The following is a 120,327-nucleotide window of genomic DNA, read 5'->3' as shown; positions in this document are numbered from 1 at the left end:
ATGGATAACATTTACTATGGTTTATTTCACTGCGACGTTTCAACAAATATACAAATAGATAAAAAATGAGAAAGTAAATGTGAGGATAAGTTTATACGTGCAAGCAACAGTGTGACCTTCTTAATGAGATGTAGAAATAGTGACTTACTCACCTTGCATTCCATTGGATAGTTCGCACTGATGTTTGTATTTATATTCATATCTTTCTCATTTTTTATCTAATATGCTTGATAACGACTTGTGAAACCTTGTTGAAACGTCGCAGTGAAATAAACCATAGTAATTGTTATCCATAAAAGTGTGATTTTGATTTTGATGGTTTTAATTATGTCGACATATGTTTTCCATAAGTATAACACGAACTCGAATGTCAATATTCAGGAGATTCAGGAGAAATGCAGATATGTAGAAATGAAATTGGGAAATGCAATCTCTCGGACATTCCTGCATATGACACTGAATTCCATTTTTAGTGTGACATTAATATCTATATCTAGGAAGTGGCGTCACGTGACCATTTTCACCATGGCGGCAGTGTCAAGAACAAACGCCTTGGTGGAACGCGGGTATTGAATAGAAATTTTCAGGGTACCTTGGCAGTGCCGTGACAAGTTTGTAGCCGTAGTCATACAGCACCATTGGCTCCAGCGCGCGCATGTGCAAAAGTCGCCCTTACCCCCCTAACCCAAGGAAAATGACAGAAAATTTGGCTCAAGACCCCCGCAGGTGGAGGGGGGATAAGGTCGAGTAGAGTTCAGACCTGACACTTACCTACCCTAAATTTGATTTTTAAGTGACAACGTTAATCAAATCGAAACCTCCGGGCCAATCTTGCGCAGTTTTGGCGGGCACCTGCCCACGGACCCCCACCGTCCACACTCCATATTTTAGGGCCCTTATACTGATAGGGGCTGAGCCGTAGTCATACAGCACCATTGGCTCCAGCGCGCGCATGTGCAAAAGTCGCCCTTACCCCCCCCCCCCTAACCCAAGGAAAATGACAGAAAATTTGGCTCAAGACCCCCGCAGGTGGAGGGGGGATAAGGTCGAGTAGAGTTCAGACCTGACACTTACCTACCCTAAATTTGATTTTTAAGTGACAACGTTAATCAAATCGAAACCTCCGGGCCAATCTTGCCCAGTTTTGGCGGGCACCTGCCCACGGACCCCCACCGTCCACCCTCCATATTTTAGGGCCCTTATACTGATAGGGGCTGAGTTATGGGCTTTTCCTAGAAGGTAGCGATATGCCAAAATCGGCTTTTTCTCTTTTCGTCCATTTTTTAAGGGGATTATCGTTACGCTTGACCCTTTCCAGAAGGCGATTGGGTAAATTTGGAACCTCTGGACCCCCGGGTGTGGGGAGGGCGCGAGCATGGGTCCCTTTTCATCCCGAAATAGGTCCAAATTCAGCCAAAAATCAAAATACGCGTGCCCGTTTGGTCACAGCATCCGTACTTTCGTGGTTATCAGCTTGAAATTCACTGGGTACCTGTCCTACAATCAATAACACCCTCTTCCGGTTCCGACCTCTGCCAATCGAGTGGTGGCCATTTTACCGAGGTTACCGAAATGAATTTTTTTTTTCAAAAATCCTAGAATGCTACTATTTTAATTTTGAGACCAGATTCGGATGTGCCAGGGTCGAAAATGGTGGGGTAGTCGAAATTTCGAAGAGCTTACGCCGTTTTTAAAAGAATTTTTTGGGATATTCAAATGAAAACGTCGACTTCGGCCATTTTGGCCATGTGGTCATCTGTATTAAGGTCAGATCCTTTGATTTGACACGCGGCACGGGGCCGAGATGACATGTCGGAAGGTCAAGGTCGTTTTATCAGAAGGGCCCCTAGGGGACCAAAACCGAAATATTTCCGGGGCCCCTATTGGGTTTAGGTCATAACTTTTGGTGGGCGAATTTTAAAAATGAAGAACAAATGTGGGGTTGGTCTATCGGGTCACCAAACCTCGAGTCGATCGGAAGACACTTTTTGGGCAAATTTCCTTGGGCAAATTTAGCCTAGGTTTTACTGGTCAAAGGGAAGATAACTCGGTCGCGGCCTCTTAAACTAAATCGATCCAGGGGAGTCGCGTGGTGACCTTGGTGTCATTTTGACCCACTTCCGGTCGCCGGCAATTTCAAGGGCACCATGCAAGGATCGATTTGGGGGAGGGGGGTGCAGCGACGACTAGTCCCTCGGAGTATCTAAAAAAATAGAAAAAAAATGATTGAAATATTACGTTTGAGTTCACCGTAGCCCAAAAGGGCTGGGGTATTGGCTTTTAACTAAGGAACCCAGTTCGTGGGACCGTTTTAGCCCACGGCCCCGAATTGCAAGCCTAGAGGCATTTTGGTACATGTTCCCATGGGGTATGCTCCCTAAAAGTTTTTTCGGGTGGGGGCATGACCTAAGGGTCCGGAAAAAATGGTTGTTCGACATTTTTTTGAAAAATAAAATGGGCACCCCCCCCCCCCCCAATTCGGGTTAGTGACCTAACTCGGTCTACTTCTCAAGACCTTGAGGGAATCTGTAGGTGGCCTCAGTGTAGTCACTGACGAGATTGTCAATATTTAATTTGTTTGGCAGGCTTTAACTTAGTAGATCTTGGCCCAGGTAGACTAATCAAGAACTAGGAATCGACCTGAAATATTTGATTTGACTTGTGGGAGAACGCGAATAGGTATTACTTCTACTCATAACGTGTCTAAACCTAGGCCAGACCCCCCCCCCCCCACACACACACACACACACATTTGCAAATATTTATTCCAGGCCAGGAGGGCTGCTCCAGAAACCCCATTTTGGCTCGCTTAACGAGTTGTCGCTGGCTATCGTATTTCGTTCTACTGGACCCGGTATCCGTTTACTAGGTCAGACCCTATTGTACGTCAAGACACCGTGCAAAGAAATTATCAATTCATTTAATTTTAAAATCAGTATTCGCCTTCTACTCTGTGAGGCTCAAATTTCATCAACGGCAACGAATAACGCCGCCATACTAACTAGAATTTTCAAGATACTAACTTGAATTTTCAAGATACTAACTTGAAGTTACTAGTTAGGCCTACTTTTATCCGTTACATATCCGTTACATTTCTGGTAGCCTATATTTGTGTCAAGGCTGCTGTGTGGGCGTTTTATCTTTCTTGTATGGCCTTTTGCTAGCCGGAATTTTCAAGTTATTGACTTACAGGCTTTAAAATTTACAAAAGAATAAATTAATGACCCTATTACGCTTCCGTAGAATTAACAGAGGGCGAAAGAGTATTGCGTTTATACTAAGCTCTGATAAAAAAAAAACATGTCTTCTCTTCATAAACTGGCAGTATTGACCTAAATAAATGAATGAGTGAATGTTGTATATAGCACGTCGACACCGTCAATCATGTCAATCTACGTGTTATCGCCGATAATCTGCTTATGTTTTGGGAGTACCTCTAAGTGATCGGATAGGCTGCTCCCACACCTTGTCACTAAGATAGCAGAGAATGGGACTCGAACCATCGACACCATTGATGGCAGACCAAGGCGTAGCCTATCGGCCACCCTACCCTCTCCCCAAGAGTCGCCTTCTAGGACACGCTAGGAATGAGGCGATGGACACATTCTACTATCTAACTCTGTACTATTGACCTGTAAAATAATGAACTGTAAAAAATTTATATTTATTTTTTTACATTGTTTCTTGAAGTACCTCGTAACGCCCAGGGTTCTAAAGGGTGTGGGGGGATGGCAGAGATGTCCTAGGGGGCAGATGTTCCAGAGGAAAAATGTCCGGGGGTAGATGTCCCAGGGGGCAGATGTCTTGGGGGGCAAATGTCCGGTTAGTAAAAGTCCGGGGGTAGATGTCCTAGGAGGGAAGATGTCTTCAGGAGGAAATGTCCTGGGAGTAAAAGTCCTAAAAGGAGGGGGGGGGGTATCCGGCGGCAGATGTCCGGCGGGGAGATGTCCAGGTGGGGTGGGGCAGGGGTGGAATGTCGTGTATTACGTCAATACAGACTATTTTTAGAACTGGGAACTGGGACGTTTGATTCGTCATTACGCACCACATTTAATTTTTTTTTTGTACTTCAAAAAGGTTTTCTATAGGGCTCAAAACTGTTAAAATGAATGAATGAATGAATGGTGTTTTATAGCACGTCGACACCGTAATAATCTGGTCAATTTGCGCCAATCTATGTGCTATCGGAGATGATTTGCAGGGGGAAACCGGAGTACCCAGAGGAAACCTATGTGATCGAATAGGCTACTCCCGCACCTTGTCATTGAGGTCGGCGAGAACGGGATTCGTACCTCGACCCCATTGATGACAGACCGACCACCCGACCACCCTCAAAACTGTTGGACTCGTAAAATAGAATTTAAACATACATTATGCAAGAGCAAAATCGGCCTATTGTAGGTCTTTCTTTAGGCCTGAAATGTTATAAAAACTATTAATTAGACATTAATTAACTTATCCAGACCATAATCAGCTCTCGATGTCAAGGCTTGCCTGCGATATTTGTTGGATTACAGTCCGATTTGCTGCAAAAAAATTTCCTTCGTGATTAACGATTAAATGGATAATCAAGACTATTAGTTTTGTCTTATCGTCTTCAGTAATGATGATCGAGGCTAAGCGGAACTTTCATCCGCTTGGTTCTCGGTTCATAGTGGATCAATTTGACTGAAATTTTCAGCAAGTTGCCTTTACATTATGTAGTTTTTAACTATTATAGTGAGAACTGCCAACTCGTTATCTAATCTCCCATAATGTATCTTTAATGAGATGATTTAAACTAGAGGCAGAACACTAACACATTTAGAACTTAGAATAAGGCCTTTTTTGAACCAGCGAGAGTGGAATTGTCCAATTTAGTATCTTGAAAATTCAAGTTAGTATCTTGAAAATTCAAGTTAGTATCTTGAAAATTCAAGTTAGTATCTTGAAAATTCAAGTTAGTAACTTGAAAAATTGAAAATAGAATAATAAAAAAAATATGTGGCCCTATTACGCTTCCGTATTATTCATTTAGCCCTTTTGAACAGCAATAATTTAATATTGTAATCTGCCGTTAAAGAAAGGCGAATCGGGTGTAGAGATTAGTTCAAAAATGCTTAAATACCGTACGTAACTAATTTACCAAGATAGATGAATTGAAAATTTCGCAGACGATATAAACAAACCAGAACCATCATGCAATAGGTATTGGCTAAAATCTTTTGATGAGCCCATTATTAATCTCATTGCAGGTGATTATCTACCGTTGGTATTTGACGAATAGCCGCTTTTAAATAAAATACACACATTTATAGTAAAATAATTATTGTTTTCTTCTTCATCATTTATTAGTATCAATTAGCAATTAGCGCGGGGCTCATGAAAATGCGGAACCCATAGATTACGCTATCCTTATAATCTGGCATTGATTGGAAATTGGTCATTATAGCATCGAATTTGTCGATCTTCGTCGCTTTGTAATTTGACGTGATTTAACAATATAGCCGGTAAATTCCTACAGAAATGACCTCAGATGCAAGGAAATCGAGGCTTTGCTGTCAGTCACGCCGGAACAGCACCCCACCCCCACCGCCACCCCGCGCGAAGTTCCAATCAATTGAACGTAATCCAATAACACACTATTTATGGATAACAATTACTATGTTTTATTTCACTGCGACGTTTCAACAAGATTTCACAAGTCGTTATCAAGCATATAATACAAAAAATAGTGTGTTATTCGATTATGTTCCAATCCAATTACTAAATGCCATTCAAATAATAAATTGAACGTAGCTTCTCGTACCGAACCATCATCGCTTGTTCACACTTTCAAGGAGCCTGTCTCTGAAACCGAAGACAGCCCCCCGTTGTTTGAAGGTAAAAAGTATAACAGAAATTATTTAGTTGTGTAGGAGTAATCCTGGGGAGATTGCAGCCTACACAGCTTTATTGTAGGAAAAAGAAATAAAGTATTGATTTACTAAGCTGTTTATAGACATCTAAAACCACTGTGTTGTTTTTTGTTGGGTTTTTTTTTTTTGTTTTTTTTTTTAGTTTAGTTTACTATGGTTACGTCTTCATTGCGTCGGGTTTAAGTGGGACGTTCATATCTACTGAATATCTGTTTTCCCATTCTACACAATTTTACGTAGGGGGGGGGGGGGGTATAATGTATATAATGTAAACCTATCCATTTATTAGTCGCTTTTTGTAATTATTTTTTTTTAAAGAATTACCGGGTACCAATACAAAAATATTAGAAGAAAAAAAAAACAACTTTAGTCATGGCATTTTTTGCATATAGACGGTAGGCATATTCTTCATAATATGCTAGGCAGTGCCAGTACTGATAGACCTAAGATGACATTACAATAATAAGTAAAACGAAAAATATTTAAATAAATCAGAAATAGGCCTATATAACACTGAATCAGATTTATATTAAAATACCAATAATAAACCGTTTTAAGGAAAACTAGTGAAAAGTAAACAAACTTTGGATCAGGACTATCCGACAAGGGGAGCGTTCGACTTATAAAATGTAACTCTCCCTTGCTCCATTTTATATTTCATAACAAAGACATGCAGACAAATCAATATGGAAACCGGACATTAGAAACATTGCGAACTAAACTGTTATATTTATACGACTAGCTACTTTAATTTTTAACTATAATAAAACTATCAAAAGCGGCTTTTATCATTTGAAAAGTGTTTGTATGTTTATATTTGGATTATTCAATGGGGGAAAAACCCCATAATAAAATCTGTAAATCGAAAAACAAAATGCGAAGAAAAATCTGTTTTCGAGCAAAAGCAACAACGTAAATGTTACGGTTCATGGTTAGAGAGAGATATAGTGCGCATGTCGGTCACGGTTAGAATGGGGTCAGAGGACCAGCTGGTTTTAGGTATAGGCCTATTGCAATATACTGCACAGTGTGAGACGATAGGGACAATTTATAAACACTGTTAATGCTTCAAATACTTGATGTCAAGCCGAAATGGAACTGTGGAGATGTACAATATATATTTAGTATAATATACCAACCGTTTTATTACCCCAAACTTGAAGAAGAAGTAATACTAGCGATTCAATGGTGATATATCGAAATAGTAGGTCTGGGCTTAATATAGCACATAGCAGTACATATATGTCATATGTAATATAAATTGTTCTCAATTCAGTAGCTGAGCGAGTAAGTATTTTACAAATTGTAATTTTCTTTTTAGCCTTATTGCAAGACTGCACGTCAATGCACGCGCACACAACACAACATGTATGCCTTTCATTGTATCTTTTTTTGTAGCCTAGTTCAATTCATGACACATAACCTTATAAATCGTGTTTTGTCGAAAAGCGTGATTGTTACAAGGCAATGACCGATGCGATGCAGCAAGCGAGAGAAGTATTGTCTTTTGCAAGGTTTGTATTTTTGAATGAAATACACGGTAAAATAAAAATGATAAATAATCAATATAATAGCGCTTTTTTCTTCACTGTGTTTTGTTTAATAACACATGTTCATGTGTGGGGAAGCGGTGTCCAATATTTATCGGGGTGAAGGTCGTTCAAGAGATCGTTTTCTACGTGCCTCGACTCACTATATATTATATCTCATCTGTATGTAGTGATAAATAAGCTTGTCGTGTAAATGTTCTATTTATATCAAAAGATTATCTAACAGTGTTTATTTACCGAAGAAGACTTTTTGCGCGTGTTACAAGTGCGCCAGAGTATAACTTTGAATGCTAATAAATGTATTGGTAACATTCCATACTTTGCATCACGAAGATGACTTGACCGAATTTAAGTATGGACTACATCACTCATTAGTACTAGTCTGGTTACGAGCCGCTTAGTATTATATCCACTGACACAGAAATACTAGGTTATAACAACAGTGATTAATTAAAGGCACAACATCCCAGATTGTTCATTATTTTCAAAAGTGTGTACTATTTTAATGTAGAAACTGTCATAGTACAATTAAGTATATCATGCAAACACAACCTTCACGAAAAATGGACTGGCTATTAAAAAATTGCTAGCAAATTCAAATCAGTATTACTATTTTTATACACCCACACGGAAATGTGGTCGTATATTGCTATCAGATCCGCCCGTCGTCCACAATTTCTTGCGAACACTACAGACTACATTAATTTATTATCTGATCTTATTATATTTTGTTTACATGAGTGAGACAAAGAAGCCGTTTGCATTTCAACAATTTCAGTTAATTGCTTCTAGAGTCATGGTTCTTGTTTCACTTTGTAGAACCTTGTGAACGCTCTTACAACTAAAGTTATCGTCTAGAGTATCAAATTGATATGCATTATTTAGATAAGTAAAACGAAGATGCCTATTGAATTTGAGCAATTGCTGTTTATAACTTTTAGAGTTATGAACCTTGATTCACTTTGTTGAACTTTATGGACGCTCTATCGACAGAAGTTATCGTCCGATCTGCATAAGTCTTGTGTGGATTATTTGAATAAGTAATCGGGAGCAGCTTACTGAATTTCAACACTTTCCGTTGTTTCACTTTGTTGAACCTTGTGAAAGCTCTATGGACAAAAGTTATCGTCCAATCTGTATCAAATTTGTATTCATTATTTAAATAAGTAAAACAAACAAATTGAATTTCACCAATTTCCGTTTATACTTCTTGAGTCATGGCCCTTGTTTCACTTGGTTGAACCCCTTGTGAATGATATCAGCCTATCTGTATTAAATTCATATGCGTTATTCAGATTAGTAAAACAAAGAAGCCTATATAATTTCAACAATTTCCGTTTATAACTTCTAAAGTTATCCGTCTCCATTAGCCCAGTCGGAGCAGAACAGTGGGACGTTAAACCCCATTCCACTTCTAAACTTATGGCCCTCGTTCCACCCTGACAAAAGTTATAATCTGATCTGTATGAAATTAATATCAGTGTCTTGTCAGACATCCACCCACCACCTGCTTCTGACACTAAACTTGTCCAAATAAACACAGAACAGCTTAACATTTCCAAGCGGACAACTAAAAGTAACGTTCTTGTGCTTAACATTATAATATAAGTCCGTTTCCCACTGGAATATCACTGGACCGAACAGTACACATTTTGCTCGTTAGAGCCATATAGAATCATTAAATACATATAAATTGTCTTTAAATCTTTGAGATACCGTTTGATTAAGTAAGCTACGGTGGCTCGGTAAGTAACTTTCCTCGAGAACCATGGCGTGGTTGGCATGTCTTTTAAAGTGTATGCGTTTATCCAAGTATTCCACCACTATTTGGTACCAAGCTCACTGAGATTGTATTTTAAAAAATGCCAACAATATTTATCAGGTGCATGTAATGCAAAGAATCCTCGTATCCACGTAAGCGTAATGGATGTCTAGTTTTTTTTACGACTTTTGATATCCTGGTCCAGGCCATCGCTCAAGTGTCGTTCATAAACCAGGTGTAGGATGGGCGTACTCCTCTTAGAACACCCGATATCACATCTATGTTGCAAGTATTTTTGGTTTGTGATTCAAGTATAAATTAACCCTATGTATGTTTTCCATAATATGCTCCATAACATAAACGATTCCATTATCAAAATTATCTCAAGTTATCACCCTTGAGATGTTACACTTGTTTAGTGTTTAATATCTTGGAAATGCCCCCATTACCAACAAAAAATATAAAAATGTCCAGCCACCTATTTTTGAAATTAAGTCATCATACTCGCCGAGAAAATAATATAATTGGTGCGCATTTCAATGAAAGACAAGTGGAATATTGAATGGCTGTTTGTATCAGTTTACTAATTAATAATGATTTAGTTTTGTTCTTCATGGGGGGTCACGGTGGCTAAGTAGGTAAGACGCTGGCTCGCTATAACCGAGAAAGCTCATCCAGATTTTCCGACGTGTTTCCTCCTTGTCACTGATGCAGGACTAGCTGTCTAGTGGTTCGGATGGTACGAAAAACCGAGGTCCCGTGTACACATTGGTGTGCACGTAAAAGATCCCTTGACAGTTACAATTCGATATAAGAGTAGGCCGTAGTGCCGCTGTCCGGGCAAAATTTCCCTCATAGCACACTGTATGGCGTATGCCCGTCTTCCTTAGCTCAGTTCGGAGCAGAACAGTAGGACGTTAAACCCCATTTCATTTCATTTCATTTGTTCTTCATGCACCTAAAATTTGTTTTTAGATATAAGTTTTCTAGCTTTTTGTCATAGACAATAATTGTTAACTTAAACCGTCTCTTGCTTGTTTTTTAAAGGGACAATAACACTCTTGCTGGCTTGAAAGCTCCAGAAAGTAAATAATATCTCTATCTAAGTACTAGATGTTTAAGTGTCCAACCTGTTGTGTAAATTATCCATTACATCCTATTTTACTTGTGCAGAGGGTTCGAAAATATTTTTAAATCGAAGTTTCATTTGAAAAGGTTTACGTTAGACGTTTCAAACCATTATGTTGAATTTTTCAAAATTTTTAAATAAGGTGTGTTAAGATGAAATTTGTATCATCAATTAATTGAAATATTCTAAAATAGTACAATTTGTTGACCAGAAAAAAGATTGGGACATATTATTCAGTTACAACAAGAGTGGTATTGAGCCTTTAACGTATTCATTTTATTGGCCTTTATTTCTATTTATTACATTCTAGTTTATAGCCATTTCGAAGTATTTGAGTGGTCAGAACGGCTAAGCGAGAAATGAGAATTCAATCTGTTTTATGTTTTCAATAGAAGGAAGTAAGACATAAGTCATCTTCTCTGAAGAAACTGGTGGTAGGTGTACGTTTCCCAACTGTGTCATTATGGATAAATAACCCGCACAAAAAAAAAATAGTTAATAAGAGATCATGTCAGATCGCAAACATACAGGAAGCTATCGGGACTACATTTCAGTTTTTAAATACATATCTCTTTGAACATTTTCTCAATATGTATGTTTTTAAGTTGTCTACATTTCGATAATAACTTCCTGCGTTATCGAAGTTCGTTGGATGTATTTTTTTTTAGTGGAGTTATTATTTGGTAAATGGGAAGATGTACTTAGACTGCATTCCATTTCGACTACAGCTTATAACTACAGATTATACGGTCTGGTGGTTTTATTATCCCTATATTATATACCCTCTCTATAGCTAAAATAGATTATTACATGAAAACACCCCATTTCGACTACAGCTTATAACAAAAGTAATTTATATAGCTCGAAAACAAAACAAAACAATGATTAAAAGTAATTCATTTAAACAGAAGACAAAAAAAAAAAGAAAATAAAAAGTAATTTACATATAGATAGAAACACAAAAACACAGATTAAAAAGTAATTTACATAAAAATCATGTAAAAAGCAATATTTTTTTTTAGTTCCCAACTACCGAAATTGAAAATAAACACATTTTGGGGGTAATAAAATTTGTAGTCGAAATGGGGTGCAGTCGAAATCGTGGTGAACCAACCCCTAACGTCATACAAGCCGTAGGCTAGATGGTTATGGTGGCAGCTAAAAAGGACACCATAAAATGCGTAACAGTACAAACTATAAGCGGCATACATGGCACCAGCCTTATACGTCCTTCTGACATATTTTAAGTAACTATTTAGTGTATAATATCAAGATTGAAAACTGCATTAAAACAACTAGCCTACGACAGAACTATATGGAACAGGAACCGACATGACGTCATCGTCACCATCTTAGAATTGTGGCGTCATATAAAAAATCGAAGCCCGTAATCGATCAACAATTGTCTAAGTTTCGCGTCGATCGTACTTGATTTGGCGCAGCCTCGGGCCTTTATCGAAGATCGTCGCCCCCAAGAACAAGAAGAAGAGTAGCGGTATTATACGTTATGGTCATAATGGATATTTGTTCCTTGATAAACATTACCTTTAAATTGCAATAGACAAATTGGTTCACATTTTTCTTGTATATCCGAAACAATAAGATCAGCGAGCTAATAAACGTGCAAGCATTTATATGTATAATCTGCTATTGGTTACAGCAACGTAACAACAAAGACACAGGCTAAATAGAGAATCTCCTACGAGTTTTTTTTGATATTTTTTGATATCAAAAAAGATGAGTAGGAGATTTTATTTATCACCCAATCCTTTCTTACATGCACAAATAAATAAATATAATTCTTTGCTATCGATTTCACTTTTACTGAATCTGATTACATTACGGCGTAGTGATACAAAATTTATTTGACAGCAATTCCACCATTGCAAAGCCCTTTATATTGACCCAGTGTTTACATCAAGCAAGGCCTATTAAATAAAGATAGTTCATTTTTAATAAAAAAAAAAAGAAGTTACTTTTAATAAAAAAAAATGAACTGTTCTTTGAAAATAAAAAAGTAGTTCCTTTTCAACTGACCAATCAAATTCATGTAAAGCGATATCGCAGTAGATTATGAAATTTATCAAACAAGCGATATCTACTGTAGAATGTATTATTGGGTGATAATATGATTTAGTAGTGTCTAATGAAGTAAATTTACGTTTAGTCTAATAAATCAATTATTATTACATGTCGGCAAACATCTATGATTAGATGAAAAAAAAAAACCGGTGGATCACCTGTCATAATTATGCACGAGAATATTTCTTTAAATGTGTTAAATCTATGTTCTCGCCTTAATGCTAACAAAAACCTCTAAATGGTTTAGGTATTTCTCTGAACATTTATGTGATGGGACTCTCTTGTTTTATCATATCGCCTTATTGGTTTTAAACCAGTACTGGTATAGAACCAGTTGTATCGTGACCGGTTTAATTATTTGAGAGTATTTGAGACTATGATTGTATAATGGTTTATAGATCTATATCACCCATCTGTAATCTTATCAGCGGATAACACAGGTCCCAGATGAGGTAGATGACGTCAGGAATTGGTATATTGAACTTGCTCCATGTGGTGAAAATATCTAAAATATAGAATTTAAATAGGATTCTAGTATCAGGTTTCGTCATGTGTATAGTTAATTATGGGATGAGTAGGGGGGTTGGCGAAACAAGGAATCCTGGTGTTTCAGCCCCAATCACAATCTGTACGGATTGCTAACCGAGTTTGTTAAATTTATCTCCTCAGTTTAAATTGAAATCACCTTTTGAACACCTACTCTATGTATTGAAAGGATATGGGGTGTATACAGACCTGTTAAGTATATTGTCAATTCAGATGAAGATATCTCGACCTCTAATAGTTTTATGTTAGTTTATATCATTTTCTCGAGAGAAGTGTTGACATTAGAAATATATACCCGCCGTTCATATTTATATAGATATTCGACCGAGATCTGTCGTAGCCCTGTTTGAAAGTGGGATGATGAAAATATGCTATTTAGTTTTACGACGTGCAAGTCACACCATCGATCTCGTTCGGCAGGCACAATATATGACCGAGGGAGACCCCATATCACTAACCCTTGTCACTTCTTTTTACCTGAGAGTTGATTTGGCACAGGAGCGCGTTTAGCTTAGTAATTAAGTCGCTGCTGGCTTGCTAACCTGCAGACGAAACTTATGCTGTCTTTCTACAATTAACAATATTCTCAAGTAGATCGTTCTCAGTGCAGAATGGCTAACCTGACGATCCAGAGTTCCACCCTGCTGTTGACCGAAAAAAATTCTTCTCGATTTCTAGCGTGGTTTCCCTTTATCAGTGGAAATTGAGAAATTGCTCTTTATTGGGTCTATAGTAATACTAATTTTAGTATACCTTCCTGTGTACCTGCCGTGTCTTTTAATGATCTATTTGGATTAAAAACATATTAAAACTAATAAAAATTATTCTATCAAAAATATGCTTCAAATCCCTCTCAAAATTTTGTATAGCTCACGTGGTTTAAATGATCAGTCTTCAAGAATATTCAATCTAATTTTTTTTTTTTTTTTAAGTTGTCAATTAAAACCGATGGAATTTGGTTAGATTGTTGTTTCGAATGAAAATTGTAATAATACTTATACGGTATTTTGAAATAAGAAAAACATCATGGAAACATATTGTTTTGAAAGAATCTTGGTTTCCAGATATCTGAAAATGCAACAAACGGTAAAAAATTGTAGATCGTAATTCATTCGAATAATGACCACTAGACATAAAAAAATGTGCTATTTGATGTCCATATACTGACAGAGAATCTTTTTCAGACAAATTATTTGTCCCCGCGTTTGATAATCTAGCGAACATGAATATAACAAACATTAAACATAATTAGCCCAGTTTAGTGTTATTTTTGAAAGAGACGTTCCATAGTACAGGCGCCTGTATTGGTATGATACAATCGCTTCTCGGAACCCGACGGTAATTACCGGAACACGACGAAGATTGTTACAGATCTTAAAGGTTAAAGATGTTACCCGAGAGAAGAGTAGATGCTACCGACTCTTCATATTTAAGCCTGTTAGCACAATAAATTACGGATATCTTCAGGGTGTTGATTTTTGCAATATTTGTTTTATAGTGTAGCCTTATCTCGATCTTGTGTACTTTTAGTTTTAGCCGTTGACATAGATATAATATGGTATGATATTATAATTAAAGTGACACATCCTACTGCCGTAAGGGATATATGTTTCGTCGATATATAATAATTACATTATGGTATTTAGATCCTACGCAATATATATTTTATTTTCCTCAATTTTTTTTTTCTGTGATATTCACGTTGTTATTATGACCGATCTTATGTTTGCAGTCGTGGTATTTTGCTTGCGCTTCAAGACAATGTCTTTAATTTTCTTGCATTTATCATTTGATCTGTATGAAATTTATATGCATCATTTAAATTAGTGAAACGGAGAATCCTATTGAATTTCGTTAATTTCTTCTGGAGTTATGGCTCTTGTTTCACTCTGTTGCACCTTGTGAACGCTCTAACGACAAAAAGTTATGATCCGATCTGTATGAAATTTATATGCATAATTTAAATTAGCGAAACGAAGAAGCCTATTGAATTTCAACAATTTCCGTCAATTACTTCTAGAACTATGACCCTTGTTTTACTTTGTTTTTACTTTACAAAAGTTATCATCCGATCTGTAAGATTTAAGGAATTTTATTGTTCAATTGTATACGACTGTGGGGGCGCGGTGACATAGTGAGTACGGCGTTGGCTCGCTAATATAACCAGGACATCTCGGGTTCGCTCCCGGTGTTGGCCGAAAAAGTTCCTCGTCGGATAGGACTAAAAACCTAGATCCTATATACACATTGGCGGGTACGTAAAAGAACCAACGACAATTGGAATTAGATATAAGGGTAGGCCGTACCGCCGCTCTCCTGGCAAAATTTCCCCCTTAACACACTATGGATGGAATTCATTTTAATTCATAATCATTTTGTATACGATTGACGTGATAATCACGAACCTCCCCTACCATTATAATATTGGCTAATATGTTGACATGGTTATCTATGAAATCACTTCTATTTTAAAAACTGTAAATGTTTTAAAAATGGCTGATCCGTGCTGCATATAATCAAACTGACATTACTAATGATAGAGATCTTTGATAATAAAGATAAAACCATAGATCACACGGCATAACGACATTGTTTAATATCAATAGAAAACGTCGTTAGAATCACAACAGCGGATTACAAAAATCATAAAAGATTAATAACTGTTATTCGCATCTTCAGGTGTTCGCAAGAAAATGAAATATTATAGCATACTTTGTTCACGAGCTCATCACGCAAAGATTCGGTGTGTTGTTATATAGCTAATAATTCTACTAGGGTTAATCGATAATAAATTGATTAGGTCATTAACCAAGATAATAGTTAGTAGTTTCAATACAGAAGACAAGAAATAACCACGAATTACAATATTTGTTTTATTTCAGTGTATCACTAGCTTCTGGTCTCAACTTATGTTAATGCGAATGGTGATATACCTTGCTAACTACTATATGGTATCTAGAATGATCCAATGGCCCCATCTCAAATACTCCACTGGGGTCTACATGTATATTTGACAACAAAATACAATCACGTGTTTATAATGTGATATCCATCTTATATATCAATATTTATTATATCATGTATGTTACATTATAGTGAATATAATGGGGAGCACATAATCATCTAAGTAAACATCTGATTATGATTACTTAGATGATTATGTGCTCCCCATTATACAGGGTGACACAAAAAAAACGTTCATCAATAAAAATCGAATAACTTCCAAAATTTTATTTAGATTAACACAGCTACATTAGGTTAAGTCTATGTAGCAGACATCTCCAAAGTTTCAAGTCTGTACCACAAAAACTCTTTGTTTAGCTGGCGCTCAAAAAATGTGCTCTAAATGAGCTCCCCGGTGCTGCAAGCACATTTGGATCCGGCGGGCAAAGTTCTCGATGACCCTCCGTCGTTTTTATTGCCAACGAGACCTTATTTGATCATTATTCAGCTTCCGATGTAATTAAATTGGCTACTTAACAGCGTTATTATTTACAAATCAAACTTGAAGCGCTGTCACTTGCCGATATTCGTCTTCATCAGCCCGGAAATAAGTTTTGTTTGTAGCAGTCTGTATCACCCAGTCCCTTATAAACCTATCCGTTACTCGAAATTTGGTCAGTAAATGATCGAGCCTACGAAGCGAGGCTGCAGGTGCAGTCTGGATCTCCCAGTTCCTAGGAAAATTTCGAGTAACGCTGTTAAATGGCCAATTTAATTACATCGGAAGCTGAATAATGATCAAATAAGGTCTCGTTGGCAATAAAAACGACGGGTAGTGTTAGAACTAGTGAGTATTGTGAGATGTTAGCAGACGTAATGCCTTGAAGACGTGAAAACAAAGATGGCGGCTGAAATACCTTCTTATATACTATAATATATAAGCAAGCAGTAGTAAGAAGTTTTATTTTAATCCCTTTAAGTGCCTGTGCACCAATATGATATATTAAAACTGGGTTAGCATTAACATAATATATAGTGTTTGTGGTCAAGAGAGGTCTTTTTCCGCCGACTTCAGGATTCCTTAATTCACTTCGTCACTTACAGCGTGTAAAGAAAACGTAGTTTCTGGGGTGTTTATCAACTGTCACTATGCTGCTTTGGCAAAATTTACCCCATTGCACGTAAACATAAAACTAAATTACCGTATGGGTCTAATGATGTATTTGTATCATGGTTATATAAGGGGTTTTTTTCTGTGTTTTACTGGGAAACATCCAGAATGTAAAACAGTGTGTCCTAGAAAATCTGAAAGGTCACGTAATAAATATTATTTATATAGAGATAATATATTATCTAGAAGGTCACCATAGCCCATAGTCATATCTACCATACCGAAAATGTCTCCCCGCGTACAAACTAAGCAGTAAAAAATTTCATAGGCTTTCTAATCTAAAATTTCATCTTTTCAAATCGAGAACGAAGAAGTCACAAAGCAAGATTAAAATTACAAAATCTGCAGGTTTTTTTATGAATACAATATATGTGTCAAAGCCATCTGGCAATTGGGAATCACCAAATAGTAAGGGTTCTGATTTTACACTGTTATTGCTGTCAAAATTGATGACAATGCATTATTAGGTAAAAAATGTATAATCAGGGCTGATTTGTGTCAAGGATTTACAAGTGTACAATCTGCTACTAATATGCTATATCAGTTGATATATTATTTATAGCTGTATTATTAGCAATGTTCATTATATCTTATAGTTAGTATCTATGACATTTAATAATTTGTACCTTGTTTATTTGTGGAATTTTGTAAATCATAATTAATGGAAATGTTTTCTATATCCGACTTGTTAATACTCTGTGGTATGATAATAGTGGTCAAGGATATTTTTTTTCCAATCATTCATCATGTTCGTAATGCTTAATCATGTTTTCCACGACTGTCATATAATAATACAGATTGATGCGTTAAATTCATTTGTAAAATTTGACATTGTGATGACATTCGATTGTAAATTTTAGAAAATTTTTATACTACCGCGAGAAGCAAGGCATGATTTATTTTTTACAACTCATTGCCATATATATACATATTTGAAGTTAGCTGTGGATGGACAGTAGTATTGGTGTTCTTGTATTCCTTTGTATCTAAATTTACAAATATATGATGATGACTGCCGACCGAAGCGTGCTACCAATGATTTACAATTAATTTCTTTACCTATTGCGTTTTAGTCGGTAGTATTTATTCCGGTAGAAAATTAAATCACGTGCACCTTTCGTACACGTAATGTACCGTCAACGCCAGGCCTTTCGGATTCTAAAGTATGGGCACTGGCACAATTTCTATGAATTTTTCAAATGTACTTTAAATGTGAAAGAAACGTCAAGGCGTCTGATCCATACAAGCTAACTAAAAATAGGGTGTATCATTTAAAGTTGACAATATTTTATTTCCTTGTTGTGACTTGGAGCATATTATGTTAATTACATAAGAGTTGTATAGCGTGTGTATAAGATATTTAATATCCATATATATCCGTTTTGTGTAGGCCTATGTAGCGTAGCGCTCAGTGTGTGTTCTCATATTTGTAGTTAAAGTGGCATGTGTTTTCGATTTCTGTGTTTATTTCGAGTATTTCTATAACACCTGATACCACTTATCAGTTGCTTCATAAAATTTATGTGGTATTGATTGAGAAATACTCAGTTTTAGAAATGGGTGTCTCCCAGTTATCTATAGTTGCACATCCAGACATTTTAATCTTACGTTTTATCTATATTATCTTGATAATCATGTAGATCATATTCTGACATCGTTCGTGACCTTTGACTTAATGTCTAATTTGGAATACGGATTCGTGACAGGAACTTTAAGCAAGCAAACAAATGTTATGGAAAAACAAAAACGTTGAACATCAGACGCCAAAGATCAAAAAGAACATTTTTTCATCACATAAAATGTTCGTTTATTTTTTTCAATAACAAAAATTATGTTGAACTGAATTCAAACGGAACTTTCGTGCATACTAGGAAGTGAACTCCTCTCAATAGCCTCATCAAAATGATAAGTGAACCAATTTGCTAAAGCCAAAAGGTCCGCAATTGGCAATAATATCAAAAACATCGAGATTATTAGCGCCTAAGGAAAGGAAGACAAAACTAAAAGTTTCGTTTTAAGTTTCGTTTCTAATGATCGCACTCACCATCATTGTGGCTTTCTACAAGCCCGGACTAGGCCAGATTATCTGCCGGGGCCTAGATACCCTGACGGTGACGAGACCCTTAAATGGAACGAGGACGGACCGGGCACCCACGACACGAAGGTCCGGAAAAGTGGCTTATAGCTTTTAATTTTCTAATTTTTCCAAAAAAAAGTGGACGGACAGTATCCGATTCTAATTCTACCCACGCCACTAGGTACCCACGATCAAGTAGCAGTTAGAACATTACTCGGCTTGCCCCGACAAGAGGAAACCAAGTTGAAAATCCCTAGCGACTTGGTTCCCATATAATTGACATAGAAGTAGCTTAATACGTTGAAATGGTCGGCACGTGCTTTAACTCATTAAGTTGTATAATAACGAAAGTCGTTGCCCTTTGCCAAACTCAATCATGGAAACTGTCAAGTTTTGGTACAGATATAATGTAACATGATTAAAATATGTTTCATGTGTTGAAGAAGTTATAAACAGCACGGTCATTTACAATCTATCACATTAATTTATCGATTCCAAAAACATATTGTCGTCATAGATAGTGGATGTTCAATGGATAAATAGGGATTTGGCTGATACTTGTTAGTCAGGAAACCCATCGTTGAGAGTGAGTGGTCTATGTCTAACAGAATCGCTTCAAATTATTTTTGCGAGATTGAACAGATCTATTGCTCTCTTGACCATGGACTTGTAATCGACTCGTTTAGACTTTTTGAGCCATTATTTGTTTCTCAGGCTTTGTTGCGGGGTTGGGCTTTTTTTTTCTCTAGTCTTAAGATAACTGGTAAAGAGGTAACAGGTAGGCTGCCAATCATTTGCGATCTTAGCTGCGATGAACAAGTTGTGAAAGCTGTGGGAATTTTTAAAAAACGGTGTCTTCTATTAGCAAGTCAAGGTTATAAATATCACAAGTGTGTTCATTTAAAAAAATCTGAGTATTAGGTTATGAATGTTATCAACAGACAATATACCATTTCTTAGCCGGTATTTGAGCTACAGTGTGAGCGTCGTAAATACTCTGCGTATCATTCATTACAAACTGGCAGTGAGGGCTCATACCTGCGACAAAGTGTTATATTTAAATCTCCTATATAGAAGTTGGCTTATTTATATTTGCTACTTTGCATGAAATTAACCTATATTGAGGTCATGACCACTTACACTGACTGTTAATAGTATTAAATTGTATAAAACTACTAATGATATTTAATACTTCAGATTCAAATCCCATATGCGCAAGGTTAACCACCGCTGATGAATTTATCTTAAAGCGACAGTACATCTATAAAATTTCTTGTCTAGTTTTTTAAAACCTGGGAAATGAAAATGGACTGTTTTCGGATTCAGTCAATCTGAAAAGGACGGGACAAGAACGCCATGAGTTATACGTGGCGGGTGATTATATTTCTGGTATCCATGAACTCATTGTTCTGTGTCATTTCTTATTGGACATTTTCAGATATCTCGACCTCTAGTCCCAAATTGCAGAGTGAATTTATTTGGTATGGGAAACTTATAAATGAAGTTGTCTGATTCTAAAGCCGTGGATTGGAAGCACGAAGAAAGGGCAGGGTTAGACATTTCAAGTAAAACTCTTGAACTGCTTTATGAGTTTCAACTGAGCTTCCATATAGCCCGCATATGGACTGGACATTGTTAACTGTGTGGTTATTTTTAAGAATGTCAGATATCTTGATCTAATTTTCGTTTTTATTTTCAGCTTATGGTGGGAGTCTGAAGTAGAATTAAGGAGAGAAAGCAGAGACACCACATAATAGTGATCTAGATCATCCTGGACACGTCTTATTTTCTATTTATGTTCCATATAATACATGACAGTAGATGCGGAAAAAAGTACCTCCGATGCAAGATCATCCAGTTCAGACTATTACTGTCTGAAATAATTTATGTCCTGAAAAGTTAACGTCTTCCAGCCAAATGATCGACATGTCGATTCTAAATCGGGACACTCTTACGAGTTGTGTCCTCAATGGCATAATTGCCTTCGTGGGCCTTCTTGGAAACGCTCTAATGCTCAGAGCTCTAATAAAATACGACAGATTGAGGTTGGATGTGTATGTCATTTTTGGTGGCTTAGCTCTTGCGGATATGTTCCATTTATGTTTTGCTGTACCCGCCAAAATCATGGACACAGTTCACGCCGTGGAAGTGACAACAGATTCCTGGTGTAAAGTAAGTCGGTACGTATCTAATGCAACGGCATACGTAGCTGCCTATCACATTGTTGTGCTTTCAGTATTAAGAGGTATCGTGTTGACGAACAGAGGAAATGCTTCGCCCACTGCTAAACATGCGACTATCAGTAGTGGTATTTTATGGACTGTGGCTTTATTAGCATCCACTCCAGTTTTCTTTACATTTCAACAAGATGAATATACTGAATTATGTGCGGTATCACCTTCAGCGAGCATACACACAGCTATTTGGTTAGAGGGAGCTTTTGGTTTCTTTTTGCCAATGATTCTTATTCTATTTCTCTATTTTGTAACACACTACGTTGCCAAACGATATTTTTCAGACAGCTATTCATTGCATGCGAGAAAAATGTCTCGTTTAATCAACGCCATAGTCATTGCCTTTTGCATTTGTCAGTTGCCGTATCAGTTATTTTACCTATATTTATTTTATGAGGACGAAAAAGCCTCCGATGAATCCTTAACCAATCCGAATTATGACTTCACTTATGTGGATACTTTGTATACGGTTTCTGATTATCTGTACTGTCTGTTGCTAGCAGACCGGTGTATTCGGCCAGTGCTTTATTCGAAGCTTGCTTCCGATTTAGGCGATTGTTTTGATGAAGTTATAAACTGTACATATTGTAATAATATATCTCGTAACCATAAATCCCATAGACCAAAGGTTCGACACAGCAGTTCAACGTCACAGGCACCGCTTACCGGAAATAACCCGGACGAGAGTAGAGAAGAGATTTCTTTGTAGGAAAAAAAACCCAAACCTTGTATTGTTAGTCTTTTCTTACAAGATCTATTTGTGGGAGCCGCAAATGTGGCGACGAGTTATGTTTAAATGACAAATGGACATAAAGACATTGACGTATGATGCTTTGGTGATTCTCGAATTGCTGTTAAAGAATGGTGACGATCGCAGACGTTATACCTAGTGAGATGTTTTTTTAAATGTGAAATTAAGTGGGAGTGAAAAAAGTGACACTGAAAATATCGTTTGCCTGGATGTTTCAAAGACACTGGTTGTTTGCTTATATACTTTTATAGTTCAAGAAATAAACAATGTGCTAGAGACATTGATCATGTGCGCTTAAGCGAATCGATAAAACAAATACTCTTTACCGTTTGTCTTCGAATGGCCTTAAAGACGCGGCTATAAAAAATAACATTAAGTATTAACGATTACGAGTGTATTTATCAATTCAAAAAAAGAATTTTCGTAGATATGACATCGTGAGTTTATAAGTTATGATTTATATTATATTATATCGTAGTCAATCTGTTACAATTTTCATAATATGAAGAATTTGGATGTGAGGGTGGAGGCATTATCAGAAAATGGGTTGAAAATGGTAGTAAATAAGCATTCGCCCCCTCCCAAATGTTTGCTGCGTTAACGACACACTTTGTGTTAAATAATGGTAATTAACAGATTGTAAACATTTTCTATGAATATATACATTATTTAATATCATGCAGAGTAAATGTTTTAACAGCTGTCCCGTTTTTTAAATTAAGCGCCTTGTTATATATCATATTTCTCTACTGCAGTCTAATACCTCCATCAGCTTCCGGTGACGGTTATATGGGTAATAACTAGCGATATGGACAAGTGTGCTAATATATACGTGTATTAGTTCGAGGTACACAATTCTATGGATTAAAATTACTGTTTATTACTGGGCGACGTTTCTACTAAAGGATTCTCTCTCGTCTTTATCAAGTAATGACATAGAATCCGAGTCGAAACGTAGCTCAATAATTATATTCCATAAAATTGTGCACTGTGTATTTCCAGAATTACTTAATGTCATTGAAATAATTTAGTTTGACTTGCATATGCTTGTTCAGCATCCATTCATTATCCTACTTATAGACATCTACGCCATGTCATTTGTACTTTAATTTTCATTGTTTTCCTTTTTTATACGCCCACATTGAAATGTGATTGTATATTGTCGTCGCTCCTGTCCGTCCGTCCGCCCGTCAGTCCACAATTGCTTGTGAACGCTCTAGAGGCTAAAGTTAATATCCGTTTTACTTTAAATGTATACACAGTGTTTAATGTTATGAGACGAAGAAGCCTATTGATTTTCACCGATTTCAAATAGTTACTGCCAGAGTTATGGCCCGTAATCACCTTGAAAAATGTTGTGGACGCTCTAGAAGCTAAAGTTAATATCCGATTGACTTCAACCTCTATACACAATGTTTAAGGTAATCAGAGGAAGAATCCTATTGATTTTCAACGATTTCCGATATGGCCCTTGATCACTTTGAAAACCCTTGTGGACACTCTAGAGGCCATAGTTATCATCTGATTGATTTTATATTTATACACCGTGTTTATGCCTACATATAATTGTTTCGATTGACTTTAGATTGGTACACAGAGTTTAAGGTCTTGAGACGAACAAGTATATTGATTTTCAATGATTTTTGAACAGCTAAATCCATGATATTAAATGTTTTGAATACCAAATGTTAGCATGGGTCAAACAAATTCTAATGATTTTCTGATAATTACTTCATGAGTTTTTGCTTTTAATCAGATTTTAGTGTATTATAAATGTTTCATTGCCGACAAAAGTAAAAATATGCGACTACTCTTGTTGACTGCCCGTACGATTTAGCTGATGTGGCCGCATGTTTCGTTGCCTAGCAACCTATCTTTAGTAAATTGGTAATCAATGTCGCTCTTTACCACTCAGTCGATGCTGACAAATGGGCTCATTATTCTATATATCCCTTGTAATTAGACGATTGTAATCAGTGTGATTGAATGCTTCTCTCTCAAGTGCAAGAAAGTTATATCATGGTTTTAACGAGCTCAATATAATTATATATGGTGCCTTTCTGTAGACCATTTCTTTCTTAATTATCCTATTTAAAATATTTGTGCATCAAACTGGTCATTCGGTTTGGAATACATGAAAATATTGTATCCTAGTCCTTTACGATTATCTGAATGTCTTGTGGAATGACTGTGGTAATTTTTTTGCAGAAATACAGACTTTCAGTTTCCATAAATGTAGGCTGATAGCCATGTCTAAATTTAAGTTTACTAACAGGTGATTGTCATCCATACAATTTAAAAGCAAATCTAGCGATTACTTCTAAACAGCTCAATAGTTTGAGATGAAAATTTTAGACAAGCTGAAATATAACTTTAAGTGAAACATAACCTTTTAAAGTGAAACATAACCTTAAGAGAAACATAACCGCGATATCTTCCTATTTGTGTGTGTTTATACATGGGTGAATTCATTGTAAATATACTTATGTACATCATTAATTAATTCATCATTGAAAGTGCTATTATACATATTCATTATTTGTTTTTGTTAATTGTATTGTTAATTGTGCTGACACGAAATATAAGTTTATAATAATATTATATTTTAAGAAATCTATTTTAATCTATCCTGAGATGAGATAATTGTATATAGACATTATTTTTCTTTAATCGAACACATTTCATTCTTGTGAGTCCTAAGTACAAGAACAGTGGAAGTATGGGATTCCTTGCTTTTGGGACAGTAAAATACCATTCAATTTTGTTTTTTATATCTACAGGTTTCCATATAACATAGTATTTACATGTTGACAAATTTGGAATGTCTGTGAAATACCCGCAGGCTGATTAAAATCCGATATCACTTACGTTTCGTGTTAATTTTTGGACTCAATTTGTATCTGGACCAAAGGTCATATGCTGAGAACAGCTGGAATTTTAACTCACCTTATTTATAATAGATGCAACACATTTTTGGATGAGGTTAATAATCAAATACTGATACCAATTTCATTTACATGACAGCAAAAGTTCAGATCTCTTTAAATGACCAGTCAGTCAAATTATCGGTCGTGCTGGTATACGTAGTTGTGTTTTGGTGGGAAATTCTAGAAATAACACGAAGCATATACGATGTCGTTCAGATAACAATGTACTGCAAGAATCGTAATTGTAAAGGAAACGAAATCACACCCATTATACTACCACTGTTCTATTGTACTTGAATTATTTTGCTCAATATTTTGTGTGATTGTGATATTAGGCTTGTCTTGTATTTTTTTCCTGAAGTAGTTTGCTCACGCACGTAGCCATGACCGGTCTTCTTAGATCGTTCATACATTTAACTATGAATACGATTGGAGCTCACTCTTGTTTTAAAATTTATACGTAACCTAAGTCTGTTCCCCATTAATGTTCAGAAATTCTTTCAGAAATTCTGTTCAAGAATATACATATCACAGAATTAGAATATTTATACCACAATCCATCCCTGGAAATCCTGCGGCTATTTAGGTATAGATGTGCTAATTTGAGACAATCTCCAATCAAATTTACTCTTTCTAGAAAGGCAAGTTTGCTCCTGAAACTGTTATGCCTTTCCAAGTTTACACTGATTTCAAATGATTTAACAAATAAAAATCATAAATAAATCAGCAATCCTTTTCGTACAGTGAAATGAAATGGGGTTTAGTGAGGATTATTTTGCCTGGACAGAGGTGATAGGCCTACGGCCTACTTTTATTTCGAATTCCAACTGTCAAGGGCTCTTTAAACCATACGAGGTAATAATTATATTATTATTATATTACAAGAAATAACCCATAGTTGATTTGGTACGAAGGAATTCGCCTCTTTAACTATAATCAGTATATCCTAGTCGGTGATTATGTTATTCTTGATAAGAGAACATTTATTATGTAATAATATTCGACTATTGTCATCTACTTACCAAAAGGTCAAAGTTTACCACTTTATTTATCGACTGATAAGCCAAGTCAATAACACAATCACGCCGGTAACTTTATGTAAGTCATTGACCCTGTTAAGATAGTTTTCAGTCTGTAGTGAATTGTAAGGTTTAGTCGTCTGCGTGATGTTAACTGCACTTGTGATATCCGAAGAAAATTCGTTTTATCGGTAATAATTGTTTGACAATGTAAACACTTCGTAAAATATATATACCCTTTTACGAGTAGTCTTACAGTCTTAATGAATTATAGGGTTTCCTTAAAGGGTCATGGGACTATTTTCATTGATTAGCGTCTCACATAAGAGGAAACAAAGTGACGCCCCAAAGGGAAGGACCGTGAGTGGACGGCATAATGGCCGCACAACCCCCACCCCACCCTACTCCACCCTAAATACCCCAATCGTGTTAATCTGAAGTGTTTTTAAGTGCCAACGTCCAGCTTAAAATTGTTATCTTTCTCTTGTTGACCTTGTTTAAACCAAAACATACCAGTTATTCAATGGCTTTTAACATCGTGACAATGTTTAATTCTATGTGTAGTCATTAATATTATTACTATATATCGTTGTTATCAAACCACCATTATGAATCATGGTTTAATCGCTAAATATTATTTTATTGATATTTGTTGGGTGAGTGTGTAAACCTTTCTGATTATCAGGCTGTTTATACCCAACTTAATCTAGGTTATATCGTCTGGTTGAAACTGGTTACAGATTTATATAAATGTTATTCACACTAACGCCATAAATTTAAGTACGCAACCATGGTTTATAATAAAAAGCCCAGTTGATAGTAATATTTTACATTTATAGTAATATTATGTTGACGACAAGCTTGTTATCCTACACTATACTATTTCATATTGTCACGCATTTTGAACGATAGGAGTGTGAATCAATAGGCTACTATAGGTTTGTAATAGGTTTAATATGATAAACACGGACGAATGAATTAAGCTACTTTGATCCCCATTGCCATTTCAGTGTCAGTAATACAGTCTTGTTTAACGTGGAGTAAGCTTACCGGTGTATTGCGCAATTTATGGTAAAATATCATGGTTATAGGTTTTATGTGAATAATTAGTTTACGTTCGTCATTATACATGATATTATACCAAATATACAAACCTCGAGGTTAAAGTTAATATCCGATTGACTTTGAATGTATACACATTGTTAAAGTTCATGATACGAAGAAGCCTATTTATTTTTACCAATTTCTGATAACTACTGCCAGAGTTATGGCCCTTGATCACTTTGAAAAATCTTGTAGACGCTCTAGAGATTAAAGTTAACATCCGGTTGACTTTAAATTTATACACAGTGTTGAAGGTCACGAGACGAAGAAGCCTATTGATAATTACTTCCAGAGTTATGGCCCTTGATCACTTTGCGAAATACATAATGGTTTCAGTTGACTTTAGGTTGATACACAGCAGTTCGGAGCAAAACAGTAGGACGTTAAACCCCATTTCATTTTGATACACAGAGTTTAAGGTCTTGAGACGAACAAGTACATGTGTATTAATTTTCAATGATTTTGATAACTTGAACAGCTAAATTCACGATATTAAATGTTTTGTAATTTGTATACTAAACGTTAGCATGGGCTAATGATTTTCTGATAATTACTTAAGGAGTTGTTACTCTTAATCAGATTTTAGTGTATTATAAATGTTTGATTACCGACAAAAGTAAAAATATGCAACAACACTTGTTGACTGCCCAGACGACTTAGCTGCTATGGGGGTATGTTTCGTTGCCTTGCAACCTATCTTTTGTGGTTTGGAGCAAAATAGTTTTACTTATCTAGCTTATGACCATTATATGAACTCAAATGTAAAATATGATGTGAATGTTTGACCTCAACATTATAGAAGTTATCTATACGTCTGCGTGTTAAGCTAGTTTTTCAAGAATAATTACTGTCTCGTCAAATGTGATTACTTATGTTAAACCCAACCGGCTTTAGAAATGTACATTATACCAGGTGGTACAGAAAATTAGGACGTTAAATTCCGTTTCTTTTATTTAAAATCTACACCTATAATTATTTGTTTCCCAAATCAAATCATGTGTATGTATCTGTTTAATCATAATAATATGGTAAAATCTACAACCCGGAAGTGCCAGTTACACTGAGGATATAACATAGTTTAGAAGTCAAAAGTCAGTATAACGACATTGGGTCTGTCTGGTACACTGGCCGACAAAGCGTAGTCGAGAACAAACCGTTGCAGCACTGATAACCCCCTCACAGTAGCAGCAGTATTGGAATCCGACAGCTTGCGATCCTGCAGATGTACCGGTCTTGTTGAGACTTTGTCACGCGTTATCGCCCAGACTTTGACCGAGCCCTAGTGGACCATGTCTGGTGAAAATGATCAGTCAATCTCCGTAGTACGGCAGCCCTGGTACTCCTGTTATATTGAATTAACGCAATGGCGCCTTCCCTGTAATCAGGTGTTAACCTTGGCACACCGGTGTTTCCTCCACTGAACTGTAGAAGTTATAGTGACCCTAATTTTTTCAAAGTCATATTTTATTCCCCACATCATTTTTCACGCGTTATTATCATGTTCTCGTGTTGTTACATTCACAATTAATCCTTGGCAGGCAAGATCATATTGTATCTTTACATTCAAACGTAAAGATAGACACACAAGTAAACAAGGGTAATTTTAAAATGTGGAAATTTATTTTGAATGTGAACAGATTATAAATTTATAAACTGTCTACAGATTACAAATTTGTGAACTGTGAAAAGATTATAAATTTGTAAACTGTGAATAGATTATAACGTTGAACATGTCAGTATCTTTAATAGCTTTCATTTGTATGTTATTGTATTATCTATCAGTCGAGATTTACAGTTATCCATGTAGTTTGTTTTCATTGCATCTCTGTATGTAAAAATAACCTATTCCCAATCGCGACTTCATTATCTCGGTTGGTGCAGAAAAGTAGGACGTCAAACCCCATTTCATTTATATCACGCTCATTTATATCCGCTCATATACATAATTATTCTTGTACCTTTCAACATCAGAGTGCCTTTATTTCGTTCTAGAGGTTAATCTGTGTTTTTTTGTTTAATATATTTTGTGTGTTCATTTGTATATTAATACAGACCACAAATTGAAGTATCGGGTTTTTATACCTCCTCAACGTGAATGGCATTATATTCTATTAATATTAATTATGTTTATAACCAATTTGTACTGTTATATGGTGAAATACCCTGACTTGCTTTGTAAACACACTATATACGTATCTGTGCTCAGTTCAATGAAGTGTAACGTTTTGTTTTATCTGATTAAATAAATCTTTCAAATGTATGTGTGTTTAGTGTTTTGTATATTTATATTTTGATTGTTTTTGTTTGGGTAGTAAACCACCTTGTTAGAAAGTATATTACTTAGAAATTGACTGTGAAGACGATGTGCTTTATTACTTTATCTCGGATTAACCACATGGTATTTTTTTATTTCAATAATATGCTTCCGTCCGGAGGGGGGGGGGGGGTGCAAGGGAGGTGCACGGTTAAGCAGCATAAGTTAACCCCAGTTGCATAAGATATGGGGATCTACGCACTACACAGTAGATCACCACAAAATTTTCCAAGCGATTGATTATAAGAAAAAATTGTTTAAGGATTATGAAATGATATTTTAGTTTTATCGTATAAATCACTAAGAGATTCAACCCGGATTTTCTCGCTACGAATTCTGGTTTATATATTTGATTATATAATATAGTCATATTATCGTCTGGTGTCTGTTTATTATCTCAAACAGCATTTGTTTGTGTCGTTTGATTTATTATCAAATTTATGTCATGGTGACTTGACCTAAATATATATAAGCACAGATGTGAAATTTCCCCATAAAATTTATAGTTAGAAAATTAGCATAAAATACTGATATTCATAATACTAACTGAAACAAAATGAAATGAAATGGGGTTTAACGTCCTGCTGTTCTACCTCGACTGAGCCCATTAAGACGGGCATGCGCATACAGTGCACTATTTTGCCCGGACAGCGGCGTTAAGCCCTACTCTTAATTCGAATTTCAACTGTCAAGCGTTAGTTTACGTGCACGTCAATGTGTAAATGAAATGAAATGAAATGAAATGGGGTTTAACGTCCTACTGTTCTGCTCTTATACTGGGCTGGATGAGGTTAATAATCAAATACTGATACCAATTTCATTTACATGACAGCAAAAGTTCAGATCTCTTTAAATGACCAGTCAGTCAAATTATCGGTCGTGCTGGTATACGTAGTTGTGTTTTGGTGGGAAATTCTAGAAATAACACGAAGCATATACGATGTCGTTCAGATAACAATGTACTGCAAGAATCGTAATTGTAAAGGAAACGAAATCACACCCCTTATACTACCACTGTTCTATTGTACTTGAATTATTTTGCTCAATATTTTGTGTGATTGTGATATTAGGCTTGTCTTGTATTTTTTTCCTGAAGTAGTTTGCTCACGCACGTAGCCATGACCGGTCTTCTTAGATCGTTCATACATTTAACTATGAATACGATTGGAGCTCACTCTTGTTTTAAAATTTATACGTAACCTAAGTCTGTTCCCCATTAATGTTCAGAAATTCTTTCAGAAATTCTGTTCAAGAATATACATATCACAGAATTAGAATATTTATACCACAATCCATCCCTGGAAATCCTGCGGCTATTTAGGTATAGATGTGCTAATTTGAGACAATCTCCAATCAAATTTACTCTTTCTAGAAAGGCAAGTTTGCTCCTGAAACTGTTATGCCTTTCCAAGTTTACACTGATTTCAAATGATTTAACAAATAAAAATCATAAATAAATCAGCAATCCTTTTCGTACAGTGAAATGAAATGGGGTTTAGTGAGGATTATTTTGCCTGGACAGAGGTGATAGGCCTACGGCCTACTTTTATTTCGAATTCCAACTGTCAAGGGCTCTTTAAACCATACGAGGTAATAATTATATTATTATTATATTACAAGAAATAACCCATAGTTGATTTGGTACGAAGGAATTCGCCTCTTTAACTATAATCAGTATATCCTAGTCGGTGATTATGTTATTCTTGATAAGAGAACATTTATTATGTAATAATATTCGACTATTGTCATCTACTTACCAAAAGGTCAAAGTTTACCACTTTATTTATCGACTGATAAGCCAAGTCAATAACACAATCACGCCGGTAACTTTATGTAAGTCATTGACCCTGTTAAGATAGTTTTCAGTCTGTAGTGAATTGTAAGGTTTAGTCGTCTGCGTGATGTTAACTGCACTTGTGATATCCGAAGAAAATTCGTTTTATCGGTAATAATTGTTTGACAATGTAAACACTTCGTAAAATATATATACCCTTTTACGAGTAGTCTTACAGTCTTAATGAATTATAGGGTTTCCTTAAAGGGTCATGGGACTATTTTCATTGATTAGCGTCTCACATAAGAGGAAACAAAGTGACGCCCCAAAGGGAAGGACCGTGAGTGGACGGCATAATGGCCGCACAACCCCCACCCCACCCTACTCCACCCTAAATACCCCAATCGTGTTAATCTGAAGTGTTTTTAAGTGCCAACGTCCAGCTTAAAATTGTTATCTTTCTCTTGTTGACCTTGTTTAAACCAAAACATACCAGTTATTCAATGGCTTTTAACATCGTGACAATGTTTAATTCTATGTGTAGTCATTAATATTATTACTATATATCGTTGTTATCAAACCACCATTATGAATCATGGTTTAATCGCTAAATATTATTTTATTGATATTTGTTGGGTGAGTGTGTAAACCTTTCTGATTATCAAGCTGTTTATACCCAACTTAATCTAGGTTATATCGTCTGGTTGAAACTGGTTACAGATTTATATAAATGTTATTCACACTAACGCCATAAATTTGAGTACGCAACCATGGTTTATAATAAAAAGCCCTGTTGATAGTAATATTTTACATTTATAGTAATATTATGTTGACGACAAGCTTGTTATCCTATACTATACTATTTCATATTGTCACGCATTTTGAACGATAGGAGTGTGAATCAATAGGCTACTATAGGTTTGTAATAGGTTTAATATGATAAACACGGACGAATGAATTAAGCTACTTTGATCCCCATTGCCATTTCAGTGTCAGTAATACAGTCTTGTTTAACGTGGAGTAAGCTTACCGGTGTATTGCGCAATTTATGGTAAAATATCATGGTTATAGGTTTTATGTGAATAATTAGTTTACGTTCGTCATTATACATGATATTATACCAAATATACAAACCTCGAGGTTAAAGTTAATATCCGATTGACTTTGAATGTATACACATTGTTAAAGTTCATGATACGAAGAAGCCTATTTATTTTTACCAATTTCTGATAACTACTGCCAGAGTTATGGCCCTTGATCACTTTGAAAAATCTTGTAGACGCTCTAGAGATTAAAGTTAACATCCGGTTGACTTTAAATTTATACACAGTGTTGAAGGTCACGAGACGAAGAAGCCTATTGATAATTACTTCCAGAGTTATGGCCCTTGATCACTTTGCGAAATACATAATGGTTTCAGTTGACTTTAGGTTGATACACAGCAGTTCGGAGCAAAACAGTAGGACGTTAAGCCCCATTTCATTTTGATACACAGAGTTTAAGGTCTTGAGACGAACAAGTACATGTGTATTAATATTCAATGATTTTGATAACTTGAACAGCTAAATTCACGATATTAAATGTTTTGTAATTTGTATACTAAACGTTAGCATGGGCTAATGATTTTCTGATAATTACTTAAGGAGTTGTTACTCTTAATCAGATTTTAGTGTATTATAAATGTTTGATTACCGACAAAAGTAAAAATATGCAACAACACTTGTTGACTGCCCAGACGACTTAGCTGCTATGGGGGTATGTTTCGTTGCCTTGCAACCTATCTTTTGTGGTTTGGAGCAAAATAGTTTTACTTATCTAGCTTATGACCATTATATGAACTCAAATGTAAAATATGATGTGAATGTTTGACCTCAACATTATAGAAGTTATCTATACGTCTGCGTGTTAAGCTAGTTTTTCAAGAATAATTACTGTCTCGTCAAATGTGATTACTTATGTTAAACCCAACCGGCTTTAGAAATGTACATTATACCAGGTGGTACAGAAAATTAGGACGTTAAATTCCGTTTCTTTTATTTAAAATCTACACCTATAATTATTTGTTTCCCAAATCAAATCATGTGTATGTATCTGTTTAATCATAATAATATGGTAAAATCTACAACCCGGAAGTGCCAGTTACACTGAGGATATAACATAGTTTAGAAGTCAAAAGTCAGTATAACGACATTGGGTCTGTCTGGTACACTGGCCGACAAAGCGTAGTCGAGAACAAACCGTTGCAGCACTGATAACCCCCTCACAGTAGCAGCAGTATTGGAATCCGACAGCTTGCGATCCTGCAAATGTACCGGTCTTGTTGAGACTTTGTCACGCGTTATCGCCCAGACTTTGACCGAGCCCTAGTGGACCATGTCTGCTGAAAATGATCAGTCAGTCTCCGTAGTACGGCAGCCCTGGTACTCCTGTTATATTGAATTAACGCAATGGCGCCTTCCCTGTAATCAGGTGTTAACCTTGGCACACCGGTGTTTCCTCCACTGAACTGTAGAAGTTATAGTGACCCTAATTTTTTCAAAGTCATATTTTATTCCCCACATCATTTTTCACGCGTTATTATCATGTTCTCGTGTTGTTACATTCACAATTAATCCTTGGCAGGCAAGATCATATTGTATCTTTACATTCAAACGTAAAGATAGACACACAAGTAAACAAGGGTAATTTTAAAATGTGGAAATTTATTTTGAATGTGAACAGATTATAAATTTATAAACTGTCTACAGATTACAAATTTGTGAACTGTGAAAAGATTATAAATTTGTAAACTGTGAATAGATTATAACGTTGAACATGTCAGTATCTTTAATAGCTTTCATTTGTATGTTATTGTATTATCTATCAGTCGAGATTTACAGTTATCCATGTAGTTTGTTTTCATTGCATCTCTGTATGTAAAAATAACCTATTCCCAATCGCGACTTCATTATCTCGGTTGGTGCAGAAAAGTAGGACGTCAAACCCCATTTCATTTATATCACGCTCATTTATATCCGCTCATATACATAATTATTCTTGTACCTTTCAACATCAGAGTGCCTTTATTTCGTTCTAGAGGTTAATCTGTGTTTTTTTGTTTAATATTTGTGTGTTCATTTGTATATTAATACAGACCACAAATTGAAGTATCGGGTTTTTATACCTCCTCAACGTGAATGGCATTATATTCTATTAATATTAATTATGTTTATAACCAATTTGTACTGTTATATGGTGAAATACCCTGACTTGCTTTGTAAACACACTATATACGTATCTGTGCTCAGTTCAATGAAGTGTAACGTTTTGTTTTATCTGATTAAATAAATCTTTCAAATGTATGTGTGTTTAGTGTTTTGTATATTTATATTTTGATTGTTTTTGTTTGGGTAGTAAACCACTTTGTTAGAAAGTATATTACTTAGAAATTGACTGTGAAGACGATGTGCTTTATTACTTTATCTCGGATTAACCACATGGTATTTTTTTATTTCAATAATATGCTTCCGTCCGGAGGGGGGGGGGGGGTGCAAGGGAGGTGCACGGTTAAGCAGCATAAGTTAACCCCAGTTGCATAAGATATGGGGATCTACGCACTACACAGTAGATCGCCACAACATTTTCCAAGCGATTGATTATAAGAAAAAATTGTTTAAGGATTATGAAATGATATTTTAGTTTTATCGTATAAATCACTAAGAGATTCAACCCGGATTTTCTCGCTACGAATTCTGGTTTATATATTTGATTATATAATATAGTCATATTATCGTCTGGTGTCTGTTTATTATCTCAAACAGCATTTGTTTGTGTCGTTTGATTTATTATCAAATTTATGTCATGGTGACTTGACCTAAATATATATAAGCACAGATGTGAAATTTCCCCATAAAATTTATAGTTAGAAAATTAGCATGAAATACTGATATTCATAATACTAACTGAAACAAAATTAAATGAAATGGGGTTTAACGTCCTGCTGTTCTACTCCGACTGAGCTCATTAAGACGGGCATGCACATACAGTGCACTATTTTGCCCGGACAGCGGCGTTAAGCCCTACTCTTAATTCGAATTTCAACTGTCAAGCGTTAGTTTACGTGCACGTCAATGTGTACACGGGACCTAGTTTTTCGGCCCATCCGAACGACTATAAGTTGTCAATTCCCAGACCCCCCCCCCCGTCCTCAAATTAACCTAAACGGATGCCATGGTACCTCAGTGTATTTATTGACTTGATCATTGGTAATAATGTGACCACCTACCGCAACGAGAGGGGACACGCTATATGGCAGGAGTGACCAACCTTTTACATGCCGTGCGTCAATTTGTTCACATCAGGATTCAGATACGCCACACAACTCCATATGTACTTTTGTACCCCCGTCTACTTCCATGAACAGATTAGTAGCGTGAAAGAAGATAACATTTGCTTAAATTAGCTAGTCTTTAACCACATCCACAGTCCGCAACATTGAAAACACGAATTATTTGTCAATTTAAATCAACAATGATGTTGTGATCTTACCGGGAAAAGATGGGCTTCTGATATCCAATATTTAAGACAAAATAAACATGTTACCATTTGACGAATCGTGTACCATAATGCGTTTTGACAGCGACATTTGTAACAAGGGACTCGAAGAACAAGGCAAGACATATTCAACAAGTCATGTCATAGGGTGACGTCATACTCTTATTTGGAGAGCATGTGCAATAAATACTATTGGTGCCATTTGTAACAAGGGACTTAAAGAACAAGGCTAGACATATTCAACAAGTCATGTCAAACGGTGACGCCATACTCTTATTTGGAGAGTATGTGCAATAAATACTATCGGTGTGGACTGGAATAACCAGATGCTAAAGATTGCCATTTGATTGAGACTTCTGGCGTATTTCGCCGAACATAACTGATTAGAAATTACAGTAAAACCAGAAAAGATTGAATGTAAATCAGTTTATATACATTTATATTGCATTATTATATGCGTTGCGACCCATTTGCGTCAATTTCTAGGGCACATCCTAGCTCCTTTAAAAGTATGTTCAATATAAATAAGATCGCTAAAATAATGCCACACTTTTTTTATTATCCAAGGTTTATAATGTACCACTGTTAATAATCCAATGCACCACGTTTGGCGCATGCGTTAGAGGTTAACCATCCCTGCTCTATGACATTCTACAAAAGAAGACGCGTCGAGTCCACCTAATTACTACCTGCCGTTTATTACGATTGAAGAACCAGGTATCCATGGAAAGTAAAGTTATTAATTTTGATTTTCTTTGAAATACCGTGTCTCCATTTATATAGACTAATGTGTTTGACAGTATAAAACTGGAAGCTTCCCTATAATAAGTTGTGTGAATTAAAGCGGGGAACTCAATAATGTGCGAGCATGTTTGGAAATAGACGTTTTTTTATACTCCCACATTTTGGTGTTCCATCCCTTTATTGTGAACCGGAGTATCTTTTGCCTTTTGTTCTCAAACTTACAGAACTTTTCATTGGGAATAAAGAAAGAATCGTTGTGCATTGTATCCACCATGTTCAATCTAATTAAAATATAGATCTATATTTCGTTTCGTTTTTTATACTCTCGATGGCCTACACTACATGTAGATCTAACAAGTTATAGTGGGAGTTCACGTTCTATGACGTCAGGCAGCAAGTAAGCGACACTTGACCCGATTACGTCAGTCATTCGATTAACCAATTAGCGACCGCCATGTATTTTTTTATCTACTTTTGCCTTGTTTTGATTTCTATTGCCGCTAATGTCTACCCACAGTTCCGCGCAAAAAAAGGTCAAACGCTCGATTCGACAGATCATTTGATTGGTTGACCCCTCATTTCAAGCAGAACACGGGTTAAATAACAACGCTTCCAGATCCAAGTTTAGTAAAGACAAGTAAAATCGAAATTTTGAACTATTAAAAACGAAACGAAATTGGATCTGTGTTTTAATCAGATTGCCACCATGTTATTACCAGAAGGATCATGAACATACCACAAGAAATACTTCTTAATAGATATTTTCCTGAAACTAAAATTAAGTCCTTATTAAATCCAGAATTGTTCAATTGCATGTCCTGCGACACCATTTTGGCTGATAGTGCACATCCATTAAATTGGAATTCGATTAAGATTAATCAGCAATGCATGACAAATAATCCCCTACTCGCATTATGATGGTCTCAAAGTAATCGTAGTATTGTACAGACCCGATTAGTTTCAAAACGGCCGAATTCCCAAAGGCTATAATCACGTACTGGGAGTATGTAAAAGAAATAACACGGTGGAATTCACTTGTGAAATCAACAGTTTAAAGAAACCATGTGGGTGAAAGGTCTAGATTAAAAGTTATAGTTTAAACTTTTTACCATAGAGTTGCCGCAAAGAGTATTTTGAAGGGTGGCTTTCAGGTTTTCAGTTTTAGAGCTAAAACCTACGGGTTACATTACTGAGCACTGAAACGATGTAATAAATCAAGAAGTCGTAAATCAATAAGGTCGCGAGATAAATCAATGGTGGTCTGTATCCAGCTTCATTATTAAAAATCCGACTGATTCAAGGGAAACAACTGTGATAATTGCCGCACAGATTATTACAGATTTACCAATTTACGCTTGTTTCTCTCATGCTGCGTAGGATGCATGTCGTATTTACGGTTATTAAGAGTTTCCCCATTTGAAATCACGTTGTAGTGAAATGAAATGGCATATAACGTCCTGCTGTTCTGCACCGACTGGGCTAATGAAACGGGCATAAGACATACAGTATTCTATGAAGAGATTTTGTCCGAAAAGCAGGACCAGCGGTCTACTCTCACTTCGAATTCTAACTGTCAGGTGTTCTTTACGTGCACATCAATGTGTACACGGGACCTCTGGTCTTCGTCCCATCCGAACGACTATACGTTGTCCCTTGTCAGCCCATCCGTCCTGCGCCACTGACAAGGGGAACCACGCAAAAAAAAAAAATCCCGATGAACTATCTCGGTCAACACCGGGATCGGACATGGAACCTCCAGGTTAGCGAGTCAAAGTCTTACTCACTAAGCCACTAACGTTGCAAGTGAAATTATATAATTTATAATTTGGGCCTTGTAACGTGATTCGAGGGCTAATTGGAAATCGAAAACTGGTAATTACCGAACATACGATATAAATTCAAACATAACAGTAGTTGCTAAAAACCCTGTAACTAAATATTTTAATTTTCTTTTATTTAGTAAAAATGATTAATCAACCAGGAGATCGGGTATTAAACGAAATGAAATGAAATGGAGTTTAACGTCTTGCTCCGACTGGGCTAATGAAGACAGGCTTACGCCATACAGTGTGTTATGAGGGACATTTTGCCCGGACAGCGGCGCTAAGGTCTACTCTTATATCGAATTCCACTGCCAAGGATCTTTTATGTGCACTTCAATGTATACACGGGACCTCGGGTTTTCGTCCTATCCGAACGACTAGACAGCTATCCTTGTTGGGCCGTCCTTCCTGTACCCCTGACAAGGGGAAACCACGCCGGAAAATCTCGATGAACTTTCTCGACCCACTCCGGGAGCAGTGGCGGCGCCGGGGGGGGGGGGGGGGGGGGGTAAAGGGGCATTTGCCCCCCCCCCGTTAATCTGGTTTGCCCTCGGTTTGCCCCCCCAATAATTTTAGAAAATAAAAAAAAGTATTTGTGATACGTTTCGGTAATCAATACCTTCTACGGTGAATAAATCCCACATCCCCACTTAGTCATAAACTTGCATGTTGTAGAACATTTCCGACAGTCTATTTTTCAAAATTTTCTTGGCGAGGTTCCCAATGGACTCGCTACTTTTGCGCTCACAAGGGGCATTAGTTGAGGTTCGCAAGTCCGTTCGTTTGACATTTTGTTCTCTAGTAGGATAAACTAGTGATCAGGCGACGAACGGTATCTGGGCAGATCTATTTATCTCGACGATCGGTGCCTGACAGAATACTGTAAGACAGCATTCCCGGCAGTCTATTTTTCAAAATTTTCTGGGAGAGGACTCCCTACATTGACGCTCGTGAGTGGGCTTCGTCGTGATTCGCAAGTCCGTTCGTTTGACACTTAACCTCATCGATCAGTGCCTGAAATACTGCCAGGCTGCATTTTCGGCAACCTGTTTTTCAAAATTTTCTGGGGGAGGCCCCCTACCCCTAGTTGAAGCTCGTGCCTTTGCCCCCTTAACCTTAGACTTTGCCCCAGCTTTGCCCCTCCAATCACCGACGGCTGGCGCTGCCACTGTCCGGGAGCGAACCGCGACCTCCAGGCTAGCACGCCAGCGCCTTACTCACTTAGCCACTGTGGCTCCCGGAGCAAAAGAGTTGGACGTTAAACCTCATTTCATTTTATTTCACTTTTTCACTTTTCTGCACCAATCGGACTATTAGGCATATGCTATGCAAAGTGATATGACGGAAATTTTCAGAGGACCGTGGCATTTCTTCATCTTGTTCTTTTTTGTCCCATCTACAATACTAGACACTGTTCTTTACCAGCCCCTTTGTCCTGCACTACCGACACCAACATCTGAATCAGTGTACATAATCATAGTATTGAGAGGAATATGGCCGATAACCCGACACCACCACAACCTGACATCACGACACCACGACAACCAGACAACCCGACATCACGACACCACGATAATCCGACATCACGACACCACATCAACCCGACATCATGACATTTTAACCCATCACGATATGATACCAATCACTATAATAAATAACTCGTGAAAGCTTATAGAAACCCTTCATTACTGTCGATGAATATTTAATTATTATTCAAACAGTATAACTTACAAATATCATAACAAATAGTAGACAGTATGACTACAAGTTTGAAAGGCTTATCGCTCTATTCTTTGGAACCTTAAAAGAGAGTAAATTTATATAAAATGATTTATATTCAATTTAATAAAACAGTTATCGTAACTTCTAATCAATTATGTTCAATGAAATAAGTGAACAGTCATAACTGAAAGACAGTCATTTACGCCTGCTTAGTCCAAGCCACACGGTTTTTCGGGGGGTTTTTTGTTTGTTTTTTTGTTTTTTGGAGTTTTTTGGGATTTTTTTATTATTATTATTACGTTTTTAAATCGGGCATTACTAATTACTTTCTTATTGTCTTGTTTGATATGTTTTTCTTTATTTATTATAAATAATATCCGAAACCATAGAATACACGATTCGTGTACAGATTATAAAAGGTTCATTGTGTCTTAAATCCATCTATCTTCTATATACTAATATTTGTGACTGTCATTTGTCTGTCTGTCTGTTTGTCTGTCTGTTCGGGGTTGGCGGCTACACTAGGTCTGCCCCGAGTCTGAAATAGGGGTAGCTCGGACCGGGGAGTAACATAGGCCAGGTGGCGTTAGTCTACCACTTCCGGTTTCGGGGTTATGAACCCCGAGCGAAGCCGGGCATTCTGCTAGTATTACCCAGACAACACATCATATTTGGCCCAGACACGGCCCATATCTGGCAACATCTGGCAAAATGATTGGGCCGGATATGGCATTCCACAGCTGGGCCAAGTCTGGCATATCTGGACCGGACGTGGCCCAGTCAGAGCCAGATCTGGCCCACATTCGCTAATGCACATGCCCACCTTGTATGGGCCAGATCTGGCTAACAGCTGGCAAAGATATGGCCTGCCACATGTGGGTCAGAGATGGCACAACTGGCCCATACCTGGCCCAAATATGTCCCACACGTGAAAATCATGCCATGCCAGATGTGGGCCAAAGTAGGGATGGGCGATGTTTCGATATTGTAGGTATAACCGGTATGAAAATTCTAGTAACGAAAATATCGCCTTGTAAAAAAATAGCTGCATTATCGTATCGTCACTAATATCGTCTTCGAAAAATATCGCGGTATTGAAAATGAGAGTTAATTCCCTTTCTTCTTAAAATAAGTCTTGTTATTCGTAGCTACAGTCAGCTGATGCGGGGAAAATATCCGGTAAAGATTAAATTATTCTTCTCTAAAGTAAATGCAATGACTTCGTTAGAATTTGATGAGCAAATCGAAGTTCATGGAATTAGACAAGATGCCGGCGACAATTCGTCGTCAGTTTCAACTCAATCTGACGATAACCCGTTATTTAGAAGCGGACGACAACTTGTTCCAAAGAAAAATTGTACAAGCGATGTTTGGTTGTATTTCGGCTATGACGAATCTGACGAACAGCAGACAAATATTCTTTGTCGATTTTGTATGCGAACAGTCGGCGCTAAAGGAGGGAATACAACGAACCTGTATCAACACCTCAAAATTCACCACCCCACGAAATATACCGCATGTAAACAGAAACTTGAAGGTTGTTTTAATGAACAAAGTATCAAAAATAGAAAACTGTCTTCGAATTCTTGTCATACCACCACCACCACCACTCAGATGTCGCTAAAGGACTCATTTCCTTATGATAAAAAATCTAAAAAGTGGATATCCATGACAAATTCAGTTACTCACTTTTTGGCTAAAGATATGATACCCATATTTACTGTTGAGAAAAGTGGTTTCCGAAATATGATGAAAACCTTTGATCCTAGATATTGTTTACCTGGTAGAAAATTTTTTTCAGACATTGCCATCCCTGCTTTATATAACACTGTACATGATAAGGTTTTAGAGGAGATCAGACGTAGGCCTGTTTGTTATTTTGGGGCTACTACAGATATGTGGAGCAGCCGAAATATGGAGCCTTACTTGGGTTTCACTGTGCATTTTATAGGCGAGGATTGGCGACTCAAGTCCAGACATCTGGAGACTTTATATTTTCCGTCTGACCATACTGCTGAAAATTTGGCATTGGGTTTGAGGGAGATCATTACAGCATGGGACTTTCGAGAAACTGACATGGTATGCATAACAACTGATAATGGAGCCAATATCACAAAAGCAGCATCGTTAAATAATTATCTTCGTCTCCAGTGCTTTGGACACAGATTGAATTTGGCCATAAACAATGCATTAAAAGACCAACGCATCGATAAGGCTGTAGCTTCCTGTAAAAAAGTAGTATCAGCATTTTCTTATTCCTGGAAGAAAAAACGTGAACTTTTGAAAATACAACAAAAATTACATATGCCAGAACACTGTTTAATATCAAACTGCGACACGCGTTGGGGATCTCTTCAATCAATGATAGGAAGATATTTAGAACAAGAGAAAGCAATCACGCAAGTTCTCTCTTCAGACCGCAAAAGTTTGTCATTAATACCAAAATGGCAGACTGTATGTGTCATGGAGTCTGTTAACAAAGCTTTGGCGCCTTTGGCCGATTTCACCGATGCCCTAAGTGGTGAAGATTACGTATCGATTTCATCAGTAGTACCAGTATTACATTTGCTAAATAATGAAATTTTAGTCAACGAACCAGAGGATACTGAGATGACCAAAGAAATAAAATCTAAGATTTTAAAATATCTAAATGAAAAATATTCCGCTGAGTCAGACCCAGAATCAAGAATTCTTCTAGAAATAGCAACAATGCTAGACCCAAGGTATAAAGACAAATATCTCCCACCAAATACACAGCCGGAGATCAACGACATACTTATTAGATTCATCGCATCAACAAAAACAATACCACCTGCGCTGTCTATCACATCATCGCCATCTGATACAAATGAAAGTATGTCCCAAGATGATGGTAGCGTGGTGCTAAGAAAAAAAGCAAAGATGAATCTGGGAAAATTGTTTAAGAGGAGAGAGTCATCTGAAGCAGATATATCGTTATCACCGGAAGAACAGATCATGAAAGAATTAGAGCGTTACCTTTTTCTCCCATCTATTGACTTCGAGCATAATCCGTTAAGTTGGTGGAAGGACAATTGCAATATTTATCCTCACCTAGCCCTATGCGCCCGAAAATACTTATGTGCTCCTGCAACATCCTGTCCATCAGAACGTTTATTCAGTACTTCCGGAAACGTAGTTACTTGTTCGAGAACACGCCTCAAACCAGCAAAAGTCAACATGTTGGTCTTTTTAGCTAAAAATTTAGATTGAACTGAGAGCTTAATTGTTGAACTGTATTACACCTTACATTGTCGCAAACTGACCATTGATATGTTTTAATTGTCTTCCTTATTTAACTAAGGTTATGTGGTTTTTACAAGTGGATACAATTAGTTTTTTAGTGTTTACTATCTGATCATATTTTGAACACTAAGTAGTGTTGTAAATTGTTTTTGAATTTTAGACAGCTATATGGTGTTTTAAAAAGGGAGTTATATAGTGACTTAAACAAATTCCCAAAGAATGGGAAATGAAAACTAATTTCGTAATTCTGTCCCTTTTTTATCCGCATAAAGTGGGTTTGTTTTTAGTTGTGTTTTCGTTTTGTTTTTACTTTTGTTTTATTTCTTAGATTAAAATATTATGACTCGCTAATATGGGTGTTACTTGTTTCTCATATATGTGCAGGCAAAATCTGCCCCCCCCCCCCGTAACCCTGTTTACATTGATATATCGATCTGTCATCCTGAAAAATCAAAACAAAATATTAAAAAATGCGATACGCTATAATTATGGTCTATATCATGATTATTTTACAAACAAACAGCATACTGGATATCGCCACAATATATAGCGATATCACAATATGAATACTGAAATATCGCAATGTTGAAAATAGCAGATATCGCCCACCCCTAGGCCAAAGATGGCAACCTGAAAACATACGGTTAATCCCTGTCCTATCCGTTCTTAAAGTCAGAGGTTGGATAGTCTAGTGGTTTATCGCGTACGCTTGAATGCGTGATAAGGAGTAGGGTCACCTGTCCAACCTCGTCGGTTTTCTCTGGGTCCTTTCCTCCCTCTGCTAAAGAACCCTACACACAAGCAAATTATTGAAATAGGGTTGAACTATATGTTAGTCCCAAAATGACCTAGTTTGTGTCAAATGGATGTTACAACCTATTTTTCTCTTTATCGCCCCTTCTTAAAGTCTATCCAGCCAAGTCGACTTTCTTCCCAATTCCAGTTCGTTCTCCAGATAGTAGAAATTAAGGATATCTTGCATGCAGCACAAACAATATACATTTACAACAAAAGCAAAATCTTCAATTATAAAATTTATTCATCCATATAACACAACATAGTTCTATGGATAACAATCACTATATTATATTCACACGACGCTTCAACAAGAATTCACTGGTTGTTATAAGGCAAATAAATTATCCATGTCAATATCATTCTCCCCTTGTTCCTGCAGCTGTCTCCTCCTCCTCTTCCCCTTGTTTTTGTTCTTCCCCCATTCAACCAGTTTTTTTACAACATTTTTGAAATTATTTTCCATTGCATCCTTGTGGTGAAGTTTGATCACACCTGCAATAAATGCAAAAAAAAAATGTACTTAAAAAAACATGTTTTTCCTTCTTTATATCAAGCATGGCCTAGGGGTCTGTCAATACAAGTACCAAAGTATTAAGTCAAATAATTCTTATTTGCCAAGGCAAAAGAATAGTTAAATGAAGTTATTTAAATAATGGAATCACATAAATCTTATCTAATTTGATATTATTGTAGAGAAAGTAATAAAATGTACTTATCTTTTTTATCTTTTAACTAAGTTCTGTGAAAATAATGCACAGTTGTGTACCACTGCAATGTCTTCAGTTTCTTGTTAGTACTAAATTCTATTAAGTTGTTTTACACTGAATTTTACAATTTTAAATTCAGCCAATGACCAAACAGATAGTAAATGGGCTGTTAATTATGCTTTGTTGAAAGATTTACATGGTTGACCTGCTGGCTTCAACAAATTGTATAATCTGAGTACAGAATCTGCTATAGTAATTAAAATCTAACTATACTTTGTAGCATGATACCCAACACTCAGGCTGTGTTCAAATAAACTTTGTCTTTATTTCATTGACTTCTTTCAAGAATAATTTATTATTTTTGCTTTAAAGATTTACATTTACTGGCTTTTTGGGGAGGGTGGGTTGAGAGGATTCCATTCATATTATATACAGTACATTCAAAAAATATTATTTTAAGACTGTAATAAAACTAATATAGAACACAGGAAAATTCTACTGGAAACTAGATGTCATATTCTGAGCCGAAATTTATTGTGTTGATATTTTGAGGCATCCAGTTGGATGTGGGCCATCTCTGGCCCAGATATGGCAAACTTCTCGCATAATATTATTTTTTTAAAAGTTTTGAATATAAAACAAAAAATTTAAAACTTTTAAACAAACTGACAAGATATTCTTAGATACCAATTACAAAAATAAGTTTAATTCATCAGTAGTGAGCCAATAGTTGCCAAGTGTTACCCAGACTATGGCCCACATGTGGCAACATCTGGCTGGATATGGGCCACATCTAGCCAGATGCTGCCAGATGTGGGCCATAGTAGGGCCAAAGCTGACTGGCTGTCTGGGTAGATATTAGGATCCCAAATTTCCACAAGATTTGGAGTATTATTTAAAATATTGAGTTAGAGGTTTAGCTTCTTTAAAGCGTACCATTTGACCCCGCTTTCACCCGAGGAAACACTTTTTGTCTATAAGAAGGGAGGGAATGTGATTTAGCCTAGAAATTTTATGTTTATTTTTCCGTTAAACTTTGAAAGTGATAATATGATTGGAAATCAATAGAGAAATATCCAAGGGTCACCGAAACTATTATGTCTCTCCCGAGTTGTGTTAGAGATCTACATGAATTTTTAAATCATTTTGTGTTGTGGTGTATACTCTTCATTCTAGTGGGTTTAGGGAATGCGATTGGTTGATACAAATGGAACGCTTACTGGCAGAACACAGTTGTAATAGAAAGTCTTGAGATTAGAATAAACGCAACTTAACTATAGTGAAGATACCGTAGGCACCAAACGAATTCCACTGTATATTCATGTAGTCTGGAGGCCCAGTGCGGAGGGGTGTCCATCAAATGGGCACAAAACCAGACCAAACTTTTCTAGAGTAAAATTTTGCGTAGAATACGATGCCGAGTGGTAATCAGTCCGCCGTTGTGGTGTTTTCGAGATAGTTGGAGTCAAAGATCAAATGAGGTCGAAAACGCCCCAACGGCGGACTGATTACCGCTCGGCATCGTATTCTACGCCAAATTTTACTCTAGAAAAGTTGGGTCTGGTTTTGTGCCCATTTGATGGACCCCCCCCCCCCCCCGGCACTGAGCCTCCGGTCTAATGTACAGTATGGCGAAGAAGCTGTATATTCCGTTTTCCAAATGCCACTAAACCTCTCTATTAATGTAGATTAAACCTACCATCTATGATTTATGTTTCAATTTTACAATGTAGAGTTACATCATGTCATCGGGTATTGACTTACGGATGGCATTTCGGCCATTAAGAAAACCATTTTTACAGTTATTGTGCTATGTCACTTATATCGCATATTGTACCTATATCATCGTCTTTTTACATGTGGTACAATATGGATGTTTCACTCCAAATTGCAGGTCGACCACTCACATGGTGATAACATAGATCGTATATTAAAAAATAATGTCAAATCAAGGTTTGCCAGATGAGAAGTCACACCAGTTTACAAAACATCTTGGTCATGCTCTCCGTCTTGCGGGGGGTTGGGTGGCCCAATGGTTAGCGCGTGCTCGTTGTATCATAAGTGACCTCTTTGAGATAGTCTATCTGCTTGTGTTGCTTGCCACCCCATTCTACTGACACGTCATTGTCCAGATAGCATCTGTGGCAATCGGGTAATAATAATCCATTTTCAAGCAGATTCATGTAACATTTTGGATCAACCTTAATTGCCTTACTCTTAGTATCGATGAAGTGGATGTTCGTTTTGACCCTACAACTACTAAACACCATACCTACAACAAACACCATAACCTTCTTAGATTTATGGAGGTGAAAAACAGGGGACATATTGACCATTTGCTTATGTTAACTGAAGTGATTGTGATGCGACCACTTAGTCCGTTAAATTTTGATTTGAAATTATTTTTTAAAACTCGTACTGTTTTAACACTATTTGAGCGATGGACTTGCAATGTGGGGTAAAGTTGTCAAACAACATCTCAAGTGAGAAAACAAACATAGATTGTTATACAAAATATTGTTTATTTAGCAAATCTTCAGTCAATTTTCTATATCAAAGGATGATTTTCTTGCTGGTAACGATATAAATGACAATATTTGAACAATGGAATTTAAAAAAACCCACAATAAATATTCAATTCCTTCTCGAAGTCCATATTATATAATACTATAGGGGTTATTTTAGTTCTATGAAAGGTGCTCTGTTAAATATATTGAAGTGGTTAGGCCTACACAAATGGGTGACAACGAAAAATTAGCTAAGTAGGTATTTTGCAAGATTCAACTTTCTTAGACTAACTCACAGACAGTTCCTGCCATCATCGTGCACAGATAAGTCCAATTAAATTAGTCCAATTAAAACGGTGCTCATACGAAACACTTACCCAAAAAATGGTAATTGCCCCGCCCTAGGAGCTGACACATTCTATACTTTCTATATAAGAAAAAGCGAGGTTAATTAATTTCCCTTCAGACATCATTCGGAATTCCTATCTGGTATCATCAGAATGTAAGTCTGCCGGGTTTCTGGTGGTGGGTGTGGTATTCCACGCCCAAAATGCCATGCCCCCAACTAGTCTAGATTAGCTCAAAAGTGTACCACATGAAAATCGCACAGCAATGTACCGTACATCTTCAGGTATTACAAAAACACTCTGACAGACATTTCTAGTGGTGGGTTACCCCTGACAGAGCTATGTAATTGCCAGACATTTGTAGTGATGGAGTATCCCTGACAAGAGTTAACTAATTTCCACACCAAAGCTAGGCTATAATAGCTCAAATCTGTACTACCTAAAACAGCTTTGGAGTTGTTCAGTACCACCACAGGAATCATGAATGACCACTGCCAGACAGTTTGTGCGGTAGGTTGCCCCTAACAGACACGCCCAAAATAACACGACCCCCAACTAGGATAGATTAGTCAGCACTGTTCCTGTGGTCCAAAAAATTAAAAATTGTGCTAGGATGCGTAGAATACTAATACCTAGCACATATGGAAGAGGCGATAAATTGCGGTTGTAGGAACAATTTTATTTTTCAAAAACGCATTTTTAGCCCCATAAAATGTTTTTTGCCCAAAATTCAATTACTTGCAATCGCAGTTTATCGCCTCTTCCATACGTGCTTGGTATAAGTATCCTACGCATCCTGGCTAAAAATCTAATTTTTTTAGAATACGGGAACAGTGCCTGCGAAGCTAGCCTAGTTGGGGCGTGGCATTTTGGGGCGTGTCTATTAGGGGTAACCCACCACACAAACTGCCTGGCAGTGGTCATTCATGACTCCTGTGGTGGTACTGAACAATTCCAAAGCTGTTTTAGTTGGTACAGATTTCAGCTAATCTAGCCTAGCTTTGGTCTAAATATTAGATAACTCTTGTCAGGGATACTCCGCCACTACAAATGTCTGGCAATTACGTAGCTCTGTCAGGGGTACCCCACCACTAGAAATGTCTGTCAGAGTGTTTTTGTAATACCTGAAGATGTACGGTACACTGCAATAAGATTTTCGTGTGGTACACTTTTGAGCTAATCTAGCCTAGTTGGGGATCATGGCATTTAGTGCGTGGAATACCACATCCACCACCAGAAACCCGGCAGACTTACATTCTGATGATACCAGATATACATACATTGATACCATATAGGAGAAAATTGGTACACTTTTCAGCTAGGTTGACCCCCTGGGCTCCCGGTCTATCAGGAACATGACTTTTCACTAACGTGCTGACGTTTAGCCTCGTTTATCAGGGCGCCTCTTTACAAATTTGATATCAAGAGCACAAATTGTCACGGTTAGATAACAGCATCACTTTTGATTGGAACGGCCCAATAATTCATTTTGGTAATTTCGAAGATTCTGGATAATATTGAGTTAGAACTCTACGCCCTTTAACTGAACTATCAGATACTTCAGATATGACGGCTTAAACCAATAAATAAATACAGTTGTTTTCAACAGAAAGCAAAATCAATTTCCTATGGCGCATTGAAGGAAAGGCATTATAACGGTTTGGTTTTAAAAGTATCACGCTAAATAGATTATAGCCTAACTGATTGTAGCTTTCTCCTGTTTAGATATCTATTTTATGATTTATCAATAAGTAAAGGAAGTAAAGAAAATTGAAAATAACAATAATACAATAGTTATTCCTCTCCAAATAATATTTCGATCCTCTCTGCACTGTATTCCGTGGGCTTTGTGATTAAAAACATGCATGCCCCCAAGCGAGATTTTTTTTAACTAGGATAAGATCAGTTCACTCTTTTGCGTAACTGATTGAACATTCTCGTTGAATTAAGGATTTTATTTTAGGTTATTATGGGTCAATATTATAGTCATTAAATAAAGTGTTGTAAAAAAGGATATAATATTTTCAATTATTGGATGTGTCCTTTCATCTTGTCATTATATGGAATTTTATTGTATAAATCACTGTCGGTTTCATCGAGGGCTATAAAAGATACTATGAATTCTCAACTATTAGCATCGATTACCTTTTATCTTAAATGATGAATTATTTGAATTCAAGTATTCTGTATAATTTACTTGATGCTTAAAGTGACAATTTTGAAAATGACTGTCCCATTAAATGGGCTAACTAATTATTTGTGGGATGGCTGAGGTGGTGGTGGCACGACTATCTATAATTAACTCTTGTGGGTGCACGTTGTGACAATCACATAGTAGGCACCCCAGTTATAATTCGGACTTTTTGCTTACACATTTATTTGAATTAAAAGCAGGGGCGTACATAACGACTTTGTTTGGGGGGGTGTTTAGCGAAAATGCGACCGACTGATGCCCATACCCCTAGTACGATGGACGCAGTCAGGAACCGAGCACCACAGGTGCGAGTTTTGTAGGGGCCACGTGAAGTAGCGGATCTAGAAAGTGGTGGGGGGGGGGTCCAAATCTAGGGCGCCACCTCAGCCACAATCCCACCCCACAATGAATGTCAACAAAATACTGGCTATAACATTAAGCGTCCCGGTAGAACATAGATGGTATTGTATAATTATATAGTTGTTTGCCGATCGTTGTACATAGATGGTATTGTATAATTATATAGTTGTTTGCCGATCGTTGTCTCGCTGGAAAGCAGTTTTATTTAAGTTGACATAAAGTGTATGTCATATATGGTTTTGCCTATAACACTGTATAAAATTGAGCAAATATCTTGGCATTTGAGGTCATTGCTGGGAGAAATTCTTGTGGACGAGGGGGCCAAAAATGTGAGTCAATTAGACAAAATCTCGAGATCTGCCCCTGTCAATTCCGCCTGTTTTGCAAGAGTTGACAGAACTTTTGTATAGTCTGACGCCCCACGACCCACACACCAGTGCCAGTGGTACTACTAACATAACTAGGCAGTTCAGTATAACCGTGAATATGATAGTGCTGAGACAGTATAAGACAAACAGAGGAGTGGAAGAATGATGTTATAATGGAATCGAGCGCCGCAGGCGCGAAAAAATTTGAGATGTGTAACCGAGCTTTTAATTTTTGGCTATTGGGCCTGACAATTTTAGTCAATGTCATGGCAAATGGATCCAAATTGTCGTTAACGAGAGGATAAGGAATGGGACTGAATCTTGAGGCCTATCTGTCAATGTCGCCTGTTTTGTGAGAGTAGAACTAACAATTCTACAGTCTTTCGACCTACGACTCACTCACTAGTGGTACTACTAACTGGGCGATTCACTGTAACTGAATATGATAGTGATGAGATAGTAAAAGTCAGAGAAGGAGTTGAAGAATGATGGCATAATGAAATTGAGCGCCGATATGTAACTGAGCTTTTAATTTTTGAGGACTGGGCCTGAGGGCACTTTACCTCAATGGGGCGCTTACTTGGTCTCTGAAATGCCCTGGACTTTGGGGAGAGATTTTGCAGAATTCTGATGGTCAGAAAACACCCCATTAATTCATTTAGTCTGAGACCGACTGCGGTGAGCACTTTTTTTTGAGACCGACTATTTTTTTGCCATGGGGTGAAAAACATTTTTTTCAAACATGATAAGTCGACAAGGTTATTTTATACTAAAGTTTTGCGTGAGTAGAGTGTCGTGTGCAGTGAGCATTTATTTTGATACCGACTGCTCATATCTTACGACCGACTGCACTGATTTTGCGACCGACTTTGGGATCTATTCTGGCATTATTTGTTTACCTCATTTATTCATTAAGACGGCGATGCATAATTTTGAGACCGACTGCAGTGACTGCACTTATTTTGAGATCGACTATTTTTCTCCCTGGGGGAAATTTTGTTCTTAGACCTACATACTCACAACAGAATAAGAGTGAAACACATTAAGTTGACAAGGTTTTTTTATACTAAAGTTTTGCGGGAGTAGCGTGACGTGTGCAGTCAGCACTTATTTTGATACCGACTGCTCTTTTTTTGCGACCGACTGCACTGATTTTGCGACTGCTCTTATTTTGCGACCGACTGCACTGATTTTGCGACCCCCCCCCCCGACATTTACGCCCCTGATTAAAAGGTAGCGGTGTGGCTTTTATTTGCATGTGAGATCTAAACTAAATTGTTGTGCAGATACATTTTATTGACATATGGACAAGATTTAATAATTCTCACAAAATTGATACTATATGTACTAAGTGATAAAGAGGTTAAATGGGAATTCGCGCTTGGTGGGAAGCAGATGAATACCCATCTCTTCGCTACATGTAAAAATGTATCGGAGACAAAGTCACTAAATTTCAGAAAGCAGTGCGCAGTTGTTATTACAAAACACTATAAAGCATGTGCATAGGGTCCGCGGAGACCCCACGTGCATCGACAAGGGTTAAACAGTGATTTTTATACGCCTACATTTTCATGTGGAGGTATTTTGTCGTCGCCCGTGTCCGCCCTCACGTTCGTTAACATTTGTTTGTGGATACTCTACAGGTCACAATTTTTATCCGATTTTGATGAAACTTGAGTTTGAATTTACCCTGATAGTGTCATAGTATGTAATACCATGGTCGTTGACCCTCTAGAGGTCACACTTTTTATCCAATTTTGATGAAACTTAAAATACTTGTTTGTATCCCAAAGATCTCGGTTCCTTTCGATATTAGCTTATATCGGACCGTAGCCTCCTAGATTATGCTCCCTGATTGTACGAAAAGTCATTGGCCCTTTTATATAGATGTCACAGTTTTATTTGATTTTAATAAATGTTCATATATAACACCGTTACACCATAATTACAGCTGAGTTCAAATTTTGTGATAATTGAACCAAAACTTTCCGTCAAAATGACTGCTCCCCTTTACGCAAATAGTGTATATAATTCCAAGGTTTTGGACCCACACAGTTTTTATACGCCCTGAATTATGGCCCCTGATTGTACGAAAAATCGCTTTTTGTTTAGCTTGTTCTCTATCCATTTCTTGCAAAATGTGGGCGTATCCAGCCTGGCAGCCGCTGGTTATCTGATTTTGTCGAAATTTGAAATATAGGTTTATATCCCAAAGATCTCGGTTCCCGTCGATATTGGCTCATCTAGGACTGTAACATGCTGGATTATGGCCACTGGCTGTATGAAAAATCAATTTCTTTTAGCTTATTCTCTGTCCATATCTGGCAAAAAGGGCGTATCTTGCATTACAACCGCTGGTATTAAATACCTCTATATTTAATGCATACATTAATGTCGGTATTTATTTATTTACGAACGTTGCCGTCAGTTATTTCTACGGTATAATATATTGTAAGGACGTGATGTTTTTTACCATCTGGTACCAAATGCTGTTAGTATTTGTCGTATTTGAGGTAAATGAAAGGATCAATTTTAATCCCAATCACCAGGGTCCAGCGTAATATTTGTCCACTGGGTTCTTCTTACCTATTCTACGACGTTTTACAAGCCAATTTACGTCACCCAAGAATGTCATTGGCGCCTTTTGATACCATCTTTCTCTTTCAAAAAAAAAAAAATTGAACTCGACGGTGATAAAATATATTTAAGCCAATATATAAACAAAATACGCAAAAATCATGGAATTATTTTATCACGGGATGGAAACGATCTTGTTGGAAAGTACAATGATCCTAGAGAACAGGCAAGTTAAATTGTTTATGCCGAAAGTAATTGATATTGGAGAAAATTAATGATTGAGACATGGTACAAACCTTTGTTTCCTGATTGAGAAGCGGTTTCAGACGAGTTATTTGACCCTGAATTCGATTATCTCGCTTGGTGAATATGAACGTATTACCCTTTACGACTAACGGGAAGGGACGCTTTTACTTAACCGCCCAATTTCAAACTAAAGGACAGATGGTTAGACGTTACTTTCTTTGTTGGTTTCTCGGACTTTATCGACAAATTTACACATAATCTTTTAATTGATAATGAATTGATTTTATGTTAGCTTGTTGTTCCATAGTCCAAAAACAAATCCAGATCATTGGGAAAAAAAGCAGCCATCTTCACTTTGATTGATTAATAATGATTACTAAATCTCGATTTCATTTGGTTTATTGTTTCATACATTTACTGAAGAATAAATTGTATCGATCACTATCCATCCATTACTGATCAGTGAATAATCAATGGACTCTTAAATGGTATTACATGAATACACTTTAATAAACACAGAAATAAATTGAAAATTCTCAAGATCTTCGAACCCTGGACAAAACAAATCGCACTAACTCTCCCCAGACCCTCCCCTGGTATGGTGTGGATTGGCCGTCATTTAAATGTCACTTAAATCGCCGCAACACGAAACACTATTTTTTCATACAGTCACGTAGACAATTTATAAAATTGGATGGTTTTTCCTGACATTCACCTAGACAACCTATAATTTATTGTTCAGCGTTACCTAGGTAACTGTCAAAACAGCAAAGTTTATAATACTAAAGAAGAGGAAGTAATAAATCTATCTAAATATATAATGATGAACACGAAAGAAACAATGTATTTTATTGGCACCATATTTAAAGTAGCTAAAAGTCTCTAACACAATATCACCCAATGTCTTCGACATTGAAAACACGAATTATTTGTCAATTTAAATCAACAATGATGTTGTGATCTTACCGGGAAAAGGTGGGCTTCTGATATCCAATATTTAAAACAATAATATTGTTTTAAATATTGGATATCAGAAGCCACCAATGGGACTCGAAGAACGAGGCTAGAGATATTGTACAAGTCATGTCACTCGGCAAACCTCAGCAGATTCCAGTACCCTACATCTAGTCATGTCACACGGTGACCTCATATTCTTATCTGAAGAGCCTGCGCAATAAATACTATCAGTGTAGACTGGAATAACCAGACATTAAAGATTGCCATTCGATTGAGACGTCTAGCGTATTTCGCCGAACATAACTGATTAAAAATTACAGTAAACACAGAAACGATTGAATGTAAATCAGTTTATATACATTCGTATTACATTATTATATGCGTTGCGACCCATTTGTGTTAATTTCTAGGTCCAAAATTTTAGCGATTTAACTCCTTTAATGTACTTTGTCAAACAATATAAATAAATTAAATGAGGCAATTATGTTTCTAATTAGATTGCTAGTAGCCCAGTAATGAAACCTACAACAAGCTCGAGGTCTCGACTTCTGATTGGATTGCTGAACTCAGATTTCATGTGGGATATTAATTTCAAAACATGAGGCTTTTTTTTTCTTTTGGGCAGCCGCAATTATATCAAATAATCAAGCGTGTGGATTATAGAAGTTATCTCACGATAATGTACTAATTTGATCAGATTTCTCCTTTATCCGAGACTGTATTCAAGAAACAGATATCAGGTTTTCAGGAGAATGTTCCATAATGATTTTCATATGAGTTTCAAGTATTCTGTATTGTAAACAGTCTATATACAACGAGCAACCAACTTCTGCCAGTTATAAAAATTCAAGCAGGGTCATAATTTCTACTAAATTTGGACAGTTAAACCCAGAGCTGTTTAAAAGCCATACACAAAGCATGGTTACATGATAACGAAATATCCGTAACATAGGACATCAGACAATCTACGTAAGCACTTAAGACAGACCCAGGAGAGACCAATGATGACCCTCTAAAGGTCAAAGTTTTTAATTGATGGTTGAGTTAGAATTTTGTGAAAGTCGGATCGATACTGCCGGACAAAATGGTGGTTCTCGTATGCAAATAGTGTAAAACTATGTAATACCAAGGTCACAATTTCTATCTGATTTTGATGAACTGGAAATTAATGTTTATAACTCAAAGATCTTGGTTCCGTTCAATAGTTGCGTATATCGGACCGTAACTTCCTGGGTTATGACCCCTGATTGTACTAAGAATCACGTTTTTAGCTTTTGTACCCCCAGAGTTCACGATTTTTATCCGATTTTAGAAACCGGGTAGGGTGGGTAGGATTAGAAACTTGTACTTTCGTCTATGTTTCGTTAGGACTTTTTTCCGACCAATGACAGCGTGATTCGTCACTAAAATGTTGCGTATTGAAAAAAATAAACGAATAGTTTATATTCTGGCGTCTGATGGTCACGGTTTTTGTTTTTCCATCTGTTTGCTTGCTTAAAATGACATGTACATCTGATTATTATAACATCAGTAAAACTAAAATGTAGTACATGTATTTGGTATGTCGTGTTAAATCTCAATTTCTTTGTGACCTCCAGTTACCCCAGATACACGCCAAAATGAAGTTAGAGACCATGTATCTTTCAAACATTTTCGAGCCCGTGACCGAGATTTTGTAAAAACAGCAAGCACTGTTTTTTTCACCGAGAGACTCGACTGTTCCGTCTGATATGCGTTAATTCTAATCATGTTTGAACACATGGTATGGGTTCCGGTAAAATAACGAAGGATCTTCTTCTAAAGGAACTCATAACTTCAAAATAACTTGACATATAGTACCACTTATTCCCAATTTAATTTAGTGTGTTCATAGACGTACGGACTCGATGAATGTTGGAGGGTGCAGACCTGAAACGCCCAAAACAATTGCTGTTTATTACTTGCTACTTGCATAAAGAGTGAAGAAAAGTTTGGAAATTTGACGGCCGCATGCGCGTTTTCCTGCTATTCAGCCCGTGAATACAGCAACTTCAATGTGGTCCAATATAGCATAAGGTGGCTGAACAGAATTTTCCCCGAGAAAATTTTTAAACTTAAACCTCCGCAAATGCTTGTTTCTGCTATTCTAGTCCAGGAATTAAGCAACTTCAAATTAGTCCTATGGGTTTGCAACCAAAATCCCACTCTGTTGCAATGCATTCACAAAACCAGACAACATGTTTTAATTAATGATCAATTCAAGACAAAACATGGGTATTCGATTAAAAGAAAAGTTGAAATAGTGTTTTATTTTGTTTCTCACTTCACCTGTCTGGCCGAAAAGTCTGATTGCCTGAAAGTTATGTTTATGAATGTTTAATAATAGTTTATATAACATTTGAAGCCAAAATAAAGGCCTGCGATAGGCAGATTTAGCTCTTACATATTGCATCTTCGTATCAGTAATAATGTCAATTCTTTTTACTATTTCGGAAAATAGCACTTTATCGGAAAAATTCTACCGGGTAATTAATGTTCGATAAGTTGATGGCCATTGGTTGTTGACTGGAGGAGAAGTAAGGTCGACTTTGTGAAGTTGTCTCTAACTGTATGGTTTCATAATGATAACACTGACGGTTATGTATTGATTTTCATACATTTATGTTATATATATATATATTCAACGGTAGAGATGTATCATTCCATGTAGAATAGCTATTACCAAGGGAGCGTTCTGTATTAACAGACTCTACTAAAACAGCCACGGGCACATCATGTAATTAACTATACGAAGTGATTGCTGTGATTTATATTATCATCATCAGGTATGTTATTGTAAGGTATTTTACTATTGAAATACAATATTTTAAAGGAGCTAAATCTCTCTGATTTAGTTTAAAATAATGTATTGGGTTGATCTTACGTGTTATTTTAGAATAATGACGGGGACAGGCTCTTTTGGGTAATATTTTCAAAGGATAAAGAGAAAGTCGGGTTGTTTATTAATTTAGTTTGGGCTTACTGTGTCGATCAAGATTCAAAGAGTCATTTTTTTTAATAATGTACTATGCCCTTTCTTCGGCATTGTGTTTTACAATTTGTTTCATTAATTGTTCAACTATAAGGCACAATTATTTTTTTCTCAAACGAAAGCATATAAAAGAATTACCTTTATCTGGCAAAATTTTATATATATATTTTTAAAATTTTTGATGCGTTTTTGTTTTTTTAATTACAAGCACGCCTTTTAAATTTACGGCGGCTGAAACACGGTACATAAAGTCATTTTAATTTTTGAGAAAAGTTCAGTTAGATGTACTGTGTAGTTGACTTGGCGTTCGGTTGATGTAGTGTTGACTCAGTATAGAGCTAATCAACATACAAAAACTGTACATATACACACAGATCTTTAACACATTACTGTGATATTTACTTTGATTCTTTTGTAAAGAAAAAATAACACCCCAAAATCATGTTCCTTTTCACAATGGTATAAGCTATCAGCATAAGAAGGATTTTGGGGTTACCCATGTTCGTCGCACAGCTATGTTTTGGTTTTTAAATAAAAGAAGGATGCAGTTCTACAATGTTACATACAACACCGCCACGAACCCTATTTGACATCAACTCGACACCAACTTAACTGATTCCAAATTTTTAGTCTAAAATACACTATAATTAAGATGTAATTAACTCAATTTTAGATGAGGTAGTGTATTGACAAGACTAGCGTAAAACCTCTATATTACACAGCTTTAACTTAAAGTAGCCAAGTCTCTAACTCAATATCATCCAAAGTCTTTCACATTGAAAACACGAATTTCAGTCAACATTGATGTCGTCTTACCTGGAAAAGATGGACTTCTGATATCCAATATTTAAGACAAAATAAACATTTTACACGATTCGTGTACCATAATGCGTTTAAATCAGCATTGATGTCGTTTTACTTGGAAAAGATGGGCTTCTGATATCCGATATTTAAGACAAAATAAACATTTTACCATTGGTACACGAATCGTGTATCATAATGCATTTTGACAGCGCCATTTGTAACATGGGACTCGAAGAACGGGGCTAGACATATTCCACAAGTCATAAGAAACGGTGACGCGATATTCTTATCTGGAGAGCACGAGCAATAAATACTATCGGTGCAGTCTGGAATAACCAGAAGTTAGAGATTGTCATTCGTTTGAGACTTCTGGCGTATTTCGAAGAACATAACTGATTTGAAATTAGAGTAAAAACGAAAACGATTGAAAATAAATCAGTTAATATACATTCCTATTACATTATTATATGCGGTGCGACCCATTTGTGTCAATTTCTAGGTAGCAAATATTAGCGTTTTAGCTCCTTTAAAATCTCCGTCTTCATTAGCCCAGTATAGGAGCAGAGCAATAGGACGTTAAACCCCATTTCATTTCCTTTAAAATCTATACTAATATTTGTGAATGTCGTTTGTTTGTCTGTCCGTTCAGGGTTGGCGGCTACATTAGGGTGTCCCGAGGCTGAAATTTGGTGTATAGGGGTAGCTCGGACCGGTGAGTAATACAAGCCTGGTGGCGATGGACTACCATTTCCAGTTTCAGAGTTAGGCTACTTCCGGTTCATGGCTATACCCGTGCTGCGCCAGGTCAACCGCTGTTCAAAACTTAAAATGACCCATTGTACATTGTGTTTCTATAGGTGAGATATTTAACCTTATATGTATATTAAAGTGTGTCAGGGGCGACATATGTGTAGGTTTGGGAAACATTTCAAAACAAAATTCGCCCTTGTCGTTCTGACAAAAACAAAATAAAAAACCTCATGTGAAGATTCGGATATTTCGAACTACATTTGTTAAGCTTTAGTTGTCACGCTAAATTTTGTATTTTTAATTGGATGTTTAAAAAAGTAAAAACCTGAGAATGATTATTTTACATTTGTAGATAACAACCGTTTGTTAGTCATTTATTATTTACAAGTTAGGACAGGGAGCGTTTTCTTAAAAAAAAATTGGTTATATGACGTGGTTGGCTTTTTATCTTTTGACATTTTACTTTCAACTGATATTTTATTATTATATATTATTAATATTATAATATAGATTAAACTCCCAGGAGTTCATATTTCTATAACACTCTCTATTTCTCATTAATGTATACTATTGGTTTGAAATCTACCAATTCTGAATATAATGACAAATACAAGGTTGGCAGAATACCAATACTGATTGCTGTTTACAAATATTCTATTAAACTAATGGCAAATTCATTCGTAAAAAAAGGATCATTTCCCCGAGGAAGCATATGATCAGTTAGTATTAACCTAGTGTCTTTTAAGAAAATTATTGTGAAATTAATGCAATGTTTGCAGAAAATTACATGTAATTCCATGTAGCGCCTCAAACTGATAGGTAGACCTATGTAATTTGGATTAAGTAGTGTTGACGTGAAAGTAATCCAGGCAATGTACACATTTTGGCTAAGAAAAGAAAAACCTAAAGAAAAACTCAAAAATGACTATATCTACAAAGCTTGTGTTAAAAATTATCTGTCTGCGTTAAAATATTTGGCCATATCCTGTAAATATTCCCGCGTATATATTATGCAAACTAGATCATTTCGGGACAAACACATGGTTCTATTTTATTTCCATAATTCGCTTGCGCGTAGAGGTCCTTAGCAGTGGGAGGAAACCGGAGGACCCGGAGACAACCCACGAGGTTGGACAGACGATCCTACTCCTTGTCACGTACAGCCGGGGAATCGAATCCACGCCAGTTGACTCAATGACAAACCTTATGATACAGCCCCCCCCCCCCCCAACAACTGAGGTGGTATAATGTTGAAGTTATTGTGCCATAGGCCTCAGCGATATCATATCTGTTTATATTGAAAATATACGAATAATATGACGTTTGGGGCCTCTTTATTATAGTTTATAAAACCCGAATGAGTCGTTTGAACTTTCAAATAGGATTTGATCTTAAAAGTTGGTGGAATTAATTCGAATCTTTATAAATATTCACAGTGTTTACGTTTAAAAGAGCAGCACCGTTATTAATTCATTAACAATAATGCCCAATAATTTTATATGATATATGTTACGTTTTGCCCCGAACAATTTGATATAATAAAAACGGTCCAAAATTAGAGCTGCGTCCAGAAAGCACATTGCCTGTTCCTCATAATTCCGGAATAGATTCAATATCCATAGTTGGCCTATTATATCTATCGTAAACATTAGCATTATCAGGTACAATATAAAATGCCCCTGAAATAAAATCTCAAGCGTATTTTGATATACTATCGGAACTTTTATTTTCAAAGATAGCGAATCATTCGCTTGACGCGATGATTTCATTCGGACGATCCACAGAGAATATTTGCTATCGCATCATTAGTTTGAAACATTTTCGACTTAATAATGCACTTAAAATGTAATAATGAGCCATTAATTAATTCGTCTGATATATTCTTTGATACATAAATCGAGAATTGTTATTTTATCGTCCATTTTGTAACATTGATTACTTAATTATCTAGTATTAGCCTAAAATGTTGCTACAAATATACAGGCCACAAATAAATTAATTAGCAAATGAAATTGAAATGGGGTTTACCGTCCTACTTTTCTGCACTAGACGGGCTACATTGTGCAATTAGGGAAATTTTACGGCCTACTCTTATTTCGGATGGGACAAAAAACCAGAGTCCCATGTACACAAAGAACACTTGACAGCCTGAATAGCACCAACCTTATGTTAAAATGTAGGAAATGGAAGCGTTAAAATTTTGAGTTATAATTAATTCTGCTGAAACCAAGATGGATAAACTTGATCATGATCACTAAACAGGCGGAAAAGGATTATTTTCTTTTTTATTTCATTTGGTGTGTTTTCTTTTTAATTTCATTTGGTGTGTTTTCTTTTTAACTTGTGTGAAAGCATTACTAGGAAAACAATAACACTCAGATTTTTCGGTTTTTGAAAGTTGAGGAAGATCGCAATTAAACCAGAAAAGGGCTACTATTCGATTTAGGCAAAGGTAAGCAAGCGATTGCCATGCAAGATACGCCCACATTTTGCATTAGATCACCTTTACACGGTTTTCGGAAAACGGGGGGGGGGGGTATCTACGGAACGAAATGTCACGGTGCGGAAGGTCACGGGTCGCTTAATATCACATCATGAGTCATGACCCCCAATGCTACACACGAAATTTGAAATAAATCCGTTAAGGGGGGTAACTCCGGAACGTGCGGGGCAGGGTGTGTGAGAAAAGCTGAATATCGATAGGGTTCGTCCAGTCATGAACACACCTAAATTGAAAAAGATCTGTTAAGTACTCGATGGCCTCTATTACTTTCACAATGTTGGGCATGACTCTGGAACAGGAGGTTGCGAAACGCTGATTATCGAAAGGCTTCGCCCTCTTACGACCTCAATACTTCTATTTCACATTTTTCACATCCAACTTATCTAAGTAAGAACTTTTGATTCTTAACACATATGTTAAGTTTCATCTAAATCGGATAAACGTTGTGGCCTCTGATTTCCGCGCCCCCGGTATACGTATTACATGCTTTTACACTATTTGCTTCAAACATTATATTCTAATGTTCAATACACATCATACGTTACCAAAATATAATATCGCGTATATGAATCTATTAGGATGAGCTGTCCCTGGGTAGTGTCGAGTCTGCCCTTGTCGCCAAAACCTTATAAACGCTCTACAAGTCAGGTTGTTTTTTGGGGGGTGGGGGGAGGGGTAAACACTTTCTGGGAGTGTTCGGCTAACCATTCGAAGGAACCCTTCGCAGTTATTGCTGTTGTCAGTGAAAATCTTGTAAACGCTCTACGTCAGAGGTTTTGGGATTATTTTTGTAACCCGCCAGAACTATATCAAGATTCAGAGTTGCCCATTAATTTTATGAATAGTTATTGTCTCTGACACTGACATAACATGGTGAGGTAATGTTTGTAACTGGTATCATTATACAGTGTTATCACCAACATATTAATTACTGCTTCTTCTTTTTCATAATGATACAGTTATTACAATCGTTTGGAAGCTGAAAGATGGAGATGATATAATAAACGGAGTGGAATAATGTCTGTATAACAAGATATATCAACAATTAATTAATTCCACCGTGGATTCTACTTGTTATTAACTTTCACAGAACAAATGAAAATTACTAGGGTTTTTTTTAAAGATACATTATCTGTTATGATATCTGGGATTGCCTGTGATTAGTAATATGACATTTAATGATTTTCTGAGATTCCATAAACTTACTGGATATCAATGGAAACGACCAATAAATAAATGAGAAGAGCCTAATATCAATACTTTTTGGTCTATTTAGATCACGCAAAATAGAGATCAAATTGACGTATTAGAATAATTTTCCTACTAATCTTTGTGGAAAAAACGATTTCCATCAAACGAAGGCACCCGTTCGAATGTCTGTGAATTGTATTATAATGCGTTTTGATTTCAGTTGTGCTTCTGTGATTAATTGAAGTCGATACGCCTTGGTATAACTATCCAACATAACATCCTGTGAACTCGACCAACCAAACCAACAGCAAAATGAACACTAGTAATTCAAGTAATATGCTTCCGATGAATGCTTACCCAGAATATAAGGCGTCTGTTTTAATTTGGAAAATATTTTCTCCAATATTGATAATAATTGGTACCATCGGAAATCTTTTGTCAATTTTGGTACTGACACAAAAAAATATGAGAAAATCGTCAGTTTCAATTTATCTGACAGTTTTGTCAATTGTGGACATCTTGGTTTTGTATACAGGCTTACTAAGACAAACTATTCAACATCATTTAAATCTGGATATTCGGGAACTAAGCGTACCCTCGTGTAAGATAAACACTTGGTTGGTGTATTTTACTTTAGATATGTCCGTCTGGTTGTTAGTGGCTGTAACAGGAGAGAGAATTATATCAGTTTGGTTTCCACACCGCGTAAGATATGCATGTACCAATGTTTCGTCTTCTATTGTGATTTCCATTGTCGGCGTTATCTTATTAGCAGTTAATTCCCATTTTCTCTATGGCATTGGTGATGTCATTAAGGAGCATGGAGAAGTTTCAAAATGCGAATCGTTGTGGGAAAATTACAATAATTTTGTTTGGCACATTTGGCCATGGGTAGATCTCTGTTTCTTCTGCTTGGTACCGTTCACGATTCTTATCATTGGAAATATTTCTATCATTGTAAAAGTGTGCTCATCAAGGAAAAACATCCGACGATTAAATACATTGCCAGGAAACACCCAACAAAACGATGTATACCGGAAGCAAACGTCGTCAATGACTTTGATGCTTTTGTGTTTAAATATGGTGTTTTTGACATGTACGTCACCAATAAGCGTGTATCTCATCGGCGAACCTTATTGGACAGCAGATTTAAGCGCACGTGGTGAAGCGCAACATGCATTAATATGGGCGATTGTAAACATATTAATGTACACAAATAATTCTATTAACTTTCTGCTGTATTGTATTAGTGGAACAAGATTTAGAGAGGAACTAAAGAACATTTTCAAAAAGAAAAATCGGATACGTCCCCAGGTATCTTTAACAAACGTCAATGGTGCCCGGCAAGTTGTAGCGGCGAATATGGATGAAAATAATACAATTCAAAAATCGCAGGACAAGAACGTTACCGATCATTTAACAGTTCCAACTGCAAAAACGTTACACGTGCCTATCACAATTCCGAAAACTTTGACCGTTAATTTTGAATCCGGAAGTAATCCAACTGATACTTCCGGTGAGAGACAGAACAACGCCGCTGGAAATAGTTGTGTTCAATAAATTAAATTGATTTTGTGATTTCCAACAGCGAAGTCATTCGTCATTGTATCAATAAACCGTGGTTTAATACTCGTAATCGTTTAAATGGCGAATGATACAGCTCCATTTACTTTGTTAAATTGTCACCAATGTTATACCACGACAAAACAATACATCATAAAATACTAATATAATTACAACCATATTAGAATTGCTACTCATTTGTGAGCTAAAAATAAGAGACTACTACGCAGCACATTTATGTTAAATGTGTATGTGTAGATCGTCAAAAATTAAATTTCTGCAGAGAATGTAAATGAATACACAGCGCGCGACTAATAGTCTCCACATCAACATTAACTTGTACTCCTCGGTTTAGAAATGGGGATTAAAGTGCCCATTAAGTGTTCATCACACAACGTTCAATACCTCTAATTCGCAATTCATCGGTAGATCCCGTAGTCTAACCTTTACTGTACATTGGATGTCATTATAAATTCTTTGAAAGTCTTCTTCTCCCGCTATCCCCCACAACACAAAACTTCCATTTTCAAATGGAATGCTCACAACTTGAAAATACTAATGTATCTTTTTCTCAGATACAAAAGAAAATATTTTGACATCTTTAGTATAAAATAGTGACCCTCAAATGTCAGCGCTGTGGTGTTCTGAGATCTGTGCATTAGACGCCAGTCTGCAGGTTGGCTCAGTTGGCAGCACCGCCACTGACGCCTTGATATTTATGCGGAAATACAGAGAAACGTAATATTGTAACCTATTACTGTATAGTGTGCAGGAAAGAAATGATACATATACTGCGAACGTTATACAAAAAGAAACAGTCAATATTGCGATGCACGGTGAATTAAAAAAAAACTAAACCACATAATCCTTTATAGCGAAATATGAAATTCAGCGAACCACAATAAGAAATGAAATGAAAATGAAATGGGGTTTAACGACCTATTGGCTAATGAAGACGGGCATACGAATTACACTGTACCATGAGGGAAATTTTTAACGGGCTGCGGCGCTATGGCCTACTCTTATATCAACCCCCCCCCCCACCCTCCACACACATACACATGAGACAAAGTAAGCGCCCCCGTGAGACAGAGTCCCCTCAGGCTCAGTCCCAAAACATTAAAAGCTTAGTAGTATAAGTGAATGAGTCGTGGGGCGACAGACTGTAGAAATGTTATATCAATTCTCATAAAACTGGCGGAATTGACAGGCGCAGTCCTCAAGATTCTGTCCCATTTCTTATCCTCTCCTTCACGAGAATTTGCTCCCATTTGCATTGACTAAATTTTTTTCAGACCCAGTTCCAAACAATTAAAAGCTCAGTTACATATTATACGTTGCTATAATCTGAATTGTTTTGCGCCTAAGGCGCTAGATTCCATTATGACATCATTCGTCCACTCCTCTGTGGTCTTAAACTGTCTCAGCACGGTCATATTCACGGTTATAGTGAACTGCCCAGTTAGTAGTACAACTGGTGCGTGTTTCGAGGGGCGACAGACTGTACAGATCTCGAGATTCTGTCTATTGACTCCCATTTCTGGTCCTCCCGTTCACAAGAATTCACTCACAGCAATGACCTCAAATGCCAGGATATTGACTCAATTTTTCTAAATTTTCTCAGCGGGAGACCCCTCTATCCCCCTTCAGGTTGTTCAGTGTTATAGCCCAGCCCCTAAGGTTCACATAAATGTAGTAACAAAATCAATAACAATCATCATATATGATATGAACTTTATGTCAACTTGAATAAAACTGCATGCTTTCCGGCGGGATAACGTTCGGCGAACAACTATATAGGCAATATGATCTATGTTTTACCGGGACGCTCAGTGTTATGGCCAGTATTTTGTTGGCATGCATTGAGGGGGGGGGGGGTGTGGATGGCGCCCTAGATTTGGACCCCCTCCCTAGATCCACTACTGATTCCAACTGCCAAAGGTTCGCCGGCGTGCACACTAGACCTCGGGTTTCACGTCCATCCGACGACTATACGTTGCCCCTTGCCAGATCCTCCGCCCTGCACCACTGACAAGGGGAACCACGCAGGAAAATTCAGATGAACTTTCTCGAACATGGGACTGAGCCACCATGGCTCCCAACCACGACCTGATGAAATATGGTAAAATAAAGTTAAACGTAACTTTAGGCGAATTAAGATGAAATAGTCAAAAATGATTAAATATAGCGTAACCAAATACAACGAAATAAAAGGAAGAAAACATGACGTAGTAAAAAAGAAAAATCAAACAAACTACCACCAAGGATGGTCGGTTTTATAAACTGGTGTGAATCTAGTTCAACATGATACTTTGGCATCTGATGGTCACGGTTTTTGTTTTTCCATTTGTTTGCTTGCTTGAAATTTCCTGTCAAAATCGTGTACATCTGATTATTATAACATCATAAAAACTAAAATGTAGTCCATGTATTTGGTATGTCATAATAACAGTTTCTGTGTTTTAGCCTCCAGATGCACGCCAAAATGACGCTAGAGACCATGTGTCTTTCAAACATTTTCGAGCGCGGGTTGCTTGACCCAGAGCTCGGAGGGCCCTGTTGTGCGCCCTGCCCTCGTCCATATAGAAAAACACAAAGATGGAAAAAGAGAACCGATTGACACATACAATTTATAAGTTATAAACCACATGTTCAATATACAATAAGTTTTACAATGTAATTTGTATGTAAGATATATTATGTTGAATTAAAATTCATTTTAAACGAGTTTAAAAATTCGCATTCCAATCACCCTACAAAGGCTAAAAGATGACGGTTGGTGATATCGGGTTATTGCCCATATTGCCCACATGCAACGTTGTGTTCGGTGTTGCTGTACTTAGTGTTTAACGTCCGCTTCCACCGAAGGTGATATCGCAGACACGTTGTCTTATTTTTGTTTTAATGATCTTAGCGCATGCGTAGGGGTCTTTGCTGTGGGGGGAAACCGGAGTACCCGGAGTAAACCCACGAGATTGAGAAGGCGCCCCTATCTCCAAGGCACATACACTCACACCAGGGATCGAATCCACAACCGCGAGCCAGAGGACGAAGCGTTTCGCTCTAGACCACTAGGCCACCCCCCCCCCCCCCTTTGTGTTCGGTCTGGCTGTCTATATGTCTATCTGTCACACTTTTGGGACACAATAACTCTTCTAATTGAGCTAGAATGTTCAAACTTTCTGTAGGTGTTAATGAGTTAAATTCCTTGCCTTGGTGGAGTTCGAAGATAAACATTTTCTGCTCAGGCTTAGCAGAAATAAGCAATTTGACTGATTAATGCTTTGGGGTACGATAACTTTGGTTCTAAATGAGGTTTTAATTTCTTGAAATCTCTAAATGATCCATCCCTATTCTGGGATTTTATCAAACACTCAAGGTGTACATAAAGCAAACCAGTCTATTATTCCGCTTTTATGAGTGAGCCACTTTAACACTCTTTTGAATAATGATGCATACATCTCATAGTACCAGACTGGTGTTTACCCTTCAAGTTCAAATGACGTTAGCGATAGTATTGATTATCCATTAATTAACGCATCGATTTTTTTTCAAATTTTGGCCAGAAAAATTTGTACCCAGTTTTAGTTCTGGTAATTTTCCAGAACCATGGTCAAAAGCAATCATCGCCCCACTTCGTGAAAAGGAGGGCCAAAACGGACGCAAGCAGTTATAGGGGTATATCCTTCTTAGATTGTATGGGTAAGTGGTATAGATATGTGCTAATGGTAGCTGCGATGTATTGACAAATATGTACAAATCTGTCTCGTCTTGTGTAAAACTGGTTTCAGAGATAACTTCATATTTCTTATGTCTATCGGGCGTACGCCAAGGCCGTATACTTAGTCAAATATTGTTCTGCTTATACCTGAATCAACTGTTCGATTGTTTTAGTTCTGAGCATATTATTGATATTTTAACCATTTAAGAGACAGACGACATCTTGTTATTGCTTTATGCTGCTGGTCTTGCGATTCCAGCTGATACTGTCGGAACTTTGCAATCTAAAATAAATACGCTTGAAACATTATGAGATAATTTCAATCTTAAAGTAAATCTGTCGAAGACAAAAATGCCAAAATGGTTGTATTCAGAAACGGAGGAATGATTTTAAAATCGGAAAAATCAGAATGTGTACCTTATTATTGTTATCTGGGCCTCGTTTTTTCATCTCGACTACAGTGGAGCAAATGCGTTTCTAATCTTGCGCTAAAGCTCAAAAAGTGTAGCTTTCAATTAATGGTCTGATCAGAAAAGCTCGCCGTCCATATTTGAAAACATCCTTTTAGATATTGTGCTTGATAACGATAAGATAATACTTGTCAAAACGTCGTGCTTTTAACTTTTAGAATAAACCTGTGGTTGTTTCTCATAAAAAATTGTTTTCTGTTAATCCTTTTAGATATTTGATTCCTTAATCATACATTATACAAGAGCTAAATCTGTCTATTGCAGGTCTTTCTTTAGGCCGGAAATGTTATCTAAATTATTAATTAGACATTAATTAACTTATCCAGACCGCTAGCCTGCGATCTTTAGTGGATTATGAGCCGATTTACTGCATAACTTTCCTTCACGATTTAACGATTAAATGCATAATCGAGACTATGCTGTTTATCGTACTGACTTTAGTAATGATGATCGAGGCTAGGCAGAAATTTCAATCGCTTAGTTCTCGGTTCATAGTGAATCAATTTGAATGGAATTTTCAGCAAATTGCCTTTACATTATCTAGTTTTTAACTATTATAGTGAGGTCTGCCAACTCGTTATCGAATCTCCCATAATGTATCTTTAATAAGACCGATATTATCATACGGATCGAATATAGATCCGATATTGAACGTGTTCGAACAAATTTCAGTAAACTCCTTCTGGGTGTATACAAAAGTACTTCAAATGCTTGAGTCATTGGGGAATGTGGACATCAAAATCTATCTGTCATATACATGACAAACCGTATAAAATATTGGTGTAAGGTCATCAGAATGCCAACAACCGGGTATTCAAAGCGAGTGTATTTGATGCTGAGAAGCATAGACAGTGTTGGTAGGATATAATGGGTATCAAAAGTAAGAATACCATTATCCTCAACAGGATTTGCCTTTGCATGGGAATCAAAAATTATAGGTGATAATAATTTATTTATTTGTGATATTAAACAGGGACTGTCCGATATTAATACCCAGGAATGGTCTTCTAGGCGAGATTCTGGTGAATCATTAAATGAATATAAGTTGTTTAAGATGAATATTTGCCAAGAACAAACTCTGGATTATAGTTTTGATATACATTTTAAACGAAATATCACTCTACTCCGGTTGAATTTGTTAAAATTGGCCTCTATTCTATGTAGAAGGGGATCTAATATTGACCCCTCTTGTCCTCTGTGTAAATCAGAAATTGAATGAAACCCCCTTACCATTTTCTGTTCAGGTGTCTGAACTTGAGCAATATACGATATCTGTACATCCCAGAATTTGTTTATATAAACACTCTCCCTGTTCTGTTGCACTAATATAAATCTGCACGTCAATGTTGCATTAACAATTAGTTTAATAAAATGAATTATCATATTGTTATCATTAATTGTCAAATTTATCTACACTTGTAGATAAATTTGTTAAATTTTACTTTAGGTATATGACCTTATTATTGAAATAAACATATTAATAAATTATTATTATTATTATATAGAATGTTCAAACTTGGTGTAGGTGTTTATTATGTGCATACCATGACTAATTTCGATAATGAGCATTTTCTGTCCGGGGTAACAGAGCGATAAGCAATTTGATTGGTCGACACTTTAGAGCTCGGTAACTTTGGTTCTAATTAAATGAGGATGGGGAGATTTCGTGTATAATTTCATTACATTAAAGTTGCAATTTCATATTTTTAAGTTATATTTTTAAAATTTATTAAAATAAAGCCTTAAAATAGATGGTATCTATAAACAGTCCTACCTTGTTAAAGAATAATCCTATTAATCCTATAATTCACTATTGCCAGTTGAGAAATTGGCAAAAATATCATTTTTATCTTCAAATTACAACGTTTGAAGATAGCTACTCCATGGTGGAGAATAGAAAACAAGGGAGGTAATTGTGTTATTATTTCCGGTGTAAATGAGTTTTAAGTGTGAGAATGGCACATATGATCGTATAATAGTGAGTTGACAACCTATTGAGCAAAAGACATAGAAATAATTATGTTTTGACTTTCTTAGAAAATATGAATTTGTAACTTTAATACCTTGATTAAATTCGGCAATAAGCATGTTCTGTTTAGTCGAAGTAGAGACTTCAAACTGATTGGTGTAGGTTTATAATACTATAGGCTATACTTTGGCTAACTTCGATGATAAGAATTTTCTGCTTGGGCAAAGTAGCGATAAGCAATTTGATTGGGCAAGACTTTGGAACATAACAACTCTGCTCTTAATTGAGGTAGAATGTTTAATTTCTTGACTGAGTTTAATGATTAACATTTTCCGCTAAAGCTAAGCAGAGCTCAGTAATTTCAATGGTCGGTGCTTTGGGACAAGATAACTTTCTTTGATTCCAACTTATGGAAAGGGATGAAACTTAGTAAAGAGTTCCATTACCAGTTACTTCAAAATCTTGACTGATTCAATCGTGAACATTTTCTGCTTAGATTGAGTACAGAGATCAGTTTGATTGCTCGAATTATCTCCAAAAGATAAATGTGCAATTAATTAATATGTGTCATCTGTTTATTTTGGGATTGCTGCGGGGGAAAATCAGCTTCGATGTTGGCTTGTTTTATAGTCTAATTATTGATTGTTCATTAATCAAACCATTGTGTATAAATAATTTATGGCATTCTATTATAAATTTAAAGACATCTTCCTGAAGCCTACAATTCTAACAGATTTGGAAAAGCCGTAAAGTAACTCGCTTCACAATAATTATTCGACGATTTCAACTTCCAAGTGATCTTCCGTACACGTGGATGCACAATCAATAATTAACGTTCTCATTTTTGTTGGGTTTTTAAAAAAAAAAATAAAAAAATAAAATAAATAAAACAATTCGACAGGGGCAATAACTCGATGACCGATAATTTCGATTGTTTTCTACCCTACATGAACAAGAAAGAAAAGCAGGGTTCAGTGAGGGCTTTTCAACTCGATTACTTCATACATTAAAAGCTGTGCCATGCTTTTGACTGACATTAACATTTTTGCAAGATCAAGATCAATTTACGAAGGAAGGTTGTGTAATTAACATTGAAATGAAAAGACAATAAATCGCTTGTTTACCCTATTTAATGGTTAATAAAAAAAAGTGTCAATAGCCATTAGTTATTTAAATAATGCGTTGTAATAGATGTGATCAATCGGTTTTATTTGCACTGAAAGGATTCTCTCCTACTTACAGGAGAAATCTACGTAGTGCAACCCTTCCGACAGGTTTATATGTGACCACTACAGTCTTCCAAACACAAGGATAAATTGAAATATCGAACATGTCCATTCTTATATATTTGTTTTAACTTGTTTATTGACCAGAAAAGAAGATTGACCCGCACTCTTTCGGTACTGTTTGAGGGAGGAAAAGTAGTATACTTAGGTAGACGTCACACTTGTAATATTTATAAATAAGCGCCCTTATCCTCGAATCATTGTAAACGTCCTGCAGGTCGAATTGTTTTAGATTTAAATTTTTCAAAGTTGCTGCTTTGAACGCAGCTAAAAACATTGAGATATACTGATGTATTGGTTTTTAGCTACCACTGGATGCCTTTAGTTTCAACTGGCAAACTTAATTTCTTTATTAAAGGGGCATTATGTAAGATTAGATTTAGATATAGAACTGAACAGATCTCGCTATAATAGCTAAGTAGAGCATCGCTATCGCCATAGGCGTACGAGCTGGGGGGGGGGGGGGCTGGGGGCGGCCGCCCCCCCCCCCCCCCATATTTTGGGCACCAAATGCTGGGAAAATTTGGGCACACAATTGTACTTTGTAAAAGTTGTATAAAATAGTATTGCGTTCTTGAATGTGTCCAATTTAACAGCTAATTTATTATTATTATGTAACATACTAAGAACCTAGCTACATTTTTTGGGCACCAACCACCACCGCCCCCCCCCCCCCAGTCAAAAATTTCCCCGTACGCCTATGGCTATCGCTGCAATATACGTCCACATTCCTGCTTTGATTCATATGGTACTTTTAAAAATAAAGTGGGTGTGACATCCACCAAAATAAATAGTTGCTATTCTTACGTTACAAGGAATAAATATGCCAAGTTCCAAGATGATTCATCCAGATTCAGAATTCCAATCTGTAGACAACCGCAGGAATTAGGCGTGGTTCTGCCCCTTGGGGTTGGACATGGACCAATATAGATAGGTACAACCCTATGATGGATCATACTGAATTGGATCCAAATATGTTAATAATTGCAACCTGTAGATTATTTGCAGACAAAATATTAACAAAAAGTGGGTGTGCCACCATCCAAAGGGGGACGGACCATGTACCAAAATCAATAGCTGTCGTCCTTGGGGTATAATGAATAACTATACTAAGTTCCAAGATTGTTCGTGGCTCTGCCCCTAGGAGTCGGGACATGCACCAAAATCAATAGTTGCCGTCCTTAGGCTATAAGGAATACAAGATGATCCATTAAAAATGGGTGTGACTCAGCCCCTGGGGGTCGGGCATTCACCAAATAAATAGGATCATCCTTAGGGTATAAGGAATAGGTATGCAAAGTTTCAAAAGGATCTGTAAAGAATTGCGGCCTGTAGGCGACCCACACAGAAATTGAGGTTGCTCTGTCCCAGGGGGTCGGGCATGCACCAAAAATAATAGAGGTCATCCTTAGTGTATAAGGAATAAGTATGAAAAGTTTCCAAGACGATCCATTAAGAATTGCGGCCTGTATAGACGACACACGGACACACACAGAGAAAATGGGCGTGGCTCTGCCCCTGGGTGTTGGGCATGCACCAAAAATAATAGGGGTGATCCTTAGGGTATAAGTATCCAAAGTTTCAAGATGATCTGTTAAGAAATGCGTCCTGTATGACAAACAACCAAAAACAATAGGGATCATCCTTATTATTTCAAGACTATTCATAAAGAATTGTGCCCTGTAGGCCACCCATAGACACACACACACGCACGCGCGCGCACACGCACCCACACACACATACACACAGACGTGGACGTACAAAAATAGATAAAGAAAAGGGAATATCTAGGCGAATTACTTCACACTGAGCCGAGTTACCGCAAATACAATCACAGTGTAGCCTCGATTATAATTGCTACCGATGTTACGGCAGTAAACAAAGTCTCGATTATCCATTTTTCCGGTGAATCATCAACTGCAAATCGTATTTAAATCTATTGAAAATCTAGACTATCCGATGGCATCGAGAGTTGGTTATGGTCTTGGTAAGTTAATTAATGTCTAATTAATAATTCATATAACATTTAAGGCATAAATATTCGATAGTCAAATTTGGCTCGCTCTTGTATAATGCTTGTTTAAAGCATGTAGGTGTTTTTAATAGAATCAGAAAGTTTCTATGATAAATTAAGGTACATTAGTCATGCGTGACCCATGAAGGTTCTCTACTTGCGTTTTTAAATTGTCAAAGTCGCATAATTATTTTGATTGGTTGTTGTACGCGACATATTTAGCCCCTACTTTTAAAGCTTCGATATAAAAAAAAGATGATTTGTACCCGTGTAGAATTGTATGTTTAATTGTAATTGGAGGTGGCAGAAATGTAATAAATAACAACCATAATCAATTGTTGTTTTGAAGAAAGATTTGACAGTTTTGTTTGTTTTTGCCCGATACAGTACCACCTCTTATCTCGAGAAATATTGGATATCAGAAGCCCATCTTTTCCAGGTAAGATCACAATACCAATGCTGATTTAAATTGCAAAAAAAATCGTGTTTTCAATGTCGAAGATTTTGGATGATATTGAGTTACGGACTTAGCTACTTTAACCTTTATTTTGTCACACTGGGGCTTGCCTTTATTAAAGTAGCTAAGTCTTAAGTCTCTAACTCAATATCATCCAAAATCTTCGACATTGAAAACACGATTTATTTGTCGGTTTAAATCAACATTGATATTTGGATCTTACCGGGAAAAGATGGCCTTCTGATATCCAATATCCAATCGTGTACCATAATGCGTTTCAGCGCTATTTGTAATAAGGGACTCGAAAAACGAGGCTAGGCATATTCCACAAGTCATGTCAAACGGTGACGCTATATTCTTATCTGGAGAGCAAGCCCAATAAATAATATCGGCGTAGACTGGAATAACCAGACGCTAGAGATTGAAATTCGATTGAGAACACTGCAGCTGGCGAACCAAACTTATTAAAAATTACAGTAAAAACAGAAACGTTTGAATGTAAATCAATTTATATACATTCATATTACATTATTGTATGCGTTGCGACCCATTTGTGTCAATTTCTAGGTCCCAAATATTAGCGACTTAGCTCCTTTAAGTGGAACTGCGTGGGATATCCGTATGTTTCGTTTCGTTTCATTGATTAGTAACAAATTTTGGTCCCGCACTAAAGTTGTCTCCCTTGCATTCTAAGAAAAAGAAAGTTGCGAATAGTTTGGAACTAATAAATCGAAGCATATTTTTCTGAATAGCTTGCTAAAACATTCATAAACAAAAATGGCGAGAATAAAGATATCGGAGTCAAGATTTGCTGCATTAATGGGCGATGACAAGAAGTCTGACAGTAAAAAGAAGAACAAGAAACCTGCACAGAATGAATCAAGTAAACAACAGAATCCAAATCAGAAGCAGGGGCAAGGCCAAGGAAAGAAAAATAAAAAGAAATCGAGTGAGGTAATACTGAATGTAGTGATTTGAATTGAAAGCACAGGTTGTCGCTGTTGTTGTCGTGATTTAATCCTGTGAACTATCTTAAGCCCTCTGGGATATAGACCTTTCTTACACTTAAGAAATGCCTGCCACCATTAAATTGAATAAATTTTAAGAGCGACAGGACGATTTATCCGACACTACCCATACCTCCCCTTACGGATTCAATACTAACAAATACTACCTTATTGATATGTAAAGCTGACAGAATACTTAAATATTGTGTGAAATTAAATTGAGTTAATTTGTGGAATTAGCAAAAATTGTACGGTAAATTGGAATGTCTATGTATTAATAAAAGTATAGGTCCGTACCAGTAGATCAAGCACCTGATCAATACAGTATCCAATATAACCAAATTCTACAAAATGCAACCTTATTATCCCAAACTGACAGAAATCTTCAGTTAGTTAAATATCAATGAGTTATTACCCTGAGAAAGTGCAAAAATTGTATGGTGTTGGTAATCTGAACTACCTTTACCAATAATAGGACAAACCGATATCAGTGATAGGGTACATGGAAAGGCAAAACATTGAATAAATAATTTAATTTTTGCAAACAAACATATTGTTATTCAATTGATTATAGTTTTCTATCCTTTTTTGGTAGTATTGGCCCATTGTTTTATAGAAATGGATTGATTTTTGGTTGTCTATATATCCTGGTTGATCAAGGGAGATAACCGGAATGGCGAGCCATTGACCATCACATTTGCAGTACATTTAGAGTCCCATTTATTTTAAGGCATACGTATGTATCCTTCACCGAAGTTTTTAGAGGTGCTGTTCAAGTTACAATAAATAGGATATTACATCAATATGATCAAATATACATGTATATAAATATCTATTGAACTTGATACAAAGATATAAAGCTCTAAAAACATGAAAAATATAATTGTATAAGAAAAGTTGACTAAAACAATCTCTCTTTTAAGGTACGCAATTGCGAACAACGTGCACCATAGTGCACCTGAAATTGATTGAGACGTGTAAACAATGATGTGCATCTCTATAATTTCATCATCCACATGATGGCCCAAAATGTGAGCATGTCTACAATCGCCAACAGCTTGGTGATCTTTACGCCTGGCAACGAATCGACTTCAGACCAATATACTTCCATGTATTTAATTATTCCATTCTAAATTGGTTGTGATGTAAGAATTGACTACGAATGAAAACTGTGAATGGTGGGGATCGAACACCATTTGCAGTGTTTACATTCAATCACAATACAAAGTTATAAGACAATTCACAGCTGATTTTTACAAACAACTATTTTCACACATCTACATGTACACTTGTTTTTATCTGTTTGACACTAGTTTATAGCATTATCAAATATCTACATATATATCTAAATAAATTCATACTTAGGCGATCAACATGTAGTTTTACTAATGGTACTACAGTAATTAGTGCAGCTCATTGCTCGGTTTATATAACCATTTTAAACACCAAAACCATGTCCAAAAATAAAGTTGTTTTTATTTATAAGAAAATTTGAGTAATTCATATAATTAGCTCAGAGTATTTCATATTATAATTTTTAGTGACCTATCCTCAAGGCAAGATTAATAATAAAATGGTGCCCTCCCAACTTGAAAATATATTTCAGTAGTTTTAGTGATAATATTCAAAGGATTCCAACCAAGATTAACAGGAATATAGTAAGGTGTAGGGTTTTGCCGCAAGCGATTGAAACTGCAGCTTATTGTGCTATTTCTTTTAGTACAAGGTAACCTCTTCTAAGTTATACACAAAGGTATTTTTATACTCATATGTACTTAATTACATAATAAAAACTGTATTTACAATAAAATAGTACATACATGTATCTGTGACTTTTGGAATACATGTGAATGAATTGCTGTGCCTTGAATACAGCTAATTTTCTTTAATTGAACTTTACTATTCTTTATTAAATAAGGAAGGTATATTATTTGTCACCTTTTTATACACCCACATTTTCATGTGGTCGTATATTGTCTGTACATCCCAGATTGTATAAAAAATCATGTTTTTAGGTTGTGGACATTCTAGAGATCACAATTTTTATCCGATTTTGATGAAACTTAAAATGTATGTATTTATATCCCAAAGGTCTTGGTTCCTTTCGATATTGGTGCATATAACTGTCCATCTCTTGCAAAATGTGGGCGTATCTTGCATGGCAAGCTCTTGTTTATTCATTGGTTTTCTTTCATGTCATAGAATGAAAATAAACCACCTTCTGCAACTCAACGACAAAATAGTGAAACAGATGAAAATAGAAACAATACTGATGACTGGAGTCAGTGGAGGGAAAGAGATTCAGAAGTGAGTTTTCTTTTTATAAAATACTTGTACATATAGGCTTACTGCTTCAAATGTAATAATGTATTTGTTAATGCAATATAATGTGAAGTTCAATGGCATTCTTCTCTTCTTCTTTAGTTCTTTCTGTTTCAAGTGTAACATAATACTGCCTTCGCAGTCAATTATGGTCCAAAGTTACTGCCTTTACTTCTCTACATGAGATACCATTGGTCTCTCATTCTAAATGCACAATTTCTTGTGACTACTCTGCTCTTCACAGGGATTGTATATTGAGTCATGAGGAAGACCCCTATGGAAATTTATTATTTTCGATGGGCTGCGCAATCCATCAATTAACCATGGGGATGTTATTTGAAATTTTGTAAAAGGGAAATTAGAATTTAGGAGTACTAATAATTCTCACATTTTAGTTCACAGATGAAACTTATGAGAAAGATCTTCAGGAAGCTTTATTACTTAGTAAACTTCAAATAGAGGAACAGAAGCAGGTTTGTAATTTTCTCATAAAATCTCATGTGAACCATTGTTTCATAATCATTGAAAGCATAATTTTTTCGTAGAAACTGTTCAAATTTTGAGATAACATTTTTACATAAGTAATATTCATTTAGCAGGACTTAAAGACCCATTATCACTTCCACCAAGAAAATAAACGCATGATAATTATTTTTGAACAGTATAGTATTTTATTAAATATAACCTTTCACTCCCCTGATTATTGAAAATTCTAGTGCTGTACTCAAACTGAGATATTTTGTCAAAGTGCTCATTTAACACCTTGAAAACTACTGCAAAATGTGTACAATTAAAAGTGGAAACATCTGTATCTCAAAGTTGGATTGTTACATCTTTTTCATATTTCACAAAACTATTCCACTATTTGGGCAGCATAGGTTTGGGCTTTTTCTAAGATGTAGATCACCCAGAAGTAAAGGGAGGTAATAGGGCTTTACCCAGAGGCCGAGATAGTCATGCTTTGAGCACAACCCATGTGGATAAAGCATATTATAAATTTGCACATTGGTATTATTGTTAAAAATCTAATTTGAACACCCCAATAAGCAATTATATATAAAGGCTAAATGGGTGTTCAAATTATTTCAAATCCAAAAATAAACCAGTGGTTTTAGATTTTAATGCATCTAGGTTGTAATTTGTCATCTTTATGTTAAAGGTAAAGAAACAACAAAAACAGACTGAAAATGGGAAGACAGATGAATCTACTCAAAATAAAAAGAAAAAGAAGAAAGCAATGAGTTTAGAACAGTTTAATGCTACCGATCATGAAAAGAAAGGTTACCTGTTAAATTTACCTGTTACGGTTGAAAGGGATCATACATTTATTCTTCTTTCAGTACAGGTTCCTCATTTGCTACTGTAGTAGTGCTATATTTACAGAAATATGGTCTTTCTCAGACTTCTTTGGATTATTTATACAATCTTTTTGGAGTTTGAATATCAGAAAAAAAAGTGTATTTAATTGTAAAGTTGGTGTGATTGTTCATTGGGGGTATACCTATCTTTACTGAAATGATTACGTGTTTCGGTACAAAACACATTGTTTTCGTAAGAGTTTTTATACGCCAACATTAAAATGTGGTCATGTATTGTGTTTAAGGTCATGAGACAAAGAATCCTATTGATTTATAACGTTTTTCTCTAATTACTGCCAGAGTTATGGCCCTTGATCACTTTGGAAAATCTTGTAAACGCTCAAGAGGCTAAAGTTAATATTCGATTGACTTTAAATTTATACACAGTTGTAAAGGTCATGAGACGAACAAGCCTATTAATTTTCAATGATTTCCGATAATTACTGCCCCAGAGTTATGGACGCTCTAGAGTAAAAAGTTAATATCCAATTGACCTTAAATTTATACATGCTGTTTACGGCCATGAGACGAAGAAGTCTATTGATTTCCAACTATTTCCTATAATTACAACCGGACTTATGGCCCTTGACCTCTTTGAAAAATCTTGTAGAAGCACTAGTGTCTAAAGTTAATATAAATTGTTTAAGGTCATGAGACAAACAATCGAAAAAAATTCTAATGTTGTCTGATAATTACTTAAATTAGCTAAATCACTATTCTTTGGCACCTCGAAATGGACACAAATGGGTCACAACTCATATAATAATGTAATATGAATTATGAATGTATATAGACTGATTCCAGTTTCACGTTGAAATTTGTTTTGACTTTTGACCTACTATCTGGATACCTAGATGCTAATATCAAAAAGTTTGATCTTGAAGTATAACTTCTGGTTTTAATGAGAGTTCAAAATGACCGTTTTTTCCACTTTAATAGGTATTAATGCATGGTGTAACTTGATTGTTGACGTGACAAGGTGTGACGTACCGAAACACGTCAGTACTCCTTTTCACAAATCTAGTTTGTTTCTATTTTTAGAAGAAGAAAAAGGTGAAAGTCCTGAACCCATCATTCCCACTACAAAGGTCCATCCAAATAAAGCTAATGTTAAATATTTCAACAAGGTAGAAGATGATGTCAGTAAAATACTACGCAAAGAGAAAATACAAGAAGACTATAAAAAGGTTTAAAATTTCAGTAAAAACATGTCAGATTATATTCTCAAACATTCCGCTTTAATAATGAGCTCTGTGATGTCAAATGTAAATTGAGTTTGTTCTTATTTCCCTTAAGATGTATTCCCTACAGCATAATTGGGTCCTTTTTGTGTTAATCTTAAAGATATGATTAACTCCATTTTGATAACGACATTGCTATTTGAGAGCATAGGAATTTCAGAGTTGTATTTTCATACTGAAAAAGATTTTCAATTCAATTTAGATTTACATTGATTAAGATTTCTTTGAATAGAACCAATGATTAGTGGTTTGATTAATGTTTGAAATATATATCCAATTACTATTTCAGCATTATGCCCAAGAGAGTGTTATGGCATCAAAATATCAGGAAGAGTTAGAGAAAAAGGATGAAGAAATTGAAAAATTACAAAACCAATACCAAACATTAGCTGTGAGTATAGTCTCCATTTGTCAATAAATATGTTATGATTTACCTTGATCAATCTCAGAAAGCCATTAGCTCTATTATTTCACTTTCCTTCTCTTTCTTTAAACACTGTCTCAGAAATGTAAGTATTGGAGTGGGTTGTTCGGAAGTATGTAGTGAAGGTTATTTGATGTTTTTCAGATTTGATGAGATACTGACAATTTGAATATATGTTTTTTGTTTTGTTTTGTTTTTTACAATATAACTTTCATCAATATTATGTTTACCAATCTAATTAACATGGCTGTGCCAGGCAATGAATGGACGCCTAAAAATATTTTTAAGTCAAAGTGTGGCTTGAAAGGTTCAGAGGCAAAATTGAATGGCAAGTCTGAATTTCGATAAGGTTTCTTCATAGGACAAACCAAACAGTCACCAGTGGCACATTTACATGGTTTTTGGTGACAAGGACAATAACTCTGCGATAAATTGTTGCACAACTGAATTATCGCAGCTGGGTCATTCCATGTCAAGTGGACCAAATTTCAGAAAGTTGGGAACATGACCCCAAATTTTACCTACTGTCCCACATGGCCAAAATTGAAGGAGAAAATGGGTCAATTTTGTACATTTTCAGTGTGCAATGAACTTTTAGGCTGAATATTTTGAAAAGTATATATCCTATCAACTTAAAATCTTTTGTAAATTGATTAACTATACCAATTTTGGAGGTTATGTATACAATAGTGACTTTGCCAGAGGCTGTGGAAATCCTGAAAAAAAAGTTAATAGTTCATTTATTCCACATTTTGGTGGAACGAAAAGGATGAATCGCACATTGAGTATTATGCTAAATTCGTAATCTACACCAAAAGTTGTCTTAGATTACAAAGTCAAAGAGAGTTCTATTCCTATTAGAAATGTGAGTTTAAAGCACCTGAAAAGCTGAAAAAAAATACAGAATTTATGATCCGTTTGAGTACCCTAATTTCAAATGACCTCAGTGAGTTTTTGACCTAGAGAGGTAAAATTTCGATTTGTAAGTTTAAGATCATATATTATCACATATATTTTATTTGGAGGGGTGATGTTCCCACCATTGGTCCAGTTGGCATGGAATGACCCAGCATGTTTGAAAATATTCTCTCAAAAACAGTAAGATGAAGTGGAGTAAATAACCGTAATATGGTGGAAATTTTGGTATAATTTAATTATATGGTATGGCTTACTTTCATTTAAATATAGCCATATTGATGTGATAATTTTAAAAACATATTTTTTTATTTTTTTTTTTGCAGGAGGAACATAAAAAAGTGAAAAAAAGAAATAAACAGTTATGTTTTATTCTAGCTGAAGGGGAGAGTAAGTGTTTTCTTCCATTAGTCCATTACTAATTCTTTCTGTCTACTTATACCATTATACCATTGCTAGTAGATTATATATTTTAAGGGTTATCTATTTAACATTAAGGTTTTCTATTGCTAAAGAGCCCTGTAAACAAGTATATTAATAAGATAAAGAGATATACTAGAGGTTATCAAGATTAGTTGAATGGAAGTAAAACTCTATTTCATTCCTAGGCTAGTTATCAGTTGACTGAATATTCCCAAAAAGCGCAGAAATAATTAGATTGACAATTACTGTCCTTTCCAACTGTTTGAGAATTTGTGATTATTTCAGAAACAAGGTCTGCATTCGATGCTTTGACCAAAAATTGACATTGCAGGCTAATCCTTCGAAGTCTATTTAATAAGTTTGAGACTATGTTTAGGGTGTTCGTAAAATGTCAACATTTTCATCCACTCAGTGCAGTCTCTGAAATCACACTCCTTCAATTATAATGTTAAAGGAGCTAAATCGCTATTCTTTGGCACCTAGAAATGGACACAAATGGGCTGAATACATATATTAATGTAATATGAATGTATATAAACTGATTTACATTTAATTGTTTCTGTTTTTACTGTTAATTTCTGTTATCTGTTCTATGGTGTCTATGCAAGTTATCTGTTCTATGCTGTTTATATAAGTTATCGATTTCCATCCTGGGATTTTACATACTAAGAGTAAAAAGTAAGAACAACTGCCTAACCTCATTTCTTCCTCTCCCACGCTAAAGTTAAGTTGACTAAAATTGCAATATGACTAATCAGAAAAGAAATATATTAATGTTTAGGACAGGTAATGCAAAGTATTTGTTAGGAGTAGAGGTACATACAAGGACATCTGGGAGTAGAAGGAAGAGCTCAAAACACAGAACTTTCTCCTAAGAATGAAAAATTGATATTTTGAAGGATGTCTCATGTGATAAATGTGTGTTTGTTTATTTTAGTGAAAGATAAAACAGAAGTATTATTACAAGTAGAAGAATTAAGTCAAGTAAAAGATGAACTCACAGATCAGGTAATAGTTATAAAATTATATCAGCCCTAATATTAGGGCTAATAATTTGGTGATCATGAAATTTTTTAGTATTTTGCCCCCCCGCCTTTCGGAGAAAGCAGGGAACTATTATAATGGGTCTGTCCGTTTGTCCGTCCGTCACACTTTTTGGCACAAAATAACTCTCCTTCTAATTGAGTTAGAATGTTCAAACTTGATGTAGGTGTTTATTAGGGTAAGCTGAGATAATCAATTTGATTGGTTCATGCTTTGTGACACAATAACTTTAGTTTTGATTAAGAGAGAGATCAAACTTGGTGTATAGTTTTATTACATCAACACCATGACTAAGTTCGATAATGAACATTTTCTGCTCAGGGTAAGCAGAGCGATAAGCAATTTGATTGGTCGAGATTTTGAAACACATTACCTTGACTAAGTTTGATGAGAATTTTCTGCTTAGGCTAAAGAGCGATAAGCAATTTGATTGGTCAAGACTTTGGAACATAGCAACTCTGCTTTTAATTGAGGTAAAATGTTTAAACTTGATGTTGATGTTCATTAGGTGAATTACTTGACTGAGTTCAATGATAAACATTTTTCGCTAAAGCTAAGCAGAGCCAAGCAATTTCTTTGCCTTTGATTCTATCTGATAGAGAGTGATGAAACTTAGTTTAGAGTTTATAACCAGTTTGATTGCTTGATACTTCTGAAAAAGAAGAACGTGCAATTGATTAATATGTGTCTTGTCATCTATTTATTTTGGGATTTCGGCGGGGGACATCAGCCTCATTGTTGGCTTGTTGATTCTCATTTTGTTTGAAATTAAGTTGCTATGACATTTGGGTTGGGTTCTATTACTTGAGAATTATCCTGTTCGAAAACCTTTAATTCAAAGGAAAAGAGAGAATGTTAGCTATACTCAAAATAATCATATTAGAAATCATAATTTATGATTCAAATAAAGAGGGTAGAATAATAACTGCAAGTTTGTGCAGGATCTAAATTAATATGCTCTTTCTAGGTTTCTGAATTAACAGCAGAGTTAGAGAAAGAGCGATCAAAAGTACACATGTTGAAAACAGAAATAGACAAATTAAAGGTAACTATACCATTCTCCAAAATTATATATCGAGCTGTCTTTATCAAATGTATTGGCAGTGTGCAATATAAATCTGTATAATTTATTATACAATCGCTTCATTTTTATACGCCCACATTGAAATGTGTTCGTATATTGTGTCAGTCCGGGATCCACAATTGCTTGTGGGCGCTCTGGAGGCCAAAGGTAATATCCGATTGATTTTAAATTTATACAGAGTGTTTACGGTCGTGAAACGAGGAAGCCTCTTGATTTTCAACAATTCTGATAATTCCTACCAGAATTATAGCTCTTGATTACTTTGAAATATCTTGCATGGATGCTATAGAGACTAAAGTTAATATCCTATTGACTTTAAATTTATACACAGTGGTTACGGTCATGAGACGAAGAAGCCTAATGATTTTCAACGATTTCCAAAAATTACTGCAGGAGCTATGGCCCTTGACTTCTTTGAAAAAAACTTGTGGCTGCTCATGAGGCTTAAGTTAATATCCGATTGACTTTAGATTTATACACAGTGTTTAAAATCAACGATTTCCAAAAATTACTGCAGGAGCTATGGCCCTTGACTTCTTTGAAAAAAACTTGTGGCTGCTCATGAGGCTGAAGTTAATATCCGATTGACTTTAGATTTATACACAGTGTTTAAAATCATGAGAATGAAGAAGTCTATTGATTTTCAACAAATTCTGATAATTTCTACCAGAATTATGGCTCTTGATTACTTTGAAATATCTTGCATGGATGCTGTAAAGGCTAAAGTTAATATCTGATTGACTTTAAATTTATACACAGTGTTTAAGGTCTTAAGACGAAGATGGCTATTTCCAATAATTACTGATTGATTTCTTTGAGAAATCTTGTGAATGCTCTAGCTTTACAGACTAAAGTTATCATCGGATTGACATTAAATTTATACACAGTGCCAGAGATTTCACCCTTAACTTCTTTGAATATTCTTGTTCACACTCTACAGACTTTAAATTTATACATAGTGTTTATGGTCCTGAGACGACAAACCTTTTTGATTTTTTTAAACAATTTTTGATAATTATTTTTAGAGTTATTGCCCTTGATCACTTTGAAAAATGTTGTAAATGCTTTCAAGACCAAATTTATCATCTGATTGACTTTAAATTTCTATACAGAGTTTAAGGTCATGAGATGACAAAATCTGTTGATTTTCAACGATTTCTGATAACTTAAACTGCTAAATTCATGATATTCAATGTTTTATGTACTAAACGTTAGCATGTGCCAGAACTAGAAGCCAAACAAATTCTAATGATTTCTGATAATTACTTAATGGGTTGTTACTCTTAACCAGATTTTAGTGTGTTGTAAATTTTTTCAATACCGACAGAAGAAAAAATATGTGACACCTCTTGTTGAATGCTCTGACGACTTAGCTGCTGTGGACGTATGTTTTATTGCCTGACAACCTATCTTTTTGTATATACCTACATTGTAGTGTGGTTGTATATTGCTGTTACCCCTGTCCGTTAATGGGGGGTTGGATGGCTGAATGGTTAGCATGTGCACGCTGTATCATAAAGTCTGTCATTGAGTCAACTGGTGTGGTTTCGATTCCCGGGTTGTACGTGACAAGGAGTAGGGTCGCCTGTCCAACCACGTGGGTTTTCTCCAGGTCCTCTGGTTTCCTCCCACTGCTAAAGACCCCTACGCGTAAGCGAATTATGGAAATAAAACTGAACCATATGTTAGTCCCGAAATGACCTAGTTTGTGTCGAGTGGACATTAAACCCCATCTCTCATTCTCTCTGTCGGTTAATCCTTCCATCATTTTAATTACATCTAACTTAACTACCTTTCCTCACTTTGTAGAATCTTATGAAATGTATAGCAATATCGATTATTGCTGGATCTGCTTGAAATTGGTGTGCATTGTTCCATTTAATAAAACAGATACTGTAGTTTCTAGGGTCATGACCCTTGATTGTTTTGTAGAATCTTCTAAACACTCAGTGAGAAAAGTTATGGTCTAATCTTCGTGAAATGATTTTCTTTTATGTATTAAGGTGAAGAAGTTTATCAAATTCCAACAATCTGACAACCTGTATGGACCACTGGGACTGGCAATTTGATAAGACCAATTTACTGTTAGAGAGAGAGAGAGAGAGATTCAAACTTTATTTCAATGATTCGCTTGCCTGTAGAGGTCTTTAGCAGTGAGAAAACCCACGAGGTTGGAAGGCAACCCTACTCCTTGTCACGTACAACCGGGGAATCGAAACCAGGCCAGTTGACTCAATGACAGACCTTATGATACAACGCACATGCGCTAACCATTTCCCTATTCACCCCGCCCCCACAAAGCAAGCAAATATATTATATTTTAAATAACTCTTTGGTTTGACTGAAAGATTAAAAATGCTGTTATAATTTAATTTGATGTGTGGGTTGGTTTTATGAAGTAGGTGTTTGTCTACAGTTAAAATTAAGGTTTACAGATATAAACAATATTGAGATCAAACTATATTGATGTTCAACTGTTCACAGTTTAAGCCAAAACTGAAACTAAAATTAGTGAACCAACTGACTTCCACTTTTCAAAATTTATTCATATAGAGGATGTGTCTCCATTACTAATCAATAAAGAACACATTAGATCAACCCAATTCAGTAATTTATTTCATCTAAATCAAATATGATTTAGCCCTGTTAATGTCAAGTTAATACAATTAAACACACAAACTTCAATATTTGTTGTTTTTCAGGGTGTGAAGTCCAGCCGCTGAAACAAATGCCAATTCCAAACAACATTATAAGAAGATTCTTGGATTTTTAGAATGCTGGTGTACCATAGCATCAAAATAATTGATCTGAACTTCGTTTTTTGAGATAAGGTCTATGGTGTTAATTATACCAGATAAATGATATTTTATGGTCTATGGTGTTAATTATACCAGATAAATGATATTTTATGTTACTGGACGCAAATTGGATGACTTAAAAAAACATTGTTTTTTTTAGTATTATCTTAAAGATATACTATTAACCATAAATTTTGTTGCATGTTTACATTATTTGTTTATGTTTCATTAATAAAATCAAAACTGAAGAGAATACAGTTTATAGTTTAAGATTCGCTTATTCACTTATTATATTAAAAATTCATAAACATGTCAGAGGCTGACAAGAAAAGCCTGTTATGTCTTTCCATGCATAAAAGATCCCTTACAGTTGGAATAAACACCAATACAGATGCAGGACAGCATATAGTCATTTGAATGGTACGGAAAACTGAGGTCCTGACTCCTGTGGAAACATTGGTGTGCACATAACAAAACCTTTAATAGCTGGAATTCAATGGCTGTCTGGACAAAATTTCCCTCATAGCACACTGGATGGCTATGCCCATCTTCATTAAACCGGTTGGTGCAGATGTAGGTCCTCAAACACCCCATTCTTTCATTAATTCTTTCACAGCTCCTTATGGGTATTCTACAGGACACTCTTATTATCCAACAATTTTGATATATTGTTACCCTTAAAATAGGGTTACCAGATTATTCATTGACGAAACCGGGACATTTGTTATTCTGATCAGACAAAGGTAAAAATGAGCACGGAGCACCCGAAGGGCGTGACGTAAATGAGTGCCCATAGAGAGCGATATATTGAGGGGGGTTGGGACCATGCACCCCCAGAATTGATTTCTAGAAGCCGGTAGATGTGTTTTCTGTCATTTTGTGATGGTAGTTATACTAAACATATGTTGTTGAATGGACGATTGACGAGCATTATATCGATTTTTCAACTTTTAGATTGTTTTGTAATATGTATTGTAATAGTACCCTACCTTTAATAGGACTTGAGAATAGGAATCAAATCAAATTACAGAGTTATTGTTCTTGATCAGTCAGAAAAAAATTGTGGATGATCTTACAATTACGTCAAACAAAACATTAAATATTTGGCTCCTTGATAATTGATAAATACACTAGAGTAGTGGTTCCCAAATTCTTTCTATAGGACTCCATTTAAATGTGGTCGTAGATTGTCGTAGGTCCTGAGTTCACAATTGCTTGACTTTAAAATTATAGGCCTACACCAGTGTTCAAGGTCATCAGACGAAGACGCCTATTGATTTTCAACGATTTCTAATAATTACTGCTAGAGTTATGGCCCTTGATCACTGTTTATGCGTAGTGAGATAATGTAAGTGTATTTTATGTCACTATAATTTGATTGAAAAATAAATAAACAAACAGGTTACTAGGCTATTGTATCATGTAAATTTAAACAAAAAAAATAAGTGAAAGCATGTTCATTTAAATTTTGCGTTGATATTTAATTGAACTTGAAATTTATATAAAAAAAATAAACTGATATTACATCATACACGAATTTTCCCCAATATACACGCCGATTACTTTGGCGATACTGGAAAAGTGCCGCGTTCGTAGCGCCACCTAGTGGTAACCACATGATGCCAAGATGGCGGTATAAACAAACATGTTAAGACGAAACCCGTAGAAAATAAGAATTATGCGGCATCACTAGATTGAGGACCAAAGAACAACAGTTCATCCTGATGTAAAATAACAAAATAAAATATCACCATGAATTGTGAAGATCCACTGTCATGGAAAGATCTGGCAGAACAAAAAGAAAGGGAGTGGAAAGAATTTACTCACCGAAGAATTGAATCGCTAGAAGCCGCATTTAAACAAAAAGATAAAGATCTTTCTGAAGAAAAAAACAAATTTCAGAAGCTGAAAGATGATTTTAAATATAATTTTAAGTTATTGCAAGAGAGAGACCAAGAATTAGAAAGGTATGACGCTGTACTTACAAACTTAAAAGCTGATGTCAACAACAAAAATTCGGAAATAAGCGAATTGAAAGTGCAGGTGGATGAGATGCGTACACAGTTAAAACAAGAACAAAAAGGCAGAGAAGAATTGCAGATACACTATCAACAACGTCTAAAGGAGAAGCAAGCAGAAGTGGATTCATTTCGCCACAAGAAAGAGGCAGAGTTTGGAGAAGAAAGAAAAGAGTTTGAAGACTTTAAAAGAAATCTTGAACAGAAACTTACTAAATTAGATGTAGAGATGGATGTACAAAAGAGAGAACTAAATGCTGGATTTGACGAGGCCATGAAGAAAAGAGAAACAGAATTTAGACTGAAGGAAGATGAAATGAATGCCAAAGTTCTAGAGTATGACTTGAAGGCAAAACTTCTTGCCAAGGAAATAGAGTACATGAAGGTAAATCAAAAACAGGTTACGGATAACTTTAGTGAAGCAGAAATTAATAGTCGTCTGCTGGAGAAGAAAGTTAAAGAAAAAGAATGGGAGATTGCTGATCTTAAGGCCATGAAAGATGCTAAGATTGAAGATCTAAATGTTCAGCTAAAGCAGTATGAGGTCAACATGAAAAGGAAGGAAGATGCCTATGAAAATAAACATGCTGAGATGGATAGATGTTTACGAGAAAGAGAAGAAGCCTTATCTAACTTAAAAACAGCTTACAATGAAAGAGAACAAATATTAAATGGTGACATTCGAAATTTACAATCAAAGCTTGAATCTGCAGAAATCCAAATCAGACAATTACAGTGGACTAATCAAGATCTAGCAAAAGAAAAAGAAATTCAAACCCAAAATTTATCTGAAGAGTTGAACTGTCTTCAGGAAAAATGGAATAAAAATCTAGCAGACATGTCAGCAAGTCAAGTTTCTAGGGACCTTGAAATGCACTGTCTGCGTGAAAATGACAGTAAATTAAAAACGGAGATCTTACAAAAGGGGCATGAAATCGAGAAATATAAAAAGGAGCTAGCTGAAGCCTCAGAGAGAGAAGCTGCATTAATAAGAAGTAAGACCCAGTTAGAGTTGGATTGGCAGAACAGATTCGAAGAAGCTGTAAGCTCACAGTATGGGAAGTCTGAAGACTTAATGAAAAAAATGGTTACAGCGAAATATGAGATGGAGAGCGGACAATCACAAGAAATAAAACAACTGATACAGCAAAATCATAATCTGAAAGAGGTCATCAGTCAAATGAAACAACAAATGCAAATGCTGGGATACACGAATGGTAGTCAAAGAAACACCAACAACAAAGACTACACCAAGAGTCTTGAAGAACAAATACTTAATCTCAAACAGCAGATCAGGCAACTACAAGATCACCATGTTCAGGATATTTCATTTAATGTTTCAAACGATTTAGACAGTGAAATCTTACAGTCACCAGAAGTTAGAGACAATATTATGGTGAAAGACTACATTCGGTCACTGAATGAACAAATACGCATTCTGAAAAGTGAGAAATCAGAATATAATGTCAAATTTAAAAAATTGGAATCCAGACTGGACAACATTGAAACTTCTTCAATGACTTCGAAAATAATGCCACAAGAAGACTTGATAATTGAACAATTACAAGGTGAGGATATAAATCTGAAGAAAGGAATTCCTGAGTCTCACAATTTCTCACAATCTGATGTTGATAAACATGATTTACAGAGAAAACTTAGAAAGGCTGTAAAACATATTACACAGATAGCTAAAGAAAAACAACAACTGATCGAGGTAGGCAATCGATTACGAGGAGAATTGAAAAAAGCTGGTATAACACAAACCACTCCTGCCGTGTCTACAGGTTATGCTACTAATCAAGTACCGTTTAATCAATTATCAAATTCTCTAACCTCACACAACCCTTCTCGAGTGACTCAAGAATCATTAAATAAACTAAACCAGCTGGAAAAGCTTCAATATCAACTAACTAAACAAGAATTACAATTCGCTCAGAATTTTTCCCCACCTAGGGTTACAGACAGTGTACAGTCTTCCGAAGTATATTATGGACGTCCTTCCATTCTAAAAAAATCATTGTCTTCCCAAGAGGTTAACAAAAGTGCTGAGACAAATGGTAGCCATTATGATGTAGAACCTGTGTTGTCAAGTGTTCAGTCGATGGGAGGAGAATCAATACAAGAAGTCTGGAGGATGTTGGATGATGGTGCTAGTCCGATACCTAGTGTAAGGACCCCTAGATTTTTATCAAACCAATCTAAGCCAGATGTCAAAGAGAGACCTGATCCAAATAGAGAATTAACAGTAGAGGGGAAGAAAGCAGAACTGAAGTTAGAAGAGAAACGAGCACAAAGTAGACAATTTACAATTTCACAAACAAACAAATTAAAACCGTCCAAAAAACCTCAAGTGAGAAACTATAATATGAGGTAACAAAAGGGAATATTGTGTATAAAATTATTTAATCTATGTGTCCAGTAGTGTGTAACTTTGGATCTGATATTGGCAAAATATGGAAATTAGAATATAAGCTTATTCTATTTCCTCAGGTCAGTGACTTAGTATACATGTGGCATAAACAGTAGGTACAGTGCATTTGCAGTAGTGTCCAAAATAATTTTTCGTCTGTTATTTACAAGTCTTCATCATAATGTATCAGAACTGAGAGTATAATCAACAGAATATAATTATTAATATTTTTTGCCATTTTATTGCGAGTGACATTTCTGCAAAGCCATGAATGAAATCTATGATACATGTACTTACTACTCAGTCACTCGCCATAGTTCTTTATGGCGGGGGGGGGGGGGGGGATGGTCGAATGGTTATCACTGAATTAGCACATAGCACATTCACGCTGTATCACTGAGTTAACTGGTGTGGTTTCGATTCCCCGGCTGTACGTGACAATGATTGGAGTCGCCTGTTCAACCTCGTGGGTTTTCTCCGGGTCCTCCAGTTCCCACACACTGCTAAAAACCTAGTTTGGGTTGAGTGGACGTTAAACCCCATTTCTCTCTTTTTTTATGACCAACAACACTGTGTAACCCGGGTATCATTTAATCTTATGTATTTAGCGCTAATTTCTTTTCATATTCATTTAATATTAAATCTTTGTTTAAGAATTTGTAAAAATCATTTAAAATCACCCAAAATCATCTAATTTGTACTTGTGTCCAGTTTAAAGCTAACTGATTAATTTTGATAATGAGTGTCTACTTTACAAGTATTTAATTTCCTGACTACTGTTGAAAAATTGATCACTATACATCAACAATCAATTTGGATATTCATATCTTAACAGTGATCGAGAAATTAAATGCCTTTAAATTGGTGGAGTCGTTATTTAAATTAAATGGTCAGCTTTAAACTGAACACAAGTACAAATTGGATGATTATCGGTGATTTTAAATGATTATTCCAAATTTTTAATGAAAGATTTGCAATTAAAAAAATGTGAAATAAATTAGTGCTAGATACACAAGATTAAATGATACCCGGGTTACAGTGCAATGTCCAGTTTTTCTTTTGTCTGTGTGTTTGTCTTCTGGGTTTTTAGTTAATTATTTTAACAGATCCCACCCTCATCCTTGTTCTATTGCACCGTGATCAGAGCAATCTTATAAGATGATAAATTGCTTAATTTGCATTTAGGGAATGTTTAACAAGGTTTAAATTTGAACTCTTGAGTTTCTCTACAAGATTTCACTGTAGCAGAGGCTTTTTATGCAGTTTACTATTTGGCAACAATATTTCAACCAGTCGCTTTTTGAGGGTGGTTTTCTGGGTCAGGGGAAAGAACTACAAACAAGTCCTAATTTTTTCCCTATACTAAACAATCCCACCAAGTTGAGAAAAAAAAAAAAAAAAAAAAAAAAAAACCTGTAACAATTTTAGTGACAATGGCAGTAACTCTGAAAAATTAATTGCCTGAGTTTGTAAATCGGCTAAAGGATAGCCCATGAATCCCAGGAAGAGTAAGTATTTGGTGCTGCAAAAATCTGTTGCACGACCCTGGATTTCGATACAGTTCCTTCATAAAACTAGCTTAACAATCTCTGCCGATGATTTGAAGTGGGCCGTGACTGTGAAAACACTTTCAAGGCATAAAACCATCCACAAGGAACCAAGAAAAAAATCTATTCATCACAATGCAACTACATACTATTCTTTATGAAGCGTTTAATTGTATCTTCCACATCCAATATCACATACATATATACCACAAAATTTACATGATCATATAATAACTTCTGGATTATCTTAATACAACTCTTTAGTTATATATACATGATTTACAATATAAATGTATAACCATATTACATATAGTTAATGGCAAATTTTTAAAATCTAATTCTGGGTACATATTAATCAATCTAAAACAATTATTTACAGTTGTAATATGTAGGCAAAATTTCAAAGGTGTAAGCTTATGTAACCCCAAAATATAAAATCAAACTAAAACCAACAAACAATTTCAGAGATTATATTAACATGAATTATAACTTTCTATGTGTATTGGTGTACAATATCTTATGTTCTACTGTACAGAACAAGAATTAATCTGTCAGCGATTTGTCATATAACGAACAATCGGTTGTCTGTGGTAAATAAAACAACCAAACAGAACATCAGTGATGTCTCATTAGTTAATGAACTGGCCTCCTGTCCATAGAAATACTAGTTATCACATGATACGGTACTAATATTTTATTATACACTGGACCGAGAGATCAGAATTCAAATCTAATGCAGAATTTTCCATGACCGATTGACATCTCAAAGGTTTCACTTATTGACGTGACCTGCCGATTTATGCCATGGGCTTACTGAATGTCACAATATTATCCAGCGACATAATTTCATCCAGATCTTGACAGTAAATTTGTGGTTTGACCAAATTAATATTTACACAAAGAAAGGAAATAATACATAATTAAAACACATGTGGACTAGATTTTATGTGTGCTACTGGCAGACAATCTATTATCCAGAAACCATCATGGTTGATAAAAGTCTTTCATCACCATATAACCATAAACATAAACATGGTGGAAAATTCTCAAGCACAACAGAACATCTGTGACCAGAATCAGCCACAATATGGGTGTTCATCAAATCATTGGTGCAACAGCAAATCATTGGTGCAACTTCTCCTTGCTGCATGCGATGATTGGCTAACCTTTACTTTATGATAAATTAAAGTTCAACAAAATACAAGTCACTGAAGATCAGATAACAGATATTGAAGCAAGTTTTTTGACTGGACTGTCCAATCAAGGAATTGTAAGTCACAGGTATGATGGAATGAAATGATTTTAGTGAGGATAACAAAATATGATACAGCAAATTTCATTTAATTCAATACACTACGACCACATTATTCATGTTCTGCTGATGATCGGTCAAACATCAGGAGAGGATCCAATCGGAGGGTTTCTTCATAGGACTCTAAAAAGCATGGAGATGCGTTTCGAACAATTTTGCTCATGCAGTTATGTTTTCTGTCTCGCTAGCTTTCTTGCACAACAATGGCCGATGATGCACAGAACATAATTAAGGCATAGTAGTATGTAGCCATACATACTGTACACATTTATATCAAACTCCTGTAATATTAATTTTCTGAAGAATATTAATCAATTTACTAATCATAATGCAGTGTGAAATATTACAAAATCTGTTGTTACAATATTATATAATTAAATACTGAAACTCTGTTGTATACCATGTACACTGTTTTGGGTTAAAAAAAAACTGCAAGCAAGCAATTCTATCTCACAGGCTTGAAGACAAAACTGCTATTACTTTTAGCAAATTAGTCTTGAAAAAAAAGTAAAGCCTGATAAAACGACATTGATAACAATAACAAATATATCACATTGTAAAACATACAAAATCAAACTGAAAGACAATAAAAATCATAATTTAAAAAATGAGGACTAAATAAGTATGGAATACTGTTCTATAGCAGACTATAACCATAATCAGTTTCAAAGTAAATTTGTTATCCAATAGTTTTAGTAAAAATAAATGAGGTCTACTTTGTAATATCAGGTACACAATCCAAAGTAATTTTATTAAAGATACATTATGTAAGATTTAGATAAAGAGCTGGCCATTCTTGATATTATAGTTCAAAAATAATTAATGCAAAATGAATATATTGAGAATTTCATTCAAATTACTTTATTCTGAGCCAAGTTATCACTGTTTACAGTTTTGACAAGATGTGTGCATGGATTGTTTATTACCATAACCATGGTACTGGTATATTCGAGTCTTAGCCTCACTTCTCGATTTTTAAATTAAATTATCATTAAATGGCTGAACCATTCTAATCTACTTAAAATCAGAGCAATCTCTTTGGTTTGTTTATTAAAGAGAGGGTGCTGTAGTTGCCATATGATAACTGGACATAACTGTCAATTTTTAACCTAAAAGTTAATCAACTACAGTTTGTTTTTAATGTTTATGTTACTCTTAAGATTGGCTGAATAGCTTCTGAGATATGTGTGTCTTAAAGATGCATTATTTAAGGTTTAGATAAAGAGCTGGTTGTTTTTGCTACATGTATAATAGTTCAAAAATAGATAATGAAAAATGAACCTATTGAATATTTCATTCAAAATCAAATTACTTTATTTTGAGCAAAGTTATGGGTGGTGTAAGATGTAGCAGAGATTGTTTATTATCGTAGCAATGGTACTGGACAAATAAGACTTAGTCTCATTTGTCCCTTTTATCGTTAAATTATTAAATGTTGCAGGCGTCCTAATCCATTTAAATCTCTGCCATCAGACAGTCTAGAGAGTTGATTATAGACCTGTCATGTTAATAAATGTCTAAATAATAGTTTATATAACATTTGAAGGCACAATAAAGACATGCAATAGGCAGCTTTAGCTCTTACATAATGCATCTTTAATTATGATGGTAAAAAATTTATGATGGCCACCATAATCATAGATACAGATTTCTGAAACAGCAAAACTTTTTGTACAAAAATTTGCTTGGGTATACGTGTCATATATATATATGAAATCAAATTCTGAAAGTCAATTATAGCAAAATATTGTCTGAAGGAACTATCCCCTTAAAATGTTTCTATCTTTGTTATCCAGCCACTTTTATTATCTCTGGAACAGAAAAATCAAAACCTACTGAAACTAATATCACTCAGACTGTTGGGAAGACTTCAGTCTTAAAACTAAAAACAAAAAAACTTGTATATAGTACACTAATGCTGTATAAAACATGAGAAATTGATTAAGGATTTCTTACATATATTCATTTGAAAGATCTATAATCTTAATATGGGCAATAGAGTATTTTATGGACAATGTAAATTCAGTAAAATTTGATTCTTATGTTGCCATTAATTCATCTAAGGCCTTGTCTCTGTCTGCGTTATGTTTAATCAAAGCTTCTCGGATTTTATCCGCATGAAATCCTAGTTCTTGGAATTGTGAGTAACTATCGATGTAGTTTCTAGCCTGAAAGTCACAAAATTATTTATTAAACCACAAAAATAACATCTCAACACTTTACATATAAAAATTATATTAGTGTATTTAAATTAGATTGAAAAGGTGATTTTGAGATTATGACTATACATATCATGTTTTTAGTTAATTTCCCACTAGATTTCATCATTCAGTTTACAAGGATAAGCCAAATTCAGACATTACATGGCCAAAGCTAATGCCATATCTTTTTTAACTCAACTTCCAACTTTTATATTTCGTGTTAGGATGGCAAGATCACTGCAGACTCAACACCATTTATTTTTCCCAAACATATGCCAATTTGTTTCCAAGGCGACCAATGGAGGTGTGACAACTATTGAAAGAATTAAAATGAAATCCTCGTTTCATTTTGTTTAATAAAACTTTCTAATTCTGAATGGTGGGTTCTTAAAATTCCCATGCTACTACAATATTTATAGAATCAATTCCCAATAAACTGTTTTGGTAACCATTTTGTATAGTTAAACATGAAGTTGTTTGGGGTTTTTCAGAGACCCAGTGATAATGGGGATTTCTCCTTTAAGTTAGTAAATATATGAAATAAATTCAATTAGCTTTAAAAAAAAAAAAGACACCCACCTTGTCAATATTATTTTCAAATAAGAAAAGAGCTGATTCTGATTTAATTGGATGATAGCCTTTACCTACTAAATTATCCACATGACACAGATGATCTATTACCTGTAATTAATAAATATAGTGGTAAAAATTAAAACATGAAATACATATCACTGCACTAAAAAAAAAACCAGACAGGAGCTATCCCAACTCTGTCCCAAGCTTACTGTCAAACTGTGAATGGAAAGATAACTTTGTGAAATACATTTTGAATTTACAAGCAGAGACCCATCTAAAGATTTTAGCAAAGATTACCATATATCCCATTTATATTGTATGCAAAGATGTGGAATGATAAGACAAATTTTCAATTCATTATATCTTTGTAAATAATTAACAGAATTGAACCATTTATGGATCGATATTCCGTCTTCATTAGCCCAGTATAGGAGCAGAACAGTAGGACGTTAAACCCCATTTCATTTCATTTCCTTTTAGAGATTCAACTTCACAATATTGTAGTTTGCAACAGTTTTCTCAATCCCTTAAATGATGCTCAGATACTTAATTATCTTTTAGTTAATATGCAGACAGAATACCTTTCAAAATAAATAGGTGTCAATGATTACAATGTACATACAGCCCTATGTTTATTTTGTCCATATCATTTGAAAAATATGTTGTAGTCCATTCCAGAGATAATGTTAATCAATAATTGAAATGATCAACCAAAATTGATCAAGTCGTTTCGAAAAGAGGTGTGTGGAAGTTGTCATTTGCAAACAAAGCAATGTCCTATGTGGTATTCAATTGTTTCAACATTATATAAGAACTTTATTTCGGTAAATAAATAGAGGTGAGTTGCATACTCCCTAAATCTAACACTGTTATAATATTTATCGTTTGTTATACCTTTACTAAGAATCAGTTAGCATGATTAGAGGTGACCAGCAAGTATAATGATCAACAAGCGGTTGCCATACAAGACATGCCCCACATTTTGCAAGATAGATGGACAAAAAAAATTTTTTTTCGTACAATTAGGGGCCATAATCCAGGAAGTTAAGGCCGACTTGTGTCAATATCAAAAGGAACCAAGATCGTTGGGATATAAACATATATTTTAAGTTTCATCAAAATCAGATAAAAATTGTGACCTCTAGAGTCTCCACAATCTTGGTATTATATGCTTATTATACTATTTGTGTAAAGGGGAGCGGTCATTTTGTCAGTCTCAATCTGATTGGTTCAAAAGGAACCAAGATCTTTGGGATATAAACATACATTTTAAGTTTCATCGAAATCAGATAAAAATTTTGACCTCTAGAATGTCCACAAGCTAAAAATGTGATATTTCATACAATCAGGATTCCATAATCCATGAAGTTACGCTCCGATTCATGCCAATATCGAAAGGAATATAAACCTATATTTCTAGTTTCGTAATCGGATAAAAATTGTGACCTGTAGCTGTAGAGTTTCTGCAAACAAAATGTGAAAGAACAGCCAGACAGATAGGGGCAACAACAATATACATTCACATGAAAATGTGCCTATATAAAAAAATATATTATATAAAAAGGTGTACCTCTTTTTCATCTTGTCCAAGTTTAGCTACTGCTCTAGAAACTCTAGCACGAGGAAATCCCATTAAACCAAACTTTCTAACAAACTGTTGGTCTGGTAAAGATAAAGCTGAATAGGGATCAGTTTCTGGTGGTGACTTGGGAGGGCAGATATCATCTTTTACAGAAGTCACTGGTTTGGGTGAAGGTATGGGTTGAGTGCAGAAAATAGAGTCTGGTACTGAGGAGGATACTGGATTGGGTTTTGAGGAGGGAATGGGTGGTAAAGGCTTTCTAATATTTATATTCTGAAATAGAAGACATTTGTTTTATAAATACATCAGTAAGTTAAGCTTTTATAGTCATAAAATATTGTTTGTTTACACAAAAAAAAAGTCTGACTATCGACTATCTTCTTTAGCAAGTCATGAATTCCTGTTACTTTGTGTTTGCGATGTCAACACAGGCCTAGCTGGAATGAACTGCATTTTCTGTGTAAAAATTTATAAAAGCTTTAACAAGCTATCAATTAAAAGAAGATCAAACAGGGCCATAGATAACCACAGGATTTTACAACAAATATTTAAATATTAAGTAAGAAAAAGCCCCCTGGGCTATTAGCGTTCTAGTTAAACACAAGACTTGCTATACAAGAGGCAATCAAATTTACTCAGATTAGATTAATGGAGATATTTTCCAAATTGTTTGGAGCTTATATAATTACTTCAGCAAATAATTAAAAAAATCTTCCTTCTCAGTTTCAATAATATTTATTTGTGACTAAACTGCACATTAATGTTTTTAAAGGTTATTAACTTGGGTTGAACTGATCTGTTAATTCAGATTAACAAATTAACATTTTTACTTTTTACCCAAATCAAATAGATTTAGTTATTTTCAAATATCAACAATAATTTAAACAATCACAATATTTACCTCATATATGGGTGCCTGTTGAACAGATCGCTGTGGAATTGGAGGAGGAGTGTGTGACAATGAAAACCTTGCTGACTCAACATGTTCTGGTGACTCAGATAAATCAGGATTACTTTTAGCACTACGTAGCCTTACATTCTCATATAGTGGTTGATTAGATAACACATCTGTATGGTTTGGTGGGGAATTTGAATATATAACATCAGTTTGTGAGTTAAGAGTTGTAATTTGTTGGTTTACACCATTCAGTCCATTTAATGTAGGTTTTAAACCTGCTTGTGACAAGGATGGTAATACAGGTTTATATAGTCCACTATTTACCATATGTGATGGTAAGTTACCACCCAAATTTGCAACACCTGGTGTAGGTTTGTTCTGACTAGTATCACATTTATCATTAGAAAACATAACACGACTTTGACTCATATCCACTTTCAGACTAACATAATCGCCTTCATCCACATGAGGAATCACATTCGGCACCATGCCATTACAAGATGTTCTAGGTTTGGCTACAGGAGTTTTAAGTTCTCCATCCGATGATGTTATTTCCTCATTCTTCTCCACTGAATTATTTGAAGTGTTGGTATTATCACTGGCTTTAACATTAAAAGCTTCTGTGTCTTGAAATAAGTTTTTTAATTCTTCCATTTCATTGAGTGCCTGTAAATCCAGGTTTTCAAAAGCATCTGTCTCCTTTTCAAACCATGTCAAATCTATAGAAGATGTTTTGTTTGTGGCACTATCAGCAGACGATTGTGAAGTTGAGTTTGAATAAATTGGTGTAGGTGTTAAAATGCTATCAAAATTTGGTCTTGTCAGTGGATTTACAACCATTTGTGACTGAACTGAAAATTCCTGATCAGACTCAGACTCATCACTCGAGTCTGCTTTCGTTGCTTGAGCAAATTCTTCGATTTCTTTAGCACTACGTTCTTCTGCTTCAATTTTTTGTCGTCTGCGAGTTTCTTCTTTAGCTCTTATCCAGGCAAGAACACCCTCTTCTGTTTCAAAGGAATACTGAAGTAGAAAATACATTTAAGTCATTAGAATTAATTATTGGGTCAATTCACCTTTAACATACATGTATTTCTATTTTAAAATCTTAATTAGGATTATGATCCAATTCAACTTTAATATGACTGTGGTTCTGGTGACCCCAGATGGTTATCATTATGTGGGCAAGGGACTATGTTCTACATGTAAATTAATTGCAAGTTGAAGTTTTGAGATGAATGTATCAAGTCCTAGAGAAAGTCTGTTTTAATGTTCGCACCGAGTGGAAGATAACTAATCAGAAACACCACTTTACCATAGTAAGTGTACATGTAGCAATGGACATGGTAAATAAGCTGATAATATTAATACTTATAACCATTGCTATAGGAATATGGTCTGTACATACCAGCCTTCTGAGTTGTCTCAAATAAATTTATGGACAAAGGAAAAGACTAAAATGGAGTGCAAGTTTTTGTCAGCATAACACTTTTGTCACTTTAATTAAGACAACTAAATATATGGTAATTTATATTTATATGATTTTGTGTGTAAGGCAAGACAGGCAGAATTCTGTCCAGACAGCAATGGGTGTTCCACTATTCAAATAAATACACAATTTCTTACTTCTTCATTTAGTTTCTGACATGTTGAAGGTAGGAGTAATTCTGGTGGTATTTTGATCTTAAAAAGATAAAAGAAAAAATATACATACATACATACATACATTATGTTTACAGAGAGGTAAGGGTAATCATTTTATTATTTTCTAATTTTTAAGTTGGTTCATCTTACTTATAAACAAATTGTACAAACACTACTAACCATAATCGGATTCAGAATGCTTGTATGAAATTAGAAATATTCTTAGAATAAATTCATTTCTTTTGTTTTTTTAAACTCACTCATAATTATAACAATAAACAAGATCAGTAGATCTGGGGAATTACCTTTTCTGGGGGTCTGAACTTGGGACCAAGTTTAAACGGTACTCCATCCAGGCAGGAATGACTTGAACCCAAACCTGAAAAATAAATTTATATTTCATTATAGAAGTAGTCTTCCATAGTGAAATACATGTATATCACACTTATCATGATAGCAGATTTTTTAATGTCTAATGTCTTGCCTTTCAGTTTCAATAATAATCATTTTTTACTAAACTGCACATTAATGTTTTTAAAGGTTATAAACCTATTTGATATAGTTAAAAAAATATATAGTTGAATTGGGTTGAACTGATCTGTTAATTCAAATACTGATGGAATGCAATCAATAAAATTAAATGAAGGGAAGTCGCCAGTTTCTTTACTTATTCTAGTTTCTCTTCTGGCTTGATTGTTGATTGTGGGACTCAAAATCAGTTAAATCGCAACACTTGCTCTATATCCATGGACCTAAAATTTTGTATGTTGACATATGTCAACTTTTTAATGTCTAAATGTTTAAGGATCATTTTGGATCAACTGAAGCAGATCAATTGAACATTGAGAACCAGATTTGTGTTAATGCAATGACGTTGCATGGCTTGAGTGTCTGCTATAGTAGACTAACAAATTATTGACATTAGATTTTGACCGCTTGTGCCAACATTACACTATAGTTGTTATGGCCTCTGTAGGCTGTTGTTGATTTTCTTGTGTCAGTAAATTATGCCAAAAGTCAATAGCACATTTCAGTTGCATTATGGTAAGAATAACTCACCTTCAAAAGAATTTAGTGATGTCCCATCAGCCATATCTGAAAGACAAAATGTATAATATGACACTACTGTCAACCATGTGTTACTTTTTCATTTTTTTCAGTCTAACATTTAATTAGTTAGATATTAGTATTATAATTCTAGTAAAATACAAAATAAATTGAGTATGAGATACAAACCTGTCAATATGAACTTTATATTCTAGATGTTGCTTTATTGATGAATATATCCATTTTATCTATATGAGAAAAAGAATAACAGTCAATTCTCCCCACCAAAAAAAAAACATTTCATTGATTTCATCCAGGGTATTTTCATCCTACAATTCTTTAATACCAGTACTATTATTATTATTTAACACTATAACATAACTTCTGATATCATTTTGTATCATCAAAGCTTCGTATAAAATTAATTACAAAAATTATATTATATTATTGAATAATTATGTCGAACTAGGATGAAACTACATGTACCCACGATGTACAATTTCATGAGAACATATCTTATTAATGTACAGTATAACAATTAACCAACCAAACTTTTGTCTTCACATAATGATTAGGCCTACCTCACACCCGTAGCTTTCTTATCTTCTTATTAATAAACTATTTGTACAGTCTAATTTACATTTAGTAGTTACTGTTTCAATATTAAAATATAAGACTACAGGATAGGCTCTGATATTCACAGTTTTTTGTTATATTTATAAATAATCATCATCTCAAGTCAATGACTCAGGCACAAAAATGGGTCGATTAGTTAAATTTAAACATAATCAAATATAGCATCTACTGGTTTGGTTACTCATTGTGGAATTACTGAGCAATAAAAAAAGAAACCTGAGTCACTTATGGCAGAAAATAATAAAATAAATAGGTGAAATATCAGACTTATTATTTTAAGACCCACTATCAGACTAGGCCTAGGCCCTAGTTTCGTAAGGTTTTATAATTTTAGTTCCTCACTCATTCAAAGCCTTTTTATACCAAACAGTCAAATGGACAATGCCAACTATATTGCGGCAAATGGTTCAGTAATCAATGTGTATAAATAGATTATTCTTTGAAAATCTATATTACCAATAACATGGAACAACAATATTATTATTGAACAGAGTTTTCTTCTTTCATGGCTATCTTGTCATCCATTTTGATGTATTTACTTTGACGTCACTTCCAAAATAAAAATAGACGAAATGTATGGAAGGCCGGCGGTATCACGGTGTGGCATGCTTCTCCACAATCTTTTTCACAGAGGACTACGAAAGTCTTCTAGTATTCTAGTTCAATGTTCTAGCGAATATTCACTGCTGATCAGTGTGGCTTCTCCGGGGCAATGGGCACTCGGCAAACCTCGGCAGATTCCGATACCCTACGTCTAGATGTATGGTACTGGAATCTGCGGAGGTTTGCCGTGTGGGGCAATGGGTTGGTTTGATTCACGGGCGGGGATATGTCTTTTACCACCAAAGGCATTTTAGTTCCTACCGAATTGTTACTAAATGACCCCAGACAGTACATAAGTATAAACGTGACGCAATGGGGTGGCGGGACATTTGGCAGAGGATAAGATAACATAGATAGATAGATAATCCTGCCATATTTCAGGAAATAAACAGACGATAAGATTAAATTAAAAAGTTTTAAATATACTGATCGATCATGAGCATTTCATTGAGTATAAGATCGGACTTATTGAGATAATTAAATGCAAAACGTAACTCAGATACGGTGTCTTTATTAGTTTCATCATTTATAGTCAATGCAGATTTCATGGAAGGAGTGTTAATTTCAATTTCATTGATATCTGATTTTGGGATAGAAATAAAATCAGTTAGTAAAATGGTTTTCCCAGCACTTAGTAGATATACAACCATTTTCGTCTTTTACTTTAGGATTATCATTTACAGGGGAATTAAAAAGTTTCCAATACTCTTTAGGATTACGCGATTGAAATAAATAAAAGATGAAATAAAATGTCAAATAAATTTCAATTCTGTCAGTTGGATTCGCAATGAGATTACGACGTGCTGACATCATTTCCCGTATAAGTCGCAAGTTTTGTCAAACCATTTATTTGAACGCGTTCTTTTCTTTTTCATTTCAACCAATGTAATGCTTATCCTAGATGCGTCGATGGGTATTTCTGACAGTACCAAAGTAACTCAACTACATCATTGTCATTGGTTATGTCAAAATTAGTGATCATAAAGTTATTAAGAGCAGATTTATATTTAGTTTTTTGAAGTTCTGAGATAAATATATTATCAGAATTATTTTTCCAAATAAATTTGTTTTGGCGAGATCCAACTTTACCCTTATTAGAATTATTTATTTGAACTTCCACTCGACCGGTCTGCTGGTTTGTTATTACCATTATTCATTAGCACTTGTTCAGTCGGATATAGTTGTATATTGCAAGACACCACACAGAGATCAGTTATGTCAGTTAAAGGGCTATCACGCATAAGATTTGAATGGATACAGAAGAGACAGGTTAAAATATAATCTACTGGGCTAAAACCGGTTGTAATAAATACAGGTACAGGCACCCAAAAGATCATCAAAATATCTACCATTTAGTATTCAAACACTAGTATTAGTATTGCACAAGTGAATTAATTCATTACCACAGGGATGCACCTTTTTTCCATATTATTAATTCTAGACTTAACAATTCAATATTTCTGATATTGACCAGCAGATCGCATATTAGATATGGAAAGGGTTTATTTTGGAAGAGTGAGCAGGTATAAGGACGTCCTTAAAAAATCTGGTCTCGTATTAAGTCCCCGCACCTCTAAAATTACCTCACCTTTTTGTTTATATTTCATTATATCATTTTCAATAATATCAAATAGGTTCGTGTGTTAAGATTGCCAAATTGATGAATTTTGTAGTGGAATATATCTTGAGGCAAGGACAATACCTTGTCTGTGCTGTTACTGCTGTAGAATTACTTTTGAGATTTTTAGCCAGAACATGTCCCTATCCTTTAAGTCTACCACTGTAATCCACGCTGCCAACTTGTTCTTTACATAGATCTTTGGGATATGGCAACCCGATCTTGGACCTGTTCTACTGAAAGTAAATCCAGTAAACCTGGGAAAAATGTCATATAAATAACTTCACATCGATCTGTTCTTGACTACCAAGCTTCAGTAATGTCATGACAATGGAAGAAAACTGAAAGTACTTGTACACTAGTGGTTCCCAAACTTTGTGTATCATGCCCCCCTCAACATTGCAAATTATTATGCGCCCTGCTTTGACATGAAAACAAATTGAATTTTGTAAAAGTATAATATAATATGTACAAAGCTGTAAACAAATGGTCGTCGAGGTGGTGCCAGATGCACGATAAGAGGAGGGAAGGCATGCGTTTCCGACCAAATAAATATTTTTGTGGGAATGCATCTTTAAACGCAGGCCTTTAATATATAATATTATAACGAATGACTATCTACAGATCTTGTCATAGGCGGTGACAACAAAATTGAGCGTGTAGGTGAACTCCGGTCATTATAAGTGGATTTAGTTGAATCATCGGTATAATGTCTTTCCGTGACAAATCAGTTTTGTTGTCGGTATAAAGGGACTCGTTTTGCCAAATTGCCATAGCGTTCAAATGACAAAAATGCGTCTTTTTTTGGAAATTCGTTCAAATTCAGAAATGTACGTGCAGACTAACTGTCTACACCATCCTATTTATAACGAAAAAAAACCAAACAATAACACATTTTTGTTTGATTGCCCACCACTTCCTGCCTGTTTATTGGGATAGGGTAGGAGATTTTCATAGAAAAGGCAGAAGGTAACAAATTGTAGGTCTATGAAATTTTTGAAATTTTGCGAAATTTTATAATTTCACAATTTCACGAGTTTAGGCCAATAATAGGTCTAAAAACAGTAAACTCTTTCTAGACATTTTTATCGACCACTGATTAAACAAGGTGATTTGCATTTAATCAAATTTTGATCTTTAAAACGTCCATCTAATTCATATTAATTAATTACCCTATAATCAGCGAATTTATCAACACCGATTTCCGAAGCGATTAGGCTAATCTCGGGGTGCTAGGCCTATTTGTCGATTTGATCGGGTAATCGCGTGGGGTTTTTTTTTTTTTGGGGGGGGGGGGGGGCAACTATGTCGCGCACAAGAATTGTTTACAGCTAATCGGTGCATTTAACAAACCCCGAAGAGCTTTGAATTGGACTATACTGTCACATTGGTCTCTACTAAATTCCAAACGATTTGGCTAGTTGTTGTTAGTTGTATTTTACGTCCGCTTCCACCGAGGTGATGTCGCAGATTTGGCTAGTCAATAAAACCGCCTTATATCTGCGACCCCACTTAGTTTCCATACAGACAAATTATCCTTTATTAACTCCCTTTACAACGGAAATCCAGAGGTGTGGAAAAGGACTTTTATTTTTGTCGAACTACTTAAACTTTTTATTACGTTTAAAATGAATACATTGAATGGAAACAACGTATATTATTCAACATTAGGTAGCCAATATTTCTGTTGTAATTTTGCTTCTGGAATATCACTGTTGAGGGACACTCGGAATGACAGCACTGCGACTGTGACGGAAGTCGGAAAATATGCGAAGTGGACATTGTCAAACTCATGCCATTTCATCCACTTTTATTGTACTAAAACGTCAAATGTGGCATTGAGGAGGACAGCGCCTGTATGAATATTAAAATTATAATATAAATAAATTAGACCTAATTCATATATATAATAATACCCTAATAGAAATATGATCAAAATGAACAAGGGGCTGGAATAGAATGCGGTTTAGACTTTAACATCACCATACTAATACTTTGGTCATTATGAGAATAACTAACACATAATTATAATATTCATTTCAGCATGCTATGTGGGTGTGCAAGAGACTTTATCTCGATGTCATGTGCCTTTTTTTTTCCAAACGGAAAGTCATGTGACGTGGTACAAACGTGTACCGGACATTCACTTGTTCAATTAAGTACATTCAATATGCCAAGTCTTTTAGTGAGTTTATGGTACCGTACATAACATTGCCTTGCCAGCCAATATATATGTATATTTATTGTCCCTCGCCTTTCGAAGAAAGCAGGGGACTATTAAAATGGGTCTGTCCGTCCGTCTGTCTGTCAGTCACACTTTTTGGGCAACAATACTCTCCTAAGATGAGCATCGTTATCTTAGGTTAAGCAGAGATAAGTGTGCATGATGAAACTTGGTTTATAGTTTCATTATAGGGCATGTAATTCCACGGCAGAAAATAAATTATGCCAAAAAAGAAAATTGATGTATATGAACCAATTTTGTGTTATTTAAGTTCAGAAATGATGCCAGTCAATGAATCTGGTCGAGTTAATTATACGCAAATGCTTTGGTAAAAAGAAACTTATGTCAAAGTCAAAACTTATTTTTCTTACTTTTGATTAAAATTTTTGCAATTTAAATATTTAGGACAGCATCAGTTTATTTTTACATAGAAAATATTTAATATTTGGTTTTTTAACAAAGAAGTACATCTATTTCATCATAAACAACCATTTATATCATATTCTTTACGTCAATTCTGTATACAACAGTTTAAAATATACCCCGATTTACACTGTAATTCCGTTACCATACCTATCGAAAAGATTCAATCATTTTTGATTGCCAAATTTTATAAGTTAGTGTTTCCAAATTTTCTAATTACTAATTGCACAGATATAAGAAAGGTAAGAATCGGGCATCTGCATTAAGTGCTTTTCTTGGAACTGCGGTAACGGAATACAAATCTAAGCGGTTCATTATTTCTATTGTTCTAATAACAAAATTATATATAATTTACAGGATAAACTTAAAAGCAACACTTTATTTAAAATTTATACAACATTAGACTCATTTATGCCAACTCTTTTCAGTAAAGCAAACCACTAATCCTTTTTCTGAACATGAAATGCAAAAAGTGACTAACAACTGTACCAAAATTAAAGTTATCTTAGTGATCACCCATGTCTAAGCAAGGTGTGGTTTCAATGTGTATTACATTGATATATCATATTAATATCTTTATTCATATCAAATTTGCATCTTTGCAACAGTGTTGCAACATTGCTGAGACTCAAGTTCTTTCATGCTGTCAGAACCTGACAGTACCCGACCTTCTATTATTATTCCGCAAACGCTAATATCTTATTAAAATAATTAAATCTAGTGTTTATTAGTTTTGAAACTTATTTTTGTTAATAATTTGATTATACTGATATAGTAGTACCATTTTCATGCTTTAATAACTAGTATATCACTGCCTTGACTAAGTTTGATAATAAGCATTTTCTGCTCAGGGTAAGCAGAGTGATAAGCAAATTGATTGGTCAAGACTTCTGGAGCTCAAAAACTTTGATTCTAATTGAGTGAGAATGGTGAAACTTTGTGTATAGTGTCATTAAATTTGATGATGAGCATTTTCAGCTTAGGCTAAGTAGAGATTTCAATCTAATTGGTTGAGACTTTGGAACACAATACCTCTCCTTCTAATTGAGGTAGAATGTTCAAACTTGGTGTAGATGTCTATTAGGCTAGGTATAGATAATAAGTTTGATTGCTCGATACTTTTCAAAAAAATAAATGTGCAATTAATATGTATCATCTATTTATTTTGGGATTGAAGCGGAGGACATCATCCCCATTGTTGGCTTGTTATTGTTATTATCCATTTATATGTTGCAAGAATTGACATTATATGTGTAGACTTACACTTTTATTTCAGGAAGACATTTAAAGCATGAACTGGGTGGTGTTGAATTTAAATTATCTGATAAATTAAAACCAGGCAAACAGTTTAAGGTACTGTTTCAGTAGTTTCGTTGATGATAGAAAGCATATTTAAATGCACAAAACAAGCCAGATATATCTCAAAAATCATAATATATACTTTTTATACCCCCACATTTTTATGTGGACATATATTGTCGTCGCCCCTGTCCGTCCATCATTCTGTCCAAAATTTGTTTGTGGACACTCTACAGATCACTATTTTTATTCGATTTTGACGAAACTTGAAATACAGGTTTATCTCGGCTTCTTGCGATATTGGCATGTATTGGACAGTAACTTCATGGATTATGGCCCCTGATTGTACAAAAAATCACATTTTCAGCTTGTGGACACTCTAGAGGTCACTATTTGTATCCAATTTTGATGAACCTTGAAATGTATGTTTATAACCTAAAGATCTCATTCATTTCGATATTCACGCAGATCGGACAGTAACGTCCAGGATTATGGCCCCCGATTGTTCAAAAGCCGCGTTTTTAGCTATTGGTCCCTTTAGAGGTCACAATTTTTAACCAATTTATAAAAACGTTTGAAGATATCACCGTTACACCATAATGATGATAGATTTTGAATTTCGTGAAAATTAGACAGAAACTTCTGGACAAAATGGCCACTCCATGTACGCTAATAGTGTTAAAGTACCTGGTATGTAATATCAAGGTTGTGGACCCTCTAGAGGTCACAATTTTGATCCGATTTTGATGAAACTTAAAATGTGTTTATGTAACAAAGATCTTTGTTCCTTTCAATATTCGTGATTATAGGACTGTACTCCCTTTTTTATACGCCCACATTTTCATGTGGACGTATTATGCCGTCGCCCCTGTCCGTCCGTCCGTCCACAATTGTTTGTGGACTCTCTACAGGTCACAATTCTTATCCGATTTCGACGAAACTTGAAATATAGGTTTATCCACAAAAGATCTCGGCTGCTTTCGATATTGACATGTATCGGATCAAAACTTCATGGATTATGGCCCCTGTTTGTACGAAAAATCACGTTTTTAGCTTGTGGACCCTATAGAGATCACAATTTTTATCCAATTTTGTTGAAACTTGAAATATAAGTTTATAACCCAAAGATCTCGGTTCCTTTCGATATTCGTGCATATCGGACCGTAACTTCCTGAATTATGGCCCCTGATTGTACGAAAAATCACGTTTTTAGCTTGTGGACCCTATAGAAGTCATAATTTTTATCCGATTTAAAAAACCGTTCTGTTATTTCACCGTTACACCCTAAGGATGACTGAGTTCAAATTTCGTGAAAATCGGCCCAAAATTGACAGACAAAATGGCCGCCATTCGTTCCCAAATAGCGTAAGAAAATGGTATATCAAGGTTGTGGACCCTATAGAGGTCACAATTTTTATCCGATTTTGTTGAAACTTGAAATGTAAGTCTATAACCCAAAGAGCTCGGTTCCTTTCGATATTCGCGCATATTGGACCGTAATTTCCTGAATTATGGCCCCTGATTGTACGAAAAATCGCGTTTTTAGCTTGTGGACCCTATAGAGGTCATAATTTTTATCCGATTTAAAAAAACGTATTATTATATCACTGTTACACCCTAAGGACGACTGAGTTTGAATTTTATGAAAATCGGCCCAAAATTGACAGACAAAATGGCCGCCGTTCATTCTCAAATAGCGTAAAAATATGGTATATCAAGGTTGTGGACCCTATAGAGGTCACAATTTTTATCCGATTTTGTTGAAACTTGAAATATAAGTTTATAACCCAAAGATCTCGGTTCCTTTCAATATTTGCCCTGAATTATGGCCCCTGATTGTACGAAAAATCATGTTTTTAGCTTGTGGACCCATTAGAGGTCATAATTTTTATCCGATTTAAAAAAACGTATTATTATATTACCGTTCCACCCTAAGGACAGTTGAGATTGAATTTTGTGAAAATCGCCCCAAAATTGACAGACAAAATGGCCGCCGTTCGTTCTCAAATAGTGTAAAAATATGGTATATCAAGGTTGTGGACCCTATAGAGGTCACAATTTTTATCCGATTTTGTTGAAACTTGAAATGTAAGTTTATAACACAATGATCTCAGTTCCTTTCGATATATGCGCATATCGAATTGTAATTTTCTGAATTATGGCCCTTGATTGTAGGAAAAATCACTTTCTTGTTAGCTTGTTCTCTATCCATCTCTTGAAAATGTGGGCGTATCCTGCCTGGCAGCCGCTGGTTATTGCCTCTGATTGTACAAAAAAATCGTGATTTTAGATTGTGGAACCATTAGAGGTCACAATTTTTATCCAATTTTAAAAATTGTTTTAATATATCACCATTGCCGACCAATGAAGGTTGAGTTTAAATTTCAAGAAAATCAAAACGAAACTGCCCGACAAAATGGCTGCAAATACTGAAATAGTGTAAAGTATGTAATCCGGAGGCTGTGGAACTTCTAGAGGTCACATTTTTTGTTCGATTTTGATGAAACTTAAAATATATGTTTATATCCCAAAGATCTCAGTTCCTTTCGATATTCGCCGATTTCAGGTCATTATTTAAGGATTAAGGCCCCTGATTGTACGATAAATCAGGTTTGTTTTAGCTTGTTCTCTGTCCATCTCTTGCAAAATGTGGGCATATCTTGCATGGCAACCGATTGTTTTTATTGTAGAGAGAGAGAAATGAGGTTTAACATCAAATTGTCACAAACCAGGTCATTTCGGGACTAACACACAGTTTAATTTTATTTCAATAATTCTCTTGCGTGTTGGGGTCTTTAGCAGTGGGAGGAAGCTGGAGACACTGAAGAAAACCCACGAGGTTGGACAGGCAACCGAAACCACACAACTTGACTCAATGACATACCGTATGATTTCATGTGCATACGTTAAACCACTAGACCACCCAACCCTGCCATTTTTAATGGAAAACTGTTGGGTACTTGAGCATTTTCAAGTATAAAAAAAACATCTTGGGGAATGGCCTGGTACAATAAAGATAACTGAATTGTATGATTAGTTTTCTAAGACATTTAAACTAGGCATTATGAAAGAAAAAGAAACTATCTTTGAGGGAATTTTTGCCTAAGCAATGACATTTCTGCCAACTCTTCTTGAATATTGACTACCAGTGTGTACATGTGTTTCCAGTTTTTCATTCCATCCCAGCCTCTTCATCCTGCACCACTTATAAGGAGAAACCAAGCTGGGAAATCTCAAGGAACTTTCTCAACCAACACCGTGATCAAATCCAAGAACTTACCCGAGTCATCGTGGCTCTGGAACTACAATGTAGCTAAAAGTGAAGTGGTAGACATGCACAGAAGCAACCATGTAGAATATCATCTTAATGTACTGAAACCAGTCATAGATTATTTGAAAACTCTACATTGTTAATTGGATTTCAGTTTTTAATAATTTTAACCCTAAATCATAAAAAAATCATTTTATATGAAAAAATTTCCATTCAGTATTGTCATTTAATACAAGTTTTTCCTCATTCATATAATTACAGGATTTGAGTGACATAGTAGCTTTGAAATGTAATAGTTTCGAAAAGTACAATGTAAGTTTATTAAACATAAATTTTAATTTCATTATATTTTATATGTGGCAGTTTCTGCACAACAAACATTGCTCGTTATCTGTCATCTGCATTTACAGAATGGTATCATCTGCAGGGTATACTTCCATCTTACAGAGTATAAGTATTTCTAATACTTTTAACACACTACCTCAAACATGCAGTGTTGTACCACTGTATAATGGATGTTGGGGTGTGTTGGTGTTTTTTTTTTCAAATTCACAACTTTTAGCTAGAAACTAGAATGAACATTTATACTTTTTCTATATTTTCAGTATAATTTTGAACTGGAGAAGAGTGTATTGGATGACTTTCAGATTCATGAAATGAACAAAATAGCTATATCTAACTGAATTTTTTCCTGCAGGAATTATTTAAAGACCGTCTTCTTATACTGTTGATATTTCTTTTATGAAACCATGCATTCTGCGTGATGACTATAATTCCTTAAAAAGATTGGCAGAAATCAAAATGAAACATTAGAAAATTTTTGAATCTCTTGTTGGGTTGCATGCATTCCAATTTAAATAGGTAAATAAAGAAACTTAGGAATACTCATGAGAAAAGGTTAGTTGTGAATCTCCATTGCTTGCATGCATTCCTATTTAAGTTTGTAAATATTGAAGTTAAGGAAGAATAATGAGGAAAGGTCACAGTGCTTTAAGTGATATGTTTTATTCTGTGATAGCTGGTGGACGATATGGCTTAGAGCAATATCTAAAAAGGGGAGGTAATAAAAACATACAGTGCTCAGAAGGAAAATCAATTTTAATGTATAGTATCCAGTGTGAAGACCGAAATTTATTTGATTTATGTTTGAGTGTTGGTGTAGATATGTGTTTGCTGGATGTGAAACAAAATACAGCTTTACATTATGCAGCTATTTCCTCTGATATTTATTTTCTTTCCCAGCTTCTAAAATATAATGTCGAACTAAATCATCAAAACTATCAGGGAAATTCTCCACTAATGTTATCTGTCATCAAAGTACAGCCGGAATCGACTATATTATTATTAAACAAGGGAAGTAATCCAAATATAACCAATAAAGATGGGAATACTGCTCTACATTTATTAATTATCGATAATCCTAATTCACATAATCTGGATAATTCAGATTCAAAAGAACATCTTCCTTTGTTGCACGCCTTCATAAATCACCAAGCCAATTGGCAGATTTCAAACTTTGGTTTTGCTGGTGGTTCAACTCCGTTGTTGTGTGCTGTTGTTAATAAGGACCTAACATTAGTAGATAGTATTTTATCATGTATAGACCCTAATACATTTAGTACAGATTTACTACAACTTTACCGAAGTAAAAACCAGTGTTATAAGGAAGTGTTATTATTAAAAGGTGTGAACCCCTGTGTTAAAATCGACAATATCTCTGTAATAGACATCATATTAACTTCAGGAACTATAAATGATATACATTGTATGCTTCAAAATTATGCCAGTGCCACAATGAGTAATACAGGGAATGAGTTATTAGAGTATTGTTTTGGGACAGACGTTAAAAAGTTACCTTCTGTGCTAATAAATATATTAATTAAATGTGGTCTACAGGTAACACCTAATTCTTCTTTTATCAAAGTATCTGGCAAACCTAGATTAGAATTAGATGAATTGTTATCTGATTCCAGTCTTAATATACCAGTTAGTTTAAAAAGCCAGTGTAGGACAGTAATTAGACAATACCTACACATTGGTTTACATGAAAAGACTTTTCAACTGCCGATACCACGAAGTGTTAAAAGATATATTTTATTTTTCAATGAATTCAGTTGTAAATACAGTTATAATGTCAACAAATATTTGAAACATAAAATGATTTTGAAATGAAAATGTACAGATAGTTCCAAAATATACTTCCCACTAATTCCCTTTTCAAGGATAGTTTAGATCAGTTTTAGAATAGACAACATAATGTTCCATCATAATGTCTCATGCCAATGATCTACCAGTATTTAAATTTTACATTTTATGTTTTGTTTAATGATAAAACCTAGTCCTGATTCATGCTTATAGGTCTTTTTTACTTAATAAAATTGAAAATTAAACTATTGTTTGTTGTTTACTGAAAATAGATGATTATATGAACAGTCAAAACTAACCTCTGACCTGTAGAGCGGTTACAACAAGTTTTCTGTGAAAGGGGCAATTACCCCCATGTGCATATTTTAATTATAATAAGCCCCCCCCCCCCCTCCAGAAGACCACCCAGATAAACCTTGTATACTTGAAAACAAATGCCTAAAATACTTGGACCAGTATTGTGCTTTAATGTGGAACGTGTTTACAGTGTTTCGATGACAAGTGCAGTAATAATTATTTGTGGACACTCTACAGGTCACAATTTTTATCCGATTTCAACGAAACTTGAAATAGGTTTATCTCCCTAATACCTAGGTTCCTTTCGATATTGCATGTATCGGACCGTAACTTCATGGATTATGGCCCATGATTGTTCGAAAAATCGCGTTTTTAGCTTGTGACTCTATAGAGGTCACAATTTTGTATCTGATTTTGTTGAAGTAAGTTTATAACCCAAAGATCTTGGTTCCTTTCGATATTCGTGCATATCGGACCGTAACTTCCAGAATTATGGCCCCTGATTGTACGAAAAATCACGTTTTGTTAGCTTGTGGACCCTATGGAGGAAACAATTTTATTCCGATTTAAAAAAAAAAAACGTTTGAATATATCACCGTTACACCTTAATGGACTAAATGGCCGCCCCTCGAACGCAAACAGTGTAACAAATATGGTATATCAAGGTTGTGGATCCTCTTGAGCTCACAATTTTGATCCGATTTTGATGAAACTTGAAATACATGTCTATAACCTACAGATCTTGGATACTTTCGATATTTGAGCATATCGGATCGTAACTTCCTGAATTATGGCCTTTGACTGATGAAAAATCGCGTTTTTAGCTTGTGGCCCCTCTAGATGTCACAATTATTATCCGATTTAAAAAAAAAAAAAAACTTTCGAATATGTCACCGTTACACCGTATTGTTGGTTGAGTTCGAATTTCATGAAAATCGGACCAAAACCGCCAGGCAAAATGGCCGCCCTTCTACGCAAATAGTATAAACATCTGGTATATCAAGGTTGTGGACCCTTTTGATCCGATTTTGATGAAACCTGAAATGCATGTTTATAACCCAAAGATCTTGGTTGCTGTCGACATTTGCGCATATCGGGTCGTAAATTCCTGGAGTCAAAACTTGAGATGAAGGGGTTTTCATTAGCCCATATATACGCGATCATTTTAAAACATTGTACATATTAAGTGAATGGGGTTGACCGTCCTACTATTCTGCTCCGACTGGGCTAATGAAGATGGGCACACACTATGCAGTGTGCTATGAGGGAAATTTTGAACGGACAACCCCCCCCCCCCCCAGTGCACACGGGACCTTCGAACAAATAGTCGTTGTTCCTTGCCAGGCCCTACGACGTACACCACAAGGGGGAACCACGCCAGAAAATCCAGATGAACTTTCTAGGCAAACACTAGGTTCTAACACGAAACCCCCAGGTCAGCGAGCTAACATTTTACTCACTGAGCCACCGCAGCACCTTAAATTTTAGAGGTTATCAGAACACTTCAGGAAATCTGACTATTGTGAAGTCATAATTAAACGACGTCATAATAAAACCCATGACGTTTTGTCTATTGTTCCCCTATTTCTTCAGCCTGTTTAGAGTTAACGGGGCGTCTTTCTATTAATTTCTGTAGCAAGGTTTCATATTTCAACGAATTTTTAGTATAATTTTTCAAATCTGTTTAATAGATCACAGGTAAGAATATATTTCGTTATTTCCATATTATTTTTACTATCCCATCGATTGTCGATAGTTAGTAATAACTTTTCAATTATTAACACACACACAGATAAGCAGTGAATATTCGCCAGGCGGTTACGATCACTGATAAGGATGACATGGATGCGACTTAATGAGCCCCAAATATTAACTTTTTTCCTCCGACAAATTAAATTCTAAAACTTTTTTTTATGTATTAGAAAAATAAATAAAGACGTTTGAAGTATTTGTAAGTAAACATTATTTCCTATTTAGTGTAAATATGTATTAAAATGAGTAAAAGGCACCATTCTGCCCGAACCAGTAACGTCTTATGTAAACAATGCAAAACTTGTGTAGAATCCGGGTCCAACAGGAATAGGCCTATAAAAACAATGGTTTGAAGGATCCGATACGGAAGTGTCCTTCACTAGATAAGTAAAAAAAACAAAAGCGACACTAACACTGTTTTCATCGTCAGTTCTATGATTAAACCAACCTTTCGAAGAGATAGGGCCTACAGGATTTTAAACATGCAGTAAGAAATGTATTACATGTACTCTGCACTATTATGAGTAACTGCACCAAGAAACAATTCGCAATTCGCAAACGTCTCGACTGCAATTCATATAATATTATTTATCTGATTACCTGTATCAAAAGCAACCAACAATACGTCGGAGAAACTCAACAAAAACTCAAAGAGCGGATATCTGGACATAGATTAGATATTAAGAGTGTATCCGCGAGAAGACCATGCAAAAATCTCAAAAAGTGCTAAGATGGGGGGGTCGGAAGTTTTTGATCAAACTTATGGTATGACACCCCCTAGGGGCAAGAGGTAACATGCTGAAGTGGTTACAGTCTGATGTCGCTCTAAAGGACTGTACAGGAATTATTCATTTTATGGGTAAAATTGCGGTTTTCACATGTGTATTTATCACCTTTTTTAAGCACAGTCTGCATTCTATGGTGGAATAGCAACCATATATATATAATTTTGACCCTGTCTGATAAAGCGGGTGGTCAACTTCTACCTCAGCACTAATTTGAAAAAAAAAAATCAGTACATACTAATTTTGTGTGGACTTGTTTTAGGGTACCATATTCACATTGTCCTTATAGTGCAGAAAAAGATACACTGTAACTTTTTCTTTCATGGTCGCAAGTAGAATTTCTTTGGATGGTTTTGAAGTGCTAAGCACATAGTATCAATAGGTGTAAAAAATGACCGGAATGCAACATACTTAAAATATACAGCTTATTGAAAAGTGCTAAAAAAAGCTTTTGTGATACATTTTTTTGCGAATTTAATTAGAGAAATAAAATTTTTGACTTTAATACGTTTTCATTATATCCATAGCCATTATTTGTACCCTGTTGTACTCTATATAAGTGTGTATTTGTATTTATTGTATATTTGGTATTGTCGTATTGTCCCTTTAACATATTTGTTGTATTGTCTCTTTAAGATTTCATTTTCAAACAAGTTACCGAAAATGGCTACAAAATGTTTAATTTCAGAGCATGTTTCCACTATTCATTTTGGGACACATCCACTGATTTCTACAATACAGAAATGTGGAAGCTTAAATATTAACGGCAACGTGGCCTAATTGCGTCGAAGTGGGTGACATTGAACAGGGTAGTATGGTAGCTACAGCTCTGGGGCACCGTCAGCTGCACCTTCAGGGCCGGATTTAGAATAAGAGAGGCCCTAGGCAAACCCCCTGAACAGGGCCCACGACATGGACCTTGGGGCCCTGGGACAAGCATGAACGATTACAGGCCTTTGAAAGTATTTTTTTTCAAGATATTTTTATAAAACAGATACTAATGTATTTTAGGGCTGGTAGTAAACACCAGATGAATGAAAAGGAAAATAAATTGTTAGTTTTTTTTAATCTACTACGGTTAATTATATCCAAAATAGGGAAATTACAGGTTAATTTCATGGGTTATTGTTTCCTTTACCTAGTTTTTGTCAAGTCGATTCCGGTCATTTTTATTTTTTGTATCAAATGTTGGGAGGTTGCTTGTTCACGTGAGCATAAATTTTTTAAAGCCACCCCATGAAAGAAGTAGCTATAGGGCGTCAAACTTTGGGTGACGAAAAATGGGGAATTTAGACAGGCTTTGATATCCAGTTCGTATACAGATCTCGTTCGCCAGAATCGTCTGAAGTTAATATTGTGGTAACAGCACTGGGTCATCGATAAACTGTGTGAGTTTGGTCTTTCTGCTACGTATAGTAAAGGTGTAAGGACTTGCCAAAGTTGGTAATTGAGAAAAGACAGATTTTGGCAATTTCACCATATGTAAAATGTTTTTTCACCAGACTTCCCGATTGCCAGACATTTCAGCTCCTCTAATCATAATATAGACCATCGCTCGAGTCACCGCCTTTGACCAGCTCCATAATGCCACCACCCATTCACTTTTAAATAAAGAAACATTTTGGATTAGAACTCTTAAAACTCTTGAACCTACTGGTATTAATAATAATCCTCAAACCATCTTTCCCATTAGTGATTTTTAGACTGTCCTGACAAGGACAGCTGTCTAGTCGTTCGGTTGGGACGAAAAACCGAGGTCCCGTGTACACATTGGCGTGCACCTAAAAGATCCCTTAGCAGTTGGAATTCGATATAAGAGTAGGCGATAGTGCCGCTGCCCGGGCAAAATTTCCCTCATAGCACACTGTATGGCGTATGTCCGTCTTCATTAGCCCAGGTTAGGAGCAGAACAGTAGGACGTTAAACCCCATTTCATTTCATTTCGAATTTCGTGAAAATGGCCGCCCCTCGTACGCAAATAGTGTAAATATATGGTATATCAAGGATATGGACTCTCAAGAAGTCACAATTTTGATCCGATTTTGATGAAACTTGAAATATATCTTTATAACCCAAAGATCTTGGTTCCTGTCGATATTCGCGCATATCGGGTCGTAACGTCCTGAATTATGGCCCTTGATTGTACGAAAAATCGCTTTTTGTTTAGCTTTTTCTCTATCCTTTTCTGCAAAATGTGGGCGTATCCTGCCTGGCAGCCGCTGGTTTTAAAATTAATATATGATTTATTTTGAATGATACTATTCCTTATATATATTTAATGATAATTGTAAAATGATTTACTTTAATTTCGTAACCTTTATTTAATTATTCTTATTAGGCTGATTTCTACAGGAAACTTTACGAATGCATGCATTAGAAATAAAGGAAGAAGATATAATCCGAAAACACAGTCTATTGATGACGAGGAGAGGGTTAGATACCGGTGCGGTGAAAGATCTGTTGTGGACCCTGATGTTAAAGTTCTGGTAGATAAAAGACTTGAATCCATCTCACGGGCCAGTCCTAAAGATCAATTGCTCGAATCCATCAAAAAGGTCAGAGCCAGTAACTCCAAGAGTAAATTGAATGGTTACAGTATGGTAAACAGACACATTGTATTCACCATGTACCAATATGGATGGATATACTACTTGTAAAATCATAAATAGCTTATTCGTAATAGATGCGAAACACAAGATTGTGGTCAGTAGAAAAAGAGACTCAGAAATCGACCAAAAAGATGGATTGGAATTGTGATCTACTGGCGACAGTATATGAATAATACAACTTGTAAACCTATGAAGATCTCAGACTCTAGCGGAAGTCCACTGCTACTAAACAAGATCACCCCCAATACAGCTCGATGCGCTTCCAGCATATTTTCACTATAACCAACAGATAATTATCAATGCATAGCCCCGCCTGATTCTTCGTCATATCTTTTGAAACAGACGACCATCGTGAGATCAGACCCCACAACAATAACCGATAGACCTATTACAACCAGTGGCTTAAAACAGCAAAAAAGCAAAGAAAGGGGGTCAACAACCTTCAAGAAACAGCAATGTTAAGTTCCAGGGAATTTATCCGCAATAATATGACCAATATTCAACAAATTTGAAGAAGCGATACAGAAAAAATTGTTGAAGAAATGAAGTCGATGCAGCCAACTAGAGTCATCTTTTATCACGAAATACACCATTAAAGATGTTTCCACTGCGAAAGACGCGTTTTGATATGAAGATAGTTTGGGGAAAT

At 35.5% G+C, this 120,327-nt stretch overlaps 6 protein-coding genes across 9 annotated transcripts; 5 read left to right on the top strand and 1 right to left on the bottom strand.

Moving 5' to 3' along the window:
• The first annotated feature begins 6,923 nt into the window (after nucleotides 1-6,923).
• On the top strand, nucleotides 6,924-35,154 carry LOC126817427 (galanin receptor 2b). Of its 3 annotated transcripts, XR_007679008.2 has the most exons (4): nucleotides 6,924-7,184; nucleotides 20,857-29,397; nucleotides 29,814-34,566; nucleotides 34,983-35,154. XR_007679008.2 is itself a non-coding variant. In XM_050544397.2 (2 exons), exon 2 carries the CDS (start codon nucleotides 21,075-21,077, stop codon nucleotides 22,098-22,100), a length of 1,026 nt encoding a protein of 341 aa, XP_050400354.1. In that variant the 5' UTR covers nucleotides 6,924-7,184; nucleotides 20,857-21,074; the 3' UTR covers nucleotides 22,101-29,452. The 3 variants fall into 3 exon arrangements, 1 of the variants encoding a protein (XP_050400354.1); XR_007679007.2 differs by lacking the exon at nucleotides 34,983-35,154 and having other exon boundaries at nucleotides 29,814-34,621; XM_050544397.2 differs by lacking the exons at nucleotides 29,814-34,566; nucleotides 34,983-35,154 and having other exon boundaries at nucleotides 20,857-29,452.
• A 27,730-nt stretch (nucleotides 35,155-62,884) lies between these two features.
• LOC126818021 (probable G-protein coupled receptor 34) lies at nucleotides 62,885-64,339 on the top strand. The gene has a single exon (XM_050545195.1). The coding sequence runs from the start codon at nucleotides 62,998-63,000 to the stop codon at nucleotides 64,243-64,245; it is 1,248 nt and encodes a 415-aa protein (XP_050401152.1). The 5' UTR covers nucleotides 62,885-62,997; the 3' UTR covers nucleotides 64,246-64,339.
• Nucleotides 64,340-74,837: 10,498 nt separating this feature from the next.
• LOC126818258 (G kinase-anchoring protein 1) lies at nucleotides 74,838-87,051 on the top strand. Its single transcript, XM_050545567.1, has 10 exons — nucleotides 74,838-75,119; nucleotides 77,375-77,479; nucleotides 77,890-77,967; nucleotides 78,654-78,774; nucleotides 79,894-80,039; nucleotides 80,383-80,484; nucleotides 81,759-81,822; nucleotides 82,793-82,863; nucleotides 83,867-83,944; nucleotides 86,686-87,051. The coding sequence occupies exons 1-10, from the start codon at nucleotides 74,943-74,945 to the stop codon at nucleotides 86,704-86,706; spliced, it is 963 nt and encodes a 320-aa protein (XP_050401524.1). The 5' UTR covers nucleotides 74,838-74,942; the 3' UTR covers nucleotides 86,707-87,051.
• A 1,353-nt stretch (nucleotides 87,052-88,404) lies between these two features.
• On the top strand, nucleotides 88,405-91,439 carry LOC126818259 (coiled-coil domain-containing protein 57). The gene has a single exon (XM_050545568.1). The coding sequence runs from the start codon at nucleotides 88,534-88,536 to the stop codon at nucleotides 91,171-91,173; it is 2,640 nt and encodes an 879-aa protein (XP_050401525.1). The 5' UTR covers nucleotides 88,405-88,533; the 3' UTR covers nucleotides 91,174-91,439.
• Nucleotides 91,440-92,905: 1,466 nt separating this feature from the next.
• On the bottom strand, nucleotides 92,906-103,198 carry LOC126817631 (ubiquitin-associated protein 1). The gene is made up of 9 exons (XM_050544722.1): nucleotides 103,109-103,198; nucleotides 102,206-102,264; nucleotides 102,029-102,064; nucleotides 101,275-101,348; nucleotides 100,952-101,008; nucleotides 99,329-100,348; nucleotides 98,416-98,700; nucleotides 96,849-96,950; nucleotides 92,906-96,236 (listed from the first exon to the last, which is right to left on the bottom strand). Exons 3-9 carry the CDS (start codon nucleotides 102,060-102,062, stop codon nucleotides 96,108-96,110), a joined length of 1,701 nt encoding a protein of 566 aa, XP_050400679.1. The 5' UTR covers nucleotides 102,063-102,064; nucleotides 102,206-102,264; nucleotides 103,109-103,198; the 3' UTR covers nucleotides 92,906-96,107.
• Nucleotides 103,199-106,403: 3,205 nt separating this feature from the next.
• LOC126818014 (uncharacterized) lies at nucleotides 106,404-114,480 on the top strand. 2 transcript variants are annotated; one of them, XM_050545188.2, is made up of 4 exons: nucleotides 106,404-106,544; nucleotides 108,797-108,873; nucleotides 112,352-112,402; nucleotides 112,696-114,480. In XM_050545188.2, exon 4 carries the CDS (start codon nucleotides 113,060-113,062, stop codon nucleotides 114,260-114,262), a length of 1,203 nt encoding a protein of 400 aa, XP_050401145.1. In that variant the 5' UTR covers nucleotides 106,404-106,544; nucleotides 108,797-108,873; nucleotides 112,352-112,402; nucleotides 112,696-113,059; the 3' UTR covers nucleotides 114,263-114,480. The 2 variants fall into 2 exon arrangements, with proteins under 2 accessions (XP_050401145.1, XP_050401146.1); XM_050545189.2 differs by lacking the exon at nucleotides 106,404-106,544 and adding an exon at nucleotides 106,604-106,729.
• The last annotated feature ends 5,847 nt before the right edge of the window (nucleotides 114,481-120,327 follow it).

Source organism: Patella vulgata, chromosome 4 (genome assembly GCF_932274485.2).
Source record: "Patella vulgata chromosome 4, xgPatVulg1.2, whole genome shotgun sequence".
In the NCBI taxonomy this organism is placed as follows: Eukaryota; Metazoa; Mollusca; class Gastropoda; family Patellidae; genus Patella; species Patella vulgata.
Note: the sequence above shows the minus strand (reverse complement) of the source record. Positions and strands in the feature narration are given on the sequence as shown.

Bases quoted from the DNA above. Each gene is read 5' to 3' on its own strand.
- LOC126817427 (XM_050544397.2), top strand. From the start codon at position 21,075: ATGATCGACATGTCGATTCTAAATCGGGACACTCTTACGAGTTGTGTC.
- LOC126818021 (XM_050545195.1), top strand. From the start codon at position 62,998: ATGAACACTAGTAATTCAAGTAATATGCTTCCGATGAATGCTTACCCA.
- LOC126818258 (XM_050545567.1), top strand. From the start codon at position 74,943: ATGGCGAGAATAAAGATATCGGAGTCAAGATTTGCTGCATTAATGGGC. The intron at 80,485-81,758 runs GTGAGTATAGTC...TTTTTTTTGCAG, and splicing joins ACCAATACCAAACATTAGCT to GAGGAACATAAAAAAGTGAA. The intron at 83,945-86,685 runs GTAACTATACCA...GTTGTTTTTCAG, and splicing joins CAGAAATAGACAAATTAAAG to GGTGTGAAGTCCAGCCGCTG.
- LOC126818259 (XM_050545568.1), top strand. From the start codon at position 88,534: ATGAATTGTGAAGATCCACTGTCATGGAAAGATCTGGCAGAACAAAAA.
- LOC126817631 (XM_050544722.1), bottom strand. From the start codon at position 102,062: ATGGCTGATGGGACATCACTAAATTCTTTTGAAG. The intron at 101,009-101,274 runs GTAATTCCCCAG...TATCTTTTTAAG, and splicing joins AGTTCAGACCCCCAGAAAAG to ATCAAAATACCACCAGAATT. The intron at 98,701-99,328 runs GTAAATATTGTG...CTTCTATTTCAG, and splicing joins AACAGGCACCCATATATGAG to AATATAAATATTAGAAAGCC.
- LOC126818014 (XM_050545188.2), top strand. From the start codon at position 113,060: ATGAGGAAAGGTCACAGTGCTTTAAGTGATATGTTTTATTCTGTGATA.